Consider the following 127,428-nt stretch of genomic DNA (forward strand, 5'->3'; position numbering starts at 1 on the left):
GGAACTTTTGGTTCATCAAAGAATCAAGGGAAAAAAATGATCCAAGTTTTCACAAAAATATTAAGCAGCACAACTGTTTTCAATACTACAACAGAATAAGAAATGTTTCTGCACCAAATCAGCATTTTAGAATGATTTCTGAAGGATCTGTGACACCGAAGACTGGAGTAATGGCTGCTGAAAATTCAGCTTTGCCATCACAGAAATAAATTACATTAAAAAAAAATTAAAACATTAATTTTAAATTGTAACAATAATTTACAGTATTACTGTTTTTACTGATTCGGACCAAATAAATGCAGCCTTGGTGAGCATAAGAGACATTTCAGAAAAAAATAAAAATAAATCTTACCTTAAACGTCTGAACAATAAAGTGCATTATTTTATGCAGTTCAGCTTCAGTAATTTGTATGTGTTATGTTCAGCTTTGAATTGGGTTCTTGAGACAAGCATTTACTGACTAAATTAGCAAAAGCCAGAAACTGCTACAACTATTCTTGCTTCTGACCTGATATTTTGGGCACAGAACATTTTAAATCAGAGTTAAAACATTGCCGAAGCAGCAGCCTAAACAAGCACATTGACATTCAGCTTCAAGGTGAAGGGCAGCTGTAAATTTATTTTTTGCTGTCAGCCGAAGATGAAAGAAGCTGGACCTTCTTTTAACTGACACACAGCTTTATAGTTGAAGAATAACAGCTAACTCCATGTCCCCAAGCCAGCCCATCCACATGGAAATCAGTCCAGCTTCCATTGGGTCACCAGTCTCCAAATTAAAAAAGCCAAGGTGTAAGGTGTAATAGCAAATGTGGAAAACTTTAGACAAACTTCAGGAGCAAATTAGCCAATTATCTGAACTTTAACCACTAATAGTTTGTACCAGGGAAAAAATTAGCTACAACAACAAACAACTGTCCTGTTGTTTGATTTTCCATGATCTCAGCATGATAATTACTCGAGTTTTTATTGCTGAATTTTGAACTGTACTTTTCCTTCATGATTAACACTCTGAACATAAGCATTTGGACCATGCTGAATCTACTGAAGCAGATGTTTATCAGCATGTTAAACTTGATCAATATATATATACCATCAGTCAAAAGTAATTATTGTTATTATATTGTGATATAATATATATATATATATATATATATATATATATATATATATATATATATATATATATATAAAACTTATATATATATTTACTTATATAAAACCTATCCCTATATATATATATATATATATATATATATATATATATATATAGGGATAGGACAAAAAAAAAGATGAGAAAAAACACATTGCTATTCTTAGAAGAGCTGAGACAGTCCTCAGAAGTCCTCTTGAATTCCAAGCAACACCCTTGAGCATCACCTGATGATAAACGTTTCCCTGGAGATTTATGAGTTCAGGTTGGAATGCATTAACCCCTTCAACCAGGCTCTTCAGCGAGTTTTACCATCAGCTGTGGACTGGCACACACACACAAACACACACACACAGTTTAACTCATAAGCCTTATGATTGTTTCTGAGTGCCAAGAACTTTGCAAAATGATACACTAAACCAATTCCCTTCTCTCTGCTTTCCCTGCCGGCTGAAGTGTTTATTGGCATTTTCAGCCACACTCTGATTTAACAGCTGTATCAATAATTTATGCTCTGACTGTCTGATAATGGTGTTTTTTTCCCACTGCTCTGCTCAGCAGAATGATAATAGAACAAAATAGTCCACTGATTTACTGTTGATCAGTTTCAGTGCATAAATCTAGCTTTACATTTAAATCATCAAACTATAAAAATTACTAATGTTGTGGACATTCTTATTAATTCTTATGATTAATGCGCAAACCTGGTAATGTATATCTAAAGCAAAGCTGTAAATCCATGCTTGTCATTGCCAAGAAGTTTGGAAAATGAGAATATATTGCACACTGGATTTATGCAAGCAGTTATGCTTGGCATGCAATGATAGCCAATGGAATTTTGCTGCATACATGTAGCCTATCCAGGTCCAGGTTTGCAGTAAATTGATCATTGCTTGTTTTTATATAATAAAAAAATAACTATATATAATAAAACAAAACTATTAGCATTGCCTGCAATGTTTTCTATAATGACTTTAATGATCAAACAAATTAAATACAGCTTAACTAAAAAAACAAATACATACAATATATGAAATAGCTCCATCTAGTGAGTAAAAATTTCCTGTACAGTAAAGTGATTTCAGATGGATAAAGATAGAAATCTATCTAACCCAGTCTTAGCTCGCAGAAATAATCATGAGTTCTTAAACAAAACTGAGCAGAGTGCATTTCAGCCCATTCCTTCCTAGTCATTGCATTTCTGCATTGAAAGACTTGCTTAAAGGCAAAATATCTTCTCAAGGATGAATACATCAAAGTTATGTGGCAGTTTCTTCACCACATCAATTGTAAGCCTGTTAAAATGCACTCAGTGTCATGGCTAATCAATAAGGAGTAGCAGCATGAGGCCAGAGTCAAAGCGATTTCTCTCAAAAGGGAGTGTCAGCATTTTCTGGGCCAATGAAAGCTGATGATGGCCACACAGTTCATGGGAATGTTGGACTGCTTGTTTTTTAATTAACTGTGAAGAAATGTAATGTGAAGATGCATTCTAACAGATACATTGAAAAAAAAACATGGATATTCTTAGAATGTTCATATTTAACAGCAACTTGATTAAATGTATAGTCATTTGCATTTATGGCACAAAACTGCTTCAGGATTAGATTTATTCATTGGATCTCTTGTAATTCAATTTAAATGTCAAAAATCATATCTCATTTCACACTTAAAGCACAAACACTAAATCCAGATTTAGAACCGACAACCGAATCGGACAGCTTTATTTATCATGTTTAAAATCTTATCTGAAATGTACTTTTTAAAAAGATTTCTGTTTTTCCATGTAACCATTCATTCACTCAAATAATTACCTCTGGTTGCATGCACAGACTTAGTCTTGGCAGAAAGATTAGTTTACAGCACCAGGGGGCCTCACATCTTAAATCAAAATCAAGCAGAGCGCGAAATAATCCCTTTGCTCTGAAGCCAAAACAATTAAGAGCAAACATTAAAATACAAAACTGTTCAATCTGAATAAAGATTTGAAACATAGTTGTGTGTGTTTATTTAGCAATGAAAGGCCAAGGCTAGATCTCACCATTTATATTCCAGTGAATACCTGTCTACAGAATATTTTCACTGTTATTTCCTAGAAAAATTAAGAAATATGTAGTTTATTGAATTAATAGAGGGGCATGCAGTGACATAGAATGGGAATCTGCAGCATTCATACATAGAATTTCAGACTAAATATAAAAATCTTATGCCAACAACATGCAACTGATATACTACAACTCTAATGAATTAATTTAAGGTCTATCTTTACTGAATTAAAAATTGGAGTTCATACAAATAATAATAATAATTGCGTCAAAGCAACTGAACAACATCCATTAGGAAAACAGTGTGTCAATAATGCAAAATGATAGTTAAAGGCAGTTCATCATTGAATTCAGTGATGTCATCTCTGTTCAGTTAAATAGTGTCTGTGCATTTATTTGCAATCAAGTCAACGATATCGCTGTAGATGAAGTGACCCCAACTAAGCAAGCCAGAGGCGACAGCGACAAGGAACCGAAACTCCATCGGTGACAGAATGGAGAAAAAAACATTGGGAGAAACCAGGCTCTGTTGGGGGGCCAGTTCTCCTCTGACCAGACGAAACCAGTAGTTCAATTCCAGGCTGCAGCAAAGTCAGATTGTGCAGAAGAATCATCTGTTTCCTGTGGTCTTGTCCTGGTGCTCCTCTGAGACAAGGTCTTTACAGGGGATCTGTATCTGGGGCTCTAGTTGTCCTGGTCTCCGCTGTCTTTCAGGGTAGTAGAGGTCCTTTCTAGGTGCTGACCCACCATCTGGTCTGGATACGTACTAGATCCGGGTGACTGCAGTGACCCTCTGATCTGGATACACACTGGATCTGGTGGCTACGGTGACCTCGGAATAAGAGAGAAACAGACAAATATTAGCGTAGATGCCATTCTTCTAATGATGTAGCAAGTACCCAGGTCAGGAAGCAGACAGACTGGCTAAACCGACCGTCTGCTAGCTGCCTCACGTCACAGAGGTCAGCTAATTCTCAGCACATAGAGACTCTTTCACCTAGATATCACACTATAAAGACTGTGTCTGTTCCCCGAACTAGAAAATACAAAAAACGTCCAAACCAAGTTAAGATTAACAATTTAATTGAGATTCAACAAATAAAAAACAGATGCAATATGGATAAACAAATGATAAAGCTTGGCTTATTGAATATCAGATCCCTTTCTACGAAAACACTTTTTGTAAATAATATGATCACTGATCATAATATGGATGTGCTCTGTTTGACAGAAACCTGGCTAAAACCTGATGATTACATTATTTTAAATGAGTCCACCCCCCAAGATTACTGTTATAAACATGAGCCGCGTCTAAAAGGCAAAGGGGGAGGTGTTGCTTCAATTTATAACGTTTTCAGGATTTCTCAGAGGGCAGACTTCAAGTATAACTCCTTTGAAGTAATGGTGCTTCATATAACATTATCCAGAGAAACAAATGTTAATGATAAATCCCCTGTTATGTGTGTACTGGCTACTGTATACAGGCCACCAGGGCACCATACAGACTTTATTAAAGAGTTTGTTGATTTTACATTCAAGTTAGTTCTGGCTGCAGATAAAGTTTTAATAGTTGGCGATTTTAATATCCATGTTGATTAGGGCTGTGAATCTTTGGCAAGGCAGCGATTCGATTCGATTACGATTCATAGGTTTTTGATTCGATTCAAAAACGATTTTTGCAAATTTAGAACGATTCAATTCGATTCGATTCACAATTAAATTCGATTCGATTCGATTATAACGATTCGATTCTGCATTCTTTAAGTGCATTCATGGGATTATTTAAATGCTTCTACTAAATTCTTTAAATGCTTAGTCAGGGGGCAAATTACAGTAGCATTTATGGTTAGAGAACCATAGTAAAAGTAAAAAAAGTAAAGTGAAATTCAGCCAAGTATGGTGACCCATACTCAGAATTTGTGCTCTGCGTTTAACCCATCCAAAGTGCACACACACAGAGCAGTGAACACACACACACACACTGTGAGCACACACCCGGAGCAGTGGGCAGCCATTTATGCTGCGGCGCGGGGAGCAGTTGGGGGTTCGATGCCTTGCTCAAGGGCACCTAAGTCGTGGTATTGAAGGTGGAGAGAGAACTGTACATGCACTCCCCCCACCCACAATTCCGGCCGGCCCGAACTCAACACAACCTTTCGATTGGGAGTCCAACTCTCTAACCATTAGGCCACGACTTCCCCAAGGTTAGGTTAGGAAAAAAAAAAAAAAAAAAAAAAAACTTTTGTCCATTGTTAAATGCTAGTTTATGATGCGACATGGCATACGTAAAAATGTATGTAAGCCAAGTTTTTAAAAAAGAGCTTAAAGAGTATTATGTATAAGCTAACATTTTGTCACACCAGGGGCGTAGCCATAATTTCAGAAGTGACAGAAATGTCAAATACAATCATTTTATGTATGTAGCCTATATAATAATAATAATAATTATTATTATTATTATTTTTTACAAGGAATTATGTTCTTTTTTAATTACTTTTAATTAGCTGTAATAAATCAAATACACTGCTGGACAATAATCAATAATTTGTAATCGATATTTTTTTCCTAATGGCAATTTTATGATTGTTTTATATACTAGGCTACATTTAATTAGCGATTATTTAAATTTTCTACACAGAATAAGGTAGAAAATATACTTTATAGTTTCTGTACTGTAATAAAAGTCAATTAGCGCAGTGCATAATTTTTTTGTGTTTTTTTTTTTAGTTTCATCAGTTCATTCTGCTTTTATTCAGTATAGCTGCAGATATAGCCTGGCACGTCTATGAGAGCGAGATCGCTTCTCTTACAGTGTGAAAACGTCTTCATCTCTATTTAACTTTTCCTCTCCATCAGCGAATGATTCTGAGAAAAAACGTGCCAGATGTCTGTTTGCTAATGAAACAAACGCTACTTTCATGCATCTGATTATCAGATAAATCTCGCGCTCTTATTTCAAGGTCGTTGTAAATGCTGTGCGTATGATTTAGACACTTACATTTCTGCTCCGTCCATGCAATAAATACAGCTGTCGACGGCTCCGGTAACTCCGTCGGTAAGATGCAGAGAGCCATTGACAAATTTCACGTTAGCATTACTGGCCACGAGTCCTATAGATCACACGTCAGCTGCGTCAAAGACGAACGGAGCAAGAGCGCAATCCTGTGACAGTCTCATAAACAGTGGAGCGCGTGAAGGACAGATAAGAGGCACGATTCACGAACACTCTTCAAGGTCTCCATTAACTCGTGCGTGTAGTAATTTAATGTGTATACATTTTGAAAGCATTGAATCGCTATAGAAATCGCGATTCATTCGATTCTTAGCATTTTGAATCGATTACTGTCCAAGATCGGTGATTCACGATTCAAAAATCATGTTTCAAGATCGATGCATATGAATCGACAGGGTTTGTAATCGATGCATCGAGAAAACGAGTGAATCGTTACACCCCTAATGTTGATAATGAAAAAGATGCATTGGGATCAGCATTTATAGACATTCTGAACTCTATTGGGGTTAGACAACACGTTTCAGGACCTACTCATTGTCGAAATCATACTCTAGATTTAATACTGTCACATGGAATTGATGTTGATAGTGTTGAAATTATGCAGCCAAGTGATGATATCTCAGATCATTATTTAGTTTTGTGCAAACTTCATATAGCCAAAATTTTAAATTCTACTTCTTGTTACAAGTATGGAAGAACCATCACTTCTACCACAAAAGACTGCTTTTTAAGTTGTCTTCCTGATGTATCCAAATTCCTTAGCATATCCAAAACCTCAGAACAACTTGATGATGCAACAGAAACTATGGACTCTCTCTTTTCTAGCACTTTAAATACAGTTGCTCCTCTACGCTTAAGGAAGGTTAAGGAAAACAGTTTGACACCATGGTATAATGAGCATACTCGCAACCTAAAGAGAGCAGCCCGAAAAATGGAGCACAGCTGGAGGAAAACAAAACTAGAGGTATTTCGTATTGCTTGGCGGGAAAGTAACCTATCCTACAGAAAAGCATTAAAAACTGCTAGATCCGATTACTTTTCTTCTCTTTTAGAAGAAAACAAACATAACCCCAGGTATTTATTCAATACAGTGGCTAAATTAACGAAAAATAAAGCCTCAACAAGTGTTGACATTTCCCAACACCACAGCAGTAATGACTTTATGAACTACTTTACTCCTAAAATCGATACTATTAGAGATAAAATTGCAATCATTCAGCTGTCAGCTACAGTATCGCATCAGACAGTGCACTATAGACCCCCTGAGGAACAGTTCCACTCATTCTCTACTATAGGAGACGAAAGAATTGTATAAACTTGTTAAATCATCTAAACCAACAACATGTATGTTAGACCCTATACCATCTAAGCTCCTAAAAGAGGTGCTTCCTGAAGTCATAGATCCTCTTCTGACTATTATTAATTCCTCATTGTCATTAGGATATGTCCCCAAAACCTTCAAACTGGCTGTTATTAAGCCTCTCATCAAAAAACCACAACTTGGCCCCAAAGAACTAGCTAATTATAGACCAATCTCGAATCCCCCTTTTCTGTCCAAGATACTAGAAAAGGTGGTATCCTCACAATTATATTCCTTCTTAGAGAAAAATGGTATATATATATATATATATATATATATATATATATATGAGGATTTCCAGTCAGGATTTAGACCGTATCATAGTACTGAGACTGCTCTCCTTAGAGTTACAAATGATCTACTCTTATCACCTGATCGTGGGTGTATTTCTCTATTAGTTTTATTGGATCTTAGTGCTGCGTTTGACACAATTGACCACAACATTCTTTTGCATAGACTTGAACACTTTGTTGGCATTAATGGAAGTGCATTAGCATGGTTTAAATCGTACTTATATGACCGCCATCAGTTCGTAGCAGTGAATGAAGATGTATCATATCGATCACAAGTGCAGTATGGAGTACCTCAAGGCTCAGTACTAGGGCCGCTACTCTTCACGCTTTATATGTTACCCTTGGGAGATATCATCAGGAAACATGGTGTTAGCTTTCACTGTTATGCTGATGATACTCAGCTCTATATATCTTCACGGCCCGGTGAAACACACCAATTTGAAGAACTAATGAAATGACGAGTAATTTCTTACTGCTAAATTCTGAAAAAACAGAGGTGTTAATTATAGGACCTAAAAACTCTGCTTGTAATAACCTAGAACACTGTCTTAGACTTGATGGTTGCTCTGTCAATTCTTCGTCATCAGTTAGGAACCTAGGGGTGCTATTTGATCGCAATCTTTCCTTAGAAAGCCACGTTTCTAGCATTTGTAAAACTGCATTTTTCCATCTCAAAAATATATCTAAATTACGGCCTATGCTCTCAATGTCAAATGAAGAAATGTTAATCCATGCATTTATGACCTCAAGGTTAGATTATTGTAATGCTTTATTGGGTGGTTGTTCTGCACGCTTAGTAAAAAAACTACAGCTAGTCCAAAAATGAAGCAGCAAGAGTTCTTACTAGAACCAGGAAGTATAACCATATTAGCCCGGTCCTGTCAACACTGCACTGGCTCCCTATCAAACATTGTATAGATTTTAAAATCAACTGCGGGCGGCAGATCCTTTTCCTATTTGGCGCCTAAACTCTGGAATAACCTACCTAACATTGTTCGGGAAGCAGACACACTCTTGCAGTTTAAATCTAGATTAAAGACCCATCTCTTTAACCTGGCTTACACATAACATAATAATATGCTTTTAATATCCAAATCTGTTAAAGGATTTTTAGGCTGCATTAATTAGGTAAACCGGAACCGGGAACACTTCACATAACACCCTATGTACTTGCTACATCATTAGAAGAATGGCATCTACGCTAATATTTGTCTGTTTCTCTCTTATTCTGAGGTCACCGTAGCCACCAGATCCAGTCTGTATCCAGATCAGAGGGTCAATGACCAGATGGTGGATCAGCACCTAGAAAGGACCTCTACTGCCCTGAAAGACAGCGGAGACCAGGACAACTAGAGCCACAGATACAGATCCCCTGTAAAGACCTTGTCTCAGAGGACCACCAGGACAAGACCACAGGAAACAGATGATTCTTCTGCACAATCTGACTTTGCTGCAGCCTGGAATTGAACTACTGGTTTCGTCTGGTCAGAGGAGAACTGCCCCCCCAACTGAGCCTGGTTTCTCCCAAGGTTTTTTTCTCCATTCTGTCACCGATGGAGTTTCGGTTTCTTGCCGCTGTCGCCTCTGGCTTGCTTAGTTGGGGTCACTTCATCTACAGCGATATCGTTGACTTGCAAATAAATGCACAGACACTATTTAAGTGAACAGAGATGACATCACTGAATTCAATGATGAACTGCTTTTAACTATCATTTTGCATTATTGACACACTGTTTTCCTAATGAATGTTGTTCAGTTGCTTTGACGCAATGTATTTTGTTTAAAGCGCTATATAAATAAAGGTGACTTGACTTGACTTATTGGGAAATGTTCCCGGTTCCGGTTTACCTAATTAATGCAGCCTAAAAATCCTTTAACGGATTTGGATATTAAAAGCATATTATTATGTTATGTGTAAGCCAGGTTAAAGAGATGGGTCTTTAATCTAGATTTAAACTGCAAGGCAAGAGTGTGTCTGCCTCCCGAACAATGTTAGGAAGGTTATTCCAGAGTTGTGTGTGTGTGTTCGCACGCGCGCGCACTTGCATACATTTATTATTTTTAAGATGAACATGATCCACAGCCAAGACAAAGCAAATATTAATGCTACCTGGACTTTTATTTAAACCCTTGATAACCCCCCGTGACAACTAAACTCCGGCCTTCGGTGTTAATTTATTGCAAAACCTAATTCTCTATGATCTTTTTAAAATATATTTAGAGAGTCTGTACAAACATACCGGGTTCATGCAGAAAGGGAACACAGACTCTCGGTATAATTCTGAAGTAATAGATGCGCATCGGTGTGCGGCGTCAGTTCAACAGTTTGGACAGTCAAACTTGAGATCACGTCACCATGTAACTGCTGCTCAAGTGTCCAATGAGGATCTCTGATGATGCGGAGTCATGGCGCTGACATGAGCGGAGAGAAAACACACATTAGCAGAGTTAACCGCTGAATAGGGATATAGGACAAATTATACCAAATCTTTCAAATTATCCGAGGCGGATAGCAACCGAAATCGCTAACAGCTGGATTAGGTAAGTAGAAAAGCGCCAGGGGAATGTGACGCTTCTCGTGTTGTTTTTCTCAACCGAAGCAGACAAACAGCAGACGGTTATTCTGTGTTACGCGTGTTTCTGTATTGATCATCACGCTCAAGTCTTTGTGGTTGTTTTAATGGATAAAAAAATATATTAGAAACGTTTCCTTTGTTACGTGAAGCCTTTATGTAGTTGGCAGTAGGTGAATATGAGCAATGCATGACACTAACCATCGGGTCAAATCTTAAAATAGACTGGAATTTGAAGGTATCCCGGCTATAAACTATAGCAAGAAGTCTGATGAAAGGGTAAAACTTGCTTTAAAACCAACATTCAAGGTCTAGACATTGTTAACATTTCTGTAATCAATATATTTGTAAACATTTTACTTTATACGCGGTGCTGGGGGTTGGAATATCTACATTTTTTTTCATTTAACGTTAATTTTTTTTTTTCAGTTGAAAGTGAGTGGGTGTTTATTATATATTTATATATATCTATATATATCTATATATATATATATATATATATATATATATATATATATATATATATAGATAGATAGATAAATAGATATATATAGCATTTCTTCAAATTAAATGTGTGTGTGTGTGTGTATATATATATATATATATATATATATATATATATATATATATATATATATATAAACACACACACACTTAATTTGAAGAAATGCTAGGCTCTGTGTGTATGTGTATATGTATATATGTGTGTGTGTGCACTTGCATACATTTATTAATGGTTCGTGATGATTTGAATTTATTGAGGACTGACTTGCTATATCGAATAAACAGAGCCTGATCCTGGTTGTCCCGAGTCCTAAACTTGCTCGGCTTCTTTGGATTTGTGCTGATGGAATGCAGAGCTATGGCAGCTGTGTTATGATGGGCATCACTCAGTCAGCTGCAACATTAGACTGCAGGACACTGGTGGGTTAGAGACACACACAGGGTGTACAGTGGATGTTCAGATGGAAGAGAGGTCCTGAGGGGTTCATAAAGGTGTTTTCTATTCTAGAGTCGTACAAAGAAGATACTTCTATTTCACTGGTTGTAAGGGTCAGTAACAGACACATTTTAAAGTCAGTCTAACAATATAAATAAATCATAAATAATGACTTTATTATGCTTATTAAAAATACAGTATTTTTTATAGCTTTTTTGTTGATATGGCGGCTCACACTACATCAAAGAGTTGGACTTCCTGTTTATAGTCATGATTCATGTCTCATAACTAGATCATGACGCTGTATTGACATGGCAGGACAGTAAGTCAGGAGAAATCTAGTGCTGGTAACTGTCAGGCATGCTATTCTTGGACCAACTGGTAAACGGACTACTAGTAAGCACCCTGGTATGCGAGTTGTCTAATACGCAACAGGCATAGGATAAAATGATCAATGTTATAATTATCTTTGTTGAATACAGCTGCATTTACACACACACACATTTCTCTAACAGACACAGAACTGCGACACTGCATTATGGAGAATATTGGCATCTAATGCATTCCAAAAATACTCAGCCTCTTGGGAACCCAGTACATGCTCAAATGAATGTTATTCCTCAACCCTGCAATGCATAATGTAGGTCTCTCATTGAAAACTGTAGAGCTATGCTGTTCAGAGCAGGTCTATTTCTCTGCAGTTTGTTGATCCATTGGAGCCCCTCCCTCTCTTTCCCTCTCTCATCTGTTTTGATGAGCCAACCTTCATAAAACATCACTGAGCTGCATAATGTCACATGGATCTTCAGTATAAGCTATGGTTGTGTTATGCCTTTGAGGAAGCATGTGTGTTTGCCAGCCTGTTTTGATACCTTACCCTGTAGATGGAAATGCCATTTTATTTTAAACTCACACTGCCATTGACAATAAACCCTCACTTGTGACTTTTGTTGAGAATATAAACAGAATATAAAGGAGAAACAGTGTAGGGCATTTTTACACAGACTGCTAACTTGTTAGCAGAATATTGTAAAATTTAGGATTTGTTCATTACTTTAGAAGGATAGTTTACCCAAAATTATTTTTTCACGCTCAAATCATTCATATTACTTCCTTCTGTAAAGCACAACAGTAGATATTAAGCAGAAAGTCTGATCTGCTCTTTTCCACACAATGCAAGTGAATGGTAGTTACTGCAAAGTTCAAAAATCATGTAACTGTTCTGTATCTTCTGAATATATACAATAGCTTTTTTACGATAAACAGACCAAAATTTGAGCCATTAAGACCCATTGACATTAAGGACAATAACTATAATGTTAACTATAACTGAAGTTTTAATAATCATTCTTAAGACCTGTTCACACCAAGGACTATAGTCCCAGTCTCAGACGTCATGCCAATGGACTGTTGGCTGAACGTCTGATGCATATGGGACACAAAAGTGGAAATACGTCAGGGAGTTTTACACACCAGTCTGTTATTGTGGTGACATTTGCATGCCCCGAAACATGCTGCTGAACAAAACAAACTGTGATTGGTTGTTTGTCGTGTTGGTCAAACAACCTCATGGGCGGGGCTTGGCAGAAATGTTCACGAGTCTTTAAGTTGGAGTCCGAGTCAAATCTGAAGTCTTTAACCTGGAGTCCGAGTCAAGTCTCAAGTCTTTGGTCACGAGTTGAGTCTCAAGTCATTTAATGGCTCGCTAAAAAAATCCTACAAAGCTGTTTAATAGGCTAAATACAAAATGTATGATGATTTTTTTTTTTAAAGGTTAAAAAAGATCAGGTTAATTTACATATAGCCTGTTATATTTTTTAATCCATTACCATGTTCAAAATTTTTTTTTCTGTAATCAAATTCTATAATAAGAATCCTATCTACCATGACACAAAAGAAAATATATGACGCAGATATTACAAAACCATACAAATAAATTATTTGTTTTTGAAGTCAGGGTATTCAATTAAAGTTCCAAGGCTCTATGTTTTCTTACAAGCAGAGGTCTGGACAAAAAAAAAAAATATATATATATATATATATATATATATATATATATATATATATATATATATTTAAAAAACATATATATACAAAAAAATTTTGATATATATTTTGGTATATATGTTTTGTATATATTTTTGGTCTGTACTGTAATATATATATATATATATATTACAGTACAGACCAAAAATTTGGAAACATTACTGTTTTTAATGTTTTTGAAAGAAGTTTCTTCTGCTCATCAAGCCTGCATTTATTTGATCAAAGATACAGAAAAAAACAGTAATATTGTGAAATATTATTAGAACTTAAAATAATTGTTTTTAAATTTATTATACTTTAAATTATCATTTATTTCTGTGATGCAAAGCTGAATTTTTAGGATCATTATCACATGATCCTTTAGAAATCTAAATCTAATCTAATATGATGATTCATTATCAAAGTTGGAAACAGTTCTGCTGCTTAATATTTTTTCAGAACATGTGATACTTTTTTAGGATACTTTGATGAATTAAAAAAAAAAAAAAGCTATGTTTTTAAAATATAAATATTTTGTAATAACAATATACATTACTGGTCAGTAATTTGGGGTCAGTAATTTTTTTTCTTTCTTTTTTTTTAATAAAATCAATACTTTAATTCAGCAAGGATGTGTTAAATTGTTAAAAAGTGATAGTTAAAAAAATATATTATTACAATATATATTATTAGAATTTTTTTTTTATTTTGAATAAATGCAGTTCTTTTTAACCTTTTATTCATCAAATATATTAGACAGCACAACTGTTTCCATCACTCATAATAAATCCGAATATTAGAATGATTTCTAAATGATCATGTGATAGACTGGATGTTATGATGAAGAAACTTCTTTCAAAAACATTAAAAATAGTAATGTTTCCAAACTTTTGGTCTGTACTGTGTGTGTGTATATATATATATATATATATATATATATATATATATATATATATATATATATATATATTATTTTTATTTATTTATTTATTCTTTACATTTAGATACATGCGAGGCCATGTGACAAAAATAATCTTTCTGTTCAGACTTTTCATCCTGAAATCTATACCATTGTGATATTTTACTTAAAACTATTTTTACTAAAAATGTCTACAATAATCAAAACGTTTTTATCTTAAGACAGAAAAGAAAGATAACCAGCATTTTCAAAGTTTAAGTTCTATCCTAGCCACCTAACAACAATTACCCAAGATTCTTTTGAAATGTTCTTAGCCTACAAATTAATAATGCTAAATGTAGATCAGAAACGTCTTGCCACAGATGGTTTGAACAAGTTATAGATAGATAAATAGATCCGCCTTTTCAATATCAGTTAGGTTATACAAGGATTTAGAGTTGAGTTGCTTTTAAAATATTCATGAGTCCTTTTCCTTGAGTCGAGTCAAGTCTGAAGACACAAGTCCGAGTCACTAACTCTAGTGCCTGTCTCTGGGTCTTGGCCAATGAAAGCTGCCATGAATTCCAGACCTTCAGCCATCAGCTTGGGAATTTAAAGTAGTAGACGAGTGTGTGCTTGGAATAAACAGACAACATCATCTATCATCTGTATAGTTACGGTTCTTGGTGTGAACGGGCCTTAATTCTTAAAGTCCACACCGCAATTATAGTGATAACAACAACACAGTTCTGAAAATGATTCCAATGATATTGTTCCTCTATTTTTTTTTTCCAAGTGATGAACAATAAAAACATTGACAACAAATCAGATTACACTTGATATTATTGAGGTTAAGCATTTAAAGTGACAGATGACATAACTGCATGGTATGCTTATAATAAACAAGGCCCGGTTCCCCAAAACGTTCTTATCGCTAAGTAGTTCTTAACCTATTCCTTAACCTCTCTCTTAACCTCATGGCACAATTCCCGACACGTTCATACGCTAAGTATATCTTCTGTAAGTCACACTTTCGTAAGGTTGGTCTGGACCATTCGTAAGCTCTCTCTTAGCATTGTTTGAGCTCAAGACGCTAGTCACCGCCACTGTGCAGCAGTCTTTAGAAATCAGCGCAGCGCAGTACAAGTCAGACTATGGTATGTTGACAATGTTGTGGCTCAACAATGATTTTATGTTATGGACATTTTAAGACTCATAATAAAATATGTTCGCAATGGATACAGGCCTATTTATGAAGTTGACTTTATGTGGTATCAGAACTACTATGGTGGTAATTAGCCTAGGCTATTTTCTATTTAATTAAAATCTGGCAAACAATTTGGCTCTAAACGGCTAAGATCTATAAATGGGTATGGATGGTGGTGTCCAGTAAGCAACCAACTATGGCAGCGATCCAACGTGTCCTTAGACCTCAGTGTGGAGGTGCGTCCACACTGTCACCAACGCCCTTCTGCGCCATGCCGGGGATTACATCCTGGTGGATGACACACTCATCCCTATCGCCAATCCATCAGTGATTGGTCAGGCGTACATATCGCGAAAGGGATATGCGGCCATAAACGTGCAGGTTATAGTGGACCATAGGGGTGTGATCTCCGACCTGGTGGCAAGGTTCAGCAAAACTTCAAGTTCCTCTGACGAGAAGCATCATTGTAGATAGGTTGCTTTTTATTGAAAACATTAACCAATGGCAATCAATACCGCATTAAATGGAAGTAACTGCAGCTGCTTGCCAATCAATTCTGATTGTAAAGTACCTTACCATTAATAAAAAAAAAAGTATATTACATAATTTTTAGAAGTCGAAGAAGCGACACAAGTGGCACAATGGGATAAGGAGGGTGGATGATTAGTGAGAGATACCCGGTTCATCTAACTGTCACACTCACAACATACCGTGTGAACATATTTCTGACCATTTGATAATTTAATTTATAGTCTATATTTTACTGACAACTTAAACTGTTAAAATAAATGTTACTGTAATAATTTGAGGAATGTTTCATTTGCATAGAACGTGTTGTCTTTCTTAACGCTGTATTGCACCTTCGCGTGAAGTGGAAAATCGATTCCTGAGCAAACGATGCCAACTAATTCAGCACCTTCACTGGGGACAGCGCTCTTGTAACGTCGGACGTAAGAGGCAGCGTGCTAATAAGCTTCCTAAGGGACACTTTGGGGAACACACTTAGGAACATAAACAACTTAGGTAAGATATATCTTTCGAGGTCTTCTTAGCGCGCTAAGAGTGAGCGTTATCGGGGAACCGGGCCCAGAACATTTTTATATGCCAATGTGGATGTTAATGTAGTTATCGGTTCTAGTGTAGGCAGATGAGATTTGAAAGCTACAACAAAGAGACAAATTGAACAGTGTGAGTGAATGACACCTTTGTTTCTCACTCAAAGCTCACATACTGCTTTAGAAAACTTATAATATAGCACACAGCTTGTATGGACTACTTCTGTGATGGTTTTATTGTTCCTTTGTGTCCTTTAGGGCTGCAACTAACGATTATTTTGATAATCGATTAATCTGTCGATTATTTTTACGATTAATCGATTAATCGGTTTATGTACTTATATTTTAGTTTTTCCCATTTTTTCCCCAAGTAAATTATTAATAAATGGTCTTTATCCTTCAGCATAGATTTTTAAGAGATTTTAACCATTTTGCACTGTCATATCCTAATCAAAAATATACCTGGAGTTGTTTTATTGTGTTAGTAATCCTTTGTCGAACTCTTCTGCAATCAGAACACTGACCTATACTCTAGCAAATTTCACAAGGAGATTTAAAATAATGTTTTCACCATGGCAGTCCTTAGAGCTCCTAAAGTAGTTTAACATCCCAAACAAAGCTTATTAAGGAATCTTTCAGAACATATTTTCACGAAGAATAAGGATAAAACAGAATAAAATTGCAGTGCATTGTATTTTATTATTTACTGGGAAACAGCTTTATAGCTTTTGCTGTGAAATTGTAAACAATCCTTCGAATAAAGTGCCAATGGCATGAAACCTGAATGGAACTCACAATTTAAAGTAAAATCCATCAGAAGGTTGTCCAGAAAAAAAAAATTGGACAGTCACACACAAAAAACCTGCTGTGTGAAAAAGAGCAGTGAATACTTAGAAAAAAAGTGCATTTCAAATATCTTTAAACATTTACCTCTCTCATTCAGTCATAATTAGGCTGCACGACTGAATTTTGAACTGGTAAACGACAAACTGATCACAGAACATGTTTGTAAAGCTTTAAATGTTAACTGTTAAAAAGCAATGTTATCAGCTTTTACGACTAAACATTTGCAAACAACATTGTACTGGAGAATCTGCACAAATAAAAGTCTTAGGGGCCGTTCACATATCGTGCCTAAAAACGCGTGGCGCTTTCTCCTTCTTTTCAAAGCGCTCGGGCAGAAGCGCCCCTGAGGCGTCTGCCTTTGATAAGCAACCATGACGTGCTCTCTCCTTGAAGACGCGGAAATTTCAGCAAAGGATAAATGGATTTGCAGCTCAAAAAATCACTTGCAGTAGCTCTGCTACTAAATTTATTTCAAAATGGAAATCCATATACAACTATGATCAGCTGTTCCTTTCATCTTGACTGAGCTTTTAACGTTGTTACGGGAAAGGATGAAGCTGATTGGTTAGTTCTTGTCACATGACCCGCGATGCGCTTGCAGCATTCTGAAAAGTTGAGATGTTTTTAACTCGATGCGGTGCGGTGTTGGAAATAACGAACTTGAGCGCGCAAAAGACGCGATATGTGAACGTCCCCTTAAACAGTTCAGTAGTGCAGAGTTTACAGGTTACTCTTCTTTTTTGAAGGCTCAAAGTAAAGTACTCCCAGTCTCCCACATCCCGCTAAATGCTGCAGAGACGCTGTTCGGGAAGCACGTGACATAAAACGAGGCCAGCTATTGGCTATTCGCTACTTCTCCGTCTGTACTGGCTGAGTAAAACCTCCGATGGCTCATTACTGCCACACTTTGGTCACCGCAGATTTGAAATATGCACGAAATGAGCCACTTACGGCAAATAAAAGTTATTTAGCAACGAATCGATGACTAAATTAGTTGACAACTATTTTAATAATCGATTTTTATCGATTAAATCGATTCGTTGTTTCAGCTCTAGTGTCCTTTTCACAATTCATGTTCTTCATATGGAAAAGAGCAGCTAGATCATACTCTTATGTTTCATTGAAAAAAGAATAATACTAATGGAATGATATGATATTGATTAAATGATGAATGCTGAACTATTCCTGTAAACCTTCGTTAGATTTGTTGCTGTATGAGGAGTTAAGATTCAGAGTGGAGAAGTTTCTGTAATCTTCAGTAAGAGAAGCTAAAGGGTGTGTGAAGACCCCCCCCCCCCACCCAGCCTGTGAAAATGGACACTGCTGGTGTATTTATAGGCCAGACAAGATGAGCACACTTTCTTAAGAGACCAGTGGTTGCTAACATTCATAATAAACACATGATATTCAATTCTAGAAGCTACCGTATCCCTTACACAAATTTAAAAGCTTTGAGAAGATCCACAGGTAGGCTGAAACTTCAATTTGTGGTTTTCTGTTTTTAAAACTTGTTTTACTACTACAGACTACTAATAAACTCCTGTTCTCTGTTTAAAGAAGAATCCAGAGTTCTGACCAGACGTACGTCAAGAGAAAGTAAAGTAAGCTATGGAGAAACCAGTTTTACAAACCCAGCCCTCTATGCTGCCCTTCTTCGATGCGGCCCACGCTGTCAACTTACTTCGTGGCATCCACGAGCTCCGCGCCGAGCGAAAGTTCTTTGATGTCACATTGTGTGCTGAAGGCAAAGAGTTCCACTGCCATAGAACTGTTCTAGCAGCTGCCAGCACCTACTTCCGTGCCATGTTTGCCGGTACGCTACGAGAGAGTGTCATGGACCGTGTGGTGCTACACGAAGTATCAGCTGAACTGTTGGGCCTCCTGGTAGACTTTTGCTACACAGGTCGCGTGACCGTCACACATGACAACGTGGACCTGCTGCTCAAGACAGCGGACCTCTTCCAGTTCCCATCCGTCAAAGAAGCATGCTGCGCATACCTGGAGCAGAGACTTGATGTTTCCAACTGCTTGGAAATCCAGGACTTCGCAGAGGCTTATGCCTGTCGTGAGCTAGCGGCTAGTGCTCGCCGTTTTGTGCTAAAGAACATTGTGGAGCTGGCAAAGAGCATGGACTTTGAACGGTTGTCGTGGAAGCGGCTGCTTGAGTTTGTGTCTGATGACGGACTGTGTGTGGATAAGGAAGAAACGACATACCAGATTGCCGTGCGCTGGGTTAAAGCTGACTTGCATCACCGATTGCATCACTGGCCTGAGTTATTGCAGCAAGTACGGGTGCCGTTTGTTCGCCGTTTCTATCTTCTGGCCCATGTGGAGAGCGATCCACTGGTCTACTTGTCGCCAGCCTGTTTACGGTTAGTCAGTGAGGCACGCAGCTTTCAGTCTTACGAATATGACCGACATGACCGACCCAGCCATCGAATGCGCCCACGTCCATCCACCGGCCTGGCCGAAATTCTGGTGGTGGTGGGAGGATGTGATCAAGACTGTGATGAGCTTGTTACTGTGGATTGCTATAACCCACAGACCGGACAGTGGAGATACTTAGCAGAATTCCCAGACCACCTTGGAGGTGGCTACAGCATAGCCGCCCTGGGCAATGACATTTACGTGACAGGTTAGTACAGTGATGAAGTTTCCTGTTGGGACAAACTTATAGGCTGATGATACATGGGGATACAACTTTTGAGCAATTTTGCCAGGCAGCTTTTTTTGAATAATGTTGCTAGGGCACTTTGTCATTGAGGATGGGTAACACATTTCTATCTGGATACTTTAGATCAGTCGTGGGCCCTATCTCTCACCTGGTAGCCCGTTGATGGCAGCATTGACCAAAGTTGCTCGGTAGCATTGCTCAAAGAGTTGCTCCATGTATCATCAGCCTTACTCAATGATCAACTGCAACTTGTGTTATCATGCTAATGTAATAGAAGAAAGCACAAATCCCCAGGCAGGCTCAGAGTGTCCTTCTTTCCAAACTGTTTACAACATGGCGGCCAATGTATAAATAAACCCCTGTATATTCGGCCATGTTAGAGTGTGGTGATGGGACATAATGTTCTGCTAGATCAGCAGTGGCCAACATGATTTCAGGTGACATGTATAGAACGGACCTTCAGGAACGGACAGTGATTCAATCGAGAAGCCATCTCATGCAGTCCAATGCTGCTTCTATTCTAAGTGTTCTTTGCTGTTATGTAAGTGGTGTTTAAAAAGGTGACTGAGCACTGAACTTTGGAATTCAACAGTTCCGGTTCCGATGTTGATGGCAGTTGTAAGCTGTATGTTTGATTTAATAGAAAGAACTGATTTATAGAAGTAATTAAATCTGTAATCAGGCTACACAAGAGGTTAACAGAATCAAACTACATTTTTCCTGGTAATAATCCCAAATTATCCCTATTTATAGCAGTAACCCTAAAGAGTGGCACATAGTGTGGAAGTTTGTAAATTAGGGTTGATAGATGATGAAGTGTTTAAGCTGTCCAACCTGCTTCACTTACAACAGGTGGCTCAGATGGATCACGTCTCTATGATTGCGTTTGGCGATACAACTCCAGTGTGAACGAGTGGACGGAGGTCTCCCCCATGCTGAAAGCCAGAGAGTACCACAGCTCCTGCGTCCTGAAGGGTCAGCTGTATGTGGTAGCCTCTGATAGCACAGAGCGCTATGATCATACTCTAGACTGCTGGGAGGCCCTTCCGCCCATGCCACATCCCATGGATAACTGTTCTACTACGGCATGCAGGGGACGGCTCTATGCCATTGGCTCCTTAACTGGAGAGGACACGATGGCAATTCAGTGTTACGATGTTGTAAGCAACCGTTGGTCACTAGTCAACAGTGGAGAACTGCCTCCATGGTCCTTTGCCCCCAAAACAGTCACTCTAAATGGGTTGATTTACTTTGTAAGGTGAGGTACTTATTTTTTCCCCACAATTGTAAAATATCCAGTAGCTAATGATATGCAGAAAAAGATATCCTTTTTTCATGTTTCTCATGACAGTGGTTTTGTTTCAGGGATGATTCAGCAGAAGTAGATGTCTACAATCCACAGAAAAACGAATGGGATAAGATTAGTCCCATGACACAAGTATGTACATTTGACCTTGTTTCATTTTTTTAAAGATGCGATCACATTTACTGTTTTTCGTAACATTTTCACAGGTCAAAAGTGAGTAATTTTAAGAGTGATCTGGAATTTCTCTTGAGGGCAAAACATTTTTCCACACAGATTTTGCATCTGGTTTTTAAGTCACTGCATCACTATTGACAAATGACCTTTTTCCTGCAGGGGTCCTCTCTATGATGTCATTTCCTGTTTATTTTTTTATTTTCTGCACATTTCTGCATGTTGGTTGAACCATGATTTTTCTGGCAACACAACATAACCTGGATTTAGCATACAAAAGACTTAAAAAGCATTTAAATTAATTATTACTATATATTAATTGATATATATATTATTACTATTATAAATTGTTATATAACAATATAAGTTGGATCACACACCAAAAATATAAAAATATTAATACATCAATTAAAAACATGATCATAAAACAGGTTTATTTAAATCACTATATGGATGAGTTGCTTTTTAATTACGGTTATTGTGTAACAATTTAATAAGACAAAAAATGAGCATCACATCATTGACCCACATTAGGCATTCACAGAGGTAACTAAAAAGTCTCACCTCCCACAGGTTCATGTTGGAGGCAGTGTAGCAGCTCTGGGTGGTCGACTCTATGTGTCCGGTGGCTATGACAGCACTTTTGAGCTATCTGATGTGGTGGAGGTCTATGACCCCTCTACTCGATCTTGGACCCCAGCTGGCCGACTCTCCCAGCCCACCTTCTGGCATGGAAGTGTCAGCATATTCCGACAGTTTATGCCTCTTGTTCCAAGCACCTTCGAACCCATCGACATACCTGAGCCCAACGACATCCACCTCCACAGACACCACCGCAATCAGGCATTTCACAACCACAACAACGTCAATCAGAACCACAACCAAGATCTCAATGAAGTGCATTGAGAACTTTACTAAATGTGAGACTGAATGACATTCAATGTGACATCACTACTAGGTGTTTTGCACTTTATCAAATATTCACCTCAGCTGGGCAGCAAAAGGAGCTGTTGAATGGACAATCAATGTTTGCATTATTTCTCCCAGTTACCCAGTATTACTACAGCTTTAATTGTTGCATGCATTTCTAATGCTGACTGTGTTTACCTTGAATAGAGACTTGAGTGAATTGATTCATGAAATAGTAACTATCATGTTTGGTGAATTTCAAGCAATCAAACCCTTGGTTATGGTTATGCTCATTTTTTTAAATGTATTTTATAATTCAGCATGGACCTCCAAAAGTGATCCACAACAATGCAAATTTAATGCAAAAAATATAATACAATACAATATAAATATCATAACCGTAAAGTAAAAATGGCTATTTTCAAAAAATATCGTTTTGAGACCCCAGTCATTCCAGTAAGACAGATATCTGCAATTTGGAAAACAAAAAGTATTTTATATACGCAGAGATTTGGGAGAAACCAAGATTTTCCAAAAGCACCATAATTTTGTTTGACAGATAAACACCGTAACTGTGTCCCAGCATAACCCATTGATTATTGTTCATCTTGCTAGAATTACATTACATTTCAGACAACAGTGGGCATGCAGTGATCGCATTTTTTCTGAATTTGTATTCGACTTGCTTTTCAACTCTCATATTAATATTATAATAAGTTTATTATTATCTAGTCATTGTTTATTTTAGAGGAAGGTACAACCCGAATTCCGGAAAAGTTGGGACGTTTTTTAAATTTTAATAAAATGAAAACTAAAGGAATTTCAAATCACACGAGCCAATATTTTATTCACAATAGAACATAGATAACATAGCAAATGTTTAAACTGAGAAATTTTACACTTTTATCCACTTAATTAGCTCATTTAAAATTTAATGCCTGCTACAGGTCTCAAAAAAGTTGGCACGGGGGCAACAAATGGCTAAAAAAGCAAGCAGTTTTGAAAAGATTCAGCTGGGAGAACATCTAGTGATTAATTAAGTTAATTGATATCAGGTCTGTAACATGATTAGCTATAAAAGCTTTGTCTTAGAGAAGCAGAGTCTCTCAGAAGTAAAGATGGGCAGAGGCTCTCCAATCTGTGAAAGACTGCGTAAAAAAATTGTGGAAAACTTTAAAAACAATGTTCCTCAACGTCAAATTGCAAAGGCTTTGCAAATCTCATCATCTACAGTGCATAACATCATCAAAAGATTCAGAGAAACTGGAGAAATCTCTGTGCGTAAGGGACAAGGCCGGAGACCTTTATTGGATGCCCGTGGTCTTCGGGCTCTCAGACGACACTGCATCACTCATCGGCATGATTGTGTCAATGACATTACTAAATGGGCCCAGGAATACTTTCAGAAACCACTGTCGGTAAACACAATCCGCCGTGCCATCAGCAGATGCCAACTAAAGCTCTATCATGCAAAAAGGAAGCCATATGTGAACATGGTCCAGAAGCGCCGTCGTGTCCTGTGGGCCAAGGCTCATTTAAAATGGACTATTTCAAAGTGGAATAGTGTTTTATGGTCAGACGAGTCCAAATTTGACATTCTTGTTGGAAATCACGGACGCCGTGTCCTCCGGGCTAAAGAGGAGGGAGACCTTCCAGCATGTTATCAGCGTTCAGTTCAAAAGCCAGCATCTCTGATGGTATGGGGGTGCATAAGTGCATACGGTATGGGCAGCTTGCATGTTTTGGAAGGCTCTGTGAATGCTGAAAGGTATATAAAGGTTTTAGAGCAACATATGCTTCCCTCCAAACAACGTCTATTTCAGGGAAGGCATTGTTTATTTCAGCAGGACAATGCAAAACCACATACTGCAGCTATAACAACAGCATGGCTTCGTCGTAGAAGAGTCCGGGTGCTAACCTGGCCTGCCTGCAGTCCAGATCTTTCACCTATAGAGAACGTTTGGCGCATCATTAAACGAAAAATACGTCAAAGACGACCACGAACTCTTCAGCAGCTGGAAATCTATATAAGGCAAGAATGGGACCAAATTCCAACAGCAAAACTCCAGCAACTCATAGCCTCAATGCCCAGACGTCTTCAAACTGTTTTGAAAAGAAAAGGAGATGCTACACCATGGTAAACATGCCCCGTCCCAACTATTTTGAGACCTGTAGCAGAAATCAAAATTGAAATGAGCTCATTTTGTGCATAAAATTGTAAACTTTTTCAGTTTAAACATTTGCTATGTTATCTATGTTCTATTGTGAATAAAATATTGGCTCATGTGATTTGAAAGTCTTTTAGTTTTCATTTTATTAAAATTTAAAAAAACGTCCCAACTTTTCCGGAATTCGGGTTGTATGTAACCATTTATGAGAAACCGCAATCATGAAAAAACATGAAGAATAGATGAAGGTATTGTATTTTTATGCCAAATTGTATTAAAATGCTATATTAATAACTGGAAGTAGTAATTCAGTATCGCGTTACTCTTGAATAAATGTATGTGTTTGACAATACCAGTGTGAAACAAATTATTTACGAAACGCTTAAGCAGTATTTGATGTTTATTTAATTTTTCTTAGAATAGTTAGTTAAAATCATTTGTACAATACAGACAAGGCGATGATTTGTGTAATGTTTGTTTGTTTGTTTGGTCAACCAATAACTGTTACTTTTTGCTCTTTTCACGTGTATATGTAATAAGATCAAAATCACGTGAGAGACAAACTATCTGACATACAGTTTTAACATTCGAATGTTCTGCAAAGCCCCTCACAGATTTCTGTTAAGACACATAGTTTTCCATCACGTTGGAATTAATACTGTGCATCTTGTCCTCTGGAATCATTAAGTGGAAGCCACTGTGTCATATAAGGATGCCGAAAGAGTCTTCAGCTCGAGCACAATAGCACATAAAAGTTGAACTCAATGAAGAACAGTAAACATATAATCAGAACTGACCCTGGTTTTATGGTTTAATATTTATCTGTGCACATTAATCCAAATCGGTGTTCAGTCAAAGTACAGTATATTAAGTATCCTGTTTCACTCTGAAATACATCAAATTACAGATGTAAAATGGGATGTAGGAAATCTGATACTTTTTTTTTCTTGAATCTAGTGTATTTAGCATTTGAATTAAATTGTACATAATGTTTTACGAAATTAAATTCATTAAAACTATAGAACAAGATGTGCATGGAAAAGTGAATAAAAATAGATTTGTATTTCAATGGATTATTCCATTAAAACAAGAGTATACATTAAGCTAGTGACTGTTTTGCTTGTTTTACAATAGTCTTTTACATTTTGCCATCCAGATGCTGAATAAATCTAGACATTATCTTACAAGAAATTTGGTCACATGTTATTGTATCCAATTTCGTCAAACATCTTGTAACTTAAATTGCCAGTTAATTATTTAGTACAAAACTTTTGAGTTTTTATCTGTCCATCCAAGTAGATTAAGAAAATTTTTAAACATAAGCTGTAGACACAGTGTGACTTCAAAAGCTGGTTAACAGCTAAACATTTTTGCAGAAGCTGGGTTACAAATGACTTGGGTTCAAAATAATTGCTGACTTCAATCTCCAATATCCTATTGATCCCAAAAAATGTATTTCTGGAAAGGTCAAGATGATCTTGTATCGTCATGCTTGATACAGCCGAGTCTTCTGTCATTTCCATGTTCTTTGAAGATAAATGAATAGGAAAATGATTTCTTCATGCAAGAAAGCTTTTCATTTACAATGAATGTCTCAAATGTCTCAAATTCTTAAACCTTTGTCAAGTAGCTTTGTTGCTCTGGAGTCAATAAGTCCCCTTCATTTAAACTTTCCCATCAGCTCCATAGCTGGGCAGTTCCACCACCACACTGGACTGATGGATGGGGTACGCATCAGTCACCAGCAGGCTTTGCTCGGTCACATCTGCTACAGTGAACAGAGTCTGCTCCACTCCCCCATCAGTCCTTCCAGTCTGTTCATCACTCACTGCTCCATCAGTCACTGAACACGTGGCCTGCTCTCCTCCTGTTCCTCCAGCAGAGGCTGAGACGACCTGTTTCACAACAACGGCCTCTGGCTGGTTAACCATGTCTGCTGGTCCTGCGTGAGCCTCTGCCTGGCCGGGAGGACTAGATGAGGCAGCTGCACTCTCATCCTTCACTACCAGGTTACGTAAGCGTCTCAGTTTGGGGTTGTAGTTCTCCACACGGTTGTGGATCTGTGAGTGTCGTCGCAAATGTGCCTGTCAAAGGCAAGATAGAGATGCTGAGATCTTAGACATAAACTAGGAAATTATTTTTCTGATATCTTAATCCATAAATAAATCTGATTCATACCTGTCTGGTGAACTTGTAACCACATTCAGAACACTCAAATTTTCTCATGCCTTTGTGACGTCGTACATGAACACGAAGCTGCTCAATGGCTGATGGGGCATTATGGGATATTTAATTATTATTCATTATTGATCACTTTAAACTATTGCTATATATATATATATATATATATTTTTTTTTTTTTTTTTTTTGTCAAATCAAATACATATTGTATAATGTACATAAAACATGCTTATTTTAGCTAATTTAATAAATGTTATTTCATGTAATATAAATTCTATATAAATTGTATATATATATATATATATATATATAAATCTATAATGAAAATAATATTTGTTGTCAAATAAAATAACTCAAATGCAATTCTCACATACACACACGCATCTTACCTTTAAAGGTTTTGTTGCAGATGTGGCAAAAGTGTGGTCGACCTTCTTGGTGTTTGCTGGCTATGTGCCGTAAGAGAGGGCCTTTCTCAGTAAAGCGTTGCTCACAAAACTCACAACTAAATGGCCGTTCTCCTGTATGCGTGCGGTGGTGTTTGTCCAGACTTGCTGCTCACACAATAAGCAAACATCTTGTTAACAATACAAAACTAACAGAGAAAATGCATGGTTTCAGATTTAAAAATGAACTGGAAATCAAAAAGGCCAGAGTTAAATCACTTTGGCTGTAAAATTACCTTGTGTGCGAAATGTCTTGCCACACAGGTGGCACTGGAAAGGTTTCTCTCCAGTATGTGTTCGAAGGTGCATGTTCAGATTGGTTTTCTGTGTAAAAGCATGATTGCAGAACTCACATACAAAAGGACGCTCATTTCTGGAAAGAAGCACAACAAATACAGCTCAGCACTAATCCACTCAGTTAACACAAACATTCAAAATGAATTACACACATCACAAAAAGGTTATTTCTTGTCCAGCTTTCTTTCATTCACATCGTCTGTCTTTTCACCACATGCATGCATAATTCTAGCATTGGCTAAAAGCCTCGCCTTTCAATAGCAGGCAAAATATAATTAGCAATCAGTTTAAACAATAAATAAAGCATGTTTCAGTACTTTGTTTCTTTATGGTAATATTTAATGATGTCCTATGTTAACCTGTGAATGGCTTTGATGTGCATTTGCAGGCCGTTGCGGCTGGACGCCCGATGACCGCACTCCTCACACACAAAGAGTTTCTCACCACGATGTTTGGCTGACTCGTGTAGACGTAGCTCAGTGCGGGACAGGAAGCGCTTGGGACACAATGGACACTAAACGAGACACATGAAAAATAATCCACAACACAAAACATTACATTTAATCAGTAATAGCTGATTTTGTGTTTAGTTTTGAATGGCAGGGCATTATGGTATGGCAAACAATTTATGAGCATTAGAGTCACTTAACTCCATGTGGTTTGGGAGCTCCGTGTACTTTAATCATGTGGATCCTGAGGTCTTTCTTCTGCATGAACTGCTCAGGGCATGACGTGCACTAATATGACAAGTAAAATTACATTGGGACAATGTCTGTTGACAAAAGGTCATATCTGGCCTCCACAATAGATGACGTACTTTATTGGGCATCTCTCCTGTGTGTGTGACCATATGAACACGCAGCTCATGTCGCTTTTTAAAGGTCATGGTGCATTTCGGACAAGAAAACACCTGGAACAAACCGAAAGTTGCATTAAGTAAATACTAGCAATAAACCAATAACAATATTGTTATTTTATAGTATGTATTCATATTGTTAATTGTCTCCCGCTATCAAACTCACCATTTCTGCTCTGATAAGACAATTCCTGGCTTCATGCTCCAGAAGGTTTTCCTTCCTATAGTAGCACTTCCCACATTTAGCACATTCAAAGGGCTTCTCTCCTGTATGTCTCCTTGCAGAAAGCAAGATGGAAGGAAAGACAGAACTTTGCATTGAGCCACGATCAGTCATATTAATTACTTATAAAAAATTACAAAAAAATTATTCAATAGCAATTACACACACACACAAAAAAAAACACCAGCCTCTATATATAACATTAATCTTATATATGTATACAACATTTTTTTATATAGAAATATACACTACTGCTCAAATGTTTGGGGTCAGCAACTTTTTTTTTAAGAAATTAATACTTTTATTCAGCAAAGACACATTAAATTGATCAAATGTGACAGTAAATACATTTATAATGTAACAAAACATTCTATCGCAAATAAATGCTGTTCTTATGAACTTTCTATTCACCAGAGAATCCAAAAAAAAACATGTATCGCCATTTCCACAAAATTTTTGTGATTACAGCAATCAGCATATTAGAATGAAGACTGCAGTAATGGCTGCTGAAAATGCAGCTTTGCATCACAGGAATAAATTACATTTTAAAATATAATAAAGTAGTTATTTTAAACTAATATTTCACAATTTTACTGTATATATATATATATATATATATAAAATTAACAAAGAGGAAGATACCTGTTGTGTACTTTCAGGTAGTACTTGCTGAGGAATGTTTTATGACATGTAGGACATTGGACAGAGCCTTTCTTGCTGTCTTTAGATGTTCCTTCCCCATTCTTTTTATTGGTACTTCTTTTGTGTCGTTTGCACGTTCCCCGTGGAGTCTTTGAGGTCGAGCAAGGTGAATCATGAGGCACATAGTCTTCATCGGTTCCCACATTAAGAATATCCATACTGCCACCTCTGTCACTGTCATCATCATCCTCATAGTCAACAGATCCATCCACCTGCTAATGCAGAATTAATAGAAAATGTACAACAGATTGCAAGTAAAATCAAGAATTTTGATTTGGGATGAAATCAAACCAGGTCAAGAATTGTACACATAACGCATAATACACTATTATAGCAACTTTCATAATCAATGCATTCAATTTTCATTGTCAGATCAATGCAGAGATGATCAAGTTTAAATTATTTTAATTGAATAAATGACTTCTGGTTGAAAATGGATTACCTCAGTCTCACTCGTGTCTTGATGTTTGAGGTGATCTCCGTCCTCAGTGGCAGCAGTCTCCTGCTCTTTGTCTTCTAGAGATGATGGTTTTCTTCGTCCTGCTCTCTGCCTCGTGTTAGTAGACATGTGACTTTCCCCGACTAGTCGATTGGGCCCTTTTACACGCCTTCCAGAACGTGTGGTGGAAGTCGACGTTGAGGCAGGAGGGTCATCATCGCTAGCTGTGACCACTGAACCTATCTGGAATGCATCAAGTTTATTTTTTGTCCTCAGCCAAGAACTAGTCTTTGCTTTCGGGGTGTGATCAGGCTGAGGGTCTGCAGATATGAGAGTCAATAGTTGTTTGGACGTATCATCTTCACTCGAGACAGGTGACTGCAAAGTCTTTACACATGGCAAACTCTGGCAAGGTATGAGAGACTCTGGCACTGACAGTCCGCTAGCTGCATTCTGAATCTTTTCTAAATTGCTATCATCTAAGTGGAGTTCACCAGTATAAAAAAAGTTAAGAAGTAGCTCTAGTCCATCATCAGGACACTCTATTGGCAGGTCGATCTGTACACATGGTGTGTCTGAACTGGAGTCTTGGAATAAGTGGCTGAAGCAGGCAAGAACATTGCGATGGGCCAGATGCACCTTCCCACTGACTGTGCTCAACATGGCATCACAGAAGTGGCCAAGACCCCTCTGATGGTTGAGCAAGGATAGCACCCACTGAGCGTGAGAGGTGCCTTGAGCAGGTATCTCCATCTAGAAAAGCAGGAGACATCAGTTTCATTTTATTAGTGATTTTATCAGAATTAAATTCTAGATAAAGACAACATAACATACATTTATAAATTAACAAATGTATGCATTAAAATGAAATACTTAAATGATTCATATAAACATTAAATTAAAATGCAAATGATTTTTACTAATTCATGAGCATTTATAATAATAAAAAAATGCTCGATCTCATAGTTATAATACATTTGTTTAAAATACAATAAGAGTGTGTCCTGGTTTTATTACTATACTGTAATTATTAATAATAAAAAAAGTAAATCATGAAAATCTTCCATTATTGTAATACAAGAAAATGTTTTTATTGCAGTAGCTCACTTATTTTGGTTCAGTCCACAGAGAAATAATTTAAATTAAATATTAAAATGATAAATATTATATATTTATGTTATAAATAGTAAATTATACATATTAACGTTTTATTTATTTTAAATAATTTTTACTCATTTTGTTCGTGATTGTTCGTGCTCAGAATTATAATAAATTTGTGTAAAATACAAAAACATGTATTTGTTATGTTTTTATTAATTTACTAATAAATGTTTTATGCAACTTTACATAATTTTAGAAAATCATGAAATACTGCAATTACAAGCATAGATGTTTATAGCAATAATTTGCTTATTTTGGCATAGTCCAGTTTATTACAAGTACACAAAATAATTATGAACATTTTAATTTAGATTAAATATTAAAATTACAAACAAATACTAAATACATACATTTGAAACTACAACCCGAATTCCGGAAAAGTTGGGACGTTTTTTAAATTTTAATAAAATGAAAACTAAAGGAATTTCAAATCACATGAGCCAATATTTTATTCACAATAGAACATAGATAACGTAGCAAATGTTTAAACTGAGAAATTTTACACTTTTATCCACTTAATTAGCTCATTTAAAATTTAATGCCTGCTACAGGTCTCAAAAAAGTTGGCACGGGGGCAACAAATGGCTAAAAAAGCAAGCAGTTTTGAAAAGATTCAGCTGGGAGAACATCTAGTGATTAATTAAGTTAATTGATATCAGGTCTGTAACATGATTAGCTATAAAAGCTTTGTCTTAGAGAAGCAGAGTCTCTCAGAAGTAAAGATGGGCAGAGGCTCTCCAATCTGTGAAAGACTGCGTAAAAAAAATTGTGGAAAACTTTAAAAACAATGTTCCTCAACGTCAAATTGCAAAGGCTTTGCAAATCTCATCATCTACAGTGCATAACATCATCAAAAGATTCAGAGAAACTGGAGAAATCTCTGTGCGTAAGGGACAAGGCCGGAGACCTTTATTGGATGCCCGTGGTCTTCGGGCTCTCAGACGACACTGCATCACTCATCGGCATGATTGTGTCAATGACATTACTAAATGGGCCCAGGAATACTTTCAGAAACCACTGTCGGTAAACACAATCCGCCGTGCCATCAGCAGATGCCAACTAAAGCTCTATCATGCAAAAAGGAAGCCATATGTGAACATGGTCCAGAAGCGCCGTCGTGTCCTGTGGGCCAAGGCTCATTTAAAATGGACTATTTCAAAGTGGAATAGTGTTTTATGGTCAGACGAGTCCAAATTTGACATTCTTGTTGGAAATCACGGACGCCGTGTCCTCCGGGCTAAAGAGGAGGGAGACCTTCCAGCATGTTATCAGCGTTCATTTCAAAAGCCAGCATCTCTGATGGTATGGGAGTGCATAAGTGCATACGGTATGGGCAGCTTGCATGTTTTGGAAGGCTCTGTGAATGCTGAAAGGTATATAAAGGTTTTAGAGCAACATATGCTTCCCTCCAAACAACGTCTATTTCAGGGAAGGCCTTGTTTATTTCAGCAGGACAATGCAAAACCACATACTGCAGCTATAACAACAGCATGGCTTCGTCGTAGAAGAGTCCGGGTGCTAACCTGGCCTGCCTGCAGTCCAGATCTTTCACCTATAGAGAACATTTGGCGCATCATTAAACGAAAAATACGTCAAAGACGACCACGAACTCTTCAGCAGCTGGAAATCTATATAAGGCAAGAATGGGACCAAATTCCAACAGCAAAACTCCAGCAACTCATAGCCTCAATGCCCAGACGTCTTCAAACTGTTTTGAAAAGAAAAGGAGATGCTACACCATGGTAAACATGCCCCGTCCCAACTATTTTGAGACCTGTAGCAGAAATCAAAATTTAAATGAGCTCATTTTGTGCATAAAATTGTAAACTTTCTCAGTTTAAACATTTGCTATGTTATCTATGTTCTATTGTGAATAAAATATTGGCTCATGTGATTTGAAAGTCTTTTAGTTTTCATTTTATTAAAATTTAAAAAACGTCCCAACTTTTCCGGAATTCGGGTTGTACTTATACTTATTTTATTCATGGATATTTATGATAAAAAAGAGTTAATGCTCAGAAATATAATACATTTGTGTAAAAGTACAATAAAAAGTGTGTCTGTTCTGGTTTTATTATTATACCGTCATTATTTATAAATGTTTCATTAAGATATAATGTTTGTAGAGTTCGTAAATCACGAAAAACTGCAATTATCGTACTACGAGCACAGTTGGGTATTGCAAGTTCTTGCTTATTTTGGCACAGTTCATTTTATAAAACAGTACACAGAATAATTCTGCACGTTTTTATGCATGCATGCTCAAGAAAGTTTTCCCACATGATGCGGATGACTTTGGTCAAAGACTACTTGATCAATTAAAACGACCTTAACGTTAATCACGATGCTCGCTTTTTAATGACGCTCCCTAAACTACCCGCCGCACAATCAACCGTTCACGACTCACCTTTAGCGTACATTAAATCATTGCTCTCATCTTTCTTTTCATATGCTGAAAGCCCACATATATGCGTTATGTAACCTACTGAGTAAATCATAAATAACACAGCGTCAAAAGCTTAATTTAGGCGAAAGAACAAGAAGCCATGTTGAAACAGAAACAGGAAGTGACGTTAAACATGTTGGACCTCTCCGTTAGCTGGCCGTTCACCCCATTACGCTGGGAACGAATTTCTTCAAATATGAACTGATTGAATAATTTGGCTATTATAATCAAACTGCACATAAATTCTTCAATTTTATAACATGTTTGAACGTTATGGTGACGTATTTTATACCGAAGTGGATTTATTCAGGATTGTAGTATAGAATCAAAGCTCCTTTGAACTCCGTAACATCTGTTGTTGTCCATCACTCGGCACGCACGCTAACCGTGAGCGCACGGCGCTGCACAAAATTGCTTCCGTTATCCACAGAGTTGTATATTTGACATGGGTTACACTTTTTCTTCATATTTACGCTTTCAGACCTATTCATTATACAGTGACAGTGCGGTCTCAAAGCAGATGAAAAGTGGGAAATTAGCAGCTTCGTCTCGATCAGTGGAGGAGTGGAAGCACAAACAGCATCGTGCCTCGTGAAGTGATGCTCAAAGCCAAGCACAGAGAAACAACAGCTGCTTCACACAAAATCCATTTCTGATTTGATTCGAATCTGTTTGAAGTATTACCGGTTGTAGCTGCTTCTCACTTTAAACAGGTACGTTACGTGAACTAACGACAGCCCTGAAACTTGTTTTCTGTATCATTTCACAACAACCAAATGATCTTACTAGTGATTAGTAATAATACTGTGTGAAACAATACTTTACTAACTGCATAAAGTAAGCCAACAGATAGGAACAAATCTATTATGTTAACTTGACCAAACCAATTAGTGATATTTTGTTTAAACTTTTCATTATTCTGTCTATCTAGCCGTCCACTTGTAGGTTTTTTTTATGCATTTCTCATTTAGACAAAATCTATTTAGTAACTCCAGATGTTCTGATTCTGTGATCACTGCATTTCTTCATTCACAGGTGTCTCCCTGCCCTGGATTTATGACGTTTTCAGTCTTGTTGGAGTTCATTGGATGACAATGAAAGTACACAAGGTTTCTTCTCGGTCCCAACATGAGCAGCGACATGCCACCAAGCGCCACAGCAAGAATAAATGGCGCAAAAAGATACACAGTCTGGACTCCGCTCCACTAAACACAAGTACTGGGACTGCAAAATTGGAGAAACCAATACCCAAAAGGGAGAAACCCACATTAAAACGTTTGAAGAAGTTGTATACGAAGCCTATCCCTGAAAACAGCTGTGCCGAGCAGAGAAAGGTTAAGGCTCATGTCCACACAAATGGAGGCACAGAGCTGGATGGCAGCAGCAATTCAGTGGACTCGCAAGAATGGAGTGAATATGCCAATAGTGTTCTTCAGAATGGAATGGAGAGTTCAACCTCACCTAAGACAGACCAGATGGAGGAGGACGGTCTTCAGTTCCATGCCCACTTTGACAAGACCCACAATCATGCTGTTTTAGTCATGAAACAAGGCCAGGTAGACTGCTTACCTCAGCTATACACTTTTAAATGCTAGGATTTCATATATATATATATATATATATATATATATATATATATATATATATACACACACACACACACATACATATATATATATATTAATAATATTGTGAACATTTGCACTTGTGTCACTTACTTATATTGATCCTCCATCACTAGTTTCTATAACTATACTGACTTTTGTGTCTGATATTTGTGCAGGTCTTGTGTTTCCGTGGGAAGTGCCTGCTCACTTGCCTCTATGGTCATGTAGAGGTGCTGGGCTTCACCATAGAGGAGGGCCAACAGCCTTACCCCCTGTTCTCACCACCGTCCCACTGCCCTCTCACCATCACTGCCTTAGGAAACAACCCCCCCTCCAGCAAGAACAAGAAGGAGGGGCTGCTGCAAGCAAAAGCTGTTGTTCGCAAATATTTCTCCTCAGGTATCATCAGAAGCAGTGTCCTCCCTTCTAAATACCTTTTTTATTTTTATATAATTTTCTCACCATCATATCTTACATAAAGGAAAGATATTGCAGGTAAATGGGGTAAAGATGCAATTAATAGATATCACCATACTTTTCTAGTTGATTGATTACATTACATAATTACAAAAAAAATTATTGCAAGATTGCAGAAACGTCTTGTTTAAATATACATTTAAAAATTATACATTTTATGAAATTTGCATACATCTTCAGAACGGTGTTCCAGAACAGATTTTGTTGGTTTTTACAGAGGCAGGTTTCAATCACTCCATAAATCAGAAAATACTGTTAACTGCCAAAAAATAATAATAGTTATCATTGTGTTTTAGGAATACAATTTCTGTTACATCAGGCAAATTATATGTGAACAAACCCCTCTGTAATATCAGCAAAAAATATAGATAGAAATAAAACTGGAAAGTTAAGTGTATGTAAGTGTTACTAAAGTGGAGATTTCTGGCTCAGTGCATGAGAGAAAACGTGTGCACTTTAAAGGAATAGTTCACCCATAAATGAAAATTTGCTGAAAATGTACTCTGGCAGTCCAAGATGTAGATGAGTTTTTCTTCATCTTCTTCAGTTTTTGTGAAATTGAACATTACATTATTTCCTCACCAATGGGTCCTCTGCAGTGAATGGGTGCCGTCAGAATGAGAGTTTAAACAGCTGATAAAAAACATCACAGTAATCCACAAGCAATCTAAATGACTTCAGTCCATCAATTAGCAACTTGTGAAGTGAAAAGCTAAGTGTTTGTAATAAACTCATCATTAAAGGGTTAGTTCACCCAAAATTAAAATTAGGCCATAAATTACTCACCTTGAAGTCATCCTAGGTGTATATGACTTTCTTTTTTCATATGAATCCATTCAGAGTTATTTAAAAAAAAATGTCTCTGATCTTTCAAGCTGTTTGATGCCACTCAGCAGTTGTTTCACTGCATCAGTTCATGAGAATTTTAATAAAGAGCGCTCATCTATTAAAAAATTGTCTCACATGGCTCAGGGGGATGAACAAAGGCCTCCTGTAGTGAATTGATGCATATTTGTAGGAAAAATATCCATATTAAAAACGTAATAATTACTTTAATCTAGCTCGTGCTCACTGTTGTAAAACGGAAGCAGTTCAGGGGGAATGACGTATGAGGTCAGCTTTTTATTGATTTTATTTTGACCATTTTATCAGCTGTTTCCTTTTGATGGCACCCATTCACTGCAGAGGATCTGTTGGTGAGCATGTTGTGTAATGCTAAATTTCTCCAAATTCTCCAGACATGTTCGGATAAAGAAGAAAAAAAAACATCTACATCTTGGATGGCCTGAGGGTAAAGTGCAATAAAATAAACACCTAAATGTGTATTTTGGATACACGAAAAGCCAAATAGCCGGAAATGTAAAAAATGGGCCAGTGCAGTTTTTGTATGCAGTGTCTTGCCTTAAATTAATTTCTATCTACACTAAAGTCTATTTTTCTTTAATGTTCTGTTGCGATTTATTTTTTTATGTCTAGAGCCGAGTAAAAAGCTCATGAGTGAGCTGGACTCTGACTCATGTGTGGTGCTTCTGGAGCCTCTGAACACGCCTCTCACCCGCGTTCTCACCAGCTTCTCAGAACTCTCAGAGATCTTTGGTCTCAACTCGGTAAGTTGGTGGCATTTCAGATTTTGTATGTTCATGTTTAAAGTAGCTGATATGTATATGGTTTGTGATGTTCAAATACATTCTCAGTTTAATATCCAGTGGCAACTATGAGTAAGCCATTTGAAGGAAGAATGTAAACACTGTGACTCTGTGACGCTTTTGACATTGTTTGTTTGAGCATCCTGGCATAGCAACATAGATATATTTGTGTCTGTGTTTATGCGTCTTGCAGAAGGAGCTGAAGTCTCAGGCTGCCGTCTATAATCCTGTTCTGTCAGCTGTCGGTGTAACAGCTCTGCGTGGACCTTGTGCACAGGGTCTGGTGATGTCACGTAGCTACAGAGAAGCTATAAGCAGTTTGCTCAGTGCCTGGGCAGGTAAATGTTAACCGTTTTGTTTTCCTTATTTATTTTGAAGGAATATTTAAAGGAATAGTTCACCAAAAAATAAAAATCTTCATAATTTACTCTCCCTCATGTCATTCCACACCTGTATAATTATATAATTAATAATATAACGATCCCTCAATATGGATTGACACATCAAATCTTTAATGATATGATGTATTGATGCAAAGACATAAAAAATCGTAACCTTGTAGTATATGTAGACACTTATTTTGACACTTTCCATATATTCACACGATGTCCGTCTACACGAATACTTAAGAGCTTGTTTTCGCCTGGATGAACAAATATAGACAAAATTACATAAAATGCATGTCTTGGTGATTATCCTTGTAAACACAGTCGGTTAGGCATATGTTTTAATGTAAACAGTTTAGAAAGAAAACGCATGTGTATCAGTATATTGGATCCGTGCCACAAAAAAAAAAAAGTCTAAAATAAAATTCTTTATCATGACGTATTTTTGGACTGATGCGACTTCTACTCATGTGCGACTTATAGTCCGAAAAATACGGTAAATACAGTTTTGCCCCTCTTTAATGTGGCATGACAGATCACACAGTTCAATGCGAACCGATCATTTCTTCCTGTTTACTACTAGTTATAGCACGAAACAAACATAAATGGACATCATAAGGTATGTTAAAAGAAAAAGTAAAACTTACTGAAATGTATCAATCATCATAGAAAGACTACAATAAATCAGCTTGTTAACAGTGTCACGTAATGTACTTTTCACGTAAGCCATTCAGTGTCCAAAAAATGTTTTAATATAAAATGTTTTTGTCCATAGGGGAATTTGACCGCTGTCCCATAATTCTTGTGTGTGGGGGGAAATCCTCTGGCAAATCCACCTTCAATCGACACCTTATTAACAGCCTGCTCAATCAGTGAGTTCAAGTGGTTAATTTCATCAGTTAAGTAATAAGAGGATAAATTGAGAGTAATCTTGTGTTTTTGTTGTCTAGCCTGCAAGCAAAGTTATATAAGGAATTGACATATATTGTAATTTTAAAGTGGTATTTTTGCTGTCTACCTTGTTGTGTGTGTAGTACTGCAGGTGTAGAGTATTTGGAGTGTGATCTAGGCCAAACTGAGTTCACCCCTCCTGGGTGCCTTTCCTTAAGCACAGTTACAGAGCCGCTGCTGGGTAAGTATCATTCTCCATATCCATATAGCCACAGGAGGTACATTTAAAAAGATTCTGTTAATTCAAAAGACCATTGTACAGCAAATATTCAAAACTCTTACATTTAGCATATGCATTTATATGTTATATGTTTGTAATGGTGGTGTTCTTTCTTAGGGCCTCCTTTCACACACCTGCGTGACCCAGAGCACATGGTGTACTATGGTCAGGCAGATTGTCAGGCTGACATCGATCGGTATCTGGAGTCTCTCAAATCCCTCTGGCGCCATGTCAGTGGAGAAAGTCCTGTCATCATCAATACTATGGGCTGGATCAGAGGTCAGCAAATACAAATATTGCACATAAAATAGGAATATTGATTTGACCGGTATATCGATTTATTTATGGATCTTGAATATTTATGCAAATATTAGGACTATCATTCAGTTTAATAACGTGATTTACTGAGTCAGATGGGTCAGAGGAATAATTAAATGGAGTATTTTTTTTTCTTCTAAAATTTGTAGCTCTATTAAATATATTTAATATTTATAATTTTCTTTTTAACAGATAATAATAGTTTTCATTTGAGTTTCTGGTACTGACATCCTAACACGTGTATTTCTCTCTTTCACAGGCCATGGCTTTCAGATACTGGTCGACCTCATTCGCCTGTTTTCTGTTACGCATGTAGTGCAGTTGAGTTATGGAAATGCACCACAGTGTCAACATCTTACCCCAGACTTCCTCAGAACTGCCCACGGCTGGCAGACACACCCACTGACGCCGCCAACCCTGAAAGAGGAGCCAGCCAGTCACCTCTCCACTCGATCTCATGTGTTACTCAGTGTCCAGTCAGAATTTGAAGGTGCTGGGACATCTGGAGTAATGTAAGCCGGCCAGCTTCCCCACTTTGGATTTTAACTGTACCTATTATCAGTTGGCAAATGATTTGGTGAACACGTAACTGATTTGGCAGTTACGTGGGGCGGCAGTGGCTCAGTGGTTCATGTAGGTTGTCTACAAACCGGAAGGTTGGTGGTTCAATCCCCGGCTCCACCTGACCAAGTGTCGAGGTGTCCTTGAGCAAGACACTTAACCCCAGCTGACGAGCTGGATGGCGCCTTGAATGGCTGACACCGCAGTCGGTGTATGAATGAGTGTGTGAATGGGTGAATGTGAGGCAACTTGTAAAGCGCTTTGGATGGCCATGTGGTCTGTTGAAAGCGCTATATAAATGCAGTCCATTTACCATTTGTAAAGTATTAATATTAGGGCTGCTCCGGTCACGATCGGCCGATCGTTAATGCGCATCTCGTCAGTAAAGCCGGTTCTCTAATCAGCGGTAAATTCCCTCAGGTGCGTGATTTCACATAGAGAAGCTGTTACTACACAGAGCCGTAGTTAACCGAGAAGATGCGCAAATAAACGCTGGAAATGAATGTGGATTTGCGCAACTTCTCAGTGAACAATTTACCGCTGATTAGAGAACCGGCTTTACTGACGAGATGCACATTAACGATCGGCCGATCGTGACCGGAGCAGCCCTAATTAATATCCAGATATGTATGATCAGAACTTAAGTAAATTCCCATCCTGTATTCCTCATAGGCAACATCAGCGCAGTAATGAGCTGCGAGACCTGGCTCTGATCAGTTACTTCAGTAAGCTGCAGTCTCCAGAACCTGGCCCAGTCCTCCCGCTCCACTGCTTCATACCTTACCAGGTTTTATTCTTTGTTAAAATTATATTTTATTAAATTTTCATTTAATTTTTCATATTTTATTTAATTTTAATTTTCTTTTATTTTTTCATAGTTTTTCATTTTATATTTATTTTCTTATTTTTAAGTTTTATTTTATTTTTATTCATTCTTTTGATTCTAGTATTTTACTTTTTATGCTGATTATGTATGACTGTTATATATATATATATATATCATACCATTTTCATTTTATATTTATTTTCTTATTTTGAAGTTTTATTATTTTGATTTTATTACGGTATTTTATTTTTTATTCTGATTATGTATGACTGTTATATTATTTATTATTATTATTATTCGATTTATTCTGATAATGCATGACTCTTTCAAGTGAAAGTCTTTTTGTGCTCTATAATTGCAGGTCCCACTCTCAGCAGTGGCTATAGGGGTAACACACTGTGAGGTGGCACCCAACAACATCCTCTATGTGGCCAATGCCAGTATAGTGGGATTATGCTGTCTGAGTGAAAAGGTTGTGGGCAGAGAAGGTCCTGTTGTACTCTCCCAAACTCCTATGTGTCAATGTGTGGGCTTAGGTGTGTATTCAGGGCCTTTAATATACGAATCTGAGATTGAATTGATCGATCAAATTACATTGCATATGTAGTGACATTACAAATATTCATTATACATTAATACAAGACTATGTAATCTTCCTTAAAAAAATTTACCTGCTGTTGTGTTTTTAAGGTGTTTTGAGAGGGGTAGACATGGCACGTGGTTTGTACTTTCTGGTTTCTCCAGTGTCCCCCTCTGTCCTGAGACATGTGAACTGTCTCCTGCTGGGAGAGATCACTCTGCCTAAAATATTGCTCACCAAGCAGGTACGTGAACCAGCACCATACACTATCCTTCATAGGTATGGGGTTAATAATTGTTTTTTTTTTTATGTTTTTAAAAAGTCTTCTATGCTCCCCAAGGCTGCATTTATTTGAGTAAAAATAGTAGTATTGTCCAGAAATCATTTTAATATGCTGATTTGGTGCTCAAACATCACAGTTACAAAATGTACTGCTTAATTTTTTTATGGATATAATATTTTATTTTTGTAATATTTTGTTCAGGGTTTTTTAATTAAATAATTTCAAAAGGTCAACATTTATTTGAAGAGAATATTTGTAACAATGTGAAAGTCTTTATTAATTTCTTAAAAAAATATATTCTATGGACTTTTTAAAGAAATTACAAACTTTTCAACAGTAGTGTAGATCATGGACATCCATGAAATAACCAAAGGGTGCATTTTACAATTTACTCATTGAATATAAGGGTCCAAATGAGATATAATAATTTGTGTGATGGCAAAATGGTTAAGTGTTGAAGGTTAACAAACCTAATGGGTATTTGTTGTTATCAATTTTACTTAACCTCTCTCTTTCTCCAGCATGGCGTTGAAGGAGATTTACCTTATGTCACCACAGACTACAGTTTTGAAGTCCAAGGGGCAGGAAAGCTTCACATCTACAAAGGACTGACAAGGCCTGGTTTTATAAAGTCAAATAACTAAGCTCTTCTGTATAAACACTGCTTTCTGTGAATGACATTTCTATCCTTGTATTTGTTTTATACCCTAAATATTGAGGTCAAATTTGCCATTGAATGTACAAATCTACACAAGTATTTTGGCTTTTGGAACCGTATACTGGGTAGATGGAGTGTATGAGTTCATATACTGTTTCTTTATCTCTTGTTGAATGGCTCCATGTTTAAGATCCAAATGGGAAACTATTGTCTTGATTTTCTGTACTGTCACAGATTGTCTATGTCATTAAGGAAATGTCAGAAAGAGTCTTTGTTTTCTTTTACCAAGTCACATTCCCAAACCAAGACAATGCAGGCTGTAAAATATTAAAGTGGGTTTCACTTTTGTCAAGAAATTAGTCTCTCATTGACCATCTTTATTTATTTATTTATTTTTTATTAAATATTGAGAAGTGAATAGAGCAGTAAACAAGTTTGTGCTGTACAAGATGGTACTGTAGTTGTGGTACAAGTTGGCGCTGTTTTGCTATTATCACTCAAGTACTACTTGGCATTATATAAAATATTGTGAAAACATTGTACACCCACATCAGAGCTCTGACCCACACACGGTGATATAATACAGAAACTATAATTAAAAAAAAAAAATTTAATTTTAATTTAGAAATTCTATTTTTTATTTGTGACTACATTGCTTTATTCTTTGATTTTTAAATCATCTGATGGTAAATCGTGCATTTATAAGAATATTATAAGAAAATATGATGCGAGAATAATAACGAAGAAAAGTTCGCTGTTTAGTATTATAATGTTTAATAATAACATTATTCCCATAACATTTTTACTTTAACAATTAAACAAAGCACTACATTATTGTTTTAAGTTACGTATAAAATAGGATTTTTTTTATGTTAAATGTGTTTTTCTTTTTCATAGACACTGAAATCATACTTTCACTTCCACAGTTAAAATTTAAGTTTTTAGCGTTTCGTTTAAACCGAAATCGCATCCAATTTAAAACTTTTCAGTTTCACTTGTACTTTTGTAGACACCTGGAGCTTGACGTCATCGCCAGCAAGCTGTAAACAAGGAAGAGAATCGAATTGCCGAGCGAGCAGAGATACATTTTATGCTGATTAAAGTAAATTCGGCTCAGATAAAGTTTTGTTTTTACGCGTTTATTTTATTTTACTTCCGCAAATGAATTAGCAAAAATTCCGTCATGTTGAAAACGTCTCATAGTCATAAACACTTTTAATAGTGTGTAAGAATGGACCACAAACACAGACAGATTCTTCAGCTGTATAGGCAAGATCTAGTCACGACATTAAATCCTGCAGACATCTGCGATGGGTTTTTGTCCAAGGGGGTCTTCACCCAGGACATGATCGATGAAATACAGGTAATACTGGTGTCTTTGTTTACAAATGGGAAACTGGGAACGCAACGGGATCGTGAAAGTTCACATGCGGTCATTGTGAAAGGTCACAACAGTACAGTTTGTTATTTATTTATTTACTCACCCCCTTTAACCCATTATGACTTTCTTTCATTCTGTGGAACACAAATGAAGAATGACAGTCACAGTTGCCATTCACTTTAATTGTATGGAAACATGATGCACTGAAAGTCAATGGAAACTCTAACAATCTCTAACAATCTGTTTAACATCTCAAACCATCATGCTTCATACAGGATGTTCACAGTTGATAATTCTGTGCATAGTTTAGTTTACAATTGTGAAGGTAAGGCGATATAACCATTCATGTATTAGTGCAAACCTGCAAATGCGAAACATTGTTCTCCTAACAGAGCGAGATAACAAGACGTGACCAAGCCAGGCGACTGTTGATAAGCTTAGAGACGAGAGGGAATCAGGCTTTCCCAGCATTCCTGGAGTGCCTGCGTGAAACCAGCCAACATGACCTCACAGAGCTCCTTCAGTGTGGAGATGGTGCTCATCTGCCCTCTTCTGTCCATGAACAGCCTTCAGTGATCCCTCTGCCAGTCCGTAAGTGTGTTGCTTCCATTGAAAACACAAGATTTCCTTGGGATGTTCCTATAAAACAGTGGAACATAAATCACCTTCACCTACCCATGATCCTCTTAATTGGCATTTTGCTGTGATTTCCCCCCCTAAAGTATATTACAAGATACATAGAGATATCTTATCTGATTTTATGATTCAATGCAGAGAATCCAAAATATACAGAAAAAATGGACAGATTTGATTTTACTCCACCACGGTTAGTACCACTGAGACAAGAAAGCCTGCCTGTGCCCAAGCCTCTCAGCACATGTGAGTCACTATCATGTTTTAATTCTCAATAAAGTATGTTAGTTTTCATCTGTTAAATGCTACCCATTAAAAAGTAAATGGGAATTTGGTTGTAAAGCATGAATAACCTTTGGATTTATGCATATACACAGCTTCTGAAACTAAAGGGGTGAGACAAACCAGGTCTAGACGTGACCGTATAGAGGTAACCGTGATCACTCTCGCATAACAATCTTGAAAGTTTTAAAAGTCATTTATTCTTATTCACTGATAATTGAGTACAAGTGTATTTTGATTTGTCTTTTTATAAAAAATTAAATTAAAAGTATGCAAGTATGTGCATATTAGGGCTGGTAATTTAACGCTTTAATTAGATTAATTAATTATGGAGAAAAATAACGCGTTAAAATTATTTACACATTTAACGCACTTGCCCCGCCCCAGACCTATGTGGATCATCTGGCATTTCATACAGTCGATTGATAACTAATATGAAACATGGCAACAACTTACTGCGTGATGGAGCCTAGAAAATATCCCCAAAATTCAAGATATGGGGCAAAATGCCCGTTTGAAATTTTGTCTCATATTTACATCACATAGTTAAGAAATATGACACAAGTTATAGGCTATGTGCAATATCTCCAAGTGCAAATGTGATACTCATCTTACACAACAGTTGATTAAGAGGTTAATATGAACACGTTATTTTAGACACAATGTTGTCTGTTTTGCTCAATTTTGCCAACCAATATATATAGACAAATCAGAACTGTTCATCTCCGAGCAACCCACAGAAGCATTTCATTCCTTAATCCACATTTTGAACGAATTTGGTGAACCATTTGGTGCGTTGAACCATTGGCCATAGTCGCATTGGCTTTGAAGGGCTCTGCACAGACCTATCATTTTATGACATCAAAGTACAGCGAGAGCGATTCGAAAGCACAAGGAGTCATCTGCTCTCTAAGCTCTTGCGGTACTTTGATGTCACACACCGATCGTTCTGATGGTGATGACCCGCTTCAGGTCGATCAAGCCTAATGATTCAATGAACCATTCATAAAGAACCCTTTACTTCACTCCTGAATGAATCAGCCATTTGAATGAATCAAATGAATGAATAAATGACTCAATGACGACATTTACCACCACCTACTGGCAGTTTTAGTTTATTATTTAGAGTATCATTACATTAAAGAAATAATTTAATATTTTCATAGTAATAATAATAAAATTAAGATAATTAATGATTAAAGTTATAGTTCACCCAATCAAAAATAACAATTCTGTCATCACTTACTCACATGGTCCAAAAGAGTATATGTAATAAATGTGATCAAACAAGATATTTCATGCTGAACCTATTTTTTGTAATCTCTGTTTGATGCTTTGCACAACAATGACTTTAAATGATCTTTTCAGAGTAATTTTTCCAAATCTGATGTGCGATTAATTAGATTAATTAATCACCACATCATGTAATTAATTAGATAAAAAATTGTAATCGCTTACCAGCCCTATTGCATATATAAGCATATTTTAATATATAACACTATTGTTCAAAGATTTTGGGAAAGATAAGCATGGTAATATTTATGACAATGTTAATGTATTTGGTCTTGGTGAAATAGATTTTCTACGCTGTTGCTGCCGCAGAGCAAGTACCGACTTGCTACTGTCAATTAATCAACAGAAATGCTGCTGTGAGCATGTAAGCCTTACTGTTGCTGCACATATAACAGACATTAAATTACCTTGTAGCAGATCTAGACAGGTGGAGCTGGGGAAGGTGTAGGGTTTCTGAATTGTGCAGCAAATTGCTACATCAAACACTGGCCAAGTATTTGACTGTTGAGCAGAAAGCTCATTGTCTGCATATGCAACAAAAACCAATCAGCGGCGCAATGTGAATAATGAAGTCATTATATTGAGTTAGGACCTATCAGCCTGTGCCATCTAAAGGTTCATGACAACTTGGTATTTATTTTAAATTGTAATAAATTGCTGTGTTTTTTTATCAAATACATGCCATCTTGGTAAGCATAAGAGACTTCTTTTAAAACAAACAAACAAAAAATCTTAATTGCGGCATTGTACCTAACCACTCTCTATATTTTGTGCAGTGCTATAAGATGGATGCCAGTCCATGTGGGATCTGCCTGATTATTAACAATGTCAAGTTTGACCCAGCCTCTGGTCTGAAAGATCGAAAGGGGTCCAACATTGACTGCGACAAGATGGAGAAAAGATTTAAGGCTCTCAACTTTGAGGTTATTGTAAAAAGGAACTTGAAATACAAAGTAAGCACAATACTTCCTCTTCTTCTCACTGTAAACAAAGCTGTAAGATAAAATTCTGTCTGTCTTTAAGACATTTTTAAAAATGAATAATAAATTTCTCCCCTAAAATGTAGCACATAAAACAAGAGATGTCATTCTTAGCAAAGAGGGATCATTCTGCGTATGACTCCTGTGTGGTGATCTTACTTTCACATGGTACTGAGGTAAAACCAGTCACATATTTTTTCTTCAAAAAAGAGGATATGTTATATTTGCTTTTCAGATTTTTGAAGACTATTAGTTTTCAATAAAGAAGTACAACCTGCAAAGAATTAAAAAAAAAAAAAAAAAAAAAAAGCATTAGAGCAATTTTCTCAATATGCTTTGGTGCTTTACACTTCTCTAATTTTTAGGCAAACTGCACTCATTTTCCTGGAGCAGTTCATGGTGTTGATGGACCATCTGTCTCAGTTCAGTTAATCACAAACTACCTCAACGCCCAGAACTGTCCTTCTCTGCAGGGCAAGCCCAAGCTGTTCTTCATCCAGGCCTGTGGAGGAGGTGGGCATCTCAGAAATCTTTCACAAGTCTCGTAGCCAAAAGGTGGTGGTCACATTTACCGTGAATCTTCGTGTTCAAAATCCATGCCATTCACGCTGCTGAAAGCGATGAATATATAAATCTGTGAAAAGATATGGAAATGGTTTTCCCACGCACTTTCACAACTTGTTCAAGCTGAACTGGCCTCACCTAAAAATAATCCAAAATGTTTGAGATTTTTAACTGTAATATTTATTAGTTTGCCTCACTTTTTCTTCTCATCTGTAGGTAAGAAAGACACAGGGTTTGAGGTTCCTCCGGATGAAAAGGAGCACTCTTCTATTCCCATATCCTCCCGCACATCTGATGAATTTGATGCTCGGGCCACTTTGCCCACACTCAGCGACATCCTGGTGTCCTACTCTACCTTTCCAGGTCCGTGATTTTGGTCATTACAGAAACAAACCTATTGATTGCTAAACACAAATAAGATGATAAATGCTACTGCACCTGCAGGCTATGTCTCCTGGAGGGACACACAGGCCGGATCCTGGTATGTGGAGAATCTTGATCAAGTGTTTGAGGAGAATGCTGCCACGGAAGATCTGTTGACCATGCTGACGTTGGTACATTTTTGTCTTGTAAAGCTTCTTAAAACATAGATATAATATAATAAATATAGATATAATAGATAGATATAACAAATACGGGCTCAAAAATGGAAAAAAAGAAACCAAATCAAAAAATATTCCATAATAATGCTTCCAATTAGGGTAGAGCAGTATGATGGTACGTACCATATCAAGCAGTAGATATTCTGCTATCTTATATATTCTGCTAGCTTAATAGATAATTTTTTTTAAAGATCTGACACCAAGCAAAAACTATAGTCTGCTCTTCAAAATGCATCACATACAAATTTTAGTTGAAGTACTATATTTTCACTGTTGCCAGACATAAAATAAACTCATGCTTTTAGGTTGCATTTACACTGAAACTAAAAATCTGATTTATTTACTCACATGTGACAGATTGGATCTTGTACACATCTAAGCATAAAAATCCATGGGAGATGTGATTTATTTATTTATTCTTTTTGCATCCATTCTGAGCTGCTTCTAAATATGCTTTGATACATATCTGATACCTGTACATCTGACCTACATCTAAACATGATAATATACACTAAACTTTCTTAATGTCACATTATAAAGCAGGAGTTGCCTATATATGCTATATGCACGCAGAAACTCAGCTTCTTTTATTGAGATGCAAACTTTATATATACAGGAGAGATTACGCACACAGAAACAAACTTGTTTTGAGCTGCTGTCCCCTTAATTTTATAAATAAAATATCTAATAACTTTTTATCCGTTCAGTTAAATTGTGCTCTGTAAACATCAATGCTGTAAACAAACAACTGCTAGGCTGGTAAGTGATCAAGGTATAAGTGAGATAATCACAGCCAGTGTGCAGTAAAGTCAAAGAACCATGTAAATTATATAATTAATTTTTATGTACCGCTGTTCAAAAGCCAAGCATCAACTTTGTTGCTGTATGAGATCAGCATTGGAATCATTCTAGTTTAGGTAGGGATTCATATACAGTAAATGTACAGTAAGTATCAGACACAAGTCGTGACTTAATTGGATGTAAATAGGTGGGACAAAAAGATGGGTTTGGTCAAAAGATTGAATTTGTGCATTAAGCCCTGCGGTGTAAACTCAGTCTTAGGTTTGTGCCAAACAAAAAAATAAAAAAAAAATTAAGCTACGCATATTTCAAGTTAGACTAGTTTGACAGATTAGTTAGTTAAGCAAAAACAGACTATTCATATAATTCATGCCTATGTAATATGTATAAATATTTTTGGTTTGACTTTCAAGCAGAGATAATTATATTTATAAATATATTGTATATATTTGAATGTTTGTGTATTAAAATAAAGTGTGTATATAAAACATCTATTTTCTTTAGGTAAATGATGCGGTCTCCCAAATATCTGCCAAAGGCTTGTATAAACAAATGCCTGGATCTTTCAGCGTCCTCCGAAAACTTCTCTATTTTCAGTCTTCGCAGTCATGATCACTTGAAGATTTTTTGTTTGTTTGTTTGTTTTGCTGCAGTAGGAAAACTACCATGTACTTAATATAATGTGATTAAGACATTTGTCAATTTTTATGTCATAAACTGAACCATGTGATCAGAGCATTAACTAACTTGAGTTTTTGTTTTTAACATAATTCTATTTTTAGAATTTTAAATAATAATAATAATTCATTACATTTATATAGCACTTTTCTAGGGATACAATGTAAAAGCACTTTTACATTGTGAGGGGGGATCTCCTCATCCACCACCAGTGTGCAGGATCCACCTGACAGAACGGCCAACGTTTATCTTCACTGTATGTATAATAAAATTAAATACAACCATCACAACTCCAACTGCCTTATAATAGCCATTATAAAAGTATTAGTATAAGAGACTTATGTATTAGGAAAGTCAGCTCTGTATTACGATTTATAAATAAATAATGTATATAAAAAAAAATAACTTTGTGCTCAGCCAAAACAATTTTCTTTATACCTGGAAGAAATAATAGATTCATGAGACCAAAGATTACATGTTAAAATATTAAGGCAAATTTTACCTCACGTTAACCACTACACAGACATCAGAGCCAGCGGCAGGTGTCAAAAGGACTAATGTTAGCCGAGATGAGGCTGCTTGCAGCGGGATACATGAGCACTGAGCACCTGGTGATCACCTGGAGCTCACGTGACCGAAATTGCCAAAGCAATGTTTTTTATAATTAAATAACAACAGATTTGAGTTTTAAACAACTACATTCTCGTCTGAAATTTTCTTAGAAATGCATTTCATGACACAATAACAGTAATATTTAGAAAATGATGCGGGTTTTCACTTCCGCCATTAACGTTCTCTGATTGGTGTGAAATGCATTCTGGAAATCTGGCTTCCTCAAGTATTCTTTGCTCAAATTCGCACAAGTCATCTCTGGATGCATCATTGAGAAAAAGGGCGGAGCAAGAATACCTCCAGGGATTTGAACTGTAATTGGCTAGATGTGAATTTTGAATTGGAACAGTATTTAAACGACGACTGATGGTGATTCACAAGTCGACGAGAACAGGGCTGCGTTCACTCCCGACAAAATGTGCAAAGCGTTTTTTAAATGGAAACGGTGGTGCGTTGAATACCCTTTTCTGATGACGCAAGAGTTGCAATTATGGCAGCTAAGAAGGCCATTCTTTGTGAAGAATTTTCGGAGCCTGTTGAAATCGGTATAAGTTTTTAATATTGCAAAATACACTCGATGTTACAGTCACTGCCCTTTCCGTCCAGAATAAAAGTGACAATACAATAGAATGAAGTGACAATACAATACAATTACAATAGAATGAAGATATTATGTTCATTGTGTTCACAGCTATTTGTGGAAACTGTAGTTTCTAATTATTGTGATCAACATTTGCCTTGCATTTCAGAATGAAAAGACAAACATTTAAGGTGAAGAATAATCCACTGCTTCAGAGGACCTCAGATGATGCCAACCCTGTAACAACATAGGCCTATAGAACTACCTAATTTTGCTATCAGTTTGATTGCATCATATAATAATTGCTGTTAATAGTGTTCATCGTCTGTTTGATTTTTCCATAAATTTCTGTCATATGCGCACAAACTGACAGTCACCACTGATAAGCTACTACTAAATATTGTAGAAACTTAATTTTCTGTTAAGTTGCTTTGCAACGATTTGTATCGTAAAAAGCGCTATACAAATAAACTTGAACTAAACTGAACTGAAAATTCTTACCTCCGAGACTACTGTGTTATGATTTATATGACCTTATTACTTATGGTGAGTATTAGGCTTATCATTAATGCTGATCACTGCTGTTGATGATATTGTAATATATACCATTATATAATCAGAGAAGTATAGAAAGGTTTATGAAAGCATCGCTCCACAATACAATAGCAAAATATTTAAATATGTATAGTAGTTTTATGTTACATTAATCAGTATTTAGCACACCTTCCTAAGAAAATGATATGGACCAGAAGACATTGCAATTACAAAATTATATTTAGACAGACATAAATAAGTTCCAGATCTATACTTGTGCTCTTATTATTTCATATATTTTGCCTTTAATGTAAATAAACGTGCAAACAAAATACTTGCTACTGTGAATTTATGCTGATGTTAATTACATTGTGCGAGCTGTCTCTTTAACACCGCGTGAGTTATAGACACGTTGCTGATGATTGGGCTGACATTTTTTGATACACCCACCAAACGAGAAAATGTATCTTAACCGCTTTGCACACCGTCTCCAGGAAACATGTCAATCAAACCGGAAACCGTAGCAAAACGTTGCCCCAGACAAGGTATTGAGAAAGTGATGAAGCCAATCAGCAGATATGGGGCTTGATTGTTAGGAGGCCATGATGGGCAAGTTTGGCCAGGATGCATCACACCTCTACTCTTTACAAATTTGTAAGCAGAAGGTAAACTTCACAAATATAAACCACTAATAACTTGGTAATTTTACAAGTGCAATTTGATAAGATGTTTTAGTGTTATACATTGGACAGCAGTAGGACGACAATAGACTTTTAATGTAGCCTACTTGTGGCCCACTTGTGGTATTTGACTGTGGTTAGCTGTCTCAATGTGTTCTTAAGAAATATCCAGTTGCATACCGTGTGTCTCTTCTAGTGAATAAAAGACAAATACAATATATAATGAAAATTATAGTTCCAATAATGAGACCAATACAGTGGCAAACAGACTTATTTCGATTTATCATGGGAAACAGATAAGAAACTCAGGAGAGGAAGGAAATGAATAGGTCCTTACACACTAACACCAAGAAAACGTATAAGCAATAGAACATTTTGTGAGAATGTGAAAGGGAAGCGAGGTCTCACTTAATAGTTGTTATTAATAGTATAGTGAATTTCGACCGTTATTATCAGACCTTGGGATGTATTAAAGTAACAGGAACAAAGTATCTGCGTAAATGAACTAAAATGGCATGTGATGCAGTCTGATGATCCATATAATCTGCTGTAGTAGGAAAACAGAAAGGTCGTAATGCTTATTATACGGTCAAAGCATTTTAGATGCATCAAAATGAAAGCGTTTTCCACTGCTTATGTTTGTCATAGCGACCTTATTATTGTCGGCCTGCGTGGGAAGATCTTCAGAGGAAGCTGAAACTTACTTTCAGAATGACAATAATCCTCTAAGACGTTTAAACGGTTAGACCAATAGCAATTACTGAGGTGTGTAGCCCTAAATAAAGCCTGTCAGATAAATGGTTGCTTGCATCCAAATGGAAAATATAGTGTTTGTGAAAGTGAGAAGGCACAGTGAGGGAGGAGGGGCCAGTAATGTGAGGTTTTACTCCGCATCAGTACACACTACACAGTGACCGAGTGAGGAAGGAGGACAACAGTCTCGTCTTTCTCTGCATCTCACGGTGCTTATGTATGTGCGAGGCAAAGTTTCTCAGGGCTTTGGTTTGAACGTGCGATACTAAAGGAGTTTGGAAGTTGTTTATGATGATATATTGAGAATGCCAATGTGAACATCTGCAGGAATTACTAAGGTAAATGTTGTGGTTTTACTTACAAATGCAATAATAGCGTAATTTTGTCGTTTTATTGTGTGAAATATTTGCTACTTTTGTAGTTCTCCGTTTGCACGTGCTAATTTGTCTTTTTCCCATACATTACTTTTGGTTAATACAAAAAATATAATTAAAAATGCATATTAAACATTTTTTTCCCCACACATATTGCTAAAATAACTTACTCAAAAAAAAAAAAAAATATATATATATATATATATTAAATTATAAATTTTTATAATATATTTTATTTATTTATTCATTTATTATTAATATTATTATTATTAACCTAAGCCAGCTAGCAAGCTATGCCAAGAAAGTTTATAAAAATTTGTTTTTGTTTTTATTGGGAAACATGCACGTTTCATTTTCTGAATATGCCTGTTAACATTTGTTGACTATGTCAGTGAACATTTGGTTACTTTTATTGGATGTGAATGGGGAAGTTTCTGTGAAGAATGACAGAAGGAGAGAGTCTGAGGGGGTGGCCTGTTGTCATGATTCATGGTGAGAGTGTGCTGCTGCTGTCTGATTTGCTCTTGACACAGGAAGTCTTCTACCTTCCCCTTTTTTGACAATAGATGTGCAATTTGTTCATCCACCGTACTGTAGGTCATGACGGATCACCACGGTCAAATGTTGAATGAGGACACTCCTGCAATGAGCAGATGAATGAGTGCTGAAGTTGCTTTGGAGAGTATATAGGCTAATCTTATTAATTCTCAATGTTTCTGTTTCTTTTGAATCTGCATATATTATGCAAGACATTTTCTATGATGTCAACTGCAGAAAGTGTTTATAGACTTGCTGCTTGATTGCCTCAGTACTCAGATCTTAAAGCCAAAGAAATTTGAATATAGTTTTAAACTTGGCACTAGTCCACACTGAAAGTCAATGTATATGTTTCACTTTACTGTGAGTCATATAGATCGGTCAAAATGGGTCAAATTATCAAATTAAAAAGCATGAAGTGCCAATGAAAATTGTTTTCAAGTATATTCTTTAAACTTCTTATTAAGCTTCTGTTCATTCACCTAGCTGGAGCTACGATGTCTTCCCATGTCAAACTGTGGAGGGACAGAGTGGGGACGACAGACTATGATACACAGTTTAAAGGTATTGACGTCCTAATATTTAATACCCTTAAAGATTTCTGAGCAATGGAAAGCCAAAATGATTTCTTTCCAATGCTATGAAATTTGCTGATCAGTTTCTGCTGCAGGTTTTGTATGTGCTTCCGAAATCACAGATAACCAATTTATTCATCTTTGATATTAAAGTTAGTTAATAAAAATAATAAAACTGTTCATACTTAGTTCATGTTAGCTCCGGTACATTAAATAATATTAACAGATACAACTTGTAAATGTTGTTAAATATAGAAATTAACATTTATTAACATTTATTATGTTGTAGAAGTATTTGTCATTGTTAGCTTTTGTTATTCTATCGCCATCCGTCTTGTTAAACTTTGTGAAGCAAATATGTTCCAGTTAATTGTTATTGAACACCTGTCAAATGAAACATAACATAACATATATAGAAATATAATTGGGCTTTCTCTTTTTCTCTCCACTAGAGGTGCGTTTGCAGCTGGCCGAGCAGTTGAGGGTATTCGACGGTCAGCTGGATCAGAAGACTCAGGTGTTGCAAGATCTGTGTGATTATTTGCGCAGACGAGGCGAGATCGAGGGGGAGTACGCCCGCTCACTGGACAAACTGTGTGACAAGTTCTCCTCCAGAACCAGGAAGTGAGGATATGCAAAGAAAAAAAAATCACCATTAATGCATGAAAAACTGTTATTAACCTATGAATGCATTTATGTGCAATGGCCCCAAATAGTGACAAAATTTGGGCACTTGTGCCACCCTAAACAAAACCATGTAAGAACTATTTATTTTAAAGAAAGATTTCCCAAACACATTTTTCAAGAAAGAATTACACAAAAAGTATTATATATATAATTCCATACTACTGATCAAAAGGTTGGGGTTGGTTGGAATATTTTGTAACACTTTACAATAAGGTTCAATTTGTTAGCATTAGTTTACATTAGTTAACATACTTCTGAAGAATTTGTTCATCTTTGTTTATTTCAACATTTAGTAAATAGCTGAAATCAAACATTGTATCTGTTAATATTATTTAATGTACCTTAGCTAACGTGAACTAACGGTTGCATTTTAATTAACAAACATTAACAAAGATTTATAATTACTGTAACAACTGTATTGCTCATTGTTAATGTTAGTTAATGCATTAGCCAGTGTTAACAAATTATCATAGTGTTTCTAAACGCTGAGTCTTGTATGTTCACCAACCCTGCATGTATTTGTTTAAAAAGTCAAATTAGAAATATTGTGAATTATTATTACAATTTAAAGTAACCATTTTCTATTTTAATATATTTTAAAATGTAATGTATTCCAGTGATTACTTCAAGCCATTACTCCAGCATTTATTTGAATTAGAAAACTGTATTATAAATGACTTTACTATCAATTCATATAAAAAAAATTGTACGGACACCAAATTTAAAAAAGGTACTGTATAGGTTTTATTTTAGGCAAAACTTATGCCTGTATGGCTGTGTATCTTACCAGGAACTTGATAACTCCGTTCTCTGTTCCTGTGCCCCTCAGGAAGGAGCCCAGCCATCAGTCAGCGGTTAACTGCTGGCAGGTGTTGTTGACACAAACACGGCAGGAGAGCAAAGATCACAGTTTCTTGAGTGACAGCTACAGTAACACTCTGCCTCAACAGCTTTCACACTGTGCTGAACATGCCCAACGCCTGGCCAAGCGGGTATACACCCACCATCACACACACATTTTACATCCTTCCACATTTGCAAAAATAAACACCCACATATTTCTAGTCTTGAAGGAGCAAACATGCCCACGTATATACATGTGGCTTGCTCTGCACTGATACTTTGCAGACAATGCACAGACACCTTTCGCATAGTCACCTACCACTCGCCTGACATTGTAATACACAGTTGCTAAAATTATCATTTATCTTTCTGTTTTTACATTATATTTTTCAGAGCAGAGACATTTGCACCCAGCTACAGGATGGACTTCAGAAGGTCACCACAGAACTTCATACAGTGAGTTTATCTCATCAGTCCTCTCATTAAGCCACATTCTTTTTTCAGAAACAATTTTTGCTTGAATTTAGATTTAATGGATTGTAAAATGTCACTGCAAATCTTATTCCTGTGTATGTTGAAAACCAGACCTTGAAGACATATTACCAGTACTACACTGAGTTCCTGTCTGCCGAAAGCAAACTAAAGGATGCAGTCAGACTGGAGGAAAAGCAAAAGCAAAGTGCTTCTAAAAAGATGGAAAGACAAATAGAGAAAGTATAACTCCCTTTTTAATACCAACATGTGAAACTGTTGTGTTTGAAATGGTTATAATTTAGATCTATTTAGGAATCAGTACAAGTTAAGCTTAATCAACAGCACTTCTGGCATAATGTTTATTACCAAAAAAGAGAGAGAGAGAATTTTCACTCTATTTTTTCCCACATATTATGCATATTTGGGTAAGTTATAAAATTGTTGAAAGAAGTCACTTTTCTTATGCTTACTTAAAACTAAAGTTAAAAAAATAAATAAACAATTGTGAAATATTATTACAATTTAAAATAACCTTTTTTTTCTCTCTCTGTATTATAAAATGTAATTTATTCCTCTGATGGCAAAGCCAAATTTTTTGCCGCCATTACTCAGTGTCCCACGATCATTTAGAAATCATTATAATATTATGATTTGGTGCTCAATATTTAACATTTCTTATCAATGTTGAAAACAGTTGTTCTGCTCAATATTTTTGTGGAAACTGAAAAAAAAATAATACCTAATTTGTGGCCACTTTGTAGACATTTATTATTTAGTTGGCACATTCCTAGAAAATTAGGAATGTGCCAATTTATGTTAATCTACATTATGCCACAAAAACTCTGGTGACAGAATCAAGGGAGCAAGAGAGTGTTTTGCCTTCATGAACATGAGCTGCATCCTCCACTGTGCAGAATGATGTGGGGCAAGTGTTAGCTGCACAGGGTTGGCAGACTATAGATCACAGCAGTTGGTTATTGTGGTCACATTGTGAGATCTGAACTGACTCACTAAATGTGTATGGACAAGTGATTGTTCTAGTTAGATCTGAGGCTACATCTCATCTCTTTATCTGTGCACAGAGGCAAAGTAAAGTTCAGGAGATTCAGCTAAAGTGCACAAAAGCACGCAATGACTACCTGCTCAACTTGGCCGCAGCGAATGCATGCATGAGCAAATACTACCTGCAGGATCTCTCCACTCTCATAGATGTGAGTTCATTACACTCAAGCTATACAATCACGTTTCATTACTGAGCAGGTTTAACTCAAGCTCTCATTGTATGCCCTCTTAGTGCTGTGATCTGGGTTACCACCAGTCCATATCCAAGGTGTTTCATTTTTACATGGCCAGTCGCCAGTGGGCCCAGCAGAACTTGAGCACTGGCATGCAGCAGCTGGACACAACTGTTTCAGAACTAAACCAGAACCAGGACAGAGACACTCTCATGCAGGCTAACATCTCAGCCTTTTGCATGCCCCTCCGCTTTCAGTATCAACCCTGTGAAGGCGACCAGGTACTGCCTGATAAAATATATCTGTATAAGTGGAGAAATGTGTGCTTGCTTATGTATATATCTTCATCCAGGAAGTGGAGGTGTCAGCAAACTGTGAGATGTTGGGCGAGCTGGTGACTCGCTTCCATCAGCTGCAGTCCAGGCTGTCTTCAGTCACCATGGAGGTTGAGGAGGTACACAAAACCATAACGTATTATATGGCACTACTACTAAAAATATGATAGATGTACAGTAGGGATATTTGGATAATTGAATAGTGTATTTTTGTGTATTCCTTAGCCATTGGGTTTAATACTCATCAAATGTATTGCAGTCTGGCAAATTACTTCAGTCAGCTCAGTCTTCCATGCTAGATGGTATTGTAGAGGACACATTTGGATCCACCCCAGACTTTCCCAGCAGCCCATCATCACCAGAGGGTGATGTATCAGTCAGTAAGACATATCTGCAGAAGCGCAGACCCAGCCTTCCAGACACTGAGAGTTTGTACTTCATGGTAATCTATCTATCTATCTATCTATCTATCTATCTATCTATCTATCTATCTATCTATCTATCTATCTATCTATCTATCTATCTATCTATCTATCTATCTATCTATCTATCTATCTATCTATCTATCTATCTATCTATCTATCTATCGTGAGATTGTTTCTATATTTTTTATGTATATTGTTAGTAGTAGTATTTAATATTTCTATTGCTGGTTTTGTCTGAGATTGTCTATTTCGTGTGACTTTATATTACAGAAAGTCAGGGAGCATCTTTGTAACAGCTCTTTAATATCAAAACTGGAGGCCAAACATGACCTGCTAAAGGCTGCCATTCAGAAAGGTGGAATAATGTCTCCTATTTTTACAGACATTGTTGTAAAGCAAAGACCACACAAACAAATTAAATTATTTCTTCAACTTTGTTCTTCTGGCTCTTTTTCTTATCAGCTGAAAGTGTTGACCGTAACCATTCCAGGTAAGGAAGCTGAAGTTTAAAATGGATACATTTTGTTCTGTAAAAATATTTGGGTAAATTCCTTCATTTTATTGGGGTAGCAAGAGCAGAAGATGCCTTTTTATTTTTAGTGATGACTATAATTAAACATTTTGTCATAATTAAACTGTTTATTTAGAACACGCTCCAAAAGATCTGTGCGTCATAAAAAGAGTTACCCTGGTTCCCAGATCAGCCAGAAGCTTTTCAATGGGGATCTACTGTCATACATCCAAGTAAATATCTCTGATTCAGGAAGTGTTCTGGATTCACTCAGAACAGTACAAGGCATCTGACTCACTCTGTGTTTCCTCCCCATTAGGCCTCAGGACAGCTCATTCCTGCCGTGGTGGAGAGCTGCATTCGGTTCATCAACCTCAATGGTAAATCTAAGTCAGTAGTTAATGCCTCTTTCTACCATTCTTTCTATCTTAATCACTGTTTTTCTCTGGTAAGGTCTACATCATGAGGGATTGTTCAGAGTGTCGGGATCTCAGATGGTAGTGAATCAGCTGAAGGATGCGTTTGAGAAAGGTATGAGCAGTGGGCAATGATATTTTCCTCACTTTCTCTGAGCATTAGTAATAGGCTGTGATTTTTGTATTTATTCATAGGCGATGACCCTCTTGCTGATGAGGGCTGTGACATGGACTCTGTGGCTGGAGTGCTGAAACTTTATTTTAGAGGTCTAATGAAACCACTCTTTCCTGAGGACAGTTATGAGCAGCTGATGGAGTGTGGGCGTAAGAGCACTTTACAACACTATTATCTGTTTGTATGTTGATTGTGTGTATGCTTTCTTTCCTGTGGTGAGATTTTCTGTTTAAACAGGAAGTTTGGGCATGACGTATTGCAGGGCTGATTTTTAGTTCAGCAAATTACTTTATGGTGTGCACTACCATTAGTAAGATTTTATTCAGCAAGGATGCATTAAATTGATCAAAAGTGACAGTAAAGACATTTCTAATATTACAAAACATATCTATTTCAAACAATACCAGTTTTGTTTTTTACTTTCTATATATCAAAGAAAAAAACACCAAAATATTAAGTAGCACAACTGATTTTAACATTGATAATGAAAATTCGGCTTTTTAAATAATTACACTTTAAAATATATTGAAAAAGAAAGCATTTATTTTAAATTGTAATAATATTTCACAATATTATTGTCTTATTGTGCATTTAGAATGCATGCAGCCTTGGTGAGCATAAGAATTTTTTTTTTGCGTATTGTTACATAAAGAAACTTATAAATCATTCTTTTTTTTCAGTACTGAAAATAAAATGTATTTTCACAAATATTGATTTATATATATATATATATATATATATGTTTTTTATTAAAAGTACTAGTACCGGTACTTATATCTTTCTAAATGTTTATATTGTCCCAAATAAAAAAATATATATATACTTACTGATTTTGCTATTATTATTTGCTACTAGCTACTGGTAGTTGATTCTAGATTTTAGAGAGCATCTTATTGGACAAAAGTCAATATTTTGGTAAAAAAATAAAAAGGCTGACCGTTATAAATGCATATCTGCTAAAAGTTTATTTTTTAATAATTTTTAATAATTTTATATTTTTTTTAATAATGAAATAATTTTTATAATTAAATAATTATACGAAGTCTTTAACTTTACCTTCATTACAGAAATAGATGACGAGACAAAGAAATTAATGCAGCTGAAGTGCATCATCTCCTCTTATCCTGCCTCGCTCATCATTGTCATGAGATATCTTTTCGCATTCCTTCACCAGTGAGTATTACACAGTGTGTCTGGGTTTTGCTCTTTTTCCATCACAAACCCCCAACATCTGAATGTCTGTACATGTGTGTAAAGTGTCTCCCAGTACAGTGATGAGAATATGATGCAGCCCTATAACCTGGCAGTGTGTTTTGGTCCCAGTCTGGTGAGGGGACCGAACAACGGCGATGCAGCAGAGCTTCAGCGCATCAACTCGCTGGTCAAGACCATCATTATCCAACATGAGAGCATTTTCCCTAGCCAAAATGAATTACCTGGGCCAGTGTATGAAAAGTGCATGACATTGGAAGAAGACGACTGGTAAGAATTAAGCTCCATCCTTGAAGTGCACTGTACATTACATACACTCACACACATTTAGTATGTGCTAAGGATATGTGCTAACAAAGTATAAACATTATGATTTTTGGTAAAGCTGCTTTGAAACAATGCGTGTATAGTTCAAATGACTTGATATTTCTCATAGTGAGGCCGAAGGAGATGGAGAATCAGAGCAATCTCAAATAAAAGAAGCAAAAGACGGTATGGTTAACATGGTTTACTTATCAGCATTTGGACTAGCAGAACTTAACCAACTCCTTTTGATCTGTTTTGATGTGCAGAGCTGCAAGGAGTGGCCTTGTTCAACTACACAGGCCGTTCTTCTGCTGAGCTGTCCTTTAAACACGGAGACTGCCTCATCCTACAAAGCAAAGCCTCCTCTGATTGGTGGAGAGGGGAGCTGAATGGAACAAAGGGTCTCATCCCGAGTAAATATATCAGTGTGCCTAGGTAGGTTTTCAACTCTTTGGATAGCCACATTACTCAAAGAAAAATCGCAGATAATACACATATAATATACTTACATATACTGTATATCATGTATAATATACAATAAATATATGAGCACATTTAACTAAAATTCATATGGGACATTATGTAAAGCTTCTCTATATGAACAACAGTAACCAAGGGGGCGGAGCTGTGCAAAGAGTCAACTGAAGAAACTTGATTTCACTTGTTTATTTGCTTGATTGTCCATAATCAATGCATTTACGTATACTCTTTTATGTCACTGTCTTTTCATGATTGTATTTTGTGTTATACAAATGAAAGACATTTAGAAGATTGAGTTGTGACTCATAGGAACAACAGACTTATCACTATTGAGTCAATGCCACAATCTGTTACTACCAGCCACAGTCTGGAGAGGCATAACACTTCTCAGACCTCTCCCTCTGTGTTGTTCAGCATGGATGGAGGCAAAGATCAGAAAGGGAAGGAAACTCTGAAATCCAGTTGTGGCAAACAGCAGACAGAAGAAGAGCAGAAAGGAGAGCAAATTACACGGTAAAACCCCCACAGACTGTTTCATGTGCACCGCTAAATGTAGAGACATGAACTACATAACCATGTCGAGTTTTATGTACTTGTAAAACCACATGGTAGTTCTATAATTATTATATAGAGTGCCAAAGTGCCATCCATTTACCATAGTTTAATTCAGAGCTTTATTTATCCCCATGGGGCAATTAATTTGACTGTCAGTTTCAGATGTAGAGACAACACTTAATACATACAAATATACAAAATACATTATATATATATATATATATATATATATATATATATATATATATATATATAAAACCAATTAATTATATTTATTACATAAACGAATTGCATCAGGCACAAAAGTAGATTTATAACGGATTGTGGAAAGCCTAAAAGTTCTTAAACGCCTCCCAAGGGGCATCCACTCAAAATAAGAATACAAAGGGTGTGTGCTATCTCCCATTATTTTACGCAACATCCTCACCGCTTGCTGTTCATGGCAAGATGCAAGACTACGTGAAGGAACACCTGTTATTTTTGAGCACATTTACAATACCTTGCAGATGATTTTTGTTCTTTATGGACATTGAAGAAAACCAACAAATGAAACAGAAAGACAAAATGCTTTCAACAAATGATTTCTAAAAAGATCTAAGAATGGGTCTCTGTGATCTTTTTAATTATAGTGTCAGTATTTTTAGCTAACTTCAACATATTATCAAAAATTGTTTTTAAATACTTTATATTGTTAAACTACATCCACTTGTGTGACGTTAATAATCACTAGATTAAGTGCAAATGTCTTTGAGACTTTTATGTCTAGTTTCATACTGCTACACCAAGAAATAAAATTGTGCAAAGCCGGCCCATATTCTTGGCCTGAATGTGAAAGCAATGAAAGAACAGTATCATCCGCATATTTTACCAGATAACTATTATGATATGGACTTTGACAATCATTTGTTTACAATATAACGAAGATTGGAGAAAGTACACACCCTTGTGATGAACCTATGGAGGTATTTAACATATCTGATAAAACCCTGTTGACCCTTGTTGTCTATCTGTTAAAACGTTTATAATCCATGAGAATAAACCATCATTAAAATGAAACTGACCACTACGTTTTGTCAGCAACACTTTACTTGAAGGGGTGTCCATAAGACTGACATGACACCTTCATAATCATGACATGATCATAATTATTTTTTTATGCATGTTTGACAACTGTCATTAGGTGTCATAAATCTGTCCTAAACATGACACAGCAGATTAATTATTTATTAATTTGTTATTTATTAATTAGCAGATTAAATAATTTAACTTGAGAAATGACCTGCCTTCATGGGTCAAACATTGGTTTTGAGATTGACTGTCATGAGGCCATTATAATTGTCATGAATATTTTTCTGATCACTTTTTTTATTCAGTGTCACAAATTGAATTTGTCATTAAGTGTTAATACTCTGTCAAATAATTTTATAACATTGTCATGAATACTTGACCTCAACGACAAGTGTGGACAGGTTATGATGTATTTGGTTTATGTCAAGTTGTCATAACAAAGGCATCTTTGCATTAAAAATGATATAACCAAGTGAATGACAGTTATTGACAGTTTTCATAAACTGTCATAAAACCTCCTTCATATTCATGAAGGTGTCGTGTCATGATTATGAAAGTCATGTCAGTCTTATGCACACCCCTTCAAGTAAAGTGTTACAGTTTTCCCCCTAAAATAACAGGTTGCAAACTATTAAATGCTGACGAGAAGTCCACAAACAAAAGCTGTGCAAAAGCACCACTATTTTCCAAATGTAGACGGAGATTATTTAACAAAAACAGTTTTGCATCATCTACACCTCTTCCAGCACAATATGCAAACTGCAGTGGATCTAAAACCGAACCTGTAAATGTCATTATGTGATTTTTTTTTTTCTCTCAGAAGCATGCATGACTAACAAGGTCAATAGGATGGTAATCATTAAAATAATCTGGCCTAGTTGTTTTAGGCATTGTTGAGCAATCATTGAGCTTTTCTACAGATCAGGTTCCAGCCCTAGATCTGGGAAAGATTGATAAAGTACATGGAGAACTCCACTGAGGTGTTTAGTATTTACAAGTATTTGTAAATCAAACAAGACGACAAAAAGTACAAGGCTTTAATGAGGGAAAGAACTACAATCCCATGAAGCATTGTGAACGACAATCAAATTAAAAACATTTATACAGAAACAATATACAATATAAACAATTTTTGTTTATTGCAAAATGTGCATATACAGTAGCTTCGCATTTAAAGGGGTCATATGATGCGATTTTCAATTTTTTCTTTCTCTTTTGACTGTTAATAGCTCTTGGTGCATGAAGAAGCTCTTTTAATGTTGCAAAGACTAAAGTCTTTGGCTTGTGTACTGCAAACACATACGAGCTTCATTACTGTGTCTGTCAGGCCACTCTGTTCCCCTTTTAGGCTTGAACTGACTGTCTTTACATTCATTTATAAGATGAAGCTCATGATTATGGAAAGGGGTGTTACATTTCCGACGAGTGCTTGTGGTGTTCGGCCAATCATAATGCACTGGGTCAGTTGACCAATCATAGCAGACTGCGCTTGTCGAAAGGAGGGACTTGGTAGAAAACAATGCATTTAAGAGAGGCAGGGCATAGAGGACTTACAATAATGTACAGTATTTTAAAAATAATGCTTTTTTTTATTTAAAGCATATCAACATATTCTGTTACACCAAATACACAAAATAATGATCTTTAAAAAAAGCGTCATATGACCCCTTTAAGTTTTGAGAGTGTAGGGAGTTTGATTTATTGATTTTGCACGATTTGATTTTTTTTCTGATTAGTGGAAATAGTTTTGCGGAATCAGGGCTGTTGAATGCAATCGATTGGAAAAAAAAAAAAAAAAGTTTTTTAAATAATGCCTAATATCTTACGCAAAAGAATACTATATAGCAACCACATAGCTCACAGTAGGTCTGTCTTTAAATGTTTTTAAATTATTGTTAAAAATCTTACAGAAATGTGGAGAAAATTTATGTGAATTTTTACTTCTGGAACCCAATTGTTGTATGCTTGTACACTTTCCATATAAATACAAGAAAGGAACAAACATGTAATCTAAGAGAACTTTATTCATTCTTAGTACATGATGATCAAATAATGAAATGTAATTCTTACTGCATAATGATGACCAATGATGCAATTCATTAATCAACAATAACTAGCTAAACTAAACAATAATTCTTTCTGTAATCATTTTCTAGGCTCAAGGTCACTAGTGATAAAGCCGGGGTCGTGCCGAGTCCTGTCACTTCTAGAAAGGTTTCATTACAAATACCCACAGGACAAAATGCACTGTCCGGAAATTCTCCTGGCGCTCTGAGGAAAACATTAGAGTGTGTAATTAGATTGTTTGCTTTTTACATAGATTGTAAAATCACAGATTATTATCTACAGAATAATGACTAAATCTGTCAATTTATAACTTACACAGCCCTCAAATGAGACGAACCACTGCCGATGGAGGAAGCGGAGAGGAATTCTCAACAGAAGTGGATAAGGTCAGGGCATTTCAATCTCATTTATAATCCTAATGAGTTTTCCATCCTCCCTCTATTAAAGTGTATTTTTGTCCATACTATCTTGCAGGAAGTGCATAACATGATGCACTCAGTGTTTAAGGAGCTCGTCATTCGCCAATCTTCCCCAGAACAAAACAGATCTACATTCTCAGAGATCACCGTCTCTGTGCAAGCACCTTCAAACAAAGGACCAGGAGGGAAAGGAAAAGGTTTATTTAGATCAGCAGACAATACAGACTGAAAAAGAGAGAGAGAGGACCAGGGGAAAATTGTGTAACACAATAAAATTTAGGTGAAGCATCAGTCTTGAGTGAGAGCTCAATCTCTGTTTATGGTATTTTTTGTACAGTTTAAATAAATAGGTTTAAGAGGTCCTGTCAATTCAATATGTGAATGTGACAGTAGTATTGACATTTAATTTGTCATTTTTATTTTCTTATTGATGCACTTTGTTGTAACAAGCAACTGTACTCTGGTGTACTTTACCCTGTGAAATAAGATGATATCAGGCCTACAGTAAGGCTAGACTCTTAACAATCTTTTATTTTATTATTATTAATATATTTTTTGTTTATAATGTGAAAACTTTGTAAGAAATTTTGAATTCCAGACAGCACGACACTTACACCCTAAAATATAACTAACACGGTCCTGAGATATCATGAAAATCTCTTTAAACAGTAAAACAGTAAAAAAAAAGTGTTCAGAAGTGTATAAAACATATGAACAATCCATGATCAAGTTTTCTCATTCATTGTGATTAACTTTAAGCTGCTACAGCCAGAGCTACTTTTCTTTGTGTATTGATTTAAAACTTGGTACAATCAGATACAAATGTGCTATGTATGCAATTCTCTAAAATATAAATTATTATCATAGATTTATGGAAGTGTATTTTGGGTGAACTAAATTCATGTTTTTAAATTTATATATACAGTATATATACAAAGGTGCTGGTCATATAATTAGAATATCATCAAAAAGTTGATTTCACTAATTCCATTCAAAAAGTGAAACTTGTATATTATATTCATTCATTTCACACAAACTGATATATTTCAAATGTTTATTTCTTTTAATTTTGATAACTGGCAACTAAGGAAAATCCCAAATTCAGTATCTCAGAAAATTTGAATATTACTTAAGACCAATACAAAGAAAGGATTTTTGGAAATATTGGCCAACATGAAAAGTATGAGCATGTACAGCACTCAGTACTTTGTTGGGGCTCCTTTTGCCTGAATTACTGCAGCAATGCAGCGTGGCATGGAGTCGATCAGTCTGTGGCACTGCTCGGGTGTTATGAGAGCCCAGGTTGCTCTGAAAGTGGCCTTCAGCTCTTCTGCATTGTTAGGTCTGGCATATCGCATCTTCCTCTTCACAATACCCCATTGTGGGGTTAAGGTCAGGCGAGTTTGCTGGCCAATTAAGAACAAGGATACCATGGTCCTTAAACCAGGTACTGGTAGCTTTGAAACTGTGTGCAGGTGCCAAGTCATGTTGGAAAATGAAATCTGCTTCTCCATAAAGTTGGTCAGCAGCAGGAAGCATGAAGTGCTCTAAAACTTCCTGGTATACGGCTGCGTTGACCTTGGACCTCAGAAAACACAGTGGACCAACACCAGCAGATGACATAGCACCCCAAACCATCACTGACTGTGAAAACTTTACACTGGACCTCAAGCAACGTGGATTGTGTGCTTCCCCTGTCTTCCTCCAGACTCTGGGACCCTGATTTCCAAAGGAAATGCTAAATTTACTTTCATCAGAGAACATAACTTTGGACCACTCTTTTCACACTTTGTCTTTAGGCCACGTGGTTCACACAGAACCACCCGAGATATCAAAACGAGATTTTGTCGGGATGCGTTCGAAACCACATACCCTTTAATTAGGCACTTAATTACAATAAGTACTAACTTAACCAGCGCTAAAAGAGTACATACTCTACTACAGCCTGAATGCGTATGTATGAAGTATGAATGCAATTTGTATATCATCATCCGTTATGTTGATCATGTTACCTACAAAGTTAAAACAAGCACAAAAACTTAAAAGATATAAGTGACAGGTTTAATTAATGTATTTGTAAGTATCTTGATAATGAAGAAGATTGCCCATATTGTGGTCTTGTTGCAGAAACGGCTGCCTTTTTTTGTGATTGTAGTATATAGCCAATACTGTTGATTTAAATTTTTTTTATTTTTAACTCCACTAATGTGATCAAGTGTTATCCTTAAAGCATTTTTTTTATTATTATTAGAAAACCCAAAATCGTTATCTCTTGAATATTTTTTAGTTATTCTCACCGCTATCTCTCACAGCAAGCTGTCATATTCGTCTTCTTTCCAGTTTAACGGCGGTTGGCATCCAGCATTACCGCCCTCTTCTGTACACATCTCTCACATTGTCCCCTAACATTAATATCTACACACATCATGCATCAAATCCTGCCTAAAACCCCTGCCTCCCTTAAAACGTAATCAATAATATTCTAATATGTGCCCTAATTAAAGCCGCCATCTGTGTGATTTGGACAACTTCAAGTTACGCCTCCTACTTCAAGTTACGCCCACTTCAAGTTACGCCCCCGTTTTGCAGTCTGCAGACGTACACGCTTGCAGAGAGTCGCTGGTTATGACCAGAGCCGTTGAAAAACAAAAAATATTTAACAGCTCTGGTTATGACCATAGTGTCTATGGTTATGACGGCTGTATTTTTTTCGATCGTTGAACTAATGACGTAGACGAGAACGGAAGTCCTTATATGAGCATTTCTCCCGGAAAAGCGCGCCCGCTAGACAAGAGACCGCGCACATCAATGCACTTCAAAATCGTCGGCAACGCTGCATAGGATTTGTTCAAGAATGTCTCCAAATAAGTGTATTTTTGGATGTGAGGTAAAGTTTACAGTGTTCAGCTTCCCCAAGAACCCAGCATTACATGAACATAACATGCAGTTTGTTATTCCGGGGCAGCAACGTAGTGTATCAAGTGCGTTTGTGTGTTCTGGTCATTTGAATGACGAATGTTTTATAAACAAGGCCCAAGTCTACGCTGGATTTGCACATCGTTTGCTATTAAAACATAGAGCCGTCCCTGTGATAAAACACCCTACTCATGTAAGTACAACTGCATCAGATTTCTGGGTACTGCAATTGCTTGCGGCAACAAGCTATTGAATCACTGAATCATTGTATTATTGCAATTGTATGTTGTTCATTCGGTTTTTAAACTAGTGTAAAATTTGACATTTTAGTCAATTGCAAATTAGTATAACAGTTTATTTTGAAAAAGTTAATTTTGTTCTCGTGTAAAAAAAAAAAAAAAAAAAACTAAAAGCCAATTGTAGTTCTGACTAATGAACACCTGAGGGCAGCAAGACTCTTCAAATATGAGCAAAGTGACTAGTCATCGTCATCAAAGTTTCCTTTTCTTCAACAAGACTTAGTAACATTAATAACTTTAGTATCATTTTTCCAAATAGTAATAACACAAACCTGAAACTTTCCACTCCATATAACTGTCAGTATAATTGACTACAGTACTTTCCAAACACTCTAGTATTCACCTGACAGCTTTACATTTTTACAAATCTTATAGGCCATTAAAAATTTTTTTATTTTATACTACAACACTTATAGTTATTTGCAATTAAGTCTGCAAGAGACAGGCTATTAAATGTCTGTTCAGTTTTCAGCAGCGTGCCAGTAACATGGCCGGCTACCAGGGCAGTCTATGAAAACCTGGAACTCAAGGTGTAAGTAATTTCATCCTTATTAGAGAGCAATGCTCAAAGCTTATGCAATACTGTAAAATAAACAAGGGATTCTTGCAGAAATTCTGGAAATCATTCTTGCAAAGGGTTCCTACATAAATATTTTGGTGATGAAACGGGGTACAGACTAATCTTATTCTGAGCAGTTTTTTATAACGTAGACTGATTCTAGATTGTATCTTCATGCATCTGATCTGGTGTGCAATTTTAGCAGCAGCAGATTTCAACGTCCTTACTTTGTTTATTATCCTTTCAGCCCTCTCTCAACATTTATATACAAGTTCTAATGTAGACCAGCTGTTTGTAATCATGTTGTGTACAACCATCAGTGAATGTGACAATAGTCTTCATTCAGGTTTTACATGAAGTTCACACCGTTATTTCCTGTTTAACACACTGCGGGTTTCCCAGCTGTTTTTTCAGGGATACAGTTTAAAACAGTTACACAGAACAGAAATAGAATAATATACTACCATATGTTATAATGAAAACTGTAAATAGGTGCTAAAATCCAAACTCAGATTTGAAGGATTCTGCTGTCAGAATGCTAATTATTTATGCATTAGATTCCACGGATGCTTTTGCGCCAAAATGGAAAGAAAGAAAGAAAAAATGTTGTGGACAACACTTAACACATGGATTGAAAATATGGGAATCCATCACTCCGACACAAAAATTACAGAGTGGAATTCCAATCTTTCCTGGACTATTCTTTGTTGTCACTTCACGTTGTTTATTGAGTGATGTATTTTTCTATAAAAAGAAATCGGATTTATTTTCTTTGTAAGTTTCATTTTATATCTGACCCTAATTACTTCTTCACGGACCTCTCAACAGATATACTCCTTATTTATATCTCTAAAACTGCCAGAAATGGGAATGAATTAGTGCATGACCTTGGACACAGAGCGCTATCCAACACTGGCGGGATTTCTTTGGTCCTCCTGAACCACAGCCATTAATAAGCCCTGCGTAGCTGTCTTACAAACCCTACGGGATGAGAAGAAATTATGGTTTCATTCAAAGGAATGTTTCAGAGATCCAAATTTATCCCACATGACCATTTCAGGTTTGCACTTCAAAATGCATGTGTATTTTCTTTTGCCACATAAACAGTGTTTAATAAAGCTCACTTGCCCAGCAGTTCACATTAGTTCAATACTGGTCTTCATTGTATTTCCTGTTCTCTAAGGAAACTGACTTAAAAGGATTCGGTGTATAATCTGGGATCCAAAGAGACGTACATATGCTGATGTCGAAGGGATGGATACCCTTTTAAGGGCATAGTTTGGGTTTGCAAGTGAGAACAGAATGTTCCAATTACTATCCCTCCATGAAGTAAACATTTTGTTTAAGTATGAATTATCTGTCGGTGTTATGAACAGTTGTATGTTTTTGTGAACAATCTTTTGTCATTATGCAACAACTGCCGATGAATAGCTGGCCAAAAAAAAAATCATTCAGATCAGTTGAAAAGAATCCGATTATTGCTATGTTAGGGGTTTTACGATAATTAACACATAACTTGCCCTTGAAACAAAATGGACACAAAAACAATATTACTGTCATGGTAAGCTGTGTACAAAAGCCCAAAGATGTCTTTAGTGATACAAATGCAGGGTAGCATAAACAAGACCGGCCCAAAACAAAAAGAACACCACTGAAACACAAGGCCTTAAATACTTGGAACAAACAAAGGTCACTAATAAGGGCACAGCTGAATGGAATGTCTAATCAAAGCAGTAACCAAGGAAACAAATAACGAAAGTGACAGGCAGGGAGAAAGCAAAGATGGAAATCAAACTCAAACTGAACATAACTGTGACAGTTATAGTATTATTAAAGGAATAGTTCAGCCAAATATTGCTGAAAATTTACTCTGCCTCAGGCCATCCAAGATGTAAATGAGTCAATTTCTAGATTTGGAGAATTGTAGCAATTACATCACTTGCTCACCAATAAATCCTCTGCAGTGAAAGGGTGCCGTCAGAATGAGAGTCTAAACAGCTGATAAAAATGTCACAAGTAGTAATCGACAAGACACTTTGTGAAGTGAAAAAGCTGCATGTTTGTAATAAACAAAAACATAATTGTGAATTTCTTTTTTCTTTTTTTACTTCAAACCATTGCTTCAAGATAAAATATTCTTCATATCTTCTATATCTTCGATATCTTCTATCCATAATATTAGTCTTTCTTCACTGAAAAAGTCATCTGCTCTGAATCAGGAGAGAAATATGCACTGTTTACAATAAGTAAAAACAGTCCAAAACAGTTCTAAACAAATATGTTTGTGGATTGTGATGTGAGAGGACAAATGGAGAATTATTATGGATTATGGACTTGTATTTTCTCTAGAAGCAACAGTTTAAAATTCAAAGCCTTAATGCTGGAATGTTCATTACACAGGTTTTTGCTTCACAAAATATTAATTGATGGATTGGAGTCATGTGGATAATTTGTGGATTATGGTGGTTTTTATCAGCTGTTTGAACTTCTGCACTGGTGAGTACATTTTCAGCAAAGTTTCATTTTTGGGTGAACTTTTCCTTTAATATTGAAGTACTCTGAGGAATCTTTCGTACATATCAGTTTGTGAAGAATTTTAGATCATTTTTTCATACAGTCCAGATGCCAGATGATAACCTCATCGCCATATGTCTTAGCTGGAATGAGATAATTTGTCTGCAGCGATGTGCTTTGTCTTCATCAAACTTTCAATCTTAATTTATGTCATAAGTTTAACGATCATCTTATCTATCTGCTGTGCATTCTTCAAATAGCTCCTTGGATCATCCAGGTGGTCTTTGACAAGTGGTTATTTTGTAAAGCCTGTGGTTATTTGTGACCTTCTGATGTATGTGCTATATGACTGCTTCTTTTACTCATTTCAAGTCCTGTGAAGACTAACAACAGTGAGTTGCACCTCAACAAAAATGTATAGATGTGAAGTAATTGTGTAAACATTTTCCATGGTCCACAAGGCCTTTAAATGACATTAACCTCTAAAAGTGAAGTTAAAAAGTGTTGTTTGACAAAGAGATTAATTTGTGTCAGTTGTTAAAATCTTTTGATTTCATGAAATTATATCGTCTTTGACTATCAGTACAATTAAAATGAAGATCAGCTCACATTTTTTTGAGTCAAATGATAGAGGTCTACAGATAACAAAAAAAAAACAAAAACAAAAAAAAAATGATTTCAGGCTGTATTTATGAACAGTTACTCTTAAAGAAACCCCACTTTCAACCTAGAATTTAAGTATTTGTATTTTGTTTATGGACTATATCACAAGGATTTGACAAATACATTTTCTCTTTAAAATTCAAAATAACTATATTTAGATAAACATTTGTAACAACAGATTTTTATTGATTTATTTATTTTACTAATTTACAGTACATCTTGTGTTTTTTTATTTATTTATTCTAAGCCTTTATATGTAGTATATATGTGTATGTTGCTTTTATATGAAGTGCCAAACCAGCTACTGCTACAAAAATATTTTCTTAACCAGTACTTTGGTTTTGTTTTAAAGCAAAAAATATTTAGCCATCCTTAAAGATATGTTTAATTGATAAGCACTCTTTTGCAAGATATGACTTTGTAGTGGTTTATGCTTCTGGCCAACTGGAAAACTATTTGTTCTTATTTTAAGCAAAAATACTGATTAAGAAAATTATTTTCACAGAGTATCAAATGACAGGATCTGTATATACTTATACTGTACATCAGTTAAATTCAAGGCACTGTATGACCTGATGTCGCTTTACACATTTTTCTCACATTCATGAACTGTTTATTCTCACACAACTTTAAATAAGCTTTTAAGTGCTCTATAAATAAGCTGACTGTTATTGAGGAAATGAAAGTGTTGCTGCGTTGCACACTTCTGGTGTTGAAACCACTGAATAAAACCATTATTATTTTCTTATTCGATATGCCTCTTTAAATATAAAATTCTTCAACATATGTAAAATGTTATACTTGTACCTTTTGTACTGAATGACTATGAAAGCCATTTATCAGATATGTGTCCAATAAGGAATGCATTAAGCTCAGATTTATGGCAGAAAGATAAATGGGATGAAACAGCTGGCTGTGGGGTTAAGGCCTTGATCTCTTCTTCCTCTGCACTTAAGACGTTTATCTCCAGCTCACACACAATAGTGGACAATACTTCGATGAAATATAGTGTTTAATAGATTATTAAAATTTTTCTTAGAGTTTAATTAAGCTTATTATTATTAAGCTCTTTATCCTGTTTCACGAGATGGCAAAGATCAGTCTCATACTCAGAGGTCTATTTTTGCATAAGATTCTTATGAATTCATTTCCATGCCATACATTGGTCCTGTTTGGTCATTAACAAGCCACTCTTCAAAGTTCACTTGGTTAAAGTGGCATTGGCAGATACTCTTGAGTCTGAGTAGAAGATGTGGCAATATCTCATGACAACATGTCTTCCACATGTGTAGGACAGAGACACCCACATAAATTGCCATCTCTGCTGACACTCAATTTTAGTTTGTTCTGTAGGGGTCAGGACTGGTTGTCCTTGGTAGTGGAGGTGTTTATGTCACTGGAGTGGTCATGCATTGAGCTTCTGCGTGGCATCTTTGGCCGACAGCGCAACAGAGCGAGAAGTTCACGGGAGACACTGCTGGAAAAGGCTGTGTAGATCCACGGGTTTGTACAGGAGTTTAGATTGGCTAACAGCATCAGGATAGTGAAAGCCACTCCTGAGAATGAGGGAGGGAGGAAGAGAAAGTCAAATCAGTTTCAAGTCAATTAGTGTACAGGTCAAGTTTTTGTCCTTATTTAAGTGTTACTACTAATATAAACTACATTAGAGACAGCAACTCCTTGAAATGTGCTGATCTAAAAGAAGTTTAAAAACTCAACTACCTTGTTTATACTTTTGAAAAACTTGCAAAGCCAGCTGGAAACGTCCTCAGAACTTTGGCTAATGTTCTTCCAAGGTTCTTTTAAAGTTATTTTTTAGTAATGTTAATAGAATGTTCCAAGTTATAAGTAAAAGTCTTTAATAACTTTATCAAAACATTAGCTCAAAAACATTATATAACATAATGGGTTTTTTTTTTGTTTTAGTTGGGTACTACTAAACTACTACTTACTAGTTTCAAATGGTTTAGAGAACAATCATTTCCGTAATGTTTGCAAAACACAGAATCGAACTTTTCCCAAATGTTTTCTCTAATGTTTTGAATATTCTGAGAACATTCCGAAATAATCTTTTCTCACATTAATGGAAACATTTTCGTTACCTGGGGCCACTCTGAATGACTGAAGCATTTATACTTGCACTTTTCTCTGAATTATTGATTAAACCAGCAATAGCCTTTACAAAGTGCTGTATTATAATCTTAAGGATATTTATAGTTAAATTTTAGCATTTGTAGTTACATTGCCTCAAAAAATAAAAAAAATAAATAAATTGCATTTTAAAATATATTAAAATAGAAAACAGATATTTTGATTTCAAATAATATTTTACAATACCACTGTTTTTACTGTATTTTACAGTACCGTATAAGAGACTTCTTTCAACCCATTCTAACCTATTTGGAAAAAAAATCTTACCAGCCCCATCTTGTACCCAAACTTGGTAGTGTACAGAGTTTTAAACTGGAATAGGAAATAATGGGAAGGCATCCAAGCAGAGATTTGTAATGACAAAAAATAATTATAGTTTAAGTTTCCATTGTTGGAAATAAAGTAAGAAAATCTCCTACACTAAACAGTTTATATGACATTTAACTGTTCAATCAGTGGTGATATGTTGCAAATTTGGCTTCAAGTAAACAGTTGAACCAAATCAAAAGCAGCTGGAGTAAAAGCACAGATGTGTGTATTAGCAGCTCTCAGTGGCCTGTGGTGAGAGATATCAACATCTTGTTGGTGATTGAAGAGCAGGGGAATAGGTTAGTTAGTGGTGTGAAAAAATGGGCTTTAGGAGAATAGAACGAGGAAAGAGATGGAGCAAGGAGAGAAATGGAGGGCATTTGCAGGACATTTCTTGTAGTAAACACTGACTTGACTCATTGCATTGACAGGCTACACATTTTCTTGATAATTTGCAACCATTCCAAAGCATTTCCACAATCCACTGAGTCAGTCCTCTTGTAAAATAATTAATAATACCCTTATGGAACAGCCAAATGAAGTGTACCTCATGCATTTACCTCCAAAAATGGCTATGTTATCTTTCTTGTGAGGACTGCTTTAGTTTCTCACCTTGGTCAGGGGGATTGGGGTCCCAGGCTGCCCACATCTGTACAATGAAGAAGGGTGACCAGCACAAGGTGTAGACAAGCACAATCACCAGAGTCATCCTCACTGTTTTAGACATAGCTTTCGATACGCCTCTAAGAGGTGGATGGAGGGGGTAAGGTGGGAAAGAGGGGTTTGTGGAAGCACTGGAGTCCTCAGTAGTGGTGTTGTCAGTGTTCCTGTGAGGAACAGAGTTCCCATGTGGTGTCTGGACAGCAGCAGGGTTGCACCAGAAAGCGTGAGGGTGGGTCTGAATGCGAGGCAGCACATCAGGGGATGAACAGTGAGTCTGTGAGGCCAGGTCTTTGGGACTGCCATCCTGACCAGATTGGTCACAATAATCCGGCTCTGGTGAGTTGCAGGTGTGTGAATGGGACGAGTCACTGATGGTGTTCTTTTTATGGAGTTCTCTTGCTTCTCTCATCTTGCGTGAGCATCTAGCTCTCTCTCGGACTGTGCCGGCCCGTTTTTTGAAGATAGGAAAGTGAAAAATGACCAGGTTCTTCTTCATGTCAGCAGAAACCACACATTCTGATTTCAGGTAGATGTTGTCATGGATCTCTTTGAATATTCGTACCTAGAGACCCAAATAAATAAATAGGGCCGTCATACTGAACACAGTGACACATTATGAATTTAATTAGTTTAATATGTTAACCCATTCCATACACTGTAATTGCTTCATTCTGTCCTGGGTTATTACTAAAGATCACAAGTAGGTGTTGCTGTATAATACACTAACTTATAATTAACAAATTAGTGGTGGGGATTTCGTCAGTGACTCGAATCGTTTTAATTGGTTCACTGAAATGATTCACTTAGATTGGTTTACTCATTCCTTCACAGAATTTTTGTGCAGATTGTTTGTGTACTTGTTGTTACACTTAAGCACTTTACTGTTTTTCTTGTTCTCTTTTTTTCGTTGTTGTCTATCTTTTTTAATTCAATTGCTTGTTCTATGTGTCATGTGTTTGACTATGTACAGTTGTACAGTATGTTCCTATTTATTCCTGTAGCCTCTTGGCCAGGTCATGTTTGTAAATGAGAAGTGGTTCTCAAACAGTTTACCGGGATAAATAAAGGTTAAATAAATAAATATATAAATGTGTTTGTTATGAGAGATTCAGGAATCATTCATGCAAGGTGTTTGTTTAAAACCATTGACTATTTATGTTTAATTTATGTCAACCTCTAGACATGCTGCCTTAAGCCGCACTCGGACTAAATGAGTTTGAAGATCCTAAACGATTATGAAATCTGACTGCAGTAGGTCCAGCCAATGAAATTTTCCTTCACAACTCACACTCGATAGCTATTGGCTCATAAGCAAAAGACTTTTGACGAACAAGCCGGCACATGGAAACCAACGAGATTCATTCACTTTAATAATTTGTTCAAAAAACGGATTCTTTCTTGAAAGATACAGCTTTACTTTATACAGGAACAATGGTGGTTCTCAGTTCTGAATTCTGTCCAAATTTAGAACATTGAGCATCTGCCAAAGAGCTGATGAATTGAATCCGGTATGTTACATAAAGAAGATATTCGTAATGTACAGTGTTGAGAATCACTGCTTTCCAATCTCTTCCACGCATTTATTAAGTGAATTATGGAGAAAGCCTCTCTTAATGGAAATCTTGTTTATAAACCAAACCCGTATGGGATGTTTAACAGAAGTAATTTAAAAGCTTTGTATAGTTGAACTGAATCACCAGTGACAAGTATGAAATGTTAACTGCAAGTGAAACACAATTTTCAAACATTCACAAGATGTCAAAAGACAGTTCATAAGTTCATAATGTGAGAGTTTGTTCATTACTGCAGTATTTGTGGAGCTTTCTGGGAATTTTTTATGTCCTTTGCAGGAGTTTAATTATCAAGACCAGCCTTGAGAAGATTCTTGCTAAATGTTTTCAAAAGATTTTTTGTTTCCAAAGACACATTGTCCACACTCAGTGGGAAGCAGTTTTAAGTTTGGTTTATGCAAAGTGTACTCTTTCTTAAATAAGAATGACCTCCTGGGAACTGTATCAGCTGGTGAAGGGTAAGATCTGCACATTTGAGAATTACTCTCCTGAAAAAGGTTTTCTCTGACCAAAAACCTTTGTCCATGTCAGAGAGCAGAATCTCACCAAACAAGCATTGTGATACATGTTGGGGATCCGCTTCCTCTCAAATTATTGTCACCCCAGAAGATCATGATTTATCTCAAGATAACAAAAGTCCTTTTTCCAGATCACAGCTGAGACATTTCTGTGAAGTGCTGCAGGAATGAGTCCTTAAACCTGGAAACGAGTTCTCATAAACAGCCTGGAAACATTTTTGTGCTGCTGTTTCCATTGTCTTGAAGTCAGTGTTTTATTTATTTATTTTTTAATTGGTTAAATGCCTAAAATAAGTTTGGTGGTTAACACAAGCTCAAGATATCTTTGTGTTATTCTGACATAAAATACTTTAGCAGGATCCCACTTGTGATTTTTAAAAGCTTTTATGTGTTTTGTAAAAGGCTTTTGCTAGCAATCGGATAAATGGGACAACATAGGTTTTCTGGGACATTCAACATCACACCAAACAGGATCTACTCACTAGACCACTTATGTTTATACTCAACTCGAACTTTCCAACTTATTGAATTTAAATAAAGATTGAAAGAGCTGACAGAAGCTTACTGTTGACGATGTTGAAGTCATGCGACCGTACTTCATATATCCTAACTTTTACATCCGGTGATTGAATAGGCTTTAAAATTCATAAAAGTTCTGTTTATTTGTCAAGATTATCTTGATGAACAAAATGTGTAAGAATGATAAACTTCTGTTGGTCACAGAGCTTATTTTCTTAGAGTGTATGTTGATCTGATTTATAAAAAAATACTGTAGTAAATCACATAAGTTATTACTTTTAAACTGGAACCACTAGTAATAATTCTTAACTAATGTGTTCATATTTATGTATTTTTTATAAGGTGAATGAGAAAACTGGGTTTACAGACAGAAATGGAATGCACAGACATCAGGAGTACCTGACAAACGGTGATTATAAAGGTAGGAATAAGAAACACGGCTACAGTCATCCAGGTGACATACGCTTTCAGCCCCCAAGGCTCAGCAAAATTCCCCCAGCACTCAAACACCCCTGGAGAGACCTCTGACCTGGAGAAAATAAACACCTGTAGGGAAGACCGCATTGGAAAAACATTTCAGAATATTTCTTTTTGTGTTTCATGGAATAAACAGCAGCATATTTGTTTGTGATAACCTAAATGTGAAAAATAATGGCAAAACTGTTTTAGATGAGTTTGTTTGTTCATCAGAAAAGATTTGGAGAAATTTAGTATTACATGTCTTGTTCACCATTGGATCCTCTGCAGTGAATGGGTGCCGTCAGAATGAAGTCCAAACAGCTGATAAAAACACAGTTATCCACACAACCCCAGTGCATCAGGTAATGTTTTGTGAAACAGAGGCAAGGAAGCAATGTTATAATGGCCAGAAACCAGTTTGAAGTTAAAAGGTCTTAAAGGAGTAGTTAACTTCCTGAATGAAAATTTCATTCAGTTGATGGGCCCCATTGTCTTCTATAGTAGGAAAAAAATACTTTGGATATCATTTTTTTTTTTTTAATATCCTTTTTTCAACCGAAAAAAGAAACTGATGATACATGGGGCAACTTTGGCCAAAGTTTCCGTCAATGGGCAACCAGGTGAGACACAGGGCCCCCGACTGATCATCAGCCATACAGGTTTGAAACAATTAGAGGGTGAGTAGATGACAACATGTTCATTCTGGAAGTGAAAAACTCCTTTAAAGGCACAATATGTAATTTTTCTGCTTTAAAAATAGCAGATATCACTATATCTATGTTATATATATTTTTTTGTTGTGTACTTACATTATCCAGACAGTTTCCACGAACTTTAAAATCCGGAGAAAATTATAGTTTAATTAGAAGACACGGCACGTTTCTTTATTTCCGTTTTGTCGCCCGTCTATGGCGTCATATAAACTTTGACCCCTCTAGTTTATCTAACTTCCGGCGGAACCGCCAAATACAAAGGTAAACAGAAGCAAAGACGAGACGAAGAAGAAAAAGTAGTAGCTAGCCTTGATCGAGACTATTATATTTTATATTTATATTGTTTATATTCGTATTTATACCTCAATCAATAACTTGGTTATGGATCATGATTATGCTTTGCCTGCACGTTCTGTGAAGCGCAAACGTACGGGTGAAATAAATGACCTGAGAAGGTTTTGGGACGAAGAAGAAACGAGACACGGGTAAATATTGGAGTTGCATTTCCAAGATAGAGAGAGCTTCGTGACAAGCTGAAACTACAGAGAGATGTTTGCATTCTAATTAACAGGTATGCATCCATTCAGCTAACTATATCTATCCGTATATTTTGTGAAACGATGATGTCTTGTGTAAAACGCAGACGGACTAGCTCTCATGTAGAGTATAATGTAAATCTACATGTGTTCTATATCTAGCTGGATAAAGTAGCTTTTTTTAACATATATTGTGTTTTATACATATATAACTACTAGCTAGATGGAATATTGATTTGATAGGGGTCTGATAATTCATATATCTCTCCGTTCGAAAAGACGTGATTGTCAAAATACTAGGCTGCTGCTGCTGTAGGTGAAGGGAGACCGCTGACAGACCAGGCTCTTGTCTTCATGACAACAATATCTATACTTCATGTTGAACATAAATATAAAGCCTACTGATAAAGGACACCGTCAACAGTATTGACGGCAAAATAGACGATGTTTGACAGGTGCAATATTGAAAATCGATAATTATTTATTTATTTTTTAAATTACATTTATATTTGAATTTATGTCAACCTATAGACTTCAAACATCAAAATGTCATGAATTAATATGTATTTGTGTACAAAATTACATATAAACATATTTTCCTATTATATTTTGCCTGGAAACGCTTCCAACACGCGTGCGTGTCGCGTGAAAAATAGGCGTCGGTTCTATTTCTAGCAAGCACGCGCAAGACGCGCGGCTCACACAGGCAGTCTGCAAGCTCTAACCTATTAACATGGGAGCCGAATTAAAAACTGACACGCCACGCATCCAGTGTGTCGCCGGCCTCAGTTAAAATGAGTGAGGAATGTGGGGAGCGACAGAGCGCGTGTTCCAATGAACAACAACTCCCATCAGCCTACGCTCTTTCCCGACGTCATCAAAGTACGTCTTATGTTATTATTTTGATTGATGACCCCTGGTGGCCAAAAATTCCATACTGTGCGTTTAATGATGGATTTGTTCATTATAAATACTTGTGTTTTTATCAGCTGTTCGGACTCGCATTTTGACGGCACCCATTCACTGCTGAGGATCAGTTGGTGATCAAATGATGTAATACTAAATTTCTCCATATCTGTTCAGATGAAAAAACTAACTCATCAGCATTTTGAATGGCCTGAGGGTGAGTGCAGTTTCAGCAAATTTTCATATGTGAGTGATCTATACCTTTAAGAATGCATATTTACTGACTGATACTACCGAACATTTTAAGTGTAGTGGGCCTAAACCTTACATTATATTTACAACTAGTACCTGTGGCACACTGAGAACAAGGGCTAGACCCCAGGCTACCATGATGGGTGTATTCCAGTGTGAAACTGCCCCTCCTTTGTAAGCCTGCAGGGGGCAGCAGATGGCATTATGGCGGTCCACTGTCATGGCAACAATCATGTAAGAGGATGCAAACATTCCCACAATCTGCAGATATTTCACTGAGCGGCACAGCACATCAGGACCTTGAAATCTCTCTGTGATATCCCATACTAGCTGCGGAAGCACCTGAAAAACATTAGTGAACTGCTGTTGACAAGTCACTTAAAAGACAAAATGCTACACTAAGCATTATACAAAGTTCAGCTCACCTGAAAAAATGCCACCACAAGGTCTGCAACACACAGATTGACCATAAATAGGTGCATGGGTGCATTGTATTTGCGCCGCCTCAACAGAACCCACAGAACAAAACTGTTCCCTATTGTTGTGAGAGCGAGAACCAGGCCCAGAACTCCAATCTCAGCTTTAGCCAGAGACATGTCCCGCACCCTGACTGGACCAGGTACCTGAGTGGGGTTTATTGAGCTGTTTTGAGACACCAACCAGAACTGTGATCCTCCTTTGAAAGTGCTGTTGAGTCCAGTATGCTCAGAGAATGAGGAGGAGAAGTTAGACAATGCAACGGTTGCATGGAGGGATCCTTCCCAACCTCCCTCCCCTGGGACAGTCTCCATCTGCAAGAAAAAAAAGCATTATCACAAAACTGTAAGAAAAGATGAGAATCAGCATATTAGAATAATCTTTGAAGGGCCCTTGAGAAAAAAAAAAGACTTTTTACTTGTAAAAATATATTAAAATAGAAAATAGTTTATTTTAATTGTAATAGTATTTTGCGATATTACAGTTTTTACTGTATTTTTGATCAAATAAATGCAACCATTGTGATTTCTTTCAAAGAATGTAAAAAATCTTAATTATAATGAACTTCTGAATATTTTAATATAACATGGCCATCACACATGGCATTGAAACTCTCATCTTTAATCTTGTTTTATGATTTGAACTTTTGCCACTCAGTTTAGCAATTTCACAGACACACAAAGCAAGAAAACCAATCTGTTTCCTCTTACAATCTTTGGTTTGTTAAATTCCCCAGAGGTGCTGTTTTTCACCCCAAAACAAGTCTGTCTGGTCTTGTCTTTTTTGTTTTCTTTTCTAAATTTTCCCTGTCTTGATTTGACTCCTACTATCCTACTTAGCTTATTCCATCACGTTCGCTTCCACTAGTATCTCTCTCATCCATGACTGAGTCCTCTTCCTCCTGCCTCCTCCCTCTATTTTTCCATCGCCCATTCCCTTATCCCATTTCTACCGCTTCCTCTCTCTGTCTGTTATCAACTGCTCCTTGATCCCAATAAAATCTGGTTTATTTTCTTAACTATGCAAATAAATAGAACAAATGAAAATATAAGTTGCAAGAACGAGACTGAAAGTTTGAGAAAGAATGGTAGCATGGGACGCTGGGTTAAATAAACAGAGAGGAGGTGGGGTACAGAGCATGAGACGAGAACACAAAAGAGAAATAACTAGGAAAGACCTTACATACCAATGTAAATAATAATAATAATAATAATAATAATAATAATAATAATTGGGTGGTGTTGGCGCAGTGGATAAGACACATGCCTTTGGCGTGAGAGACCCGGGTTCTAATCCACTGTGAGACACCATTGTGTCCCTGAGCAAGACACTTAACCCCTAGTTGCTCCAGAGGCGTGCGACCTCTGACATATATAGCAATTGTAAGTCGCTTTGGATAAAAGCGTCAGCTAAATGAATAAATGTAAATGTAAAGATTATCCATATATGACAGTAAGAAAGGCTGTGTTAAATAGAAATTGACTTATTGCAGGTGTTATGTTGTTTTGTGAAACTGATTCCATCTTTCTTGATGCTAGACTGGTTGAACCTGGATACTAATCTAATCTGGATCTAATTCTTGTTCATTCATTCCATTATACTCTGATGAAATGAGTCATTTATCATAGTCCAGTAATCTCAAAACAGAGGTGCACAATATACAGTTTCTGCCTTTCTGCCTACAGTTTCTTTTTTTATCTCTTTGACTTTCCCTTTCACCTGTCTTCCACCTTTCAAATTTTCTGGCAGAAAATCAATTTCAGATAGACATATACATATACATAATCAGTGATCTGAAATTAATTTTAACTCTTTAACTCTGAATAGTGGTCTGACTAAAATTAGAACATCTCATTTAGAAAAGTCATTTACAGCACCTCATAAATAATACCTGAGACACTTAATTATTTTTTAGCAAATATAAATAGTATGATTCTGAAACTCTTGCTTTTTTATAGAATGAGTTTTTTATTTTTTTTATTTTATTTTTTTTATGTCTTTCGCTTTGGCTTTCCAGGTCCAGTCATAAATAAAAGCGAGTGTCCCTGTCACAGCAGTGTTTGAGGTCATTCTCTGAAGCAGCTAATGCATGAGCTGTTTAGTTTACCCTTGCTTTGTCATTTTCTACCTTCCTTGAATTCCTGTCCCTCGGAGGAATCCACTAATATGGTGCAGCAGAAATGTTGACCTAGACTAAATATAGCTGATGATACAGAAAAAGGAGTTTGCTTTTGCAAGCTGCTTTTTATGCATACTATTTGAAAGTGTTTTAAACATGGATAAGCTGCAAAGGACAGATCACCTCAGGTTGCTTCAGGATGATTGGCCATGAAATAATTGTGCAGCAAATTGTGTATTATTAAATGCATCATGGTCTGGTTTATGCAAATGGAAAGGTTTTTTGAAAGAAAGTGTGGAGGTCAAACTAACTATTATTTGAGCAGTTCCGTGGAGTTAATATGAGGTTTGCAATAAAAATGCAAATATGTTATTAAAAAAAGATTAATTTTTACTATATACTGAATTATGGTCATTGTAATAGTAGATTATTTATAACAATTGTGTTTTGCATCCTTTTAATGTGATATAATATTTTACCATATATATAAAAAAAAAAAAATATATATATATTTTTTTTTTTTTTAATGGAGAAAAAAAAGATTTTGGAGACATCATGATACTCATATGCACTTTAAAGATACTTTAATTAAAACATTTCCAATAATATGTCAAGACACTTTTAAAAAATATATAATTTACACACGTGTCAGTATGTCTAACCTTTGTATGATTCATAAAATTATCTTACAATTAATATCTCTTTTATTTTTATCTCTTGTTTTTACCTTCTATACTGACAATATAAAGACATTTGACAATAAATACATTTAAATGCAAAGTAATTAAAAGAGGGTTTGAAATGGATTTCCGATATGGCAGAATTTCAGATATGCCTAGGTCATAATAATTGCTCGAGATCTTGAGCATCTAGAACTGGTCAGATTGAATAGCAATTGAGTGCATCATTAAAAATTAAATATCTTTCCAAAATACTTTTCATTAGTTTCATCCTCCAATGGCTTATGCAATTACAAATTAATTTTCCAGGTCATCGATTCCTGTGCTGTATCATAAAATAGTATTCACCACCTTAATAATTCAATCAATCACACACTTAAATATTGCATCAGCATGTGTCCAAAACTTCCTTCTTGGATTGTAACGGCTTCTCACACCCAATAAAAATATTTACTTTCAAATTCACAGACTTAAAACCATTTTAAGGAATCTCATGTAGGATTAAAGTTTTCAGAAAGCTGAGAGAAACCATAAGAACTAGATTAATATGCCATGATAAAATAAAAATAGTACACGACCTTTGTCGTCTTTATTGCACTGTTTCATCTTTCATTCTTTAATACTAAATCTCACCTACACTTACACAAGAGCTACACAAAAGGCTGAATTTTAGATCATGATATGGCCATTATCTACACATACAATGTTTAAATGCTGCTGTCCTACCGGCCAGCCCTGGGTTCCCTTCAGGCCTTTACTGACGGCATCAAATGGAATCCATCCTCATGGCCTGAGAGACTCTTACTTTTTCCAAAAGTCAAAACTTTGCTAGAAATAACAATGCAATGTTTATGCAATTAAACATTCTCCATGTTCTAAGGGATTAGTTAGTGGATAAAGAAGCATTATTCTCACAACGTGACCACATAACAAGTCTGCATGAGCAAAACTCATCAAACTTCTTTTAAATGTTAACACATTAGTAGTGCTTTGTTTCCACATTTGGTTGTTTACATGTCAGTGGATTTTCAAGATCAAGATTTTAGGTTTATATGATTGTGTAAGGGAAAGTGTTTTCACCACTTGAACTCAAAAAATAAAAATGTTTTAACCAGTTAACTGTCACCCCGTCCCGAATACGGGACGCCTACATTGACTATACTATATTACAATCAAATCTAATCTAATCTTGACAAACCATATATCGTTGGAAAGGTCTAAGACTCCCAAATATATATTTTACCAATATTTTTTGTTAAAAATTATGTAGGAAAAGTAATAGATTAATTTATGACAAGAGTGCACCCTCAGAAATCTACATTACTAAAGGAGTTTTGACCTTTGTTTAAAAAAAAAATTCCTTGTTGCCTTTTTCTCTATCACATTTTAGAAATCATCAGAAGTTATATATCACTTGAAAACATAAAATCTCAAAATTCATCCTTTAAAACCCATTTTAAAATCAGACATTGCATTACCATGTAAATGGCACATCAACATCATGTTACAAAATGTTTTCAGTCATGAATTATAGAAATTTAGGTTTGTATCATGCACATTCAAGTCTATCTTCAAAAACGTGAGTGACAGTTTAAATTACTTAAACGTGTATATATATATATATATATATATATATATATATATATATATATATATGACAATTATTCAGTTAAATGACAATTATTCAGTTAAACTTCCTTGCTCAGCTCTGTCAGTGCGTGCTTATCACTTTTATAGAAGCTTCTACTTTATTCTATTACACTAAAATGCATGAATCAAATAGAAGGAAACCCTTTTCTTTATTATAACACAAGTTATTAACAATTCAATAGAATTCAATGTGACCTTTCTAGTTGCCCTTGAGTTCTGAAAAAATAAAAATAAATAAATCAAATAACTGCCCAGCATAGGAAAACTATAGACCTGTCAATATGGCATATATATACTATGTTTCCATTCTAATGGAATGTACAGAGCTTGCATATTGCATAACGCTGAAAATGGTGAAAATGGTCTCTTGACACTTTTAAAATTACACTTTAATATTAGACAATTTTTTGATATCTCATACATCCTTTCAACAAGATTTCTTTAGCTTTTGTTAATTATTTATTAATTGAACTGTAAAACTCGATTTTGTTAGATGTATGCTTAGAATGGGGGAAAAAATGACAATGGGGTGAAGAAATTCAAGATAAATTACAGAATATGATCTGAAAACAAGCCAGAGTTTTGCTTGTCAAATAATTGTTTGCATAAATGTTTTAAGGATGTATTTTTATTGGCAAAACAACCTCAAAAAGAAAATACATTTTTGTTGTTTAGATGAATTGTATTTTTTTTAAATGAAAAACTTACTCTCTTCTCTTGAATCAGCAGCAATAATCCATGTGTTTTGTGAGGAGCCTCGTTCAGTTCTTCAGAGCTGCAGTTGTGCTTTGTGATGGTTAGTTGACAGAAGAGCCGCTGTGCTTATGGAGAGCGTTGAGATATTTCACCATCCCATGTGAACTTGTAAAGCTGGAGTTTTGCAGCTTTCACCTAAGTTCATTTTCACAGAATTCAGAGCTCCTTTTCTTCATGCATCCACTCGATAGAAGCATGCCATTTATTCCAAGAAATGTCCCTTAATTCCCCACATTACATGAGCACCGGTGCACTGATGGCGTTGAATTGAATTGAAGCTGGGCTCAGTATAAACAACATATCTCTTACATTCACTAGCCCTCTCTCTTCCCTCGCTCCCTCTCTTCTCTCTTTTTCTCAGGTCTCATGTGTTGTTAGATGAGGGGAGGAGCCAGTAACGCGAGGTGTTCTTATACATCCATCTTCACTATGACACAGAGAACAGATAGATAGAAGCCGAAACTCTTTGTCACAGTTTGGGTCAAAGTGACAGTGTTCAGACCATGTGATCTATGCCAATAATTGCTTCCATATTTCCATTAACCTGCCCCGGGTGTGATTGTACTTCTTAATCTATTATACCCAATACATTTATGCACAACATTTAAAATGTTTTATTTTTATTTTTTATTTTTAATTATTATTATTGGTGTAATAGGGCATTAAAAACAGCACTAGTTGTGCTTGACACTGTAATTTACGAATAATATACATTTTGGGGGAAAGTGTAAATTTCTAAACTGTAAATGGAAATATATATGATGTACAGACATTGAAACAAACTCTCCCTGGTTTCTCCAGTTTCATAAAACAAATTCTAAATAGGCGCCTGTTTTAAATTACTGATAAAATGTCAGTCTTGTTACATTGTCAAAAAAAGGAAAATATAGAATTAATAGGATATTTTAAGTACTGCATATAGTAGCAGTAGTATTTTTGATTTAACCAGGTATGTGTAGCCTATGATGGCTTATGAAGAACAAGAGAAATATTACCAAAGTGGTCAGGAACTCAGACTACTATACAGTACCCCTGAACACACTGCACTCAAAAACATTGTCTCTTGAGCCTCTCCGATTGTTGTGGATTTGGACAGATATCTCGGAGGCAGAATGCATTTGCAGCACAAATCAAGCAGACATAGAGCAGGCTGCAATCATTTCCCATGATCAGCAGATTTATTGAAGGGAACATTTCCAGGGCCCCGTTGGACAGGAATGAGGGCCAGATTAGAGCAGTTCCACATCTCAGTGACCTCAGAAGGCTTTCTATAGATACAGAGCTTCTTCTGTGGCCCGAAATTAAAGTGTTTTTCCTCTAACAGAGCATTTGTCTGGCAGTGTATTATCGGCAGGCTTCTTCATAATAAAAGTGCTGAAAAACCCAAAACGTAGCAGTCCTTCGCAAGATCAGGCGTGTGATTTAAACATGTTTCTGCCAGAAAGAACAGATTCCCCGGCTCATAAAAATTAAACAAGTTTATGAATGTTTTGCTAACATTCTCATTAAGTTATGAAAATGTTATTTATAAATGTTCTCTGATAATAAATATTTAAATATTGTATTATAAATAATGTTTCTGTGCTACTATTTTGAGAATCTTATTAAAGACTTGATAACTCTGAACAAACATTCTACTAACATTACTGGATGTGTTATGTGTAAAACTTTACCGGAATATTTTCTGGAGTTCTGAGAATGTTTACTTTCTAGAAAACAGTTTGATAATTAATACATCTATACCTACATGATATCCGGGTTGATAACAGATGTGTTTGTGGTTATTTGCATGTGACTCTGTTGACTGTGATGACTTCAGGTCAACACCTGAATTCAGATCTCTTTGAAAGCTCCTGCTCTATAATCCAATGATTTTCAGATCTCTCCCAGAGGAGCGAGAGAGGTAAAGTATGTGAGGCTTTTGTGTGGTGGCTCTGGAGGCTTTACAAGGGCAATGCAAGGAGACAACACTGAACTGACAAGCAGTAAAATCAATGTGAGGACTTGTGAAAAGACATGAAATACTAGTATTTCTTACTAGTATTTTTTAATATCTAGGAAAACATAAATTGACAGATAACTGCAGATCCTGTACTGCACCACTCATGCACAAAGAAACAGAAAAGCACAAAGAAAAGCTCTGGAATCAAAGGATGCATCTCAAACAGGGTGTAATGTTAAGTTACAAACCAGCCGAGGCAAACAGACCAGCAGCTGTGGAAATGAAATCGCTGCAGTGCTGAGTAACTGTCTTATTCGTTTTATATGGACTGCTGGGCTTCTCACGGACTCGGCCTAATGATTTTAACAAGCCCATTTCATTTGTGTGTTTTTATTTACACTTTGTTGGATGTCCGAGAGTTTGTTGACGTCATTTTTTTATTTTTTAAATGTACAACTATTTTATGTTAGTCTCTCAATATGAGCTCCTAAATGCATGATATTTAGAAAACTTTTAAAAGAAGTATAACATGTCACACAATCGCAGGTGTAAACATGCCAAAGGTAATTCATGTCAGCTGTTCTATTATAAGCATTCAGATTACAGATCAAAGTCTGGCTCTATATTTGTTCCTGGTTGTATAATGAGGGACGTGGTCAAATGTACTACTGATGGACAAATGCAGGAAATAGGACTATTTCTGATTCATCTTGATAATAGTGTTTAATTTTGACTAAAGTAAACTCAAATTGATTGTCAAGTGTGACACAAGGACAATGGATGGTGTGAGAGGAGATGAAAGAGAGAGAAACACGTGGAGAGGGAGAGAATACAACTAATGGTCCAACAAACTACAGTCAGGGGCGTCATGCATTCATGATTTTTGAGGGGGGGGGGGGGGGGGGGTCGGGAGTATAAGTCATTCTACGAAAGCACTGTATAACTGATATAGGCTTATTTTTTTATTTTTCCTTTTTATTCAAAACAATTCCAAACATGCTTAATATATCAGGAAATATCTCGTTTCTCAAATATGTGTAGGTAAACGCGTTTTGCACCTTTATAGCTTGTTATTTGATCAATATATGGAAATGTAGTGTAATCTATTAACTACACATAAAAACCTGACTTTTTACTTAAGTGCCATATCATGCCATAAAATATTTGCATTTAATGTAAATTTTAATAACAATATTGTAAGATACTTATTTTAACACTTTCATTTTACAGAGAGTAAAGAACATTTACATTATCAAAAAACATTTTCATTCAGTCTAGCCAGAGTTCAGGCACTCTCAAAAACTCCCATTAAAATCACTGAAGCACTTTACATTATGAAACGAATATCTTACTTACTTTCGTACGCACATCTGCACTTTTTGTTGTTTCTGATGAGAGAATTCGCTAAATAATTCAGTCAGCGAGCAAGTGAACAAAACACCGCGTTTCAGTGATGACTCTTCTGGACGTCTCTCATTGGCCATTGCATCCATAAGCGCAACAGAATAGTTTCTGATTGGTTGAAGCGTTGTACGAACGCGTCTGTCTCTGGCTCAGCGCCAGCCAGCGAACGCAGATTTGAATTTAGCAGCTGATGCACTGAACGATCTTTACACCGCTGTGATTGTATCAAATATATAAAAAATATTATTCTGCAATTTTTTTTTTCGTTTGGAAGCTGCATTTAAAATCCGCTTGGCTCAGAAATCTGAGGGGGCACGTGCCCCCTCACTTTGAATTGCTTTTAGATCTTTGTTTCAGTTGTTTCTGTGATGTACTGAAATATAATTACAAGCACTTCATACGTTTCAAAGGCTTTTATCGACAATTGCATGACATTTATGCAAAGAGTCAGTATTTGCAGTGTTGGCCCTTCTTTTTCAGGACCTCTGCAATTCGACTGGGCACGCTCTCAATAAACTTTTGGGCCAAATCCTGACTGATAGCAACCCATTCTTTCATAATCACTTCTTGGAGTTTGTCAGAATTAGTGGGTTTTTGTTCGTCCACCCGCCTCTTGAGGATTGACCACAAGTTCTCAATGGGATTAAGATCTGGGGAGTTTCCAGGCCATGGACCCAAAATTTCAACATTCTGGTCCCCGAGCCACTTAGTTATCACTTTTGCCTTATGGCACGGTGCTCCATCGTGCTGGAAAATGCATTGTTCTTCACCAAACTGTTGTTGGATTGTTGGAAGAAGTTGCTGTTGGAGGGTGTTTTGGTACCATTCTTTATTCAGTGCTGTGTTTTTGGGCAGAATTGTGAGTGAGCTGCCCTTCTTGACACCAGGCCATCTTCCAAAAGTCTTGGCCTCACTGTGCGTGCAGATGCGCTCACACCTGCCTGCTGCCATTCCTGAGCAAGCTCTGCACTGGTGGCACTCCGATCCCGCAGCTGAATCCTCTTTAGGAGACGATCCTGGCGCTTGCTGGACTTTCTTGGACGCCCTGAAGCCTTCTTTACAATAATTGAACCTCTTTCCTTGAAGTTCTTGATGATCCTATAAATTGTTGATTTAGGGGCAATCTTAGTAGCCACAATATCCTTGCCTGTGAAGCCATTTTTATGCAACGCAATAATGGCTGCACGCGTTTCTTTGCAGGTCACCATGGTTAACAATGGAAGAACAATGATTTCAAGCATCACCCTCCTTTTAACATGTCAAGTCTGCCATTCTAACCCAATCAGCCTGACATAATGATCTCCAGCCTTGTGCTCGTCAACATTCTCACCTGAGTTAACAAGACGATTACTGAAATGATCTCAGCAGGTCCTTTAATGACAGCAATGAAATGCAGTGGAAAGGTTTTTTTGGGATTAAGTTAATTTTCATGGCAAAGAAGGACTATGCAATTCATCTGATCACTCTTCATAACATTCTGGAGTATATGCAAATTGCTATTATAAAAACTTAAGCAGCAACTTTTCCAATTTCCAATATTTATGTAATTCTCAAAACTTTTGGCCACGACTGTATAGTGGTTTCTTTTCTTTGAAATTATAGCTCACATAACTTAGACAGAGCACGAATACACATTATAAAATTATAAAAATGATAAACATTTTGTTTGTAGAATTGAAGCCTGTTTATGCCATGGAATAAAACAATTAAAAAGGTAATTTAAACCTTTTCACACAATTCAGACTTTTAAAAAAATTCTTGCAATCCTAAGAAAAAAGGAATTGCGAGATCTAAACTCTTTAGATGGAAAAATTAATAGTGGTGAAAAATGTATTCAACGTGTGAACATATATTCAACATATCAGGCAACAAACAACAGATATAATTTGTAAAATTTTATGGAATAATTATTTGGTATTGCTAAATGCCTTTTATTAAATTCAGAATATTGCCCATTCATTGGACCATGCTTTTTAAATAAAGAGGCAAATGAGCAAGAGATTTATTCGTTTTTTTTTAAATAAGTGAATAATGTACGGTTTTATCTGGTCATTATCACAAAATAAACACCTTCATGGTTTATCCAAGATCATGTTGGGGTATATTTAGCGATAATGATGTCTGAATATACACTGCTACACCGCTTTTTAAAAAACAAATGAATAAATGGACATGAAATGTTGGTTTGAGTTAAAAGTATTTGATTAAGGCATGGAGTTCTGTGACCTAAAATTTGCACAGTGTTGCCAGGGACAATAGTCAGTATACAGTTTAGTGGTCATTATTCAAAAATATCTGACAAAAATATAGCGACTGACCAAACAGACTTGAGTATTCCAGCCCAATGATGGAAAAACTCTCTGAGCGCAGCTCCTGGAATCACTCTCACAGCCTTCAGAGGATAAAAGTGTAAACATTAGAAAACCATAAACATTAGCTGAACAATATAATGGAAACAAGTACTGAAAGACAAAGTGTTAAAAAAAAGAGATGCTTCGCATTATATAAAACATTAAATTTGTCTTTCAGCTTCGGGAAAGGTCTGTCTGATAGAGCTGATTTCATGTGATGTAAGAATGTGTGTTAAAAGTGTGTTTAAAGTCTGGGTGAGGTTCTAAAAAATCTAATAAGCCACAGACACTGGCTAATTAGGCCAATTGTTGTCATTTTTACATTGCAAAGACAACACACATTTGATTAAATGGAAGTGTTCTCGAAAGGTTTGGTGAGAAAATGTTTGTTCATATTATTCCCTATACAAAATAGAAATAAAGCTGTCACTGGGGCAGTACCTTTTCAAAAAGCACACTTTTGTACCTTTTAGGTACTAATATGTACACTTTTAGGTGCTAATTTGTACTTTTAAGGTACCCATATGGACTCTTTAAGTACAAAGGGGTGCCTTTTGAAAAGGTAACCCCCCAGGGACAGCTTTTGTAGCTTTTTTTCTGAGTGTCTCATAGCAAATTGTTTTTAATGTTTACATACAACAATATGTGAATGATGTATTGCAGACCTAATGAGTTCAGCTTTTATAAGAAAACACTTGTCTTACTTCACCCTCTCGTAAAATGAAGAATTATCCATTTTATGAAATGTTCTTGTATTTTAGGAATGGCTCACGTAATTTAAAGAGAAAACTGACATCTGCACTGAACAGATTGTTGTGGGATTTACCTTTCACTCCTAAACTGCTAGTACATTTCATTAGTAATTTAAAAGAAATACCAAGTAACACATTAAATGTAAAATTTTGAAGTAGAAAGACTGGTAAATAATGGTATTTACTTGTATAACACTCCTATAAGCTTTGTTTTATTTACAATTTAGAAAAATCATTTTCAGTTTTTTTTCCAAGGCCATTTCGCAAGAAAGGCTATGCCTTCACAAAACAAAATTTAGATGAAAATAATAACAGTGCAAAAAGGAAATCAAACAAATATGAAAAATATGACATCTAATAGTTTGTAAACACCTATTTTCCAAAAGAGACAGCACTTTGGGAAACTAAATGAACTTGACATGACTTGAAAACGTGAAATGATCTGTAAGTGAGCATGTTTTTAGCAAGCACTCAGATTAAAGCTGCTCCTCCGTGCCTGTGGTCTTAATTACACCTGCAGTGTTTACAGAGGATGTGATGACTAATGGTCCGAAAAGAAGGTGACTATTAATAATAATAGCTGAACAACAGCTGGTGGTGACATAAGATGCCCAAGTATTCTTATTATTGTACTGAAGCACGTAAAAAAAAAAAAAAATTTTTTAAAAGGCATAAACTAAATTAACTATAATTCATGTATGCTAATATAAACATACAAAAATATATAATGAAACATGAATTTACATGGGCCCAGGAAAAACAAAAAAAACTAAGAGACTTTGACACACTACTGCTGCTTCTTTACATTCGAGTAACAATACACAAGATCACAGTCACGCAGAGGATCATTTTACATAATTGGTTTTAGCAAACTACAAGGCTGTTGCCCTATACATAGTTTATTGTATTTTTTCAAGAACGGAATATCAAATGTTGCTATTTTTGGATTTAAACCACTTGGAGATGGATGACAGGTCATCAGTGTTTAATGTTACTGACTTCAGAGTGTATTAAATGTACTTCAGTAATGGAGAGTAAGGCGAGAGAGACCTCACAAAGCTTTGCTGCTTTTGTGCCAGGGCTTCATTATGCTACAAGGTTTAAGGAGCTTTCCCTATCATATTCTTTTTAAATTGAAATAGGATGGAGACCTGATTATCCTAAATTATTCTTCCCTGCCTTATATCATCATAGGACTTCCTGCCAAAATCCCATCAACTTTTTCATGTTGAAACAAAGATATGTTCTTGCAGTTTAAAGGAATAGTTCAACCAAAAAAAATTGCTGAACATTTACTCACCCTCAGGTCATCCAAAATGAGCGTGTTTCATCATCAATTCAATTCAATTCAATTCAAGTTTATTTGTATAGCGCTTTTTACTATACAAAACATTACAAAGCAACTTTACAGAAAATTACGTTTCGACAATATTTAGTAGTAGCTTATATAACCCGAATTCCGGAAAAGTTGGGACGTTTTTTAAATTTTAATAAAATGAAAACTAAAGGAATTTCAAATCACATGAGCCAATATTTTATTCACAATAGAACATAGATAACGTAGCAAATGTTTAAACTGAGAAATTTTACACTTTTATCCACTTAATTAGCTCATTTAAAATTTATTGTCTGCTACAGGTCTCAAAAAAGTTGGCACGGGGGCAACAAATGTCTAAAAAAGCAAGCAGTTTTGAAAAGATTCAGCTGGGAGAACATCTAGTGATTAATTAAGTTAATTGATATCAGGTCTGTAACATGATTAGCTATAAAAGCTTTGTCTTAGAGAAGCAGAGTCTCTCAGAAGTAAAGATGGGCAGAGGCTCTCCAATCTGTGAAAGACTGCGTAAAAAAATTGTGGAAAACTTTAAAAACAATGTTCCTCAACGTCAAATTGCAAAGGCTTTGCAAATCTCATCATCTACAGTGCATAACATCATCAAAAGATTCAGAGAAACTGGAGAAATCTCTGTGCGTAAGGGACAAGGCCAGAGACCTTTATTGGATGCCCGTGGTCTTCGGGCTCTCAGACGACACTGCATCACTCATCGGCATGATTGTGTCAATGACATTACTAAATGGGCCCAGGAATACTTTCAGAAACCACTGTCGGTAAACACAATCCGCCGTGCCATCAGCAGATGCCAACTAAAGCTCTATCATGCAAAAAGGAAGCCATATGTGAACATGGTCCAGAAGCGCCATCGTGTCCTGTGGGCCAAGGCTCATTTAAAATGGACTATTTCAAAGTGGAATAGTGTTTTATGGTCAGACGAGTCCAAATTTGACATTCTTGTTGGAAATCACGGACGTCGTGTCCTCCGGGCTAAAGAGGAGGGAGACCTTCCAGCATGTTATCAGCGTTCAGTTCAAAAGCCAGCATCTCTGATGGTATGGGGGTGCATAAGTGCATACGGTATGGGCAGCTTGCATGTTTTGGAAGGCTCTGTGAATGCTGAAAGGTATATAAAGGTTTTAGAGCAACATATGCTTCCCTCCAAACAACGTCTATTTCAGGGAAGGCCTTGTTTATTTCAGCAGGACAATGCAAAACCACATACTGCAGCTATAACAACAGCATGGCTTCGTCGTAGAAGAGTCCGGGTGCTAACCTGGCCTGCCTGCAGTCCAGATCTTTCACCTATAGAGAACATTTGGCGCATCATTAAACGAAAAATACGTCAAAGACGACCACGAACTCTTCAGCAGCTGGAAATCTATATAAGGCAAGAATGGGACCAAATTCCAACAGCAAAACTCCAGCAACTCATAGCCTCAATGCCCAGACGTCTTCAAACTGTTTTGAAAAGAAAAGGAGATGCTACACCATGGTAAACATGCCCCGTCCCAACTATTTTGAGACCTGTAGCAGAAATCAAAATTGAAATGAGCTCATTTTGTGCATAAAATTGTAAACTTTCTCAGTTTAAACATTTGCTATGTTATCTATGTTCTATTGTGAATAAAATATTGGCTCATGTGATTTGAAAGTCTTTTAGTTTTCATTTTATTAAAATTTAAAAAACGTCCCAACTTTTCCGGAATTCGGGTTGTAAGTGTTGACTGTCAGTTTGTGCGTGTATGACAGGATTTTTCAGAAAAATGAATACAAGACATAGTCAACCAGACAATGAACATTATTAACAGCAATTATTATACGATGCAGTCACGCTTAGCAATAATTGTTAGTTCTGTTTGTTGATTCAGGGTTAGCATCATCTGGGGTCCTCTGAGGGTCAGCGTCATCTCTTCTCAGGTGTTCTGGATCCAGACTGGAGCTTGTGTAAATCCTAGTTAGCACGGGATGTAAATCCCATGGCAAAACAGAGAAACAAATAGAGACATCATTAGCATAGCTGCTGTTCCAACAAAGTAAAATTAATTAGTTTAACCCAAGCTAAAGAATAAGAATATGCATTTGATCAGATGCAACTGCAGTCACAATTTAAGAGATACATTATTCGAATGCTTGGCGAAAGAGATGCGTTTTTAATCTAGATTTAAACAGAGAGAGTGTGTCTGAACCCCGAACATTATCAGGAAGGCTATTCCAGAGTTTGGGAGCCAAATGTGAAAAAGCTCTACCTCCTTTAGTGGACTTTGCTATCCTAGGAACTACCAAAAGTCCAGCGTTTTGTTACCTTAAGGAATGTGATGGATTGTAACGTGGTATAAGGCTAGTTAGGTACGCAGGAGCTAAACCATTTAGGGCCTTATAGGTAAGTAATGATAATTTGTAACTGATACAGAACTTAATAGGTTAAAAAACACCCAGATTTTTGACTGTAGAGGAAGTAACAGTACATCCGTCGAGTTGCAAATTGTAATCTACAAGATTCTTCTGTTTTTTGGTCCAATAATTAATATCTCTGTCTTATCCGAATTTAATAGGAGAAAATTATTGTTCATCCAATCTTTTACATTTTCCACACACTCTGTTATCTTAGATAATTTAGAAATTTCATCTGGTCTCGTTTAGATATATAGCTGAGTATCATCAGCATAACAGTGGAAACTAATCCCGTATTTTCTAATAATATTACCAAGGGGCAACATGCATATTCAAAATAGAAGGGGACCTAGGACGGATCCTTGTGGCACTCCATATTGTACTGGTGATAAATGAGATGACTCCCCATTTTGGACAAGTAGGATCTAAACCATCTTAGAGCCTGCCCTTGAATACCTGTATAGTATCATCAAAATTAAGTATATCACTTAGTAATAACACTCTCTCTTCAGTAAATAAAATCCTCTGTTGTCCTCTCACTTCAAAATACAAAAAACATATTTGTTTAGAACCTTTTTGAACTAGCATATGTTATGTCTCTGCTTATTCACAAAAAAAAGATGACGTTTTCACTGGAGAAAGCAATATAATGAATAGGGGACTTAAAGGGATATTCCACCTGAAAAAAATGAAAATTTTGTCATTTATCACGTACCCTCATGTCATTCCAAACCCGTAAAAGCTTTGTTCATCTTCAGAACACAATTTAAGATACTTTGGATGAAAACCGGGAGGGTTGTGACTGTCCTATAGACTACCAAGTAAATTACACTGTCAAGTTCCAGAAAAGTATGAAAAAGCATCATCAGAATAGTCCATCTGCCATCAGTGGTTCAACCCTAACATTATGAAGTGATGAGAATACTCTTTGTCTATTCAAAGAAAACTTACAAAAGAATTTGTCTCCTTTGTATCTCTCCACATTTTGGAGAACATGAGCTGAATGCAAGCAGCGCACGCTCTTCTGTGTCAGCCACACTGCACATGAGTACAGCTCATATTCTCCAAAATGGCACTATAGTGATGTGGAGAGTTACAGAGGAGACAAATTGTTGAATAAAGTCGTTATATTAGTTTTATTTGCATACAAAAAGTATTCTCATCACTTCATAATGTTACGGTTGAACCACTGATGGCAGATGGACTATTCTGACGATGCTTTTCATACTTTTCTGGACCTTGAGAGTGTATTTTACTTGGCAGTCTATGCCTATGGGACAGTCACAAGCCTCCCAGTTGTCATCCAAAATATCTTAAATTGTGTTCCAAAGTTAAACAAAGCTTTTACGGGTTTGGAACAACATGGGGGTGAGTGATTAATGACAAAACTTTAATTTTGGGGTAAAGTATTCCTTTAAATCATCTTAATGATGGATTTGTTTCTTACTTTACTAGACATTAATTGATAGACTGGTGTCATGTGGATTACTTGTAGATAGGAAACATTTTAATCAGCTGTTAAGACTCTCGTTTTGATGGCACCCATTCACTGCAGAGGATCCAATAATGAGCAAGTGAATGCTACATTTTTCTAAATCTGTTGATAAAGAAAAAATCATTCACTCTTTTATAGGTGCTTTCTTATTAACACAAAAGGAATATAATGCAACAGATATAATGCTTAAAGGATATAAACATTAAGACTACATCTTCAAGACCACATACTGTGGATTATAGCCAATAAAAGCCTATTAAATTTTGGAGTACATGTAATCCTTACCAAAGAGCTACCTCTTGTCCCCCATGGCATGTGCCATTCCACCCCTGAGGACATGAAGGCATATCCAATAAACACTGGACAAAATCAAAACATTAGGATCAAGCAGTAATGCAAATTGTCAGTCCCTCTTGGATAAGCTTGCTGAGGATGTTTTTGTTTAAACGAAAGTTTTAAGCTGACAGTAGAAAATGAGCTGACTAAAAACAGCACCACTTTTAGTAGCCTCAGGAAAATGGAAAAGCAATACTCATGTATTGGTCTAGTGCCATTATTCATTTGAGAACGAAAACCTAAATGGTAGTGGCTTGCGGTGTATAAAGAACCCAATCATACTGGAGTCAAAGTAAAGATACCTTTATGAAAAGTAAAAGTGCCTGGCATAAACAGCTGATTATAGCCATAGCAACTAGTTGAGTGGTGCGATGGCGATGAAGTGCGTGAATCTATGTTAGAATATGTGCTCGACTAATGCACAACACACCAATAACACAATGAAGATGAGCCAACAGAATAATAAGAAATATGTACTGACAGTACCAGTCAAAATCAATTTTGAAATAATTAAGTCTTTTATGCACACCAATGCTGCATTTATTTGAAAAAAAAAATTCTATAAAACAGCAATTGTGAGATATTTATTTTATTTGAATTTTGTAAAAAATATTATTTCAATATATTATTACAATTTAAAAGAACTGTAAAAATGTAAACTATCAAATTGAATTTATTCCTGTGATGGCCATTACTGTCCAGTCTTCAGTGTCACATGATCCTTCAGTAATCTTTCTAATATGCTGAATTGCTGCTCGATATCATATCTTTTTGATATATAGATATATGGTACTAAATAAATATAATATGATTATAATTTGCAGTATCTTTAAATTATTTTGACCACTCTTAGCGGTTGAAGACTGTCTGCTAAATATTATAAATATCAACAGTTCTCCATCATAACGGGAGACAGCTATCATATACAGTACAAATCTAATAGGAAAAAACTTTAGCATCTGCATTTCACAGTGGTCATAATGTTTAAATAAAAAACATATTACATTTATCCAAATGCTTACACAATGCTTTGCTTGTCTGTTCTGTTTAGATTTCTCTTGCGTGTTGTTCGGAGCACTTCTCTACTGATTCTGAGGAATGTTAAACAGGGCCAATATTCATTTGGAACTTAGAACAATTGCCTTTTTATCCTGAAAACTTACACACACACTAGCAGAATGTGTCATATCATGGAAAAAAAAACTAAAGCTGTATAAATAAAGTTGACTTTTGAAGTAAAATAATTGAAGGCAGGCTACTGTGTTAACATACTTAAACTTTCAGAACTCAGAACTCCTTTTCCATTCAAACCCTTTATTAAACTGTTGAAAGAAAATAATTTATAATAATAATAATAAAATCACAGTTGTGAACTTGGTAAATTTGTGTCACTACATGGTAAAACTGTTACTTAAACTTTGCCAAATAATCCTTTCAGTCTATGTGGAACAGATTTATCAACTATAGAAGAAAACCCATGCTGATGGTGCAAACTACCACAAATTTCCTACACACGACCTGAACTATATCATTATGAGACCAATAGCTACTTCAAAATAATAATAATAATGACTTTAAAAAAGGGGGAGGGGTTATATTTTAGTTAATAAACCCTGTTTGCATGTGAATCTGCCTAATCTCGCTTTCATTCAATCCATTGTTACACATTCATGGAAGGTTTTTTTTTAGCTAGATGTTCATTTAATGTTTTTTTTTTAATGTTACTACTTGTTTCAGGATATTCTGAGAATATTTTCCCATAATGGTTGCAAAAGAATAAAATGGAATGTTCCATTACCATTCACACAACCAAGAAAAAAATTATTTTAAAACATTTAAACAATAGATGTTTGGACCTTTAAGAGAAAATTCAGAAATAAAATGTTTTATAGCTTTATTGGAATATTAGAAAAAAAAAAATTATTCGACCATATTTTTGTTAGCTGGGGAGGGGTTCGTTGGTCTGTTTTATTAACTGCATTACAAACAATTTCCCACTAATTGTTACATTGTTAGATAAAAACTTCATACCCCAAATAAAGCCATCACTGTCATGCTTATGTAAAGCACTTTTGATCAGAAGAGTGAAAGCAAAATTAATCAGACTTTTCTGGTGGATTGTCAGAACAATCTGTTTTATCAAAAGCTCTTTAAAAATGTTCCAAGGTGAGCAGGGAGAAGACTAACATCAGAGATGTGAAGAGAGGAGTTTATGTATGTCCTTACTCCTTCTCCTTCTCTTTGTCCGCATGCATTATCCCCAGCCTTAAATCCATTCATTTCTATAAATGTCCTTAGTCACAGTCTAGACAAGTGTTTGGCAGTCATGACAGGGAAACAGAAACTGTGGAGGCTGTAGTTAAAAGAACAGCAGTGAATACAGCTGCTCTTTGACGGCTCATGAGATGGATTCCCCCTTTTAATGTGTTGTGCTCCCTAAAAACCTGCTGGATATAAACTTAAGGGAGTGGGGGAGGTCACACATTTACATAATTGATGGTATGATTCCAGCGCTCAGAGGAAATTTGTTGTAAAATATCAGTAAAAGTAAACTATGAATGATGCGACAAGAGCTTAGGCTGATGTTAAGTTACAGATAGCCCTTCAAGAAGGAAAGGGGACTGAGTCATTCTCTCATCGACTATACGGTTCAAGCAAGAACAGAGGCTTCTGCTGTAAATTTAAAGAGAATTTCTTATTTTTCAACATACTGTACCACGTCTTTTGTGTCGATTATTTGAAATCAACGTAAATATATACATATAGAAAAATTTTAAGAAGTAAATAAATTGTCCTGAGAACTGATAATCATATATAGTAGAGTAAAATTTGCTAAAGTTAAAGAAGTAGTTCGCCTAAAAATGCAAATTAACTCAGCCTCAGACTATCCAACAGTTTGTTTCTTCATCAGAACATATTTAGAGAAATTTAGCATTATATCAGTGGCTCACAAATGGATCCACTGCAGTAAATGGGTGCCGTCAGAATGAGAGTCCTCTATCCATAATATTGCTTTCTTCAATATCTAAAAACAGCTTTAAATTAATATTTGTTGGATTTTTATGTGAGAGAACAACATGGACTTTTTCACTGGAGGAATAAGCATTATTATGGGTTATGGACTGGTATTATTGCCAGAAATGAAAGTTTTAAAACGTATTCATGATGGATTTGTTCCTTATAAACTTGCAGCTTTTCACTAAACAAGATGTTAATTGATGGACTTAAGTGATGCAATGTTGCATTTCTCTGAGTCTTCTCTGATGAAGAAAAAACCTCATCCACACCTTGGATGGCCTAAGGATAAGTATATTTCAGCAAATTTTTATTTTTGGGTGAAGTCTACCTTTAAGCCACCTCTATTTCATAATTGCTTAAATAATTAAGTACAAATAAATGGGTTCTGGGACTGGGCTTGATACTTTGATTGTTAAATGAGTGAAAGTTTGACACCCGTACTTCAAATTAAATATTTTTTTTGTCCATTATCAAGGTTGGATTGTTGGCATGTCATAATAGAATAAGTGTCCTGTTTCCTAATCACATTCGGGATGCATTTTGGAAACAAAAGGTGCCCTGAACAGAAGTTGTTTAAAAGTACTAAAACTCAGACCTCTAACATGCATTTCCCTTGACATTCAATGACTATACTAGCTTGACCAGAATATAACTTTTGAATACAAAACAGGTGAAAAAGTTCATGAACCCTTTGAAATGATTTGGATGGGAACTGATATGTGATGTGTTTGTCATCTGAATTCTAATAGCATGTATATAAACACTCGTGCAATAGGTGGTTGATTTATCAGCCCTGCCATATGAAAAATTTTGTTCCTCATATTATAATTCTAAAAGATCACAGAAAAAGATGTGCTGAAACATCCTCTGTTCAGATGCAGTTGGCATTCTGCAATTATCCCTGCAAGAAAAAGACAAATAATTTATTAAACTGAACCCTAGAGGGAAAGATACAGGTCTGCAGACATTTCTTGCTCATAACATCTTTGTTCATGAATCTCCATCTACAGTGCAATATCCAATAAGATTTACTGCGTCAAGACCTGGACTGCTTACAGTCATGAAGAGATCAATGACTTCCTAGTTATATCAGGAAATTCTCAAACAAGATACGTGGCGTCTGTAATGTGATCCTAAAAAATTCTCAAGTAGTGAGAACATGACCATGATGAAAAAACTTCCACATATTAGAATGAAAATTCAGTATTGACCTCAGCGTCATAGTAACATTGTCGCACGTATTCAAACAAACTGTTCAGGTGAGACAATGCAAAAATGTACGTAAAATCTACATTTTCTTTGGAGGAATGAGTCAAACATAATTTATTTTGTTATATACTGACCGACGTGTGCAACATCCTGCTTATTACTATACCCAACAAATAAATAAATAGGATGAAATAACTCAACACTGACTTTTTACAAGCCATCTCACTCCCATTATTGTCTCTCATTAGAAACACATGATGCACAAGGCTAAGGATATTTAACCACATCATACAGTCCTTGACATGTAGTTCATAGACTTGCATAATCTACAACAAATAACATTTCATATTTTCCCCAGCTGCTGTATTTTGTTAGTGATTGCTAGGCTGTTGCACAGCAATGGAAATTGCCATTTCTTCTGACTCATATTATTGGAAATTATATTTCCATTTAGGATTCCTAATATTATTTCATAAGATTTGAGTCTGTCCCTTGGGTTTCCCTCTCAGAACAGCAAGCTATCTTTTCCACACGGAAAGCTCCAGCTGTAAACAATCGAAAAATGTGATGTCAGTGAGACTGTCAACTTGTCAGATTATTTGGAAAAGAGCGCATGCGGTTTTATGACTGAGAATCAATCTGAACAGACTTTATTGGTTCCAATCAATGCTGCTGCCACACAGATGTAGTGTATTTATCTATTATTTGTTGCCCTCTAGTGCCCAGACTCACACTTAATACATCAATCCTTTAGGCAGCATGTTGTCCTGTAAAGTAACGATTTCTGCAGGAAAACCGTATTCTGCAATTTTTTTTTTCTTAGTTCAGAGTCAAACTGAACATTTGGCAATGGCCCCGAAAAAGGAATAATCCTTCAACTGGAGTGTTGAGGTTTTCTTGTCACCAGTGCTTACTTGGACCCTGTTTGCGAATATTGTATTAAGTGTACTGCCAAATGTCCTGCTCCCGAGAGCCCCAACACTACACATTTTGAATACATCCCTTATCGAAGACACATATGCAACTATTTAGCTCAGTAAAAGAAGACCCCAAGATTTCAATTCGGCGTTTGAGATGTGAGAAACTAAAATGTATAAATGTGCATTATGGGGTATTATAGACACTTCCAATACATTTACATTACATTTATTCATTTAGCAGACGCTTTTATCCAAAGCGACTTACAGATGATGTCCAATATGATGTCCAATTTCTCAGGCTGTGTTCAATTTCAAGCTGCCAGTGACTGTACCAGCTTAAGATGACAAAATAAGCAAAACATATTAAATAGGACAAACATTTTATTCATTATGTCTCTGGATTACCGGTGAGCCATTGAGGATTTGTGCAACAGTCTAGATGTGAACCCCTTAGAGCAGTGATTCTCAACCAAGAAATGACTTAGATGACTTAAAATGGATTAAATTTAAGTTTTAATTTAATTTTAAAAGTGTGGTTTCTAGACCTGGAAAAGCCATGTAAATTCAAAACAAAACAAAAACTACATTTATATTGACTGTACATAGTTACGCCAAGCTTTAATATATTTTATCAGGTAGAAACTGAAAATGGAAGCCTTGGAGTCAAAAAGTTTGAGAACCACTGCTTTACAAGACATGATGGAAAATGTGCATGTTTAACTCAAAAGATGACAGTGACAGATCCAGACTGATCACATGCTGTTAAGCACTGCATATCACAAGACAATACAGGAACATAAAGGTCCAGACCAACTGATGCAACATGAGACCAACATTAAGTAAATAATAACACAGCACAAAAGCCTAAAATAAAATATCATCTCATGGATATCCATAATATGAAGTCCATTTAAACACCCAAATGTTAAAGGCAGATAAACAAGTAAAATGCTGTAGTTCCTACAAGTATAATTATGTAAATGGACAGCTGGAGATTTGTTCAGGGCCAATAAAGCAAACCCAAAAGGTATAAACCCAAAATGAATATGTTGTCCTTGAGGATAACATGACAAGAATGGATAAAACGTGGAATGCAACTGAGCAGCAGAAACACAAATCCAACGCCAGGCCCTCATCATAAATACTGTATTAGCATAACATTAATATAATCTTTTAGATACAATACGATAAATCTGAAAACACTGCAGTTCCCATGAAAAGACCACTATGCCCAAGAAGCAGCACAATCACAAAGCTGAAGTATGTTGTATTTCATGTGATACCATCTCCACTCCTGATCCCCATAAAAGCTGCATGATTCAGGAATAAATCTCTCGTCTAAAGTGAAAGCAACGTTACTGAGACATCTAATGAAGCGCAGATTTCCTTAAGAAGCTGATGTGTCTGAAAAGTAAAATGGAGGGGAAAATATATTAGTGGAAGCCAAGAACTGCATATTACAAGAAAAAGATAAAACATTAACAGCCCTACCAAACAGGAAATGGCATTTACAATAGCTTGAGCTTGTTGCTCCTGGACTGAATGGAAAAAGAGATAACGTGCAAGAAGTGCTCAGTACCAGAGCGGTGGAGTGACGCTGACTCCGTTTAGATCTCAGTGGTGCGGGGGCCGCCGCTCTGGATGATCCTCATGATAGACTGAACCACTTCTGAGGTAGTGCCCTGACCCCCAATGTCAGCTGTGTGCAACTGCAACAGGAAACATTACAGAAATTACTACTCGGGAACTAAGAACTTAAATGTAGTAATAAGAGCAATATTCTTAAAAGATTGAATACAATATTTTTACACTGTACAGTACAATAAAAAAATGGGGGGGGGGGGGGGGGTCACCTAAATAGACATTACTATGGTAATGTAATGCCATGTAATTCATTTCAAGCAAATATACTTTACAGTTGAAAAGATTTGAGTTAATTTCTTTTATACTTTTAACATAACAGCTGACAGGAAAAATATTTTTTACTGACATATGGCCTGACAACATCTCATCTGACCGCAGTTCACTGTTGTTCTGCACTCGTTTGACTTGCGCCTGGCGCTGGGGTGAAGCTAAAGAGCGCGTCTGAAAAGTCTCCTGTTTGATGTGGTCGTAAAGACATTTTACGTCTAAATAAATGCAATTCTTGTCAAGAAAAGACAGAAGCAGCAGTTGTGAGTGGGGAGGCCAACTCTAGCTCAAATCAAATGTACAAAATTAATCGCCTGCGTTAATGCAGCACTAAAAATGACTCATTACTGCAAAAAGTTATTTTATGCAAAAATTTAAATAGTGCTAAGAATGCCCAGGTCTAACTGGCCAGAAGCCAGTAGTGATCTAAAACCTGCTTTACAAGATGTGCTAGACCAACCCTAAAATGTGGACTGGGTTTATAAATTAGAAAGTGTGAGTATGACTGACCCTGGTCTCATTCATGGTGGTGAGAATCGCACCTCGGATCATGTTGGCATAGTCATGAAGTCTGAAAAAGAAAAGAAGCCGCCACTGCTTATAAAAAGCATATATTAAACATAGAACTACAGTAATATGGATAGAAAATTCTGGCTTTTTTTTACAACAGGGAAATTCTGTCTGTTCAAGTTAGATTGTAAGAGTTGCAAAGCACCGGGAAAGCAAAAATCAGCTAAATTACCATCACAAGAGCTGACAGATAAAATAACACGAGCTCCTCATTCACCACTTACTTGAGATGATCTAACATGAGGCAGCTGGCAAGCAGCATGGCAGTGGGGTTGGCGATGTTCCTGTTGGCAATGCTCTTTCCTGTATTCCTGGTGCCCTGTCATTCAATTGTCACTCAAAATTAACATTTCAGTTTCACAGGAACAGTTTAATTTCAATAGAGAAACCGTATTTAAACAGAAACATCATTCTTTAAAATGGGTCCATGTATAATGCTGACACAGTATATTGCATGTAGAACAACAAAACATCTCTCTCTTTTTAAGTAAACTCTGGCTTATGAATATTAATTAGCCTAGCCAAAGTAAACTTTTTTGAATGTTTCAAAGTCTTTTAGCATTTTATGACACACTGAAAATGATGAAAATCGCCTCTCATCAGACAGTATTTGCAATTGCGAATTCAGATCTCTTTCACCACTTACTTCGCTTCAAATACACACAATTATATTAACATAATTATCTTATGACTGAAGTGAACGCAAACAGTTGAGTAAGAAAACACGTGTCTATCAATAAATTGTATCCATACCGCTCTTAAAGTGACAGCAGACTAATATTCCTGCTGCTCTGTATCTGTAATGTTAAACAAACACTACCCTGGGCAAGGCTAATAAAACAATAATACATCTAAAAATTTAAGAATTACTGTTTTTTTTTTTTTTTACTTGAGCAAGTTAGGATTGTGCTAATCGCCTCTGTCTTTTCCTTCAGACCAACCGTTTCAAACACAGCGTAGTCTCGCCCATAGTTGGCACCAGGAACAAGACCGGGTCCACCCACCAGCCCCGCACACACATTGCTGACCACATTTCCATAGAGATTAGGCATCAACATGACATCAAACTGCTGGGGCTTGGAAACAAGCTGAAAGAACATAACCACAGTAAATATAGTAATAAGCTTTTTTGCTTTCTCATATCACATCAAAACTGTTACTGGCGTGATTTGTTTAATTACTTATGCATGAGTACTTCACCTGCATGGTGGTGTTGTCTACAATCATACTATCAAACTCAATGTCTGGGTATCCAGAGGCCACCTCTTTACAGCATTGCAAGAACAGCCCGTCTCCCAGCTTCCTGTTAGGAGAACAGAGTGAAAACATTACGTGACAAGTGACATTCTACATAGTACAGATGACAAGCAGTACACTAACTGACATGATGTTAGCCTTGTGGACAGCTGTGACCCTGCGGCGACCTTTCTCTCGGGCCAGTTTGAAGGCATAGTCAGCGATGCGGAGGGAGTTGTTCCGTGTAATGATTTTTAGACACTCTACAACTCCTGGTACACTCTGAAACATACAGGAAATGATGAGTATTTATTATCATTTCAGGGTATAGACAAAAAAAAAAAAAAAAGGAAAAAATTGGATAGGACAAAAACAAGATTTTACACATGAGTGGGGGACACAGAAAGCATCATGCACTGAACCATATGAACAAATAATTAATATTTATGTGTGTGTATGTATATATATATATATATATATATATATATATAATTTCTATAGAATATAGATTGTCCTAAATGACATTTGATATATTTTAATATTTTTGCATGATGAACAAATATTCAATATGATGAACATGTTTTATTATACACTACCGTTCAATAGCTTGAGGTCAGTAATTTTTGGTTTGTTTTTGGCATTCAATGATCAAAAATGACAGCAGAGGCATTTATTTATATTATTTATTATTATTTATTAATTAAACCTGCTCTTTTGAATTTTCTATTCAAAGAATTTTAATTTCCATAAAATGTAAGCAGCATAACTTTCTTTTTATTTCAGCACATTGATAATAAGAAGAAAAGTTTCTTAAAGGGGCAAATCAGAAAATTAGAATGATTTCTGAAGGATCATGTGATGCTGAAAAGACTGGAGTTATGGCTGCTGTAAATTCAGCTTTGCCTTCAGAAGAAAAACTTAAGCTTATTTTATAATATAATAATAATTTGCACTTTTACTGTTTGATCAAATAAATAAGACTTTTCAAAAACATTAAAAAAAAATCTTACAGACCCCAAATCTTTGAACTCATGTATTTTTCTTTTGTACTTATGAGTAATAGAATAATACATTTTAATATCTTCATTGATTAATTCAACAATACATGTCATGTGTGAAAACAGGCAAAGCTGTGTGAGAGTCTGTTGAGTGGGTGCGAAAAAATGCGGACCTCATGCTCCAGACTGCTGTACTCGCCCTCTGTGTTTTCTCTGATGATGATGATGTCGATGTTTTTGTGGCGCGTCTGGACTCCAGGAAGTGACTGGCAGTGCATCATATTGGCAAACAAATCCAGACTCGTGCTGAGAGAGAGAGAGAGAGAGAGAGAGAGAGAGAGAGAGAGAAAGCTGTGCTGACTGCTGAGAGCCAATGGTGGTGAACTGGCCTAGACACACAGTCATTGGCAGGAGGCCAAATCGGAGACACTCAATCAAACTCAAACTGAGGGTCCCAACAATTTTTACCACTTTCAAAGCAGCATAATGGGGCTGGTATAAACAGAATAATTGTGTAATCATTTGTCTTTCAGGCTTACCGTAGAAGATTGTTTCGTGACTTGTGGTTAGGGGGCATTGTGTGTTGGGTCTCAATATTACCTGGAAGAAAATGAAAACTTTTGTTATCTAGAATCTCACTAAAAATAGCATTCCATTAACTATAGCTGGATGTACAGACCCTTAAGAGCAACTCCATTGCGGCGAACGGCCATAATGGCATTGTTGATGTCGTCCTCACTGGTAGATGAAGAATTTACGTGCACCACCTCAAAGTCCACAGGAACACAGCTGAACCTACGATTCAACAGGAAAATCTTAATGTGGCAATGGATTAGCATAAACCACTATTTGTATTTGTGCAAAGTATTGCTTTGACAAACCTGAAGAGCTCCCGCACATGGTTAAGCAGTTCGGGTCCAATCCCATCTCCAGGAATCAATGCTACAGTATGCCGGCCTCCATACTTGGCGGGAGGAGGCTGTGGATAAGCATAATGAATAAATATTCAGTGGATATCTTACATGTGCGTGATAATCATGGAAATAACTGAGGTATTTGACAACATTTTATGTTACTCCATACTTACTATGATTTGTCCCTTCAAGACAGAAAAGGGCCAAAGGTGAAGAATTAAAAAAATAAAAATAAAATCACAGTTAGTGATAGAAAATTAGGAACCGCAATTAATTCCTTTTATTGGTTAAGCTCATGTAAGACATTTTTTTGCTTCTTCTAATCAATACTACAATAAAATAGATAGATAGATAGATAGATAGATAGATAGATAGATAGATAGATAGATAGATAGAAGTATACCGACAAAGGCATTATTAGCTGCAGCAACCCACTGTGTATGTAGGTTTTCCTCTTTGACTGTTAACTGCTGCGCCAAAGACCTACAAAAACAGAGCTATTAAGCATCACACGTCAGAGCTGTTTCAAAATCTAGTGCGCTGCCTACTCAGACAGCAACCTCTTGATGCCTAGAATGCCAAAAAATGTTGTTTACGTTGGCACCTCACTACGTTTTGAAACACTGGCGAGCACTGAAATCGTCCTGTAACATCATGACAGTCACATTTGCATTGATTAAAGGCCGCACTGAAATTTTAAGTATAAATGAATAAATATGTAATTGCATTGACTGAGCTAAACTACAAGTATAATGCGCAATGATACTAAACTGCTGTTTAGCAAGCTCTGACCTTGTCTTACTGAAATGTCACGCTAATTTTCCGCGTTGTTAAGCAATCTCGTTTTATTTTCTGTGTTAACAAGGTGTCTCTGAACATACTGTGTAAATAAAATGCCTTGCCTTTGCTGTATTTCCCAACTGCCTTCCCAAGATTGGTTTTACAGCTTTAGTTAGAGTGGCCATCATGACAGTAGTATGCGTGTGCGTTCTATTCCGGACTAAACACCGACCAGTGGAGAAAGGTTCCGGTCTAAAGTTACTTTCTTTTAAATACGTCTTTAAAATCGCTTTCAATATTAAATTAATTACTTAACCACTGGCAGGTTTACACTCATACATATTTGTTATTGTACATTTAAACATGTCGTTCTGCTATAATGTCTTAAACCTAAATTTATAGTAATATACGCATCTATTTTATTTGCATACTAATCTCTGTTTATATAAATAATATCATATTGCCCGAATCATATGTAAATTGCATATAAACTAAATAAACATTTGGAGCATAAGAGATGACATTTGCATACTGTGTGAGCACAAGAATCACGTGCTCATAATATGCACCTAGTCCGGAGCGGAAGGGTGTCACTGGGATTGGAAACAGATGCACGCTTCTGGAGGACGCCGAACAAAGATATTTCTTTATTACAGCGTTGTATGCTCGTTAAATGTTCGTTGTATTTGTTGCCGACTGATTTAGCAGACACTGTTTTTAAAATGAACTTGCTGCGTTGAACGCGATTAGATGAATGGTGACAGAGTCAGACCACGAGAGAATCTGTTTGACAAACGTGCTGTACAGGCTCACTGTAGGTTTCAGGTTAGACCTATTTCTATTTTAAAATACATGCGTGTAACGTGTGTTCCGATTCCATGACTGTGACCTGATTTCCAAAAAGTTTGCTTGTTTAAAATAAGCAGACTGTAACTTAGTATGAAGCTGCTGTCTAGGTGTCAGTTCCAGGGAGGTTTGCTTCCCAGCTGACTTAACAGCTCTTAAGTCCTGCCAGCTATTTAAAATAAAATATTAAGCAGAAATAGGCATCAAGCTTGCTTAAAAGTATGTTTAAAACTTTGGTTGAGCTACATTTGCTACTCAATCGAGTTTTTTTTGAATGTCCCTCCCGGGTTTCATTTGGAAACTTATGCTCTGTTCATAATTAATTTGATCATAAATGTTGTTGCTTTACGAACTTAATGCTCTCATTTACTTCAAACAGAATCTTATTTGCTGACCAGATTTTGACATCTGTCTGCCATGAGGTTTACAGGTCTGTGCATTTCCATGCTTCTCAGGTATTAGTGACGTTTCTTTTTACATTGGCATTCAGATGGTATTTCCTTCCTCTGTTTTCTCCAGTGGCACTGCGTGCTATTGTTTTGGTTCTTCTGCTGGGCTTTACCTGGCTTCTAGCAAATTCTATGCTAGGAAGGGATGGGAACTCCTTTATGCGGATGCTATTTAGTGGTAAGAATGTTACATGGATGTATTGGTGGTCGACCGCTGTTGTAGTATCATTCAGATTCTTTATATTTTCCATTTTAATTCTAATTCTAGTTAAAGTTTTATTAATTCAGCTGTTGTTTATACATAGAGAGGGAGAGGAGCTTAATAATATCTTTATTAAACAATTTTTCTTCCTCTTAATATACAATATTTTTTCCAAAAACAGACAATTACACCACCTAAAAAACATTTCTAATACATTCAAAATCAACATTTCATTTTATCCAGTTTTACAAAGAACTACTCCCACTGACCAAATTTCAGAAAACATTACAATATCACTGACCAATTTATAATATTTATACTTAATTCTAGCAGTTGTCATCTCTTTTATTACCATCTCAGCATTTATTGGACCAATATCCGACATTATTTTATTTTTTCTAGTTTTCCATACAGACATCCAAGCTGACCCCAACACAAAATTCAGTAAATATTATTTCCTCCTTTCCTGAAAAATGTATTTCGGACCACTTGTCCGAATGTTTCTCCAAGCTTTGTAAAGCATTCTGTTAAATTTACAAAGTCCCTTCAACCTAAAACAATCAATAAATAAATGAATCGTTTCTTCAATCCCACAAACTATGCACTCTTTCCAATAGAAATAGACAATAGACAAGTCCATAAAACCTTAAAAACACAGTGACACCTCTCCCATTTCAAACTATAAATAAGGTATGCTAGAGAGATTGTAATAATATTTTACAAAATTACTGTTGTTATTGTATTTTTGATCAGTTAAATGCAGCCTTGCACTTTAAAAAAAAACATTTTAAAAATCATAATAATTTCAATCTTTTGACCGATAGTACTTATGTAGAGTTTAATGATAGTAAATGACACAAGCATAATAATTGCTGCAATAAAATATATATTGCATTCAGTCAAATAGAAAAAAATGCAGAATATTGACAATGGGGATTATAATTGGATGACCACTAGGTTATAAAATACAATCTAATATCAGTCTCAATGGCTTGATGGTCATTCACAATGTTTTATCATTCATAGGTGGACAAGAAGAGCCCACTCCAGGTAAAATGACTTTGCATTAGAAACATGCATTTTTCCACAAGAAACATTCAAGCAATCTAATCATTCAATGACATGACCTGCTGTTTTGCAGAACCACGACCACGCAAGTACAAGTGTGGCCTGTCAGCATCGTGTCCCCCCAAACATCTTGCGTTCCGGCTGATCTCCGGTGCTGCCAATGTCATCGGCCCCAAAATCTGTCTGGAGGATAAAATGCAAGTCGCCCCGACCTTTTCGATGTTGCTCTGGTCTCTTTAATGTGCTTGCATGATCACCACTGCACACTAAGCTCTGCATGCAATATCCCTCCCTATTTCTTGTTCTGTCTCTGTCTGCTGGTATTCATCATATCGTCTTTGTTTTTCTCATGGCCATCACTACCAGACTCCTAATCTTACTGGGCAGCGTGATGCAAGTAGGCAATGGTTTCTCTTTCCATGCCTATCTTTTGTTCATATTCAATTTACTCATCCTCCCTTAACTTCCACCATAGAATTAAGTGTCTTTCTAATAAAAAAAATAGTTTTGAGATGCTTATTGACTTCTGTTTGTTTGGTTTGACAGTGTTGTCAGCAGTGCTAAAAACAATGTTGGCAGAGGGCTCAATATTGCCTTAGTAAATGGTAAATCTCTCATTTGTTTGTACCGATATATTTTTGCATGTGTTGAATATGCATTAATGATGACAACTCAGTTTCCGTTTCTCAGGGGTTAATGGAGATGTTTTGGAAATAAAAGCCTTTGATATGTGGGCAGGAGGTGAGATGACCTTTGGGGTGATGTATCACTTTGGTTAGGCCGCTGTTTTCTCATGAAAGTGGACCATCAGATCTTAAAACTAGTGTTCCCTCTCTGTCACAGACATTTTAGAGCTGCTGAAGTTTCTTCGGCCTCTTCATGAAGGAACCCTAGTATTTGTTGTTTCTTTTGATGACCCAGCCACCAAGTAAGAGTATATTTATTTCTGCACTCTACTTTTAAACCCAGATTAATGTTCTGTGATTTAATAATTGCTTCTAAATCTATAGCATATTAGGGGCTCTTTTTCTCCATTGTTCCTTGTATTTACTTATTGTTAAACCCATTCACAGGTTAAATGATGAGGCTCGACGGCTGTTAATGGAGCTGGGGAGCACAGCAGCAAAGGAACTGAGCTTCAGGGATAGCTGGGTGTTTGTTGGAGCCAAAGGAATAGACAATAAGAGCCCATTTGAACAGGTATTTCACCTACATGACCTTCATGAAATACGCCAAAATGCTGAATTTAAACCCCAATCAAAATAATTTGGTTAAAAAAAAGAAAACAACTTTAAACTTGGCACTGTGTACTGATGTGATTTGCTCTTGTATAATAAATGCTTTTTAATATTACTCATTAGCAAGTTGCTTTGGATTAAAACGTTTTGCTAAATGTTTCAGCTCAAGACTCTTTTCTCTTTCTTTCAGCGAATGAAGAACAGTAAAAGTAGTAATAAATATGAAGGCTGGCCTGAGTCTCTGGAGATGGATGGCTGCATTCCTCTGCGTGCTCCTTTAGAAACTTGAGGCCTCATGGGGGCTTTGAACTGTAGAAACACTTCAGACACAAGGATCATGGTGCACTATGTATGATCACAATTCAGCTGCCTAAAAATTTTACTCATTGGATGGTTCAAAATGGATTTTCCTTCCAGAGCCGTCTGCTTCAAGGTGTAGAAGAAAACTGAAATGAAATTATAAGTTTAGGTCGTGTGGTCTGGTGGAATTAGAATTGTTGTGATTGACAAAAGAAGGACTTTTTTTATGAAGAAAAATAAGTCTTTTTTTTCTACAATATTTAAATGGTATGTTTAGAAAGGTTCTATATAAAGTGTTAAGTTCATACTGTATAAAATCTGTGCCTAATGCTTTCTCTGAAGGATGCCATTTTATTTTGTTTACTTTCAAAGACGGATTATTATATACACATTAAACAACTAACAACATTTGATAGAAATCAACCAAACATCGAGGTTATTCATGTAGTTTTATTTAGGACAGCCTTTTCTGGGAGGATTACGTTTATCTTGTCTCATAGTAAATTCTCACAGATGTTTATCCCTTTGTTTTTGACCAGCATATGGGTGTGAAATGTGCTATTTTTGCAGCCACCGAAACGCAGTGTGGTTTTGGCGAATGATGTAGTTTGTTCAAAAGGAAGTGACTTGGTCACGTGCACACAGTAACGCTATTTACAGAAGCTCGTGATCACGTGTGTTGTCAGCGAATTAAAATTACCAAAACAAGCACCATGGACAGCGGCATTACTGTTCTTATACACTAGAGGGCAGCAGAGAAAGAAGCATTTGAAATGCAACCTATAATGGCAGTTTGTATACGATTATAAATTATCTTAAACTTTTATTAATTTAATTTAAGTTTTATAAACAATATGATTTCTTTTTCATAAAACGTCAGGCTTTGTATCTATTCAAGACTCACAAGTACTTTTGTTAGTTTTATTTAGATATATCTATATTTCTGTCAAAAAAATCCCCATTAAATAGTCTGTATGGTGAAACACAAATAGTTGGTATCGAACCAACTTCTAATATTTGGAGATATCCTTAACTAGCAACAAAACAGTTGGAGATATCCTTGTTTAACAAGAGTACATCTCAGACATTAATGTATTCATTGTACCATAGTCCTGCTTTCTTATCATATTGAAATATTGCGTATACAGTATATATATATATATATATATATATATATATATAATATACAGTAGCTGGCTAATTAGTTAGAATACGAACACAAATAAAAAGAAAACATTTGATACTTTAGTTAGTCTACACAATGTCTATACATAATGATTTATACGTCACTTATATTACATTAAATACGTATTTTCATAATTAAGGCTACATGAATTGTCAAGTGATATTGTAAGATCGGGTTATGAATAGAAAAACCGAAACAAATTATTTATCCTAATAACTAACAACCCTATTAAAATGTAAATCAATCATATTAGAATGCCTAAATCTCATTGTTTAATTAGATATTTACCGGGACAATGCGCGACCTCGCGTTGTCAGACAGAGGCGGCGGCGCGCATAGTTGGAGCACGCGTCTCTTTCTTTAACCGAAAAAGGAGAAACGATTTGTGCTCGATTGAGCGTCGCAGCGACGGACGTTGCTCTGTAAAATATGTCAAATACACATATGTGAATACGCTGACGTTACATTCACCGGCTGAAAGGTGTGCTGACAATCTCGCGGAAAGGAAGAGCAATACGTTTTTTAATAGATGATGTGTCCAGGCGGATTTGCAGGATTTTACGACGCCGCTCAAACAAGAAAACCAAACGCTCGTCTGAGAAAAGGAGTAACGTTAAACACCGGCAACCTTACCCGACAAATTAGGCGTTTATCCAACGAGATGCTGACGAACTGTTGAGTCTTTGAAATAAATTGGAGCAAGCGAGACCTTTCGACAAGCTGTTTCTGTTTCAGTAACGACAGAGGATGCCGCACACCGGTGAGGACCATTTGACTATTGTGCTAATTAATCATTAGCTCTTGATATTCAGAGGACCTGTCTTTATAGATATACAGCAACCTAAAGGTGTGTTTTATTTAACAATTTATATGTCTTTCAGACATACAGGAATCCCAGGCAAACATAGCGTAGATGCTAACACAAAACGGTGGTGCTGAAATAGACGTTGGCAATGGACGAGACAAGCAATGTTACAAGCAATATACGATCTTTGCTTAGTCTTCTTTTTACTTCTGATTCCGAGCAGGTTTCTGCTATTGATATGGTCTTTTATATTCTTCATCCGTCTTGCTAACCGAATCAATGTAAATGAAGACTGAATGTGCAGCTCAGACGGGCGTTTGCTCTCTTATCTGTCTGTATTATGTCATATGCTGCCGTTGACGGATTTTCTTATGCATATTGTCAATTTATCGACTGATGATGCTTCAGTTTGAGAGTTGCAGCCTCATTAGCACAAGTTTGTGTATTTTTGTGGCTGCCGTGTCTTCTGTTGCTATATGTTTTTAACTCAAGGCATTGGACACTTTTGGTCGGTGAAGTGGCTAGTAGATGGTGCTTGTAGTAGTTGCTAGGGCTGGGAATCGATTCCAAAAAGAATCGATTCCTCGATTCCGAAGCGTTGGGAATCGAGAGTCGATCGACTCCTCATTCAGAGTATTTTTCAGTTCAACAAAGCTTATCTATGGGAGTCTCTCTAACGGAAGGCTACATCCGACAAAGGCTGCACACATTTTAATTCACGAAAATAAACAAAGAAAACGAGCCGGCACTGATCATTTGAATTTTAGGATTTCGTTTCAGAACCACAATTCACCTAAGCCATAATTAGAACAGTTGTGAGATAAAAGATTATTTTCAATCTTATATATATATATATATATATATATATATATATATATATATATATATATATATATATATATATATATAAACGATTCAGAGGTTATTTTACGGTGGAACTGGCTTGTCCACAATTTTAAGCGCTGCATGAACGAATAGATCATGACGTCACTGAGGTTCTTGATCTTATTACCATCTAAAATATTTTTTTATACATTTCTATCAGCCAATGATAATTATAAATAATACGTCACGAGCATAGATCAGTGGACGAGAGCGCATCTGATTGACAGAGCTCTATCAGTAATTAATGTTCTGGTTATTTTGTTTCAGTGTACGGTTTGTTAATATTTTGCAAAGTATACAAAGTAAACTTAATCATTAAGCTGAACTGTGCACATTTATTTTAGACACTTCATGTCTTATTTAATTTTTAACGCATGTCCCTGCTGAGCTGGGCTATGACTAATTTCACGGGTAAAGCTGGAAAAACAAAAATTTTCGTATCGTCAATTTTATTTTTTTCAGCTTTATATTATAGGTAGGATCCATTATACAACCTATCCTGCATTCATCATGGTGAGATTAGGTTCCTTTTAATCAAAAAAAAAAAAAAAAAGAATTGTAAAAGATTCGAAAACAACAGTGAGGAATCGATTCTTGGAATCGATTCCATTCGATTTCAGGACCAGGATTTGGAATCAGAATCGATTCCAAAAAATGTGGAATCGAACAGCCCTAGTAGTTGCCTTTGCCTGTCTTTCTTTTGGGCTTTGTTTAAATCGTAGTATGTTGTCGGAGATGTAACCTGGTCAGTGACTAGTTTAATAAGGATGTCTGAGATTATGAATCGGAAAATTTTAGTTTAAAGTGTCAGGTTCTTTGAAAATGGTTGATGTCAGTTTCTACAAATGTTTTGATTTGTGGACTTTAAAAAAAATGTCGAGTGGTTTAAACAAAAAATAAATTGGTCAAAACATGGTATGTGGACCTAGAATAAATGTGACCATTATTATTTTCAAAATATTAAAAAAATATATCTAAATAGTTTTCTTTATACAAATCATGAATTTAATCAAATATCAAATGGGTTAACCTAGTTGTACTACTTTTTAGTAAAATTTGAACCAACCTGATTTGACCTGCATTTTTTTTTAAGTCAAAGTATGTGATATGTGATTAAAAAAAACAAAAAACAAAAAAAAACATTAATGACTTTGAAAGTCAGTCATCGGGTCTAAAGCGATACTCTGTTTTATGGATTTCTTTTGACATGATATCACCGTTATGCTACCTAGGCATTTTTGAATGTTTATATTGAAAGAGGTGTTATCCCGTTTTCTCTCTCTCTCTCTCTCTCTCTCTCTCTCTCTGTTTTAATGCATTTTAAAATGTTATTTATTCCGGGGATAGCGAAGCTGAATTTTTAGCAGCCATTAGGCCTATTCCAGTCTTCAGTGTCACATGATCCTTCAGAAACCATTCTGTTATGCTGATTTGCTGCTCAAGAAACATTCTTCTTACTTTTTCAGGATTCTTTGATGACTTGAAACTTCAAAAGAACAACATTTGCAAGTAAAAAACTTCTGTAACATTAGAAATATCTTTGTCACTTTATAAATTTAACGTGTCCCTTCTGGATGAAAGTTTTTTGACTGCGATCTATGCTGATGGGGAGTAAGCAGTGATTAATGTAAAAGTGTAGTTTAAAATCCCTTAGCTTCAGTGGTAATCTGACCCATATTGTATGAAAGGATAAATCAAGAGAAGTTTACTTTAGACATAAACCTCAAAGGCACAATAGTAAGCCACTTATTATGTATAATCCATTGTTCATCATGGCAAGCTTTAATTAGCCCGGTCCCACCTAGATTATATCAAAGACTGAACGAAGAGAAAGTAGTAATAGACAGTATCTAGTCTCTTTCTGGTTCACTGTGTACCCTACACTTTGTGACCATAGTGACACTCACTTTCACATGCTTGACCTAGATTACACAGAAGTGTTTGTTGTGTGTTGTTCTTGGCTGTTACTTATTGGGATGAGGAGGTCAAACTTTATACCTTCAACTCCAGCTGTCACTTTGCTGTAATCAACACCTTGAAATATTTCAAGCACCCAGATTTCATTTAGTAACTCTTACAGTCTTGATGATGTTCTTGGTCAGAGCTTATTTTACTTTAAAAAAAAGAGTGCTTTGTGTGTTGAGTTAGGTTTAGAAAGACTTTGAGTTTACAGCCGTTATTATTGTGAATCATAACACAACCCCCTTTCCTAGAAATTTCTATTCAGTAGATTGTGGTTGAGGAATGCATATAGATTTGATTGGTTAAAAAGAAATCAATTGTGACAGCAAATTATCCAGTCTACTTACATCAGTGCCTAAAGCAAGTGCAAAGATTCGCAATCTCAAATTATACATTTATTTTTTTTGCCTTTAGAATCAGAATGAAATGACATAGAAAGGATGATAATAGAGAGACCTTTCTTGTGCTGTGAACTGACCTTTTCATCTCAGGATGAACTGTCACTTAACTCGGTTGCAAACTAAACTGTACATTATGTAGATACCACAGTAATCCAAGACACACCACATTTCTGAGGGTCCAGTTTAAAATGACTTTGTTGTTATTTGCACTTCCTGATGCTTTAAAACAAAAACAGTTTGCCCAAAAAATGAAAAGTCAGATAAATTACTCACCCATGACCTTCATGACGATCTTTCTTCTGAAAAACACAAAAGAAAGTGTTTTGAAGAATGTTTCAACTGTGTTTGTCCATACAATGCAAGTCAGGGGGGTTAAAATAATGGACTCCTTTTTTTTGTATAGATTAAAAAATAAAAATAATCAGCTAGGCATTTATTTCATTTATTATATTATATTGTGTTCAACTTGAAGACATGAAAGTGAGAAAATAAATTTTCATTTTTGGGTGCACTGTCTCTTTAAGACTGGTTATCAACCTTTTTGACTTCAAGTCCCCCCCTAATTTGATATTTACCTCTGGTACTTTTAATAAAAACAAATAAACGCTAAATATGATGGCAGTTTAAGGTTTTCTTTGCAGTGTGTTCCACACCTTTGTCAATAGTTGGAACCCTGTTTTGGCCAATTCATCATGTTTAATGTGTTTCAGCCTGTTGGTAAAACACGTCACTTTGTTTTTCTGTTCATTCATTTCATGAAGACACACACATGCTTTTATAGTTTTACGTTGTCTTACCTGAGGATTCCAGTAGGAGTATATTTGCATACCGACACGGCTCTCTGGACTGAAGAAAGTAATCAACATGATTCATATTCAAAATTGCAAGCTAGCACTGTTTTGTTTATGGTTTGTATATCCGCAGTCTGAGTTTTTTCTCTTTTTGAATGGTGAATGTAGACTACTGCCATCTGCTGAAATAGAGAAACATTTAATTTATCTCACGAAACTGCCGAACACGTAGTAGTTGGCTGTTAGCTATGTTCATATGCAACTTTTTAGCCCAGGCAACAACACAGTCAGATCTCGGCAGGATTAGTTGTTAGTTGTAGGTCTGGGATGTCACAGCCTTTATTCAACCCCCCTGGAAGTTCACTGAGGCCCCCTAGTGGGCCCCAGCTCCCGGGTTGAGAACAACTGCTTTAAGATTGAAGTTGTATTTTGGTGTTTGTGCATTGTTAACTAAAAAGCCCTCTATTTACTTTGCACAATTTACAATTGAAACAACGTCTGACACTTTTATTTATCTTTTCTTGTTTTAATTATTGCTTTGGATGATCTCATCATACTCTGCTCCACATGTCTTCCCCTCCCACATGGCCAAACTTCAGTTGGTTTTGTTGTGGTGGATTTTTGTCTATTGTCTATTTTGTGTGTGTGTGCGCGCGCAACCCCCTCCTCCTTTATCTTCCTCTCTTGTTCTCATTCACACACATTTTTCCCACCCATTTCAACACAAACCCCTCTCCTTATCTCTCTCCCCCTTGACTGGCTGTCTAAAACCTTGATGTCCTCTCTCCCTACCCAAAATCCTTTCCTGAACAGCCCCCCCCCCCCATCCATTTTATCCACCCTTTTCCATCTAGATTCATCATAGCTCAACCCCCAAACCCTTCTGTCTGCCCCCTCGCTAAACACACACAGATTCCCTGGCTCCCTCTTTGTCTGCCTCAGTAAATCAGCAGAGCCTGCTCAGTTCCAGGGGATTAATGCGTGTATGCCAGTGAAGAGAGCAATGAAAAAACTGGGAGAGGCATAGAGGACTTGATTTTTGTGTAGCGCCTGTTGTGTTTGGAGTTTCAGAGCTCTGTGGGAGCGGACAACATAGCGAGTGTGTGAGACAGAGAAATTGCTTTAACAACACAGTGCACTGATTAGCTGTACCGTTGTTGAAGAAGAGCTGGGTATGGCATAGTAAAGTGATATCAGATGCTTTTAAGAAGATCCTGTCTACTGTGAGCTGCAGTTGATGCACTTTAAAAGCCTTTAAACCCACCTAGAGAAAGTGTTTACACATTTCAAAGAGGATTAAACCACAGACACTGATATTAAAATTAGCGATACATCTGGGTTAGGTTGAACACCGTATGGCATGATTAATCCCACATGCTCCACTGACAGATGAGAACGTAGAATAACAGAGCTGATGTAGCAAACTAAACATCGTCAGAGGTGACTGGGCTTGTCATATTCAGGTTTTCCCAAAGCATTGTATGCTAGATTACATAGGCAAGTTAAGGCTCCTCTGATGCATCTCTGCTTCCAAATTTGTTTGTATATGTGAAATGCTGCATAAAAGTCATGCTAAAATATGCAGCTGTGACCCGCCTCAGCTCCTAGTGACAGCAGCAGCTCTGATTGTGCTTTGGGTTTGTGTGAATGAAGTGCAGAATCATGGAGCGGTGATGCACTGAAATTCTTTACACTCTTGTTACTGAAATATACTGATTATATACTAACTTTCAAAAGTTCGGGGACATATATCTATATATATATAAATATAGACACTGTTTCATCAGGCGCACGCGCCCGGCCCTAAGTTAACTTCCGGTCTGTGTTGTGTATATCGGTCTGGCTGCGGTGCCTTCTACAAACGCAGTTAAAGTCAAGGTGATGAGTAGACTGAAGTTGGGCTCAGGTGGTTGTGCTGTGGGATGTGTTTCCCATACATTTATTTATTTTTGGAGACTCGCCACGATTTTAAAACTGATCGATTTTCAAAAAGGCTTCGTTGAATAAACATGAGTAACGTTACGTCATGCACGTTTACTACTACTAATAATAATTCCTTACATTTATATGTTTAAATATCAAAACGAGGCACGGGTGTTTTTATATCACTATTTCTGAAGGAAGTCTTGCATGTTATATGCCTGATAACGCAGCGTTTGTGAGCATAGCTCTGCTTTGTTTACAGGTGTTACTGGGGAAACCTCTATTTCTCGTGCTTAAAAGCATCTCCTGCTGGCAAATAATTAAGTCCACCTGATTTAAGAAGAAAAAATTATTTTGTTTATCAAAAAAATATCTACTCTAGAGGGACTTGGCTATTGTTATTGATTCTATTTAGAAGTCTACCGGAAGTTAAGTTAGGGCCACAAAAGCGTGCATGCGCAGTAACGTTTGTTTATGTAGTTGCCGTTGAAACAGTATATATATATATATATATATATATATATATATATATATATACAGTACAGACCAAAGGTTTGGACACACCTTCTCATTCAAAGAGTTTTCCTTATTTTCATGACTATGAAAATTGTAGAGTCACACTGAAGGCATCAAGGGCTATTTGACCAAGAAGGAGAGTGATGGGGTGCTGCGCCAGATGACCTGGCCTCCACAGTCACCGGACCTGAACCCAATCGAGATGGTTTAGGGGTGAGCTGGACCGCAGACAGAAGGCAAAAGGGCCAACAAGTGCTAAGCATCTCTCGAGGAACTCCTTCAAGACTGTTGGAAGACCATTTCAGGTGACTACCTCTTGAAGCTCATCAAGAGAATGCCAAGAGTGTGCAAAGCAGTAATCAAAGCAAAAGGTGGCTACTTTGAAGAACCTACAATATGACATATTTTCAGTTGTTTCACACTTTTTTTGTTATGTATATAATTCCGTATATAATTCCACATGTGTTAATTCATAGTTTTGATGCCTTCAGTGTGAATCTACAATTTTCATAGTCATGAAAATAAAGAAAACTCTTTGAATGAGAAGGTGTGTCCAAACTTTTGGTCTGTACTGTATATATATATATATATATATATATATAAATTTTTTTTTTTTTTTTATTAAAAAAAAAAAAAAATCTCTTATATTGATCACTGATGTATTAAATTGATCAAAAGTGACAATAAAGATTTATAATGTTGCAAATGGTTTATTTTACATGAATACTGTTATTCTAAAGATTCTATTTATCAAAACTGCAAAAGTGTCATGGTTTCCACAAAATATTAAACCGACAAAGCAATTCAACATATTTTCTGAAGGATCATGTGACACTGAAGAATAGAGTACTTTTCAAACTAAATAATTCTGTTTATCCTTTGAGTGGCATTACTGCCATATTGTGTGTGCTCAACTTTTAAAATGTTGGATAGTACATCTAAATACATATAAGCACATTTTACCCTATAAAATGCTTGACAGTCCATACCAGTGTTCCCATTTTTGTAAAAAAAAAATAATATTTGGCCTATTTTTATATATATAAATTAGAAACAATTGTCTTGTCAGTTGACTCTTAAGATGAAGTCATTGTTGAATTTCGCTCTCGTCTGTCACACAGCACAATTTGAAAGTCAAACCTCGTATTAAATACAAATGTGTTCTGACTGTGCTAATGTAATTAAGCATATTAAACTCTCTTAAACAAGACTGACAACCATATTCTACTGATGTGGGAATGATCTAAATCCTGTGTGTCAGAAGTGAGTTTGGGAAAGTGAGTGAGTGATGTGCCTGACGTTCTGTATTCACTCTATATAGTTTTCACGGGAACTCCTAGCCCTGAGGGCACAGGCAAACAAACTTGTTTAAAACACCACTTCCTCCTCTCATGGGTTGTTGATGTTGTTGCTTCATGCCCTTTTATATCTCAACAGTCAGCTCTCTCATTAATTTACATTTTATTGCAATGTAGTAGCCCGATTCTAGACTACTGCGACTCCCTTTCTTGTCAATCAAGTAAATCCTCAGAACCATTGCATGTGAGAAATGAAATCTAAAGCCTTTCATTTGTTACCCAGCATGCCATTCATGTCATTTATCTTTGAAAGAATGGAGGGATTGTGAAGTTTAAGAGGAGTGGTTGATGTCAGCTAGTACAACTAGTCTAATGTGAATGTAGCCTGCTTTTGCACCTCAAATGGCTTCCCATATTTTACGTTTGCATTTTTGTGTGTGGGGTGTGAGATCTAATCTTTCAATTTGCATTTTAGTTTTATCTGCAGATGGTTTTTAGATGAACCAGAGCTGCCAGCTAAACTTGCATTTCAAGATATTTTCCTCAGGAAATCTATAAGTAAAAAAGCAAAACAGACCTATCAGTGATGTTTCTTGCGAAAACAAAATTGAACTGCTTGAACTACTGCACAACAGAAACTTAATGCTATTTCACTTTACTTCAGTTACAACAGGAAAGAATGGCTAACCTGTTTTCTCTGTTTTAATATCTGTGAGATTCAGAGGAGCATCTTTTTCCACCTCTGATTCAGTCATGTTATTATTAGCTTGTTGTTAGCAAACTAACCTGATGGATGTGGCCTGCCAGAAAACCGATGGGCATGACAAGAGGAGAGCTGAAGATAATGATGTCACTAGAGAGAAAAAGAGAGTGATTGTGTTTGTGATAGGAGGGACAAGTAGGTTTTATGGGTCAAAGGGAGCATTGAATCTTGTGAGAGGCCGTGTCAGGTGTTGAGGTATCTGAATAGACCCGGAGAACACATCTAGAAGAACAATGAAGATTCACTGTAAACTCACTGTAAACATGAGAAGCTGTAATGCTCCCCATCTGGGGGCAATACTGCTGGCTACAATTAATAATCTGTTTTTACTTCATATGATCCCTTAGCGATTATCTGTTGTGGTCATACATGATCATTCCTGTAACTACTCTACCTTTGAATTATTTAACTCTAAAGGGCCTTAATGCCATCATTCATTATTAATCAATCACAATCTGCTGTTCCTTAAGTTGTTTAATGGCTAATATTTATTGGCAATTTTTAGATTTACAATGCACTAGGTACCCGTCATGCTTCCCCACATGGAAAGAACCTATATGTGGATATATGCGCATATATGAAACCTATATGCAGTGTATATGCACATATATGCTGCATATATACACGTATATGATAATATATATGCTGCATATATGCGCATATATGCATATATATACTGCATATATGCTGCATATATGCCGTATACATACTGCATATATGCTGCATGTGCGTATATATGCCGCATATAGGCAAAATTGAGGTGCATATATGTGCATATACAGGAAATATAGGTCTCCTGTATTACTTCTTCATATCCACATATAAGCCCTATACATACAAGATATGTCTTCTATATAGCTAATGGCAGGATCTGGTCATTTTGTAGCTCATATCTCATTTTTGACTGTCATACATGATGCCTAGCTCCATATTTTCTATTATCAAGGCAAAAACTAAGAATTAACGAAAAAAATTATGCAAGAACTTATGTATGTGCGAACACGTGAAATTGGTATCCCATGTAATTGGCATGTTATGGAATTTACTATGGTAATATATTAACATAATATACAGAGCCGGACAGTAACGGAGTACATTTATTTGAGTACAGTACTTAAGTACAATTTTGAGGGATCTGTACTTTACTCGAGTATCATTTTTGGGGAGTACTCATGACTTTACTCAAGTACATTTGAGAGGCAAATATTGTACTCTTTACTCCGCTACATTTCTATCCATAACCGTAAGTACCCGTTACTTCTTCGGCCCCGTCCACACGGAGACAGACCCCCGATCTTTTTTTCCCTCATCTCAACCCTATCAAATGTCATTGGAGAGTGCAGGAAGGAAGAGGAGGAGGAGGATGATGATGAGGCGCGTCATGACAGACCTTCAAAGAATAATAAAGATGATTTTTTTTTTCTGTTCAGTTTTTTGTCTTATTTTTGTTCTTGTACTATTTGATTGTTCTTGTAAATACATAATGTACATTTCTATATTTTGGACTTTTATTTATGTTGCCTAGCAGGTTTTTTGTCTTATTTTTGTTCTTGTACTATATTTTTTGTTTTGTATTATTTGATTGATCTTGAGTAAATAAATAATGTACATTTCTACATTTTGGACTTTTATTTATGTTGCCTAGCAGCTATGGATTTTAATTTTACTATTATAGGTGAACATATAGGTGCATATATACGTGCATATATGTATCTATATAGGTATATGTATGCACATATATGTGTACATATACGTGTGCATATATATGTACATATGTGTATATATATGTGTACATATATATTTGTGCATATATGTACATATAATATAGGAAAACGGCCATTTTTATATATGTCACATATATTAAAAACCTATATCAAAACCTATATTGAAACATATGTTTATATAGGTTTTTTCGATGTGGGTCTGGATGGCTTAATTAATTACTGGATTAATCAGTTACTTTCCCTGTGTTTGAGGGCACTTGTTTAGAATATAGATGGGCTTACTAATCACCTTAATGGATTTTTTAATTCTCACAAGTTATTCTAACTGCTCTCGGCAATATGCACATTTGACTAGTTTTTAGTGACAGTTTGTGAACAGGCACAGATTTTTTTTCTCCTCAGGAGAAAAATGCAGGCCCAGTGCTATAGACTTCAAACAGTAGCTGAAAGTCCTACCCACTTTTAATGATCCACAATCCTGATCATATTGTGGTGTCCAAAAAAATAGCAAGGAAAAAAGAAAAGCAGAACTGATAATCAGCACTAATATTAAGAAACGTTTATTGAGCACCAAATCTGCATATTGGAATGCTTTATGAAAGATCATATGACACCAAACACTGAAGTAATGGCTGCTGAAAATTAGGGATGCACCGATCATGATTTTTCATGGCTGATTCTGATTTTTTTACAAGCAAACTGGCTGATTCCGATACCTTTTTTCATTCAATATTTGTTTTAGTTTTTAAATTTGGTTTTAAATTTTAAAAAAAGGTCTTTACCAGTGAGACTAAATAAAAGTATGCTATATAAATTATTCCAAAATGTTAATATCAAATAATCTTGGTGAGAATAAAACAAAGATGCAAAGTGTTTCATTTGTCCAATTAAAAAAAAAAATTGGGTAATGATTCACATCTATATTTTTTTTTACTTGAGCCAAAGAAAAATAAATAAATATTGGCTCAAGTAAAAAAATATAGATGTGAATCATTACCCTAAATTTTTTTTAAATTGGATGAATGAAACACTTTTTTTCAGTGTGCTACAGCAGGTGATTTTTAAATCAAATTAAGTCTATGTAAATTTAAGGTAAAATAAAAATAATCCTATACAGAATTGACGTTTACTTCTGGTTTTTCAAACATGTATGCAAGTTCTACTTTATAAAAAAAAAGTGTGCAGGCCGCGGACAGGTACAGTGCGCTTGCGCAACTTCAGTGAGCAGGAAAGGCTCTTATTTGTGCGCCAGTAGCCTACACCAACAGCTGTTCGCTTTCCTGCTATCTGTGCCTCAGACATGTACTTGTAAAA

At 36.1% G+C, this 127,428-nt stretch overlaps 8 protein-coding genes across 12 annotated transcripts; 5 read left to right on the top strand and 3 right to left on the bottom strand.

The window, feature by feature from the left end:
- Window positions 1-10,161: 10,161 nt before the first annotated feature.
- On the top strand, window positions 10,162-22,549 carry LOC132129244 (kelch-like protein 21). Of its 2 annotated transcripts, XM_059540757.1 has the most exons (6): window positions 10,162-10,402; window positions 18,608-18,872; window positions 18,963-20,040; window positions 20,932-21,337; window positions 21,445-21,517; window positions 22,130-22,549. In XM_059540757.1, the coding sequence occupies exons 3-6, from the start codon at window positions 19,014-19,016 to the stop codon at window positions 22,460-22,462; spliced, it is 1,839 nt and encodes a 612-aa protein (XP_059396740.1). In that variant the 5' UTR covers window positions 10,162-10,402; window positions 18,608-18,872; window positions 18,963-19,013; the 3' UTR covers window positions 22,463-22,549. The 2 variants fall into 2 exon arrangements, with proteins under 2 accessions (XP_059396740.1, XP_059396739.1); XM_059540756.1 differs by lacking the exon at window positions 18,608-18,872.
- A 3,131-nt stretch (window positions 22,550-25,680) lies between these two features.
- On the bottom strand, window positions 25,681-33,491 carry LOC132129759 (telomere zinc finger-associated protein-like). 2 transcript variants are annotated; one of them, XM_059541500.1, is made up of 11 exons: window positions 33,339-33,491; window positions 29,781-30,524; window positions 29,279-29,553; window positions 28,580-28,691; window positions 28,375-28,467; window positions 28,208-28,294; window positions 27,917-28,071; window positions 27,497-27,633; window positions 27,204-27,368; window positions 26,812-26,900; window positions 25,681-26,717 (listed from the first exon to the last, which is right to left on the bottom strand). In XM_059541500.1, exons 2-11 carry the CDS (start codon window positions 30,438-30,440, stop codon window positions 26,298-26,300), a joined length of 2,193 nt encoding a protein of 730 aa, XP_059397483.1. In that variant the 5' UTR covers window positions 30,441-30,524; window positions 33,339-33,491; the 3' UTR covers window positions 25,681-26,297. The 2 variants fall into 2 exon arrangements, with proteins under 2 accessions (XP_059397483.1, XP_059397482.1); XM_059541499.1 differs by lacking the exon at window positions 33,339-33,491 and having other exon boundaries at window positions 29,781-30,530.
- Window positions 33,492-33,627: 136 nt separating this feature from the next.
- On the top strand, window positions 33,628-42,253 carry LOC132129760 (polynucleotide 5'-hydroxyl-kinase NOL9-like). Its single transcript, XM_059541501.1, has 13 exons — window positions 33,628-34,097; window positions 34,420-34,940; window positions 35,168-35,390; window positions 36,945-37,075; window positions 37,308-37,452; window positions 38,276-38,372; window positions 38,535-38,632; window positions 38,789-38,950; window positions 39,249-39,501; window positions 40,223-40,337; window positions 40,738-40,912; window positions 41,067-41,200; window positions 41,761-42,253. Exons 2-13 carry the CDS (start codon window positions 34,473-34,475, stop codon window positions 41,881-41,883), a joined length of 2,124 nt encoding a protein of 707 aa, XP_059397484.1. The 5' UTR covers window positions 33,628-34,097; window positions 34,420-34,472; the 3' UTR covers window positions 41,884-42,253.
- A 671-nt stretch (window positions 42,254-42,924) lies between these two features.
- LOC132129528 (caspase-9-like) lies at window positions 42,925-49,125 on the top strand. The gene is made up of 10 exons (XM_059541157.1): window positions 42,925-43,260; window positions 43,671-43,869; window positions 44,053-44,157; window positions 44,289-44,341; window positions 46,263-46,439; window positions 46,553-46,642; window positions 46,832-46,979; window positions 47,247-47,393; window positions 47,475-47,584; window positions 48,938-49,125. The coding sequence occupies exons 1-10, from the start codon at window positions 43,129-43,131 to the stop codon at window positions 49,043-49,045; spliced, it is 1,269 nt and encodes a 422-aa protein (XP_059397140.1). The 5' UTR covers window positions 42,925-43,128; the 3' UTR covers window positions 49,046-49,125.
- Window positions 49,126-51,429: 2,304 nt separating this feature from the next.
- On the top strand, window positions 51,430-65,255 carry LOC132129300 (SLIT-ROBO Rho GTPase-activating protein 3-like). Of its 2 annotated transcripts, none has more exons than XM_059540843.1 (24): window positions 51,430-51,502; window positions 53,668-53,745; window positions 54,209-54,380; window positions 55,273-55,435; window positions 55,680-55,742; window positions 55,872-56,000; window positions 56,843-56,971; window positions 57,055-57,276; window positions 57,348-57,449; window positions 57,590-57,772; window positions 58,026-58,110; window positions 58,218-58,245; window positions 58,403-58,499; window positions 58,586-58,646; window positions 58,720-58,797; window positions 58,878-59,006; window positions 59,925-60,030; window positions 60,115-60,339; window positions 60,506-60,561; window positions 60,642-60,810; window positions 61,270-61,368; window positions 64,635-64,766; window positions 64,865-64,931; window positions 65,020-65,255. In XM_059540843.1, exons 2-24 carry the CDS (start codon window positions 53,679-53,681, stop codon window positions 65,191-65,193), a joined length of 2,736 nt encoding a protein of 911 aa, XP_059396826.1. In that variant the 5' UTR covers window positions 51,430-51,502; window positions 53,668-53,678; the 3' UTR covers window positions 65,194-65,255. The 2 variants fall into 2 exon arrangements, with proteins under 2 accessions (XP_059396826.1, XP_059396825.1); XM_059540842.1 differs by lacking the exon at window positions 51,430-51,502 and adding an exon at window positions 52,256-52,608.
- Window positions 65,256-72,988: 7,733 nt separating this feature from the next.
- LOC132129052 (vasopressin V2 receptor-like) lies at window positions 72,989-86,504 on the bottom strand. The gene is made up of 6 exons (XM_059540473.1): window positions 86,147-86,504; window positions 80,938-81,303; window positions 80,609-80,854; window positions 78,046-78,192; window positions 74,988-75,600; window positions 72,989-73,471 (listed from the first exon to the last, which is right to left on the bottom strand). The coding sequence occupies exons 2-6, from the start codon at window positions 81,301-81,303 to the stop codon at window positions 73,272-73,274; spliced, it is 1,572 nt and encodes a 523-aa protein (XP_059396456.1). The 5' UTR covers window positions 86,147-86,504; the 3' UTR covers window positions 72,989-73,271.
- A 17,207-nt stretch (window positions 86,505-103,711) lies between these two features.
- LOC132128842 (isocitrate dehydrogenase [NAD] subunit gamma, mitochondrial-like) lies at window positions 103,712-109,997 on the bottom strand. Of its 2 annotated transcripts, XM_059540206.1 has the most exons (14): window positions 109,880-109,997; window positions 109,413-109,460; window positions 109,151-109,162; window positions 108,945-109,042; window positions 108,743-108,858; window positions 108,603-108,663; window positions 108,237-108,369; window positions 107,214-107,347; window positions 107,030-107,132; window positions 106,771-106,917; window positions 106,054-106,148; window positions 105,770-105,830; window positions 104,928-105,057; window positions 103,712-104,752 (listed from the first exon to the last, which is right to left on the bottom strand). In XM_059540206.1, exons 1-13 carry the CDS (start codon window positions 109,943-109,945, stop codon window positions 104,956-104,958), a joined length of 1,176 nt encoding a protein of 391 aa, XP_059396189.1. In that variant the 5' UTR covers window positions 109,946-109,997; the 3' UTR covers window positions 103,712-104,752; window positions 104,928-104,955. The 2 variants fall into 2 exon arrangements, with proteins under 2 accessions (XP_059396189.1, XP_059396190.1); XM_059540207.1 differs by lacking the exon at window positions 109,151-109,162 and having other exon boundaries at window positions 109,880-109,996.
- Window positions 109,998-110,321: 324 nt separating this feature from the next.
- LOC132128843 (protein FAM3A-like) lies at window positions 110,322-114,259 on the top strand. The gene is made up of 10 exons (XM_059540208.1): window positions 110,322-110,582; window positions 110,983-111,033; window positions 111,123-111,230; window positions 112,281-112,304; window positions 112,396-112,519; window positions 112,869-112,927; window positions 113,013-113,063; window positions 113,166-113,250; window positions 113,396-113,522; window positions 113,751-114,259. Exons 2-10 carry the CDS (start codon window positions 111,021-111,023, stop codon window positions 113,847-113,849), a joined length of 690 nt encoding a protein of 229 aa, XP_059396191.1. The 5' UTR covers window positions 110,322-110,582; window positions 110,983-111,020; the 3' UTR covers window positions 113,850-114,259.
- Window positions 114,260-127,428: the final 13,169 nt, after the last annotated feature.

This window comes from Carassius carassius, chromosome 46, assembly GCF_963082965.1.
Source record: "Carassius carassius chromosome 46, fCarCar2.1, whole genome shotgun sequence".
Taxonomy (NCBI): domain Eukaryota; kingdom Metazoa; phylum Chordata; class Actinopteri; order Cypriniformes; family Cyprinidae; genus Carassius; species Carassius carassius.

Coding starts and splice junctions, on each gene's coding strand:
- LOC132129244 (XM_059540757.1), top strand. CDS start 19,014: ATGGAGAAACCAGTTTTACAAACCCAGCCCTCTATGCTGCCCTTCTTC. Junction 21,338..21,444: donor GGGTTGATTTACTTTGTAAG/GTGAGGTACTTA, acceptor GTTTTGTTTCAG/GGATGATTCAGCAGAAGTAG. Junction 21,518..22,129: donor AGATTAGTCCCATGACACAA/GTATGTACATTT, acceptor CACCTCCCACAG/GTTCATGTTGGAGGCAGTGT.
- LOC132129759 (XM_059541499.1), bottom strand. CDS start 30,530: ATGGAGATACCTGCTCAAGGCACCTCTCACGCTCAGTGGGTGCTATCC. Junction 28,692..29,278: donor TACCTGAAAGTACACAACAG/GTATCTTCCTCT, acceptor GCTTTCTGCAAG/GAGACATACAGGAGAGAAGC. Junction 26,901..27,203: donor CTGCAACAAAACCTTTAAAG/GTAAGATGCGTG, acceptor ATGCCCCATCAG/CCATTGAGCAGCTTCGTGTT.
- LOC132129760 (XM_059541501.1), top strand. CDS start 34,473: ATGACAATGAAAGTACACAAGGTTTCTTCTCGGTCCCAACATGAGCAG. Junction 37,453..38,275: donor TTTGCTCAGTGCCTGGGCAG/GTAAATGTTAAC, acceptor TTTTGTCCATAG/GGGAATTTGACCGCTGTCCC. Junction 38,951..39,248: donor TACTATGGGCTGGATCAGAG/GTCAGCAAATAC, acceptor TCTCTTTCACAG/GCCATGGCTTTCAGATACTG.
- LOC132129528 (XM_059541157.1), top strand. CDS start 43,129: ATGGACCACAAACACAGACAGATTCTTCAGCTGTATAGGCAAGATCTA. Junction 44,342..46,262: donor CTAGACGTGACCGTATAGAG/GTAACCGTGATC, acceptor TATTTTGTGCAG/TGCTATAAGATGGATGCCAG. Junction 46,643..46,831: donor TACTTTCACATGGTACTGAG/GTAAAACCAGTC, acceptor TCTAATTTTTAG/GCAAACTGCACTCATTTTCC.
- LOC132129300 (XM_059540843.1), top strand. CDS start 53,679: ATGTCTTCCCATGTCAAACTGTGGAGGGACAGAGTGGGGACGACAGAC. Junction 58,111..58,217: donor AAAGGCTGCCATTCAGAAAG/GTGGAATAATGT, acceptor TTTTCTTATCAG/CTGAAAGTGTTGACCGTAAC. Junction 58,246..58,402: donor GTTGACCGTAACCATTCCAG/GTAAGGAAGCTG, acceptor CTGTTTATTTAG/AACACGCTCCAAAAGATCTG.
- LOC132129052 (XM_059540473.1), bottom strand. CDS start 81,303: ATGGAGACTGTCCCAGGGGAGGGAGGTTGGGAAGGATCCCTCCATGCA. Junction 75,601..78,045: donor TTATAATCACCGTTTGTCAG/GTACTCCTGATG, acceptor TTGGGTCTCTAG/GTACGAATATTCAAAGAGAT. Junction 73,472..74,987: donor CCCCAATCCCCCTGACCAAG/GTGAGAAACTAA, acceptor CCTCATTCTCAG/GAGTGGCTTTCACTATCCTG.
- LOC132128842 (XM_059540206.1), bottom strand. CDS start 109,945: ATGATGGCCACTCTAACTAAAGCTGTAAAACCAATCTTGGGAAGGCAG. Junction 106,149..106,770: donor ACTACGCTGTGTTTGAAACG/GTTGGTCTGAAG, acceptor ATTGAATGACAG/GGCACCAGGAATACAGGAAA. Junction 105,058..105,769: donor CCACCATGAATGAGACCAGG/GTCAGTCATACT, acceptor TTCCTGTTGCAG/TTGCACACAGCTGACATTGG.
- LOC132128843 (XM_059540208.1), top strand. Junction 111,231..112,280: donor TATGCGGATGCTATTTAGTG/GTAAGAATGTTA, acceptor TATCATTCATAG/GTGGACAAGAAGAGCCCACT. Junction 112,305..112,395: donor ACAAGAAGAGCCCACTCCAG/GTAAAATGACTT, acceptor GCTGTTTTGCAG/AACCACGACCACGCAAGTAC.